Source organism: Panthera onca, chromosome B1, assembly GCF_046562875.1.
Source record: "Panthera onca isolate mPanOnc1 chromosome B1, mPanOnc1 haplotype 2, whole genome shotgun sequence".
NCBI classification, from domain to species: Eukaryota; Metazoa; Chordata; class Mammalia; order Carnivora; family Felidae; genus Panthera; species Panthera onca.
Genome location: NC_138342.1, coordinates 9,372,096 through 9,516,274, shown reverse-complemented (window position 1 = coordinate 9,516,274; position 144,179 = coordinate 9,372,096). Strand labels below are relative to the sequence as shown.

The 144,179-nt window shown below is 43.4% G+C and overlaps 1 protein-coding gene and 1 long non-coding RNA gene across 3 annotated transcripts; one reads left to right on the top strand and one right to left on the bottom strand.

Moving 5' to 3' along the window:
* Positions 1-55,436: 55,436 nt before the first annotated feature.
* On the top strand, positions 55,437-140,943 carry LOC144616201 (uncharacterized). 2 transcript variants are annotated; one of them, XM_078446257.2, is made up of 4 exons: positions 55,437-55,686; positions 68,982-69,154; positions 124,334-124,414; positions 139,018-140,943. In XM_078446257.2, exons 1-4 carry the CDS (start codon positions 55,571-55,573, stop codon positions 139,029-139,031), a joined length of 384 nt encoding a protein of 127 aa, XP_078302383.1. In that variant the 5' UTR covers positions 55,437-55,570; the 3' UTR covers positions 139,032-140,943. The 2 variants fall into 2 exon arrangements, with proteins under 2 accessions (XP_078302383.1, XP_078302384.1); XM_078446258.1 differs by lacking the exon at positions 139,018-140,943 and adding an exon at positions 130,253-131,769.
* Positions 57,847-60,370, bottom strand: LOC144616055 (uncharacterized). Its single transcript, XR_013554935.2, has 3 exons — positions 60,260-60,370; positions 58,494-58,720; positions 57,847-58,276 (listed from the first exon to the last, which is right to left on the bottom strand). It is a non-coding gene; the product is annotated as an uncharacterized LOC144616055 (long non-coding RNA).
* Positions 140,944-144,179: the final 3,236 nt, after the last annotated feature.

The following is a 144,179-nucleotide window of genomic DNA, read 5'->3' as shown; positions in this document are numbered from 1 at the left end:
TTAAATAATTATTCACTTGGTTATTAAAGTCTGTCTCTGGCTAAAATAAACATTGCTAGTGACCTGGGCTGCTTCTACATGGTCAACCTGAATCCAGAGTTTACCTAGCTGAGTAAACAAGGCCTATGAGAAATGTTTGTTCAAAGGATGAAGGAATGAGCACCTACTATGTGCCCCACAATGGGGGAGGCCAGAATAATCAAAGACAGATGGATGGTGGAGCCATGGTTAGATGTCTACTCAACGCCATGCCCATCTTTCTAATTATATCCTTCCTCAAGTGGGCTGTAGTAAGCTGGCGAGTGTTCTCCATTGGACGCCAAATGACCACCCTTCAGAAGTGTTCTCAAAGATCCACGCTGAATTGGATGGGAGGTTTTGCCTGATGATGATTAAGGTCCCTTGTCATGTGAACATGTGTCCATTACTTCATTGGTTCCTTCATTTATTCATTCAGTCAGCCACTCTGCTAAGCAATTTTTATTGCCACAAACATTTACTGAGCACCTTGCTAGTTGCTGGTGACATAATGGTGAAAAAAGCTTATCCTCTAGTAGAAAAAAAAATGTTAGCTGCCATTCCTAAGTACTTCCACGAGTCAGATAGTATCTCTGTATTATCTCTGGTCTTCGCTATGACTCTGTAACTTATCAGAACCATGTTACAAAGGCAGAAACAGGTAGGGAGATTAAGTGGCCTGGCTAAGGCCACGGCAACTAGGTGGTGGCAGAGCGAGGACACCAACTCAGGACTGAAAAGATTCTAGAATTCTATTCTGTGAGAGAAAAGAAAGTGTGGCTGCAGAGCAGGCAGCAGTTTTGTGAAATTTTGAGCCTTATTAAGGCAACATGTTCAGCTACTGGTGCAAAATTTGCTCTTTAATGCTCTGCATTCAGGAACAGAACACTAATTCTCAACTTAGGAAGGTTACCACCTAGAAGGGACAGATGTGAGCAGCTACATAATTAGGAGGTTGTAAAGAGAACTACCATTGGGATGTGTCCCTCAGATGGCTCCACTGGGGATGTCACATGGACATAGTCTGAAAGGAAGCAAGGGTCTACCGATGTGTGGAAGTTTCGGAGAGAGAGCTTTCCAAGGAAACATCTCACACATAAGCCTTTTATTTATTTATTTTTATTTCAAAGGGGAAGGGGTTGTATGTTTGCTACTTCTACAGGGTGTAGTGACAGCCCATATATCCTACCTCATCCCCCCCTTGGTGCCAATATCGAATGATGATATTCCCTCTGGCTACAAATAAAGATTTCTTTAGAGGGCAGTAAAATAACATTTTGACAATTGTTTCCCGTGAAGATTGAAAACAGAACAAAATTAGCCAGCCATGAGAGGATCTTTTTCACTTCTGAAGCCTAAATAATGCTGTGTGACGGCTGAGCCTGAGCTGAGTGTCGGGAGCTGAGTTCTAGGCCTCGCATTTGCTAGCTGTTTGACCTTGCCCATGTTCCACAACCTCTCTGTGCCTTTGTTCCCGGGCGGACCAGGTCAGAGGGTTTCAACTACTTTCTGAGAAGCTACAGAGACTCTGGGCATGCCCTGGGGAACAATGTGAGATCCCAAGGGGATGTCAAGGTGGAGAAGATCTGAGACCCCACTCCCGCTTCAAGCCCAGCAGTTCTGCCCTTATTTGCTTTCTTCATTGCAGATTTTACTAGAACAAAGCTTCCCCTCCTTTGAAAAAGCTGCCCTGGGCTCCAGTCACTGCAGTCCCCCCAAGGCCCCTTCCACAAGGGTCCTGGCTGCCAACGAATGTCTGGCTAAGGTCTTTGAGTGGCCCTGGGTGCCTCAGTTACTTTGGAGACACGCTAGTCTGCTCACAAAGGACTGACAACTGGGACCTGGCTTCGGGGCAGGAATCCTGGTGCCATCAGTATGGGCTGCGGGCTGGAACCACAGGGCCTCGAAGAGAGTGCGACTTACAGAGGAAATTTAGCAAGTCATTAAGGAAGCGCCTGGTGACTGGGAGCAGTTCAAGAAGGGCAGCCAGAGTCAGCTTATTTGCATGGCTGATGGTTGAAACCGGATCCTACCTGTTCTTCTACTGGGGGGGGGGGGGGCGGGCTCCAAGCCAGCCCTGCAGTAGACTGTTGCATCTTAAAAGCTTCTCCATCCCTGTGCACCCAACGCTGCTGGGACAGCTGTAAGTCTGGTGGGCCAGAGACTGAGGGCAGCGAATGAAAAGGGATGGAATCAAAGAAAGTTGTCCACTGTGGCTTTCCCCTGGGACAGGAGAAGCCTGCGAAGTGCTGTTTTGAAGTGGTATTCTCATACCATGTGAAGATCAGGGTTTGGGCTGTGTGACTCCAGGCAAATTACTTAACCCTTCTGAGTCTCAGACTCTTCTTCTGTAAAATGAGAATGATAATTATAAAGACGTCACAAGACCCTTGTCGGCTTTCCATGGTAGAATACCTGTATAGCTCTTGGCATGGAGGCTGCTATGTAGAAAAGTAGTTACTCGTCATTGATTATTGGTTCTCTGGAACATCACTATTTGCAGTTCACTGCCATTCAGATAGTGATAAAATAAAGCTAATGGATAAGTCGCCATTGGCCTTCATGCCCAGGGGGTAATAGGTTATGTGTGGGTATGCACATGTATCGGTGCATACAAGATATGCTTGCGTATCTCACAGAAATCATGTGAGCGTATATATCTCAATTTGGGACCTACGATGCTGTGTCTATTCTAACCATGCCTTTCAGATATTAACACACGCAGCCCTGACTAATGTCAGGTTCTGCTTGTTTATTTATTTAAGGAATACTCACTGAGGGTCTCCACGCCAGGTGAGGCATTCTTCTGGAAGCTGAGGATGTACACGGGACTCCTAACTCAGTGGAGTTTGTTACAACAACTGGATACATGCCCATTCATTCAGTGTCTATTTTGTGCCTGGCATTGCTCAAGATGACGTTTGAGATGTAAAAATGTAGTTTCTTGCCCTCAAGAAACTTACATCCCACCCGGAGGAGGTGCAATTGTGGCAGCAAGTTACGCCCCTACCTTCAGCTCCTCAGGGGGAAGAGTGCCCTCTTCTCTCAGGCTCCTGTGCTCCGGCATTTCTCTGACCCCTCAGTGCCCCACACATGGTCCTTCCTGGAGAAAAAGGCCACTTCCAAGGAGGTTTGAGAGCTGTAAGGTCAGAAATACCAAAAGGCAGTCACTTGCATACCAATGAATTTAATTTGTGAGTTCAGTTCATTTACTGAATTAAAAAGCAAAGTCAGTTTTGTAGGCAGCATGTGGATGTGTCTTATTTTTTACCCATTCAGTCACCCTGTGTCTTTTGATTGGAGACACATTACCATTTATCATTTTTTCAAGCTTATTTATTTTGAGAGAGACAGAGACAGCACGAGCAGGGGAGGGGCAGAGAGAGAAAGGGTCCGAGAGAATCCCAAGCAGGCTCCCTGCTGTCAGCATGGAGCACGACGTGGGGCTCAAACCCACCAACTGTGAGAGCATGATTTGAGCAGAAACCAATAGGCAGACACTTATCCCACTAGCCACCCAAGTGCCCTCTTTATTTATTTTGAGAAAGAGAGAATACGAGCAGGACTGGGGCAGAGAGAAAGGGAGAGAGAATCTAAGCAGGCTCCGTGCTGCCAGTAGCCATACTGATGTGGGGCTCCATCCATCCATCCAGCCTGATGTGGGACTCAAACTCACAAACCGAGAGATTATGTATGACCTGAGCCGAAATCAAGAGTTGGACACTTAACCTGACTGAGCCACCCAGGCGCCCCATAGCCCATTAACATTTAAAGTATTCATTGATAGGTTTGTACGTATTGCCATTTTATTACTTGTTTTCCAGTTGTTTTGTAGTTTTTCTCTGTTCCTTTCTTCTTCTTTTGTTCTCTTCCCTGGTGGTTTGATGACTTTCTTTACTGTTATGCCTGGATTCCTTTCTCTTTTTTGTGTGTATCGATTATAGGTTTTTGATTTGTAGTTACCAGTAGGTTCACATATAACATCTTATGTGTATATTAAGTCCATATTAAGTTGATTGAAGAGATCCACTTCCGAGCTAAAGACACATGTGGACGGAAAACAAAGAGATGGAAAGACATCATACAAATAGATATGAAAAGAAAGCTGGAGTGTCAATACTTATATGAGACAAAATAGACTTTAAAACAAAGCCTGTAGCAAGAGACAATGAAGAAAACTGCATAATGATAAAGGGAACAATCCAATAAGAGGATATAACAAATGTAAATATCTATGCACCTAACATGGAGACACCTAAATACATAAAGCAACTAGTGACAGACATAAAGGAAGAAAATTACAGTAATACAATAATAGTAGGGAACTTTAACTCCCCGCTTATATCAATGGACTAATCATCTAGACAGAAAGCCAACAAGGAAACAGTGGCTTTAAATGACATATTAGACCAGATGGACTCAACAGACATATTCAGAACATTCCGTCCGAAAGCAGCACCATCCACATTCTTTTCAAGTGCACATGGAACATTCTCCAGGATAGATCACATAGTAGGCCACAAAACAAGTCTTAATAAATTCAAGAAGATTGAAGTCATAGCATGTGTCTTTTCTATCCATGAGAGTATGCAACTAGAAATGAATTGCAAGAAAAATATCTGGAAAGGACACAAGTACATGGAAGTTAAGTAGCATGCTCCTAAACAATGAATGGGTCAACCAAGAAATCAAAGAGGAAAATACAAAATACATGGAAACAAATGAAAATGAAAAGAGCGTTCCAAAATCTTTGGGATGCAGCAAAAGCCATTCTAAGAGGGAAGTTTATAGTGAAAAGGCCTACCTCAAGAAATGAGAAAAGTCTCAAGTAAACAACCTAACCTTACACATGAAGGAACTAGATAGAAAGAGAGGAACAAAGACAAAAGCCAGTAGAAGGAAGGAAATCACAAAGATTAGAGCAGAAATCAATGCAATAGTGGCTAAAAAAAAAAAAAAAAAAAAAAAGCAGAATTGAAAGGAATAATAAAAGCAGGAACTGGTTCTTTGACAAGAGAAACAAAATTGATAAACCTGCAGCCACATTCATCAAGAAAAAAAGAGAGAGGACTCAAAACACAAAGTCAATGTGGACATGTCCTTTAGTCACCCATGCATCTTATCTGACTTCGTCTCCTGTTCCATGAGATGGAAATGACTATCCTCATCTTGTAGTTGAGGCATCTGAGGTTCACTGGTTTTCTGTCACTCGCCCTAGGCACAGAGCTTCCTGGCAGGGCAGAGGGTCAAGGCAGGGGCACAGCAACAGCCGTGAGGGGTTTCTAGGAGCCTGGTCTCACTTGGAGAAAATGATACTCCCTGACTGATTGTATTCTTGTTTTCCCTGCTTCTATCTGAAGCCAGAGTGTTGAATCTCTTCCGAGTCATTGCTCGTTGGTGGCCAATAACCTTTCCTCTGGTGAGTGTTTCCCAGGTTCGGTCACCTCTCTCCCCAGCTGCCTTCTCGGCTGTGGCTCAATAGATCATGTCTCTCCCCGCCTCATATGTTGAGATAGAGCCTTTCTATCCCAGTGTGTCTATTTTTTATTTTCCAAAAGTCCCATGTGCTAGAATTTTAATACTGGAGTCTGTTTCCTGGTTGGGTCTTGTCTCTGTTAGCCAATGATATCATGTTTCTTTTAAACACATGGCCGGTGGTTTCATTCTCTGCCACATTTGGATGCTGTTTATGGCTTCTGTGAGGGAAAGGTTAATTTCCCATTTTGGTGTCTGATTTTCTTCTTTCAATACACAAACAGCTGACTAGGTTTTAGTTGGAGTCAGAGATCTTTGTGTTGACCTGAATCTCTTAGAACCTTCGAATGGTGCTCAACAGTGCTTGACCAATAATGTAGCAAGCATGCTTTGTGGTGATTGCTCATATTTATTTTGGCTTTCAAGTCCTGTTGTGTCTACTGCTGTAAAAGTCTATCCTGTCTGCTCTCTTCTCCCCATTCCCACTACACCCTTCCCCATTTAGGCATCTGTGCCTCTCTCTTGGGCAACCACAGTGCCCTTATAAATGGTGTTTTTGCGGTAATTCTTTGCCTGTGTCCCTCTCACCCACTTCTGCTGGGTCAATCTTCCAGAAGCACGGCTCTGATCCTATCACATCTCTGCTCAAAAACCACCCATGATTTCACATTCCTTACAACATAAGTCCACACTCCTTCCATAGATGAGTTCTGAAAGCTCTAAGTTCGATCTTGAAGTTTCTATGACATTTTATAAGACTCTAAGCCAAGCAGAATGGCTGGGACCCTCCATCAAGTCCTCTAAAAATAACTTTCCTGAACTGGTAGCTCCTGCCTGTCCTCATGTTGTTGTAGTATTTTCTCTGCCTAGAATCTCTCCTTTTCCCACATTTCTGTACATCCTGAATGTCCTTCAAGGCTCAGATCAACCCCATTGCCTCCAGCAACATCCCCATCTTCTGCAAGCCACCCTCTTATCTCTTGATTCCCTTCTTGTTTGAATTCCCAGTCTAGTGACTGCAGGGATGTTCACCAGCTAAATGGATTCTAATCCTTTCACACACAAGCCACAGAATCTTCCCGTGTCTGTCCAGTGAGTCCAGCTGTCAAAGTTGAATTCAGATTATATGCTGGCTGGTTTATACCTAAAATTGACACTTAAACCATTCCCCGCTAGACACTCATGTTCGGACAGCAGTGAAAGACTGTGGTTGGTGATGCAGCTGGCTGAGAAGAGTTTTATTTCCTATGGCCTGAGCCTGATCAAGGGAGACCTGTGCATTCACATGTGGATCGGATCCTCACATGTCTCCACCAACTTTTCTCCCAAACTGTGGCTCCTCCCAGTGTCCAGGGTTAAACAGTCTACTCTCTACCACATGGGCTGAACAAGGCATTTGTAAACATGATTTTGACTCTATTGATGCATCTTATGATTCATTGGTACCCTCTTTGGCCCTTTCCCATGAGGGTCTTTGCCATAGACTCACACCCTGGACACACCGCTTCACTCATGGCTCTAGCTGGCATCTGTCTGCATATTCCTCGACTTCCCAGGCACTGCCACTACCCTGAAGGTCTCCTGTCTTCACATGTGTGAGCCATCCAACTCTGTTCTTTCTGCCCCTTATTATTCTGACTTCTGGTGGCTTCCCCCTCCAAGCCATTTCATTCACTCATTCTTGTGGCTACACACCCTGGACTTGGTCACTTTCTGGAACCGTTCCGCCTCAGAAGTCATAAAATTCACACCTCTCACTCTCTGACCACAACTTTTCTCTCCTTCCAATTCCCTCACTTGTTCTCAGCTTTCTGGTTCTCCAACTCACTGGCCTCTTCTTCTTTGTCCTACATGGTCTGTTGCTCTGTCTTTACTCTCATCCCTATTTACACAAATTCCACAGTTATCACTTCAACAACTCCTTGAACTTGAATGTCATTGTTCTACTGTCTTTTGGTCACACACAGATCACAAACTAATCCTGAAGGATTATCAATTCCAGCCTGCAGATCAAGGTCACTGTAAATTCATGCAAATGGACTTCTCAATCGATGCCTCCAGTGCTCAGTTCCCAGCTACTACATGTTGCTTTGCTTTTCAGGTTTCTTGCCTGTTCTCCAGGAGATGTTTCAAATATTCTCCTCTTTTTTTCAAACCTAAACCTCTACCTGAACTCTGGTGCTCAGCACGAACAAAAGCGATGACCAGAGACCTCTTGTCATTTTCTATCATGAAACCTGTAAACCGGCATGCACGCAGCCTTTCTTTCCTCGTTAAAGTCTCCTCATTCAGCCTTTCTGGCTTTTCTCAGGACCTTTCTGTTACACTTATTCCCTCCTTGATGGTTTCTGCAACATCTCCTTTTTTTCACAGATACTTCCTATCAGGTTTTAAACCTATTTCTTTCCCAACATTAAAAAAGAAAACAAATCCTTCTTTAACCCTATGGCCCCCCCTCTACCAGCCACCCCAGCCACTTCTTCCAAAGGCATGGAAGCTCCTTGGCTTGAGGAATGGAAGAAGTTCCCTATGGGTTGAACATTTGACACTGGGGTCCTGGGAGGTGGGAGATGAAGTTGGAGCTTGAGGCTTCAAAAACATCGATTAAACTGAGTTGAACAAATGGAAGTTTATTGGATGCCAACATGTTGTTTAATAAATATGCCAAGGGTTTAGTAGTTACACAGAACTATGACACAGAACCCTTGCCTTCAAGGAACCTATGATCTAGCTGGAGAAAGATGTTAGCAGAACTTGAAGAGGCAGTAGTAGAAGGTAGATGCTAACCGCACTGGTTCAGTCTTCAAGGTATGTCCTAAATCTGATCCCTTCTTACTATCTCTACCTCACTACGATGTTTTAACTCAGTAGGACTTCTTTCCTGGATTGTTTCATTAGTTTCCTTTTTTTTTTAAAGGTTTATTTATTTATTTCTGAGAGAGAGAGAGAGAGAGAGAGAGAGAGAGAGAGAAAATGGGAGGGGTAGAGATAGAGGAGAGAGAATCCCAAACAGGCTCCACACGGCCAGTGCGGAGCCCAACGGGGGCTTGAACCCACTCACTGTGAGATCATGACCTGAGACAAAGTCGGATGCTTAAATGACAGAGTCACCCACGCACCTGTATTTCATTAGTTTCCTAATTGACTTCCCTGCTGATATTCTTCCTTCACGTTGGCCAGTTCTTATAGCTGAAGTTTGCCTTTTAAAATGTATGTCATCCTGTCTCTCTTCAACAATAAATCGTCCCCCTGGATGCCAATCTTTGTTACAGTTCAAGTCAAATCTTCACTATAATCTGTCCCTACCACCAACCCTGACATCATCATCCATGGGCCTCTAAATTGCTCACTGGGCTCCGGCCACACAGACCCCCCTGCCATTTCTTAATTTCAAGTGGACTTCTACCCAGAGACTTTGTATTTACTACCATTTGTTCATGGCAGGCAACATCCCCAAATATTGCCTTGGCTACTCCTTCACTTCTTTGAGGTTTCTGTTTCAATGTCACTTTATTAAAGAGTCCTATCCTGATCACAGTGTGTAAAATGGCACCCTGACCTTCTTAATTCCCTCTCTCCTCACCCTCTTTTATTTTTCTTCTAGCACTTAGCACTATCCAGCAAATAATCGTTTTTGCATTCATATATTTTCTGTGTCTTCCTATGAGAATGTAAAATCCATGAGGGCAGGGTCTTGGATCAGTTTGTTCTTTAATGCATCTCCAGGTTCTTGCACATAATGATGACTCAACAAATAATGAGCACATGAATAATGAATGATGAAAAAGAACCCTGTCCCATCCTACTGCACGTGTTCATTCATAAATTCAATGCACATTCAGTAAACATCTACGTATTAGAAGCAGATGCTTAAACATGGTACATCTACTAATACATCTCACTATCATCTTTGAGGGGCTGGTGCCATGTGGTAAACCAGCTCCAAGATGATCTCAGTGTTTCAGTGACAACGAAGGCAGACCAAGATGATCCAGACACCTCCGGTTCAAAATCCATGGTTTGTCTTCGTTCCAGACCCCAAATCCCAGGGCTGGTTAAGAGCTCAAGTAGAGATGACCCTTGAACAACACAGGGGTTAAAGATGCCGACCTCTGCATAGTTGAAAATCCATGTATAACTCTTGCCTCCCCCCAATTTTACCAGTAGCGTACCATTGACCAGAAGCCTTACCAGTAACATAAACAGTTGATTAACACATAGTTTGTATGCGTTAAATGTGTATTATATACCCTGTTCTTATAATAAAGTAAGCTAAAGAAAAGAAAATGTTACTAAGAAAATCACCAGGAAGAAAAAATACATTCACTGTATTTATTAAAAAATAATCCATGTATAAGTGGACCCACGCAGTTCAACCCATGTTGTTTAAGGGTCAGCTGCACTTTGGAGCCACAGGTTGTGATGTGAGCAGGCATTCACATCTTCCTTTTCTGCTTGGTGTGAAACAGCATTGCCAGCCTCCAGAGGCTGGAAAGGACATTCAAACAATCTAGACCTATCCTCATTTTATAAATGGAGAAACTGAGACCCAACAAGGAATCACTTGCCTTTGATCAGAGGGTGAGCTGGCTGCAGAATGCAGCAGGAATCACTGGGTCCTGCTTCCTGGGTTGGAGATCTTTCTGCTCTGCCACATTGCCTCTCTTCACCACCCCTTCCTTTAATCCTCTCCTCACAATGTCCTCCTTTTCTTCTTGACAGTCAGAACTTTGTTAGGGAGCTGGGCAATGTGTGCTATGAAAAGCAACTTTATAGCTCTGTGCTGTTATGATCATATTTGGGGGCGGGGTGGCAAGAGCAGGCGGGAAGGAGCCAAACAGACTGGTCTGCATGACTGCTCTGTGTTTTAATAGGATCCCTGCTGGTCACACCCTCTCCCGGACTCCCTCACCCTGAGGGCCACATCGCGGTCACCAAGCAGTCGGGGAAATGAAAACAGTAATCTTAGAGCCCAGAGTGGAGCTGAAGGCAAGACCCCCACCCGAGGCTCATGCTCAGACAAGGCAGCAAAGGAAAGGAAAAAAGCAAGAGCGAGAACAGCAGGGACCCTCCTAAAGGAGAGATGGAGAAATTTGTTTTTCAGGGAAGGGCCCAGAGCAAGAGCCTGCCACCCACACGGGCGGATTTCAGCCACTGCTCTGTGGCTAAGTTGCAAAACATGATAGGCAGGGCAAGATAAAACAGATCCTATTATGTGACCAGTTCAGCCTATTTACATACAAAGCATTTGTCCTCAAAACTCCTAGAAGTAGGACTTTTGAAAGATGTGTTATAGGAAAGAAATTGATGACCACTTGATGAAAGAGTATAATCACAGAGCCCTGAAATAAAATAATAATATCATTACCTAGCATTTATTAATTGCCTGCTATAGGTTAGGTTCTGCAACCTTCAACCCTATAAGGGAAATACTGTTATTAGTTCTGTGTTGTGGATGAGGGAACTAAAGCTTAAACCAGTTACCAGTTTGCCTCAGGTCACGAAGCTAGTAAAGTATGGCATTAAGAGCCCAAACCGAGTGTGACTTGAGACACCATTCCATGTTCTTTAACACCATTGCTATATCTTCAGGAGCTGCGCTGGGTACTGGGAATTAAGGGTACTGTTACTCCTATAACAGAGTATCAGAGGTGTTCCTGTGCTCCAAGGTGGAAAGACTCTGCTAAAGTAGTCAGCTGGTGAGTCGCAGAGCTGAGGCTTGAAAGGAATTGGGTTTGACTACAATGCTGAGGCAATCCCCATTTTTCACAGAATACTTCCATCCTTCGCAACACAGATCTGCTTGTCCTCTCCTGTCCTGGAGGCCACCAGGCACACTGTAGTCAAAGTGACTACCCTCCAACTCCCCAAACAGGCCCAGCATGTCTGTGTGCTTGCATATCCTTTACCCTCACTGACAAATCCTTCCTATCTTCCCCCTCTTATCTCCTAGAGGAAATGTCCCCAAACTGCCAGAGTCTGGTGTAATTGTTCCAAGCCTAGCTTAACCCTAGCCAGGAACATGGTCAAGTCATTTTCACAACTGGTGGGAGAAGTAGAATACTTGGGTATATATGCTACCAGGTTGGTGGATTAGCTTAGGGTGTGTGGAAGCTCTTTTTTGATTATGTCTATTTTTTCAGTGAAATAAGAGATAAAATGTTATAGGTCGGGTGTTCCCTACCCTGCCCTCCCAAATTTGTATGTTGAAGCCCTAACTCCTAACATGATGGTATTTGGAGGTGCTGTATTTGGGAGATAATTAGGTTTAGATAAAATCATGAGTGTGACCCTCATGATGAGACAGTTACCCTCCAAAGAAGAAGACAGAAAGATTCCCTCCATGTGCATGTGCCAAGAAGAGGCCATGTGAGTATGTAGCAAGAAGGCAGCTGTCTGTAAGCTGGGAGGAGAGCCCTCACCAAGAGCTGAATCTGCCAGCACCTTGCTCTTGGACTTCCTAGCCTCTAGGACTGTGAGAAATAAATGTTGTTTAAGCCACTCAATCCATGGTATTTGTCACAGCAGCCTGAGTAGACCAAGACAGCAATTGACACTGATACTGAGAGTGGGGTGTTGCTGAAACAAACACCCAAAAATGTGGAGGCAGCTTTAGAACTGGGTAAGAGGTAGTGGCTTAGAAGAGTTTTGTGGCATATGCTACAGAAAGTGTTGAATGTTGACAGAAATAATGATGGTCAAGGCCATTCTGGTGAGGTCCTCAATGGGAGCAAGGGGCATTGTATTGGACAATGGAGAAGAGGCAATTCTTGTTACCAAGTAGAAAGTAACATGGCTTACCTGTGTGTTCTGGAAGGAAGGGAAGGTCAACCTTGTGAGGGATGAAGCTGGGTAGCTCAGCAAAGTTTTGAAGGAAGAGCTTGGTTCCTCCCGCCTCCTTATGGTAAAGTGTGAGAGGAGAGAAATGGATGGGGGAAGGGATTGCTAACTAAAGAGGAGCCAGTCTATCCACATTATAGAGAACACCAAGAGTGTGGCTGAACAGTCATTTGTTAAGGAGATCCGTATGGGTGTGAACAGTGGATCTAATACACCACTGCAGTAGAAACACTGCCAGTTTGAACTGAAGAAGCAGAAGCAGGATAAAACGGAGGACTTCTTAGATTCTACAGGACAGAACCAGAGTTATTCAGTTGAAATGCACCCTATTCTTCAAGACAAGGGGATGATGACCCTGAAGGTGATTGAGAAATCATGCATACTGCTTCCTTTGTTTCAACAGGCCAGACAGTGACCACTGGGAGCTGTGGGGTGTGACTTCTGCCTGGTGCAGCCAGGGGTTCCTGAGGGTGAAACTGTTGCCCTAGTGGGTCCAGAAGGCAGAACTCTGAGTCAGAGAGGATTATTCTCAAGACTTGAGGTCTGATGATACTTGTCTTTCTAGGTTTTGAATTTCCAAGGGAACTGTTACCTCTTTTCCTATACTATGCCTGTCTTGCCATTGTATTTTCAAAGTACATAACCTATCTGGTTTCACAGCTGGAGAGGAATTTTGCCTACCCCCAAGTACTTCCAGTCTTACCTATATCTGATATATAAGATTATTATTTGAGAGTGGGTTTGGGCATTTCAGAAGCAAGAAGTGGACATAGCACAGACAGGTATCACAGATCAATGTCCTAGGCTTGCCAGGTAGCACTAAAGACATACTTGAGAATGGCTGTCATACATTCAGGGTGATACTGATCACTCTGGATTGCATTTTCCCTGGCACATTCAAACGCCCAAGGCAGAAGCGGAATTCAATCTCATTGAGATTTTCTAGTGAGCATAGTGGAGAAGGGAGAAGCAAGGGGATTGAGGGCTTCTTCCAGAGCTTCTGGAATCTGATTCAGACAAGAAGGGACTGAGGAAACAGAAGGATCACCGGAGCTGAAGGTTGGGAGAAGGGGTGAAGGGGGAGGCTTGAAATTGAGATTAGGAAGAGGCTACAGTAACTGATCGTGATGGGTTCTCAAGTATGACTGAGGTAGGTGGAAGGTATGATCATTGGAGGAGAAGAGGACAAGGGAATTGAGAAGCCACCTTAATAGAAGGATTATTTGTGAAAATAACTGCCAAGAATTATAGCAGTCATGCTGGAGAGAGAGTAAGCCAGAAGCTAATATGGAAGAATGGAGAAAGTAGTTCCAGAGCCTCTCAGTGGCCACTACAAGAAGAGACAGGTGAAGGAGCTCAGTGGTAGGGCATCTTACTGATGACAGACTGGCTTGTCCTGGCCTTTGTCGACCTAGATCCTAGTGCAGTGTGTTACCGGGGCTGGTGCACAAATGAAAATGGAAGGAAGAATGGAGGTGATTGTCTGGGTCTCTTGAGCACTACTGGTCTTTGCATCTCTGGCATCCAGCTCATCACTCACTCAGTGGAGGAGTGAATGAAAGAATGAATGAATGGAAGCCTGTGAGCTGGCTCAGAACTGGATGGAACTGAGAATATGTGCTCAACTGTCTACTTCTACTGAAGGTCGGGTCGGCAAACACAAATTTCTCTACCTGACTTTCAAGGCCCTCATATTCCATTCCATTCCAACCTATCCTATCTTGTTTCCTACTCTTTTCAAATTCAGATTCTCAGCCCGACAGCTTGGGCTTCTAGCTGTCCTGACAAAACACCACGCTCATTCCTGACTCGGCCTCAGTTCAGGAATTTCCTCCTACAAGAATGGCCTATTGTAATCTTGTTTCTCCAGCCAGTTTCTTCCTGTCCTTCAAGGCCAAGGTCAGTCCAGCCCATCCACAAACCTTTCCTCATATTAAAACCTGCCCTTCTCAGATTTTCAATGGCTCTTATGAAAGGTACCACATACTGCGGAGTGAGTTTTATCTTGTCTTTTATTATTTGCTATTTTAAAAAGAAGATTAACCTCGCTTTTCCAAATAAATATTGAGTTTCATCAGGCAAGGAATGTTTTCTACTTTTTGTGCCCCATTTCTTGGAGTCTCTCTCCCTGTGCCAACAACGGCAGGTTGTTTGGATTGCTTCTATTAGCCCCGTCTCTGTCCTTAGATTATCCTGAATCTGCTGATTTTTTCTCCTCTGGGCTTCCCTTTCCTCCAATGAGCCATTCTCCTTCTACCTTTTGTTGTCTGGCTCGTCTTCCTTCTTTGGGAGCTCAGGGTTTACACAACTGAGTTTAGGATCCTCTCTTCTCTCTCTGTACCCTTCTGGAACATTCCGAACTTTACCAGTCACTTTTGTGCAGCCGCTTGAAAGTTCTTTCAACCCGGCTACTTCACTACAGATTAGAGTTACTTCCATAATTACGTACTGAACATTTCCACATAGATGACCTGGTGTCTCCCCTAATTCAGCATGCTTGACATCCAATTCAGCGTCTTTCTTTTGCTATTAGTTCTCCATCTGGAGGCCCCTGTTTCTATTAACGACATTGGCCTACTTACAGTACTGAAAGCTTCTGTTGGCTTGCTTGTGGCCTATGGGGTAAAAGTGAAACTTGTCATAATGTATGAGGACCTATATGAGGTGGCCTCCACCAATATTCTCCAGCTTCATTTCCCTGACCGTGCAATTTAACAGCTGGAGCAAACTTCTCCAAGTTTCCCAAACAGAGCATTCGATTTCACATCTCTGTGTTCTTGCATATGTTGTTGCTTCTGCCTGGATGCTGTTCCTTCCTTTTCTATCTAGGGAAAGTTTTAGATCCAGCTCCAACATCACCTTATCCCCCGGGGGGCTTTTCCTGACTTTGTAGAGTTTGATGCTGGCACATTCGTATTAACCTTATGTACCATTATACACATGTACTGATTATAAGACGTGTCATACATTTGTTTATTCACATGACTATCAGGCTAGCTAGAATGTGAGCTCTTCTTTGTTTCTATTCTCTAGCACGGTATCTGGAAATAATAGATGCTCATTAAATGTGTTTTGGAATCAATCAATAAATGAGTGCATGAATGAGTTTTTCCAGTCTCCCCCAAATCAAGTTTCAGACTGAGATTTGGCTTTCCCTGTTCTTTGCCTTCTGTTGCTTCTTGCGCTCTCATTTTCAATCATACTGAAAACACCCCCACCCGGTTCTTTCTCTCGTGTCTACGTGATGGCGGTAAAACACCTGTACCTCTGCCCCTACTTCACATTCTCCTTCCTTTTCTGTACAGGGCAGATTCCTGTGATAATGCCAGCTTTGGTAACACCACCCACTGCCAACCTCAAAATCCATCCATAGCTCCATTTGACTCTCAGGACAAAGCCCACAGTTGGTATTTAAGATCTTCTGTCATCTGGAAGCAAGCTGTTGCTGCCACACACGTCTTCCTAATCACCTAGAACTCTGAATAAGACTTGTGTCTCATTATCAGACATGCTTTCCTTCACCCCTACGGCCTTTGTTTACTTAAAAAGATCCAGATATTTATTATATACCTACTATTACAGATTTCACTGTATTGGTTTTTTTCTGAGTCCTCAAAACAGCGTTTGAATTTTGAATCCAGTAGTATTCTCCTCGTTTTTAAAAAATGTCTATTTCTGAGAGAGAGAGAGAGAGAGAGAAAGACAGAGTGCAGGTGGGGGAGGGGCAGAGAGAGCGAGAGAGGGGGACATAGAATCCGAAGCAGGCTTCAGGCTCTGAGCTGTCAGCCCAGAGCCTGACATGGGGCTCGAACCCACAAACCATGAGATCGTGACCTGCGCCGAAGCTGGATGCTTAACCAACTGAGCCACCCAGATGCCCCAGTAGTCTCCTTGTTTGTATACGAGGAGTCTAATTCTTGGGGAATTTAAGTAACTTGTCCGAGACTATACCCATTTTACAGAGTTTGATGGGCACCTTTTTTGGATGGATTAATTTTCCTTTTGTATTATGTCCTGCTTCCCCCTCTTACTATAAGTCCTTTGAGGGTCAGCCTCCTTGTTCACTAAATTCCACTGATTTATGGAAGAGAGATTAGGAGCTCAACAATCAACACACCGGGTCCAAGTTGCTGGCAAACCATCTTCTGAGGGGACTTTATGAACAGCAAGTTTGCAATGAGTCTCTGTAAAGCCGTCTTTAGGGTTCTATGCAAAACTAAACAAGAAGAAGAGGTCTGATAAGAATTGTGGCATCTCAGTTAAGGTAGCCGGACTAGCCTGTCATCCATCAGTTAATTGCTCATCCTTTCCCACAATACTGGGCTTTTATATACTTTCTCAGGTGGTATAACCCGATGATTTATCATCTCGGTTATCCCTCTTGACATTGAAGATTTATTAGGTGCAGGCCAGGCTTTCAGCTATACTTTAATTGCGTTAACTGCAAATGCAATTAATTGTGTCACCTTTGGGGAAGAATTTCACAGCTACATTCGGGGGGAGGGTGGTAAGTCCCTTATTAAAGTAGTACGTGTTGAAATTCTCAAGAGAAAGCCCAGATTCTACGATTTTTGTGAGGCTTGACTATATCCATCTTTCTTCCCGCCCCCCTCCCCCCCTCCTTGATTGCCGTTCATCAAGGCAACTGGTAGCCGCTTGCTTATTGCAATTCAATTTGGGGGATATTAGCAAATGAGGGTCATTTTACTTTCTGTAATACCGGCTGTCAAAATTAATACTCCGTGCCTCCCACAAAACATAGGGTACCTGTTCTCCTGACTTGATTGGCCTGTGCTCAGGCCTCTTCATCATCCCTCCTATTCAGGCTCCCTGCCTGGGGCTGGGTTCCTTGGGAAGGGCTCAAATGCCCCTTCCTCCTCCTGGCATTAGCCTGACTCCCGCCTGTAGTCACTCCGGGTCCTCACATAATAAATCACTTTAACCTGTTTCTAAAACAAGGTCAGATTGTGCTGCATTTCTTAAAAAGGATTTACAAATCTCTCTTTGGGTGCAGTTCTCACGGTAGACCTTTTGCCCAGAGAAAGGACAGGAAGGGGTCTGGGGTTGGTGGGGGGGGGGAGGTGTGCGTTGGGGGAGGGGAACCAGCAGGGGCGAGGGCTGGGGAGAAGGTCCTCTTGCTTTGGGCCAAAGAATCTCTGCGACGTTCGAGTGGGTTTCCACGCCGTAAACGTGGGGGGCATTTAACATATCAAACGCAAGTCAAAAGGACACTGGGACAGCTCGCTTCAGAGGCAGCCTTGTGCCCTTTTGGGAACCCTACGTCCTTCTGGTTTTCTGAAATATTCTAAGTATATATTCCCGATCAGACTCGCTGTTTTCTTCTCCGTGGCACTGCTCTGCAGCCTGGAACCATCTGGGCCCGACCGGACGACTCAGGCCCTATCAGCAAAATCAAAGGCGGGACCCAGGCTCAAGAGTCACTTAGGATTTTCTGTGGCGCAATTAAGCATGTGCAGCGCACCGCAGCCACGGAGGCGCTGTTTATTCAGCGAAAGTGCTCTGTAATTTATTTAAAATAATCCATCTTTCCCAAATAAAGGGGCCATTGACGGCCTCCCCCTGCAGGCCTCTGCTGAAAGGCCCCCTCTTGATGGTCTGTTTTGCCGGTCACAGCTAAATACCCAACACAAGTGAGTCGGGCTCCCTGCCTCCCCTTGCTTCTCTCCCACTATGTTTTTTTTTTTTAAAAAATGAGATTTTACTAAGCCTGCTTGTTTTCTTTTACGCCAGTAATCAGACAAGGCTACACACCCCCCCCCCTCTTTTTTCTTTTTAAAATAAAACACACACACACACACACACACACACACACACACAGATTGGCCATTAAAAATGATTAATGCCAGCCAATTTGATAATCGCCAAGCAGGGAGGTGCCAGCCATTTTGGGATTTAGTGCAGCCTCGGAACCGGCTTCTTTATGGCCCTCGGCTAATGAGGAATCACATTAGGCTTTTTACTGTATATGAATTGATTAGCTGAAAATGAGATTACATCCACGGTGCAACACCAGCGACAAAGGGCCCTTTCTTTTCAAACACTTCACCGTGCCAGGACGCTGCTCGAACTCGAAACTGTTCTTTTCTCCTGGTTTTCAAGGAAAAGATTGGATGCGCCCAGGTGTGGCTTCTGCAGAAATGGGCTTTATCTGTGTGCATCTCCAAAACAGAGAGATCAACCAACAAGAATACAGTGACACTGAGGACCTGCATTTTGGGTTGTGGATTTGACAGGTTCCAGGGAAGCGGTCAAAGGTGGATAGGACACAGGGCTTCTGAGTTAACCCTTGTCTGAGTGGGGAACTGGTCTCTGCCACTCGTTTGCTCTGTGACTTAGGTCGAACTGCTTAACCTCTCTGAGCTTTACTTTCCTTATCTGTACAATGAGATAACATGCGCCTTGGAGGATTATTAGGATTCAGTGAGATATTAGGTATAAAATATTTAGCACAAGGCCTGCAATATAGTAGGTCTTAAAATATACTTTTCCCCTCCCTTCTCCCTCTATCCTTCCCTTCTTTCCTTCCATTCTTCCTTCCTCCCTTCCTTCTTTCCTTCCTTCCTTCCTCCCTCCTTTCCTCCTGCCCTCCCTCCCTTTCTTCCTTCTTTCCTTCCTTCCTCCTTCTCTCTCTCCCTTTCCTTCCTCTCTTCCTCCCTCCTTCCCTCCTATCCTCCCTTCTTCCCTTCCTCCTTCTCTTCCTTCCTCCCTTCCTCCCTCCCTTCCTCCCTCCCTTCCTCCCTTTCTCCCTCCCTTCCTTCTTCCTTCCCTCTCTCTCCTCCTTCCTTCCTTCTCTCTTCCCTTCCTTCCTTCCTTCCTTCCTTTCTCCTTCCCTCCCTCCCTTTCTCCCTTTCTCCCTTTCTCCCTTTCTCCCTCCCTTCTTTCTTCCCTCCCTGTCTCTCCTCCTTGCTTCCTTCCTTCTTGATGAATAGTAATTATTAAAGTTGCTTATTATGTTTACTTACTGAGGAAGGAAACAGCAGGAGCTGGTGGTGAAAATGCCAGCCTTCTAACCAGGAACTCCCCATCTAGCAGACAGGCCCTGTAACTACATTGTATAGATCAGCAAAGTAGGCAGAGATGGGGGAGGGCCTGGGGTGGGGGTCGTGGGAGACACCCCTGCCTGTATTTAAATGGTCAATAAACTAAGAAAAGTTGTTTTTTGTTTTTTTTTTTTTTTTTTGCATTTTAAATAGCTAAACAAGGGGCACCTGGATGGCTCAGTCGGGTGAGCGTCCGGCTTCAGCTCAGGTCATGATCTCACGGTCTGTGAATTCGAGCCCCGAGTCGGGCTCTCTGCTGATGGCTCAGAGCCTGGAGCCTGCTTCAGAGTCTGTGTCTCCCTCTCTCTCTGCCCCTCCCCTGCTCATGCTCTGTCTCTGTCTCTGTCTCTCAAAACTAAATAAACATTAAAAAAAATTAAAAAAAAAATAAATAGCTAAACAAAACACATCACAAGAAGAATACATCTTCAAAGATGAAATGTGTGAAATGACATTACAGATAAACATTCACAGATGACATTTGAGATCAATTTTGATGACAGAGAACATCAGCTTTGCACCCCAGTAAAGCAAAATGTCATCCCTCGAAGAACTGGATTTTTCTCACAAATATATTAGCAAAAAGTGCTCATTTTCTATGATAGCTTGGAGTTCATCAATAACAAGCTTGGAGAGATTTGTGTACTCTCTTGTGATAAAAGTAACCACCTAATGTCTTCCATTTTTCCCTTGGCCCACAGAGCCTAAAAATATTTACTATCTGACTCTTTACAGAAAAGTTGGCTGAACCCTGCTACAGTGGCATCCTTGGTCCAGTTAACAGACAGGCATTTCCTTTTGGGGGAATTAGTTATTAATATATGTGCTGGAGGTGGGGGAAATGGAGGGTTGTAGGGCTCTAAATTCAAATACAAAGCTGAAAGAGATATTTATACGCTGACCGTATTGGCCTCTCCCATTACTTTGTATTCCTCTCATTGTCCTGTTGCCCTGAATGTAAATCTAAAGTGATCCTAGCTGGGTTTTTTTTTTTTTTTTTTTTTAATTTTATTTGAGAGACAGAGACAGAGAGAGAGAGCACACATGAGTAGGGGAGACGGGCAGAGGCAGAGAAAGAATCCTGAGCAGGTTCCATGCTCAGCACAGAGCCCGACTCGGGGCTCAATCTCACCACCCTTGAATCGTGACCTAAGCTGGAATCAAGAGTGGACGGTCAAGCGATGAAGCCACCCAGGGGCCCCTAATTCTAGCCGTTCTTAATAGCAGGAAGAGATCAAGTCTGGGGGAAGGAATATAACAGGAGGAAACAAGTAATTGTGCTTTTGTTGACTCCCTGACCTTCCTTCGGTAGGTAGAATCTCTTGGGAATTGATGGCACGCTCTCACTCCAAGCAGTTTCCACGTATGGCCCATGTGAGCGTAAGCCCCGGGAGGGCAGGCCAGCGTCTGTCCCGTTGACTGCTGCATTCTCGGAATGTAGGGTTGTGCCCGGCACTAGAGCAGATACATGATAAAACAGGATGAATCCATTTCTCCCTCTTCTCTCTTCCTCCCTCACTTCCTGGGAAAGGATGCCAAGGCTCAGTCAGCCTGGCCAATCTGTCTGCTCTGAGAAAGGGGAGGAGCCCACGTCTGAAGTGGACCAGTGCCCTTCGGCCCCCCCCCCCCCCCCCCCCCCCGCAACTCCCTTAAAGGCAACTGACCCTGGGGATCAGGGCTTTGCCAGTGACCCGGCTTCTGGATCATTCATGATGGGCAGCCAGAAAAGGGACTGAAGGAGAAGGGTGACACTTGGCTTGCTGAGGCTCACTGTGCGTCTGCCTGAAGGAGGTGGCACCAAGCGCACTGTTAGTGCCAATAAGCTCTACTCAGCGATGGAGCTGGGCTGGGCTTCTCTTCGATCCACTTACAAACTTAAGCAACACGTCAACCACTTCGTAGAGATCGGGGGCCCTTGTCCAAGTTGGTAACTGTCTCGTTTCCTTCCCTGCTTCTCTCTGCTTTCCCACTTCTAATACCACCTGTTGGGGAATGAGGCCTCCCCAGCTTCTCACATTCAAGCCCCAGGAAGAGTGCTGTGGATGAATTGCTGGAAGAAGAAGGTTGCATTCTTAGCTCTGACCCCTCCGTCCCCGCTGGGAAACCTGGGGCAGCTCCCCACACCTGGGTCCACCTCTGTTCACTGTTTCCGGAAGTTGCGAAGGCAGTCCCTGCCTTGGCCCCTCACAGGCTGCCAGGATGGGCCTTGCAAGGCCAAGTTGGATATCGGAGGTGGATGTTGTTGGACAGCGCTGCCCAGGCATGCACACACATACGTGCACACACATACATGTGCCCCGCCCCCCCCACAGGTGCACGCAAGGTTTCCTGTTGCTATCGTTTCCGAAATCCTGACCCCTCCAGCTTCTTCGTTGTTATCAACCGAATGCTTGCCCCATCCTGCCCCCTTTGTGTGTTGAAGCCCTACTCTCCAGTGCAATGGTATAAGAAGGTGGGCCTTTGGGAGGCGATTAGAATCAGATGCGGCCACAAGGGGCGGGGGGTGCCCCTGGTGGAATGAGGGCCTGCGTAAGAGTAACCAGCGAACCCACTCCCTCACTCTGCTCTCCACCATGTAAGGACGTGACAAGACAAGATGCTGGCAGTCTGTAACCAGACACTGGATCTTCTGGCTCCTTGCCCGTGGATGTCCAGCCTCCATAGCTGTGAGAAATACGCTTGTGATAAGCCCTCGGGCTGTGGTGTCCTGTTACATTAGCCCACTGGACTGAGACACTGCAAAGGTGGGTCTGGGACCTGTGATGGAGTGGACGACAATAAGATTTACCACTGTGGAGCAGCTACCTTGTTCTTGGCGCTTCACACAGGGTGGGTGGTCCCCATGGTAATCCTGCAAGGGAGGCCTCACGAGCCCCAAGTTACATGTGAGGACACTGAGACTCAGAAAGTTCAAGTGACCTGCCTGGGCCACACAGCTGGTTAAAGGGAGCCTGGTCCGGATACGTCAGACCCCCAACATTCACCTCAGGGCATCACTGTGCTGCCTTCCTGGTGGTTGTCAACACCGTTGTCAAGGCTGTCCTACCCATGTCGGTCCCTGCTCTGACACCCAAACCATCTGCACCTCTGCTCCCCCGCCCCCAACAGGAATCTGCCGCTGCTCTGGGCCCCCGGCTACCAGCCTCCAGCTGACTGCTGCACAGGGCCTATTAGTCAGAGATGTGTGTCTGTACAGATGGACTCGGTGTTTCCCGAAGTGCCAGAGAATAAGAGCCATCAAGCTGGGTTGTTGAAATGCACACTTGCACATCACACTATTCGCAAAAGTGCCTTGTGAGATTTGATGTCTTGCTTTTGTCTTGCAATCGACCTATTCATTCGATCTCAGACATTTTCTTAACCTCTCTAAACACTGTTTTTCATCCACAAACTGGAGATAACACCACCCACAGAGGCCACGTGTGGGTGTCGAAGCCTAATATAGCAACAGGTTTGTGGGAGATGAGCAATGAGCAAAAGCTCAAAAGTTCTCACTGCTGATGGGCAGCCACCCATGGGGACAACTGCTTCGGTACATCTTCCTTCTGAAGGAAGTACCACTGCTTCCTCTTCAGGGTCCTCATGGATTCTGCCCTTTCTCCCCAACCCCACCTGGGCCTCCACATCTCCCTCTCTTATTGGAATAGTGACTTCCCACCTTATCTCTGTATTTTCAGGCACAGTAAGCTTTATTTCTATTACTCTTTACTCTAGAACTTTCACTTTTCTAAGACTCGCTAAGACTCTAAGACCCCTGGTCACAGAGCTGTCCCTTTCTCCCCACACCGCCCTTTTCTCTTCCTCAACTGGTGGACCTTGGCCAAACAGAACCTGAACCTGTTAATGACCACAACAGAGTGGTTCACCATCCTGACTCTGAGGTTCACTCTTGGAGTTCAGAGTAGTATCTGCCTATTTCCCATGTTTGAGATTCAGTTTCCCTATATGTTAAACAGGGGCTAATAACTATGTTGCCCTAATTGGGTTATTGTGACAATAAATGAGACATTAAATTAGTCAACCTTTTAATACAGTCTGTGGCATGTAGAAAGCACTCACAGAATTGGTAGCTATTATTATGTAAGCTGATAGTTACATTGTTCTGGCTCAGCCATACTAGTGTATGATGAGGACCCAAGTGTTCTTTCTAGAAGAAAATTTGAAACCTTGGGGAGGTGATGCTGGGAACCACAGAGTCTAGTGAGTGGGTATTAGATATAAGATCAGGAGTGCAATGGGATAGATGTTTTCACCATACTTATCCATTTAAAAAAATTTATTATTTATTTTTATTTTTTAATGTTTTATTTATTTATTTTGAGGGGGAGAGAGAGAGAGAGAGAGAGAGAGAGAGAACGAGAAAACACATGAGTAGGGGAGGGGCAGAGAGAGAGGGAGGGGGAATCCCAAGCAGGCTCTGTGCTGTCAGTGCAGAGCCCAACGTGGGGCTCGATCTCATGACCTGAGCTGAAAGCAAGAGTCAGATGCTCAACCAACTGAGCCACACAAGTGACCCTATCAATTTTTTGATATATGTGTCAGGCATTGCAATGATTGATTTTATGTCATGGTTGATTGGGCTAAGGGATGCTCAGATAATTAAATATGGTACTGACTGTGTCTGTGAGAGTGTCCTTGATGAGATTAACACTTGACCCAGTAGACTGAAGAAAGAAGATTGCCCTCCCCAATGTGGGTGGGCCTTATCCAATCCATTGAAGGACTGAATAGAATAAAAGGCTGAGTAAGAAAGAATTCTCTCTCTCTGCTTGACCATCTTTGAGGTGGGACTTCAGTCTTCTCCAGCCTTTGGACTCACAGTTGGACTGGAACTTATACCATTGCCTCTTCTGGTTCTCAAACCTTTGGACCGGATTGGAATTGTACCATTGACTCTCCTGGGTATGGACTTCTCAGCCTCCATAACTGTTTGAGCCAATTCTTTATAATCTCTCTTTCTCTCTCTCAGTTCTGTTTCTCTGGAGAACTCTGGCTAGTAGAGGCATTGTGGTAGGTGTTGGATATACCTGTAAAATAAAACATAGCCTCTAGTCTCAAGGAACTTATCTACTAAAGGAGAGGAGTGTGTGAGCAAATTAGAGCAAGATAGTGTCATAAAGAACAGTATTATAATTCAGGAAAACAGAGGCCAGAGTGGAAGGAAGGATTTCCAGCCGTCACTAAAAAGTAGGCAAGGTAGACTCATATAAGGATCCATAATTCCAGCTCTCTCTGTCCCTTCCCCACCAATGCAAATAAATAAAACACCCTGATCCACATACCACAATTTTTTGTCTTCTGCAAGGCTCTCATTGACATGCTCTTCAATTTGTGTTGGATCCAATATTATGATTTTCCCAGGACTCTTCACTCCTTAGGACCTAGTAGAACCTTCCTTTATGTTTATAATGATAACAACAACAACAACAACAACAATTTTATAGGAAATAATGAGATAAGCATCTATTTCATATTCACTTTATAAGCGAGAATTGAGTTTGGAGAGCCTAAAATGGCTGCTGGCAGCCATCTTTGATGGAGAGGGGAGATGGCCCTGAGGTACAGTGAGTGTAATATATGGTAGAGGCGAGAGAGAGAGAGAGAGAGAGAGAGAGAGAGAGAGAGGTGCTCTGATGATCTGGATGAAGCCCTAAATCACCTAATGCTGAATCTTGTACATGTTTGGCAAACTTATTGGAGAGAGCCTGGCAGTTTAGTAGTTATTGGAAGAATACATTTCCACACTGTTTAGGCCTGTTTCTATTGAGTATCTATTACTCAAGTTAAGATTTTCATCTGATAGATAACTCATCATAATCAGCTATAGTAAACTGCCAGATTACTATAAGTAGTTCTAATTTCTAGGGAATTTCAATGTAGGGAATGTGGTAGGCAGCTTCTAAAATGGCCTTCAATGATCCCAGCTTTCTGGTATTTACACTGTTATATAACCCGCTTCCCTTAAGGGTGGGCTGGACCTGCAGACTCACTTCTCATGAATAGAATATAATTGAAGTGATGGGATGTCACTTCCAAGATCAGGTTGCAAAGAGACTATAGTTTCCATCTTGGGTACCTGCTCTGTATCTCTTTTTCATAGCCCTTACTCTGGGGGATGTAAACTCTGTGTTGGGAATAGGTCTAAGACTAGGCTCATGCGACTAAAAGCTGATGTCTCTGGAAGGCTCGTGAATGAGTATGGGAGTGAATCTTCCCTGTACCCCCTTTCCTTCCCTCAGTTGAGCTGAGATGACTCAGGCTGCCTTGGCCAATGCTTATGAGACCCTGAACTGAAGAACCTAGATAAGCTGTGCCCAGATTGTAGGTCAAAAGAATCTATGTGATAATAAAAGCTAATTCTAAGTTTTGGATTAATTTGTTATGCAGCGGTAGGGAACTAATACAGGGAAGGAACATGACATGTCTGTAATTTCATCCATTCTGGATCCTCTCACATGGATCGCTTTCTTGTTCAGGTACATCTGAAGGGGAGAGACATCATCTGGGGAGGTGTGCTGAGGTTTCCGTACTAGTGGAAATTTTAATAATTCATTTCAAATCTTTTTCATTCATCATGCTCCTGGAAATATTGAAGAAAAGGGAGACTAGAACTAAATTCTAGGAGACTGAGAGATGCAGTCCTGATGCAATTGAGGTTGTCAGGTTCAGGAGAAATTCTCAAGAGGGTATAGGTATGGATACCTGTATTAGTCAGCTCTGGCTGTTATAACAAAATGCCATGAACTAAGTAGCTTAAACAACAGACATTTATTTCTCACTGTCCTGGGAGCTGGGAAGTCCAATATCAAGGTGCTGACTGATTCAATTTCTGAGAGTCCTCTTCCTGACTTGCAGATATCTGTCTTCTTGCTGAGTCTGCACAGGCTTATGGGAGTCGCAGGACAGAGCAAGCAGGCTTCAAGCTCTTTGGTGTCTTTCCTTTCCTTTCCTTTTCTTCCTTCCTTCCTTCCTTCCTTCCTTCCTTCCTTCCTTCCTTCCTTTTTCTTTCTTTCTTTCTTTTTTTCTTTCTTTCTTTCTTTCTGTTTTTTTTTGGGGGGGGTGCTGTGGACAGAAGGAGAGGGAGGGAGAGAATCTCAAGCAGACTTCATGCTCAGCACAGAGCCTGCCTGACTCAGGGCTCGATCTCAGGACCATGAGATCATGATCTGAGCCAAAATCAAGAGTCAGATGCTTAACTGACTGAATCACCCAGGTGCCCTACTGGGTATCTTTTCTTATAAAGGCACTAATACCATCTTGCGGGCCCTACCTTCATGGTTGTGTCTTACCCTAATTACTTTCCAAAGGCCTCACCTCCAAATACCAGCACACTGGGGTTAGGACTTCAACATACAAATTTGGTAGAGAGGGCACTCACATTCAGTCTATAACAGTACAGAATTGGAAATTTGGGGCAGGTGACTGGGGGTGGAGGGTGAGGAATCATGCTGTCACTAAATACAGCAGAGACACTCCCTTTGTGCAGTTGTAGCCTCTAGCCAAGGGAAAAATTATAGTTAGTGTTGATGTGAGTAGGTTCTGGAATCAGACAGTACAGAGTGGCAGGTACAAGAATAGACACTGGAACCAACCCACCTGCATCTGGCTTCTGGCTCTGCCATGTACAAGCTGTGTAGACTTGTGGATACTTCATCTTACTTAATTTTTCCCATACCTTGGTTCGCTCATCTATAAATAGGGGTAACAATAGGATTACTTTGAGTATTAAACAAATTGATAGGTGAAACATGCTTTGCACAGTGTCTGGCTTGGTGTAGGTTTTAAAGGGGTCCTTGCCTCCACCATCAGATTACCTGTGCTTCCATTCTGGCTGAGGCCAGCTGTGTGGCTGTAGGTGTATGAGTTATCCGCTGATTTTCCCCACTTTCTCATCTGTCAACATGGGACTAATAATAGCATATCCCATAGATTTGTTGGGAATGTGACAAAAATAACACACATAATGTGTTGAGCACCTAGTAAGCATTTGGTAGAAATCAGCTATTATTGTCTTTCCACCTTGTTCTATAAAACAACTTAACTCATTTTCCCAACTCTGAGGGTCAATACAAAATTTGAACTTGCTTTATAGAAATTGGCTTTAGGATCAATTTTGTTGGAACAGTTCCAGGAAAGGAGATGCCCTAACCCATCTCAGGTGGCTCTTTTTCTTCTGTCAGAACTTATTTCAGTTAAAAACAATCTTGTTGAGGGGCCATGGATTGTAGTGAAAAAGTTTGAACTCTGCCGCCAGTGAGAGCTGGTGTTGATTTTCTTCTCTGCCTTAAGGTAGAGATTAACTGTAATTATAATTATATTATACAACATAATAATTATTATATAATTATTGTCCCTATACAATTGTATAGATGGAGACAATAATGCCTCTTTTGCAGTGTTGGCGGGATGATGGAATAAATGAAATAAAGTAAACAGACATTCCTTCTCAAGATTGCCCCAGAGTGAGTGTGCACGGGCTCTTCCTTCCTTCTTCCCAGAGATCATCAAGTGTCCTTTTCCACTACCTTCTTTTCCTCTGCATGTAGTACCGTAATGTAGTGAGCATTTGTGAATTCTGCCAGTTAATTAATTTCATGCAGTGTTGCTGGGTGGCTTAATCCCCTTTCCTAGCACTCCTGGGACTATATGAAATACAAGACAAGCATTCTTACCATAAAGTTATATTGAGGAATTTAATGAACAGAAAATGCCATATACCATCTGTCTCAAAATTAAGTATGTAGCTTGTGCATAGACACGGAATTCCTGGGCGACCTCATTCTGTAGAACCTGTTTGCTCTGCCTGTCCCCCTACTGGAAGTGTGAGATGTTCCCTGATGCTGGCCTCTGGGCTCACCTACTGTGAGCGAACAGCACTGAAGAAAGGAACTTAGGCCCCCTGGAACCCACACTTGTAGTGGATGAAGCTCAAGGGCTCAGTCCAACTTCCTGAGTTCAAGTGTTAGCTGCAATACCAACTAAGGCAAATTACTACAACTGTGCCTCAGTTTTCTCCTGTGTAAAATGGTTGCATAATTCCAGCTGTGGTAACAGAGCAATTCTCAGTAGCTTGAATACTTACTCTTTCTTCCTTCCTTCCTTCCTTCCTTCCTTCCTTCCTTCCTTCCTTTCGTCTTTCCCTTGCTCCTTCCCTTCTTCCCTCCCTTCCTTCCTTCCTGTCCCTCCTCCCCTCCCTTACTCCTTTCCCTCCTTTCTGCCTTCCCTCTTTCCTTCCTCATTTGCTGTTTAATGAAGGAGAGAGTGAAAGACTAAAAAATGCTGGTCTCTGACGAACCACACTGGAAAGTGGGTGCATCCCTTCTGCCTACATTCCACTAGCCAGAAGCCAGGCATAGGGTCCTTTTCTGAATCCAGGCAAGTGGCCGTGGGAGGCCTTCCTGTGTGTTGGATAAAACACAGCAGTGAGAACTCCTGATACTGTCTTTGCTACAATGGGGGTAACAGTTTTTCTGTCTCCCAGAGATGCTGTGAAGTTTACACAGGAAAGTCCAAATGGAGCACATAGAGTAAGCCCTCGACATCTGGCCTCTTAACTCTGCACATGGCTAATCCTCAGCATCACCACTTGTTCATCTCCTAGTCCTCCCCATGCACACTGATTGCAAATAATCCAGGGGGCTGGAATCACTCCCCTTAGAGCCACAATCCCAGGGCTTCTGTCTGATCCTCAAACGGGGCACGGTTAAAATTTGCCCCTAAGAGGCCACCTTTTGATAATCTGTGCTTCTTGCCATTGACTTGGGCTTCCCAGTTGGCTCTAGATGATTGATGGTTCCAGGTTAGCTTCTTGTGATTTCATGGGTGTGGAGAGTGGGAAGGGGGGCTTGATGAGCCCAGTGTAAACCTTCCCATCCCTTTCCTTTACCCATGGGTTATTTCCCATCTCTACTGGTTTCTCTGTTCTCCTGTTAGTCTGCCAAGGAGTTTGAGACTGCTAAGGTTGTTCATGTATTCATTTATTCACTCATTTATTAATTCATCCTAAAAGTAGTCTTCCAATATCTGTTATGCACTAGGCAATACTGGGGAACGAATATATCAACAAACATAAGATAGAAACACCTTTATCCTCATAGATGCTGCATTCCATACTGTGTCTGTGTCCGGAATGGAATAGACACCAAAATAAACATAACTATAATTATAATAATGCTATATCAGCCATGAGTGCCATGGGGAAAAAAATAAACATTGTGGGCAAGATGAATGTTATGGACTGAATGTTTGTGTGCCCCCCAAATTCATATGTTGAAATGTAATCCTCAATGTGATGGTACAGGAGGTGGGGCCCTTAGGAGGTAATTAGATCATGAGTGTTGAGCCCCTGTGAATGGGATTAGTTCCCTTAAATGAAGAGACCAGAAAGTTAGCTTGCTCTTTCTCCTCCATGTGAGGGCACGAAGGGAAGTCATCTGTCTTCAGCCTGAAAGTGGGTCCTCACCAGACCCTGGCCACACTGGCACCCTGGTCTTAGACTTCCAGCTTCCAGAACTGGGAGAAGTAAATTTCTGTTGTTTGTACTCCCCCCTGTCTAAGGCTATTTGTTATAGCAGCCTGAGCTGACTGATACAAGATATGTTGTTAAGTGTGCTGGAGATGGGTAGAACTACAACTGGTTTGTGTGTGTGTGTGTGTGTGTGTGTGCGCGTGCGCGCCTTGTTGTTTGTTTATTTTTAAAAAATTAATTGCTTATTTTTTAGATTAGTTTTAGGTTTACAGATACACAAGGCAGGAAGTACAGAGAGTTCCCACATATGCCTTCTTTCCCTGCACACAGTTTTCCTAATTATTAATATCTTACAAGTGTTGTAACTCATGAGCTGGTATTGATATATTATTATTTACTAAGGTCTATAATTTAAGTTACAGTTCTATCGGTAGTTTTACAAGGAGTGATATATTAGACACCTCTTGTGCCTATCAACCCCCTGGGACACCTGCGGGACACCTGCATTCTCATGAATGCATGTGGAAACCTGCATGTGTAAGGGTGTTAAGCATCTCATGGGGAAACCTTCTCCCAGTGGAGGGTGGGGGCTGATGGATGACGGCCTAAAACCTTTGGGAACAAGGGCTAAGATGGATGTAATGTTATTGTTGAATACATGATGCCATAAGCCCAGAGAAGCTAAGGGATTTCTCAGCGACACACAGCCCTTCAGTGGACATTCTGGGGATGAGATCCTTGGTTTCTGGGGGCTCTGTTAGGAGGGGAATAAAGAAAGAGAGAGCCCGTTGTCGATTGGGTTCCAGGTAAATGCACGAATCAAGGATAATCGTTTTGCAGTCCATTCCTCTGGCCTCAGTTTACATGGTTGTTATTTGTTCCCTTGTTATTATTACTCAGCAATGTATTCAAGCTTTTAAAAAAGGAAAATGAATACTTGCTTTTTAAATAGCAGTTTCCAGTGACTCATTTAGGAGGAAATCTTCCTAGGAACTTGGATATTGGAAGATTGAATAATTTGAACTATGTTTGTTTTTCTGTCTTGGACTTCGATCCTGTGAAGGTGTCTGCACCGATAGCTCAGGGGATTAAAATATCATTTTCATCCGCTTCTCATGCCCTCGTGAAGGTCACCGAGACCCACCTTCCATCGTCCTTGGATGCCACTGCACGTCTTGAAGGTGACCCAGACTGACCACATCTTGGGGGTTTCAGGCTGTTCCGTTTCCATATTCATTTAGTCACTGGGCTTTTTATGTGTGATTTTTGGTGACCATGAAATTGAGAGATGAAGAGGCCTGGATGCTGCCAAAAGCTGTGTGGCCAAGGCTCCGTGTGAGTTCCTCTTGCTTTGCCAGCACGATTTATTCCTGACTGTGGCTCTCCTCCGTTCAATCCTCCATCCTCCCGACAGGGCCAGTGACCGTCCCCCCCCTCCCTGTGGGCCTACCTGACCTGGGGCCCAAGGGCTATGGGTCTTAGGGATTCATTGGAACATCTCTCTCCTCATGTGTCTGGAAGCAAATGTGAAGTTTTGGCTTTAGTTCATCACTCTCTTATTCTGAAATAGAGAAATGAGACAGGGAGTGTTAATGGTAGAACCTCTGGAAATCCCTTCTTAGTTGTTATAACAGCAACTAACCTGTATATCGAGCTTACTATGGACCAGGCTGCCTTTTAAACATTATATAAAATATGCCATTTAACTCTCATTATAACCCGATGAGTAGCAGCTCTATCTATCTATCTATCTATCTATCTATCTATCTATCTATATCTATTTATCTATCTATCTATCTATCTATCATCTATCACCTATCCATCTATCATCATCATCATCATCATCACTATGTACCAGACGAAGGGCTGGGATCTGAACCCCATCAGTCTGGCTTTGGAGGCCATGCTCTCAGGTGCAACATAAAAAGTTGGACGTGAAGGGAATCATCACAGCTGACCTTCTCATTTACTCACATGGAAATGTACTCATGTAGCTCAGAGAGAGGAACTGACGATCCTAAAATCACAGCAAGTTAGCGACTGCTGTGTTCCATTCAGAAGCTCCTCTCCTTCCTGCAGAAAGAATCTCTGTCCCTGGGGCTTAGGCTTCTCCCCTTAGGGAGAAAGTCTAATGCATTAGGCATTCGGGATTGAAACAGCTATTGAATGACTTTTTATTCGAGGTAGAATAACCTGCCTAAAGAGGCAAGAAGGAGGTGGTGAGCAAGTAGGGAGTACGTGTGTGTGGGGAAGGAGGATGCTGAATTTAGCAATTGTGCTGCATTAGGCTCTGGCCAAGCTCCAGTGATTTTTCTTCGTTATTATTATTTTTATGGGAAAAGGAACCTGCAACAGTTTAGGCTCAGCTATTTGCCTTCAGGCATTGGTTTGTCAAATTTGGAGCCAATGCCAGTTCAGCACAGTGGGTGTTCATGGACGGTGTGTGTGTGTGTGTGTGTGTGCACGTGTGTACGTGTGCTCAGGTGTTTGTATGTGTGTGCCCTTCTCTGTGTGTGTCCGTCGTGTTGGCATAAAAGGCAGTCCATCCTAGGCTTGCTTGCTACTTCTTACCTCCAACCCACCTCCCTAATGTGTCAAGAATTATAAATTAATCACCTGGCTGGTTTGCACTGAACTTACTAGTGTTTATGAAAGGGAATTCATTGGATATGCCTGTTAATGGAACACGTGTAATAATACTAAATGCTGTGATTAAAAAGAAATTTAAGGCCCATGAGTTTTTAATAGAAAAACATGTCATTCGAGTGTTTATTTGCTGGAGTAAAATGGCTGAGATTTTTTTTTTAAGGGTCTTTAATTTTAGAAGGACCATGGTGTTCACACTGAAAGTTAGCAATGCCTTTGCAGAATCCCCTTTAGATTTTGTTTGGCAGAAGACTCTTTGATAAAGCAGAAGCTGTTTATTGCTTCATTTTTGATGAAAAATATATTGCAGAATAGTTCTACCCATGGGTTTTATTCATTCATTCATTTATCAAAAATGTATTGCATACCTACCATGTACAAGCACTGGGCTAGACTGGGATTCAGAGATAAAAATACTTGGTCCTTGCTCTTAGATGACCTACAGTGTGATGAGGGGCAGACATGTGAAGAAATAATTCTGATACTTGTTCTGAAGGAGGTGTGTAAGGGGCAATGAGGGTATGCCAGGAGTCAAGGCTTCCCAGAGGAGGTAGGATTTAAGCTGAGACTTATCCAGTTAATCAAGATAGAGGAGTCCATCAAGGATAGTACTGCAAATTCAGGGGTCTTGGGAGCAACTTGTGTTGGGGGAGAACTATAAGGTGTTTGTACCTTTAGAGTCTAAGTGTCCTTTATCCAAATGATGTTAATTGCTTAAATTCTCTCATTCATGCAGTTATTCATTCAGTTGGACGAAGATGCTATTTTTGTTCACGTATGTATAGACATATATACATGCACACATATGCCATTATGTACACATATATATGTATATATTAATATTCTTTGGTGAAGTGTGGTACCTTGATTTTCTTAAATTTTAGTGAGATTTAATCATCCACATTATTTTATACTGAGGTGTAGAAAGTCCTACATGTAAAATGAAGCTGGTTGATTTTGGCTTTTCAGAAGTTTGCCTGTGGGTTTTGTAGAAATCTTTTCATTTTCCAGGGAAAGCTTGCATAATTTCTCCACAAATCCTATTTATCTTTCAAAATGGCAAGGAGAGCAAACTGCTTTGGGTTTCATGGAGTTGGAAGACTGTAAAATCTCTACACGTTTTCAGGACATCTGAGTATAGGTTTTAGGAGTTTGGGATGTCTTTAAGAGAAGAGTTGTTTTAGTTTTATTTTTTATTTTTAGCCTTGCTGGCTGATTTTAGAAAAGTCAAAATAAGTCCCCATGCATTTGGATTTTCTAAAACTGAAATAAGTATGCATTCATTAAATATTGATCAAGCACTCCTAATGAAATTTAAGAGGGGATAAGAGATGAAAGGAATCCAACCTATGCTCTGGAAGCTTACAATCTGTTGAGGGCGAGGGACAAATAAAGGGGTGGGGGAGAAGGGTGGACACTGTTATGGAGGCATTCTTGAAAAAGAAGAGGCTGAGCTGTGTCTTGAAGAACTACTATGGCAGAAACACTGGTGTGTGTTTGGAGCAGAGGAAAAATTGTAGACCACAGTAGGGAGGTGAAACTGAGCATTTATCTGGTTTTTGAAGGATGGGTAACATGTCAGAATGAGATTGAAAGTTTATGTTTTGAGGCCACTCAGCTCTGCTGCGTCCCAGATGATATATGATAATATATAACAAAAGAGAAAAAAACCCCAAATAGTTCAAATATAGGACACATTTTCTCTGCAGTTCAGAAAAATGAAAAGAAATACAGATCTGAGAGCTGTGCTGGGGCCCTGATGGTTTCTGGATTCCCATGGAGGCAGGAGAGGCTTGGTGTTGAAGCCTCATGGGGTAATTGGGACTAAGATGCCCTATTGGTGCCAAGATCACTGCTTTTCAACAGCCGTAGGAGGTGGTTCTCCCCACTGGTGTGAACGGTTGCCACTTTTTAGTTTGTATGAAGTTATACACCTTTCAGTTATGGGCCAAGAGAATCTCCTGGCTCAGTGATTGTATCTGTGAGTGCTTTTGGGGGCAAGAGCTTCTAGTTTCCCATATGGGACCTAGTTCTGGCCCTGAGTTCCAGAAGCCCAGGTGAAGGTAGAAAAGGCTAGACATGGAAGAGTAAATAGATACAGACATATTCAACCCTCCATCTCCACCACAGAAAAACAACAATTTTTCTACCCAAACCATGCCTACAAACCAAATTTATAAAAAAAAAAACATGAAAAAATTGAAAGGTGGACAAGAAAATCCATGACTAGATGTGTCGTGGCACATGCAATAGAATTAATAAAACAATTTGAAGAAGACTTGTAAAAATATATGAGGGTTGATCAGAGATTCATAAAGGAAAGTATAATGAGCAAAAATAGGCTATTAGTGAATGAAGAACATGTGAATATTTAAATTTTTCAAAAAATAAATTAGTAATTAAAAATGTAATCATAGAAATAAAATGCTCAAATAGAATAAATGCCAGATTGGACAAGCATGAAAAAAATAATAATTTGAAAGATAGCACTAAGTTATTTATTTAAAATATAGAAGGAACTATAAAGAAATAAAAATTGTGGGAATGGTAGAAAAGAGATTTTTGAAGATCTAATGGCTATGAATTTCCCAGAGTTGAGGAGGACAGGTAGATTGAGTAGGAGAGAATAAAACCCCTAAATGATCAGAGTCAAATTGTAGAACATTAATCTTAAAAAGTTCAGTCTTAAAGCTAACAGAGAGAAGAGGCCTGTTGACAACAAACTTGTGACAAATATACTGATAGTGGTTTCTCTTTATTAGAATAAATGCCAGAGGCAATACAATAATATCTTTGAGGTGATAGAGAAAATAACTGTCAATTTATAGTTTTATACCCAAGTAAACTATCATTCAGGAGGGAGGGTTAATAAAGAAAACTTCAGACAAAGATTAAGAGAATTTACCATCCATAGCTCTTACCAAAAGAACCAATGAAGGATGTACTTGAAAATGAAGGAAAGTAAACTCAGAAGGAAGAAATAGATCCAAGTAAAAATAGCACAGAAGTAACAAAATATCTTCATGTATTTACTTAAGGTGAAAAAATAACTTAAAAGAAAAATATAAAATGAAATGACTAGGTAATACAAAACACAGGATATATATATAGGGCTTTAGAAGGATAGTTAAAACATGATAAAGTCCTTAACTTGTTTGTAAGAAGAAAAAAGTGAATAATTTTAGACTTGTTAGCAAATTATAAAATTTTAATGTTAAGTTCTAAAACAGAACCACGATTTACAAATTGCAAACTAGCAATGAAAAAAGAAAGGAATATAGACATCTCAGAGAGGCAAAAATAAGGACAAAAGAAGTAAAGAAATAGGATGGTGTGATGGTTAATTTTATGTGTCATCTTAAGTGGGCTCAGGGATATCCAGGTGGCTTGCACCAGATAGCTGATCATAACATTTCAGATGTGTGGGTGTTTCCAGAAGCAATTAGCATTTGAACTGGTAAGCAGATGTCCATCCCCAGAGTGGGTGAGCATTATTCAATCCATTGAGAGCTGGAATAGAACAAAAATATGGAGGCAGGGAGAATGCACTCTTTGCTTGTGCTGAGACATCCATCTTTTGTTCTCAGACATTGGTGCTCCTGGTTCTCAGACTTTCAGACTCAGATGGGGACTTTCACCATCAGCACCCATTCTCAGGCCTTCAAATTCAGTCTAAGTTACTCCACTAACTTCTCTGGTTCTCCACCTTGCAGATGGTAGATCTTGGGACTTCTTGGCCTCCATAATCATGTGAGGCAATTCCTATACTAAATCTTCTCTTATATGTATGTATGTATGTATGTATCTATCTATCTATCTATCTATCTCTTTTTAAATATATATCCTACTAATTCTGTTTCTTCAGAGAATGCCAATACAAATGATAAATGAAAAATATATATGTTGCCTTAAATAACATGGAAAAATCCTGAAAATTTAATTTTAACTGCACAGTTCAGTAGTAGAATGGCTGCAATTAGTACAGTGTGTTGTAATTAATTGTCTCCCTCACTAAATGTTGATTCCTCAGGGACCAGGCTTATGCGCGCGCACACACACACACACACACACACGCACATTTAATTTTTTAAAATTTATTTTGCGAGACAGAGAGAGAGAGAGAGAGAGTGCATGGGAGGGGCAGAGAGAGAAGACAGAGAGAGAGAATACCAAACAGGCTCTGCACTGTTTGCACTGATAGTGCAGAGCCTGATGTGGGATTGAACTCATGAACTGTGAGATCCTGACATGAGCTGAAATCAAGAGTTGAACCAACTGAGCCAACCAGATGCCCCAATATCTTTTTTATTCTGTGTTCCTAATTATATTTCTGGCAAGTGTAGAGAATATAGCAGGCTTTCGATATGTACTTATTGAATTGACTTATATCCATTTTCAAGTTATGTTGTGTGCATTTCCTGAAACACTCAAAATCCCTCCTGATGGTGCCTCTCTTTTTCAGAGGACTGGTAAGTGACCCCAGCACACAAATAAATCCTCTGCCACTTCCGAGGGATCCTAGAATTAGGTGCTCAGGGTGGAGGCCTAGAAAACGTTAAGATAATGTGAAAATCGGGGAGAGGGATGGGTAGTTAACCTCATCTTATCCCCGCAGGTCTAGGACCAATGAGTTGCCTGGAGATTGGCACAAGCCTTCCTGCAGAGAGGACTCTCCTGCTCTCTCAGTCTCCTACCGCTGCCATCTGTTGATAATTACTGTCCGGTCTCTGCTGAGAATGTGTGATATTTAATATTTCCTCACCACTTGAACAAACAGGCGGCAATAACAGAAAGGTACTTGGCCACAGGGGTAGAGAGATATATTTGCATGAAAGAGTCAGTGTACAGTTCAGGCCAGGCAAACAACTGCCTTCTCTTTGCGAAGTTATGAGAAGTCCACAAGTTTCAGGACCTGGAGAATAGGTACATTGACTTGGGTTGTATTTTTGGAAGAGAACACTTAATAATCCAAAATATTCAGAAGATTGCAAAACAACACATAACAACCTCTTTTTAGGACTGATGTGATTTTTCTCCTAATGAGCAATTGTGAAGCTTTCCTAGATATCTTTTCAGCATTTTTAGAGAAAGTTGATGCTCTTGTTAAGTCCAAAGAAAGAAGAAAAGTATTCTGTGTGTTTGACAAAAAGTTCTCCCAATTGAAGACATCCCCCCATTTTCAGTTCTTTTGGGGGTGGGGAGAAGAAGTTTCTAGTTTCATCTGCAGGTGAAGAAGTTCAACTTCCTGTTTCAAGAATAACAAGGAGATTCAACAAAGACAAGCTTTCTGACCTGCTTTGCACACACGAGAAACTCTGGATTACTGATGTGATAGGACATAGACTGTTTTGTTTCATTATGTATTTGGATCTGAAGCAGAGAAGGGTGGGGCCACCAGTGGCTTATAGATACACATGGTTCATAGGCCATTTTTAGTGACATGGCAGCTGGGATTGTGGAGGGGCTCGGAAGTGGGAATTGCTTCTAATACTAGAAGAGAAAATCAATCATTCCCTGATCTCGTTCCTCATCGTCATGCATTTCCATTTGGGAATGGTCAATATTTATCATGAATGTTTTCTTATTCCTAACTTCTATTATGAAAATCTGTAGGCATATCGAAAAATTGTAAGAATTTCACAATGAATCCAGTCCACTTAACACCTAGATTCTATCATCAACAATTTGCTATACTTGTTTAATCATGTCTCTATTCATCTGTCTCTACTACCCATTAATCAATCCGTATTATTTATTTATTTACTATTTATTTTTTTCATTAATTTATTTTAGAGAGAGAGAGAGCTCACAAAGGGGGGAAAGGGGAGACAGAGAGAGAGAGAGAGAGAGAGAGAGAGAGAATCTGAAGTAGGCTCCACACTCAGCATGGAGCCTGACATGGGGCTTGATCCCATGACCTTGTGATTATGACCTGAGCCAAAATCCAGAGTCAGATACTTAATTGACTGAGTCACCCAGACGTCCTCATATTATTATTTTTTGACACATTTTAATATATGTTGCAGGCAGTTATATGAATGCTTTTACTGTCCACTGTCATTGAAAACAAAAACTTCAGTTATTTTACGCACTTTTTCCTTTACCCCAAAGGCCTGCGCCAATGCTTGTAGCAGGCATTGTGCTGGGCACTGGATATTCTGCGCAGAGACATGGCATTTACTGGCCACGGGGAGGCAGAAGTTAAAAGACAAATACATACAAAATTATACATTGTGATCATAATCATAAAAGGGAAAGCAGAATAAAATGCCATCTCTAAGACCGTCTCCTTCTCTTCAGTCCACCATCTTGCTACCAAATGACTTCCTGGGATGTTGATTGGATCATGCCATTGGCTTCCCACAGCTCTCAGGATACAGCCCAAAGTCCCTAGCTGGACACTAATATTTTCATGACATGGCTGGACGAAGTTTATCTCCACTCAAGAAATATTTGTTGCCTCCCTATTATCTGCTGGGTGCATGGGATGGAGTGTTGTGACCATTAGATTAAACACACAATGGCCCTAGATCTGAGCGTTTCATGGTCATGTTGAGGAAGCAGGTAATTTTTAAAAAAAGTTTACTTATTTATTGAGAGAGAGAGAGAGAGAGAGAGAGTGAGTAGGGAGGGGCAGAGAGAGAGGGAGAGAAAGAGAATCCTAAGCAGGCTCTGCACTATCAGCACAGAGCCTGACATCAGGCTTGAACTCACAAACCATGAGATTGTGATTTGAGCCGAAATCAGAGTTGGACCCTTAACTGACTGAGCCACCTGGGTGCCCTGAAATAGGTCATTTTAATGTGATGTTTAGACTATTATGTAAGCATAGAGGAATGGCAACCCAATATAGCATCGGGTCTGTGTTAAAAAGGTCTAAGGGAAACATGGATGTTCTGAATACTGATGAGTAAAGATCATGCCCAGGTGACAAAGGATGGGAAGGTATTCTAGCCAAGAAAACAAAATATTTAAGCACAAAAACAAACAAACAAACAACCTTGTGGGATAGAGAAACAACAAATCACTCAATATTTACTGGGGCACAAGTTGTAAACTCAGTATGTACTGGAGCATAAATTGTAGCGAGGAGGCTTGGGGACTGGCTCACAGAGGGACTCAGTTGTGGGCAAAAAGAGCGGGAAGGGGGAAGGAGGAAGCACTGGATCAGTGAGGAGCACAGAGCAGAGGATGGGTGGAGGGTAGGAGGAGCAGCAATACCATAAGCAGGAAACGGAGCTGGGGGTGTGTCCAGTGATCCAGGTAAGTCAAGATGATGTTCCTGGTAGGAAAGATGGAGAAAGAGGGGCTGATCTAGAGACACCTTAAGAGGTAAAGTCAGGAGCATGGCGCAGCCTAAAGAACGGTGTGGCTGAGCACAGAGCCAGCGAAAGGAGAAGGTCAAGAATGAATCCCGATTTTCTGTGTTGGAGGGGTGACTGAATGATGCGTGAAACAATCGAGATTAAAAATATTAAGAAAGAAAGAAATATAGTTTGATTTTGGAGGTGGAGTGTTCTTTTAGTTTTTTTTTTTAATGTTTATTTATTTATTTTAGAGAGACAGAGAGAGAGAGAGAGACAAAGCATGAGCATGGGAGAGGCAGAGAGAGGGAGACAGAATCTGAAGCAGTCTCCAGCTCTGACCTGTCAGCACAGAGCCTGACGTGGGGCTTGGACCCACGATCTGCGAGATCATGACCTGAGCTAAAGTTGGATGCTTAACTGGCTGAGCCACCTAGGCACCCCTAGAGGTTAAATTTTAAATGCCTTTGATACATCCCAGTGGAGGTATCCACATGGTGGAGGTAAACCTGGAAGCTCAAGAGAGAACTTTGGATATCTAGGTGGATGCTGGTTAGAAGCATATAAGTGGATGGGGCACCTCACATCTGAGGGATGATGGAACTGACGTATGTTTTTAACGGTTTGTTTTTGAGAGAGAGAGACAGAGAGAGAGAGAGCACGTGTGCAAGTCGGGGAGGGGCAGAGAGGGAGGGAAACAGAGGATCTGAAGCGAGTTCAGTGCTGACAGCAGTGAGCCCAATGTGGGGCTTGAATTCACAAACTGTGGGGTCATGACCTGAGGTGAAGTCGGATGCTCAACCCACTGAGCCACCCAGGCGGCCTGGAACCAAAGTATTTTTCTATCATCTGTCATCAGTCTTTGATTGAAGGCTTCTGGGGGTGACGTGTATTCCATACACTTGGCCTGCCTTGATTGTTAGACATCAACAAGAAACTAAGCTCAAATTCCTTGATTTCACTGAGTTGATACGGCTGGAACCAGGATCTCCTGACTTGTTTCTCAGGTACCTTTGCTCCGCATTTATCTCTACTCCATTCTCGATGCTACGACTTCCATTCATTGACCCATCGAAGCATTCATTTGTAACTTCAACAAGCACTTATTAGGCACCTCCCATGTGCCAGGCGGGGCCAACTGCTCTCTGGAGGTGCTGGGAATAGAACTGAACCACACACACATCCTTGAAGAACCCCTCGCTACTCACTTCCAACTGTTTCCACTTCCTGAAGGGGACTTGTGTTTAGATTTGGAGAAAGACCTGAAGAATAGGAGAGCCAGAATGACATCTCCCAAGGGCCCTGGGAACTTGAATGACTCGGTGTTGAGGTGATGTGGAAAATGATAGCTCTCCGAGAGAGCATGCACTACTCCGGCTTATGCAAAACTATAAAGAGCTCCCTGTCTGCATTTACAAAAGGAAAATTCATGTTTCCTATGGCCTTTAACTCCTAATCTTTACTGGCTACAAGAGGGTATTCCAGGCAGTAGAGTGCTTAATAAATATTATATTGTTTGCTAATGGCAATGCTATTTGGGGGTGATATTTCCTTCTGAATGTGCTAGCCTGGTTTAACAAATCTGCTGTGTGTAGTTTCACCTTTCACTGTGTTGCTTGAGATGTCTCAGGGGCACTTTCAGCAGGGGCCAAGGAACGGCCCAGAAATGCAGAAGTAAATGAGTCTGCCGGATGCATTAATAGTTTTTGTCTGTGCTGACTTCCCTTTTGTTGTAGAAATGTAACCAACACCAAGGGGCTCCTATATGTTAAGTAAATGTGTGCATTCTTGCTGTGAAGATGTGAGCTGCTTGAAGGGCTGATAGGAGCATTCCCCCACATATTTGTCTGGTTTTTATACCCTTTTATATGGTCAGTTCTGACCAAACTCCTCTCATTCAAATCTAGCTTTTTAGAAATGGTTTAGTTGGATAACTGACAAGTAGTATCGATATCTGCTTCAAATTTTCCCTTACTTCCAAAAGAGCTGAATGCCAGCTGAGTCATTGTTGTGTACCTGTGAGATACAAAGGCATGGGGTTCATGAGCATGGTCTACTTGGAGTCAGACTGGATTTTAAATCCTGTTTTGGCTACTGCATGTTCTTTCCCAACCTCAGTTTCCTCATCTAGAACACGGATGCCTACCAGTACCTGGGGTAAATGCTCGAAACTCCATCCATCTACCCTCTCTTGCTCTCTCTCTCCCTTCCTTACCTCTCTCTCCCTTTTTCCTTCCAATGTATGTTGACTCACTCTTTTTCTTTTGGATTGTCTTTCTGAGTTTCAATGCATCTAAAAGAAAATTCATCTTAAACAAAAGAAAATTCATCTTAAAATTAAAACAAGAGAGGTAAAAAACAGACTTTCTTGACCTGATATCTTCCTCCTGCTATTATTTTGCTTATCCTTTTTATGGTAAAATTTCATGAAGTGTTCTCTGTACTTGGTATATAAACTCCTCATAGCCTACATATTCAGTAGCCTTCTGGAGCTTGGCTTCAGCCTCTACTGTTCCACTGAAAATGTTCTCCTCAAGGAGACATTTTCTGTAGACCAATGAATCATCATGTTACACTTATTGCAGTACTTTTACATTGATTGCATTTTACAATTCTTTATAGGTCTGTATTTGCTTGTCCATTCAGGGGGAACACTGTTTTCTACTGGACATTTTGCATGTAATTTGGATACATTCTCTTGTCTTGTCTTAGTTACTGTTCTGTAAAGTGAATCTGTGGAAGTATCATCATCTTGGTCAGTGGGGAAATCAATAAGACTGCTTTAACACTCAATTGTGCTTTTTCTTAAATAAAAGGAGTTAAGCACAGAAATTATAATATTAGCACAAACAATATATTTAAGTGGGGCACCCAATTTAAAACAAAATATTCAGGAAAACACACTTTTGTAGAATTATGATCTGTTTTCACAGATCCTTTAGCGTTCTCTATCATTGTTTAGTCTAGCTCAGGTTTTCATTTTGACTTAACTAATTATTAACTATGAATGTTTCCTTCAACAATCACAAACTATTTATACTTCTTGGTGAAAGTTCTGCTTGGATATATAAACACGTGCCCCTTTATAGGCAAGACTGTTTTGAATGTATAACAAAAGGTCATGAGAAGGAATTGAAGTGAATTCATAGAGTTGATCCTCTGGCTAATCTGAAGTCTGTGGACTTTAATCTTCCTTGGATCTACCAAGCAGAAGGGCTCTAATTGCTTTGCTACAACGTTAGAGGCAAGAGTCTTATCTTTCCCTGGCTCCTGGTTTTAGTCATTTTTTTTTTTTTTTTTGGCTTTAATTTTCATTACAGTTAGTGGACAGTGTAGGTTGAAGATGCATGTAGCTAAATGGGACAGGGACAGTGTGGTTTCCCCACTATAGAAACTCTCACCATTTTTTGGTTTCCTTTGGATATTTTCTTCCATAAATCCAGAAAATAAGCTTACCCTATTGTTTCTGGATTTGTCAGTTTCAGGTCTTACTGATTCCCTATGATGGAAGATGAGGACATAATTTTTTCTTTCATGCCTCCTCTTGGCCAAGAGCTACATTTCTAACCATTATCCACCCATCCATAACTTTCCATTATATTAGGTTGAACTCTATGAGATTGCCATTGTTCTTGGTGAAAAATGTTTGAACATTGGTATCTTCATAACCTGTAGTTATGCCATAATTTGATATAAAATAATAGCTGAGCCATTTGGCAATTATAAATACTTTCCCTCTATTGGTACTTTTGTTTCTTTGATGGGTTGGTTTTTTTAATAAAAACGTTATTAATAAATCTTCCTCAAGCTCTCTTGTAATTTGCTGAATATCCTCTCAACACAATCAAATAAGTGGAGAATTGAATTTTTATCACCTGTGAGACAGCTTTGTTGGAGACTTTTTGTTTACTCAAGTGGACTAGTTGCTTTCTAGAACTGCTACTGGGACCCTCCTAAAACATCATTCTAGGAATACCTTGTCTCTTGTATTGGTGTCTCTGTTTCCCATATTCATGATGGCTGCATTTTTGGTCTGCTCTCAGTAGTGAAGGCCCTGCCTTTCTAGGTTTCTGAGAAAAGGAGAAAGGAGGTAAATTTGGGGGGGGGGGGAATCTAACATGTCATTATTCCTTGTTCACACTGAATTGATATTTCATTGCCTAAGTTGATATATTAGAGTTCTCTACAGAAAGAGAACTAGTAGGAAGTGCAGATAGATAGATGGATAGATAATGGATGGATGGATACATGGATGGATGAATGGATGGATGGATGGATGGATAGATGGATGGATGGATGGATAAAGAGATAATGGATAGATGGATGGATAGATAGATAGATAGATAGATTTATTACATTGGCTAATGTAATTATAGAGGTTGGTATGTTCCAAGATCTGCAGAGTGAGCCGTTAAGCTGAAGACCAAGAAAAGCCAATGATTTAGTTCATCTGAGTCCAAAGACCTGAGAAGCAGAAGAGCCAATGGTATAGTTCCTATCTGAAGGCCTGCAGGCTCAAGACTCAGGAAGAGCTCATGTTTCAGTTTGAGTCTGAATGCAGCAAAAAAGCTAGTGCCCCAGTTTAAAGGCAATTAAACAGGAAGAATTCTCTCTTACTCACTGGAGGGTCAACCTTTTTGTTATATTCAGGCCTTCAGCTGGTTAGATGAAGCCCACCCACATTAGGAAGAACAATCTGCTTTACTCAGTTTACCAATTTGAATGTTACTCTCATCCAAAATCATCCTTGCAGAAACCTTCAGAATAACATTTGACTGAATAACTGGACACCCTATCATCTAGTCCTGTTGACAAATAAAATTAACCATCACAGTTGGAAATCACTTTCCCTGAGCAATTTGAAGACATTTCTCCAATTTTCTTCCAGATTCAGGAGTCCCTCTTGAGCAATATGATACCTAATTCATTTTTGGGTTGGTTTGAGGCACATGGCTGGACTACCTGACCCTGGTCCTCAGTCTCCTAATAATAGCTGGACTTTTTGTAGGGGTGGAGGTCTCTGATATGAGTATCTTTAGATAATTTTTCTTGGGATGGTCAGTTTTCCTAAAGAGAGTCTTTTAGAGTCATGCCTGGAAGATAAAAGCCTGGCTTCTAGAGACCTTAGACCGTAGGAGAATAATTAGGATGCAACTTTCATGTAATCTCTTTGCTTTCAGAGAACCAAATCTAAATTTAGCTTTGTGCCCCCTGGTCCATATACCTTCTATTTTAGAAGGTACACTTCTCTATTCCCTAGAGAATAAACCTGCATTTACTGCCAGAGTTGGAATGGTGGAGAGGATATGGAGGTCCAGTGGCTTCACGAAGAGATTTTCAACCTACCTACCATTTTTACCTTCACATTTCTGCCCATTTCCATGGGGTCCTGCAATGCTAATTCCTGATCCTTATAGAGGTACCATGGCATCTTTCAAGACAATTACTACTCATTCTTCTGTTTCTCGACTCCCAAAATTCTGTGGCTATTGTTTTCTTTTTCTACTTTTCTTTATCCTTGTGCTTGTATCCTTTAAAATATTACTTTCTTTTTTTCTTTTAGTGAGGTGTTCAGAAGAAGGTATCCTAAATGTTTGTTCAGTCTGCGATCTTTACCTGAAGGCTAAATCTTGCTTCTTACTCTCTGGCTGAAAGCTGGGGTTAGGGGATGAGGAGGAATTACATGCTAGTGTGATATTACTAAAATTCAGAATCATTGTCTTTCTCCTTAACCCAAGTGACTATGTTTTGCTTTTAGTGACCTGACGAAATTGCTCAATTCTTTGAGCAGGATGTTAAAAATAAATTTCAAGTCTACTTATTAAATACTGAATTCTACAATATCATTAGACCTTTTATAAATAATCTAAAAATATCCCCTAAACATTTATCATGCACAAAACCTTGTTTTAGCTAGTTGTATTCTCAAGCAATTCATGATCTGGTGTGAAAAATTGGTCTGTTAAATAAAAAGAAGTAATGAATCACGATAATGATACAGGCAGTTTTATTAATTTCTACATTACTCCATCCCATGTACCCAGATGCAAACAAGTCATAATTCATGTGACTACATGATAACCTCCCAGATTCTGAGTCACTGGGACACATGACAAAAGCACATTTTATGATGATTAAGTGCATTACTTAGCGTGTGTTTGTGATTTCTACCTCTTTGGATGTTTTCAAATTAAAGCTGTGTCATCTCTCAGAATAAGTTAAGTGTGGCCCAATCTGGAAATGATGGGATTTTTAGTGGTGAGTTTTATTATGACTAAGTTCATCTACATAAGATGGATGACCCCAAACTTCCTAAATAGAGTGATTTTATGAAGATAAGCCAGTCTTTCTTGTTTCGTTAAACAGAGACTCGGGTCCAGGGCTCATGCACCATAATTGTCTGGCACCACAAATCTCTGTCTTGCCACTTCACTGTTCTTAGGATGGCGTCTTACTATCCAAGATGGCAACATGAACTCCATTTCCTCATTCCAACCAACAGGAAAAAGAGAAAGGGCTATGTCTTCATCTTGAAGACACATCCAGGAAGCAACACGTATCCATTGGTTAAACCTTGATCACATGGCCACCCTTAGCTTCAAGGAGTGGGGGAAAATTTATCTCTTCCAGGCTGCCTTGTACTCAGTAACTATCGGGGTTTCTATTTCTAAGGAAGAAAGGAGGAAAGATAGGGAAGATACGGGAGAGAAGAGCAGTCTACCTCACAGGGACACTGTATCTCCAACTTGTGATTCTACACTGTTTGCAATCTGGAAAACACTGGGGTGATGGGAGCTGGTGACAAGTGACATGCTGGGCATCATGTCAATGGCAGGATCATAAGTCATACATCTGTTTTATGGGCATTGCTGCAATGCTGGGATCCAGCTTGGAAGTAAATACTCTTAAAAATTATGTATTTTGGCATTATATAGGTGCCGTGTGGTGATTGGGGGTGTGTTGGCTAATAGCGAACCAAAACACAACATTTTCTCAGGTGTGACCGTTGATCTTAACAAGACACAATCTAATTAATAATGCTAGTGTCTGGGGCGCCTGGGTGGCTCAGTCGGTGCAGCGTCCAACTTTGGTTCAGGTCATGATCTCACCGTGCATGAGTTCAAGCCCCGTGGTGAGCTCTGTGCTGACAGCCCAGAACCTGCAGCCTGCTTTGGATTCTGTGTCTCCCTCTCTCTCTGCCCATCTCCCTCTCACCCTCTGTCTCTGTCTCTGTCTCTCTTTCAAAATAAACATTAAAAAAAAGTATCATCTCATTAAAAAAAATAATTCTTGTGTCTATTCAAAATTATGTGTTTCAGCTTAAAAACTAGAATGCTGTGTGCACACATATTTGAAGGATATAGCATTTGATATAATTTAAAGATCGATAATAAATAGACGTGCATATATAAAGATAGATGTATATTGATTAAATAACCTCAACTACAATTTTTATTGTTATAAATCACTGTATATTGTACTTAACACCTTTTTTTCTGTTTAAGAAGAGTCCTTCAATGACAGATCTTATAGTTCTAAGTGATACAGTCCCCCCTGTGTCCTGTCTTAGGTGTGGTTCTCTGGAAGGAGACTCTGAGAATGTGTTTTGCATGCAGGTGGTTTTAGGGGAGGGTGTGGGGTGGCGGAGGGGAACCGAATGGAAGAAGGTGGGCTGTCTGAGCTAATCCCACAGGGGTTGGAGCAGGGCTGGCACTTTAGAGCCGCCCCTCCCCTTCACCAGGCCAGTGATGGGACAGGAGTTGCCTCTCAGGAAACGGTGTGACCTTGGGCAAGCATCTCTCTTCCAGCTGAGGCTGTGAGATCTCAGAGCCAACTCTCCTCCAACGTGATGGGGGCATCTGGGGGGGGGGGCACACTGCCCCCTCCTCTTCTAGGGGAGACAAATCCCAGTTCTTGTATCTTAAACTAGCCATGTCTTCTCATATTTTACCATATTTTTGGCCAGTTCTAATTCAACCTACTGATTCCTTTCATTTTCATCAAACGTGCAGATATCACGGTTCAGTATAATAATATTCAAACATCTTTGTAAAGAAATGATGAGGAATCTCAATTAAGAAAATAGGTGATACGCTTATTTGTGACTGGATTTTTAAAAATAATTTAAAAATTTTAATAAAAAGATCTTTTTAGTTTTTTGATGGAAAACACTTTGTTTCTGAAATCCCTGAAGCGTCTTCAAGGAGATGAGTTTCTTCTTTGCTTTTTTCTTTGCTTTGCTTTGCTTTGCTTTGCTTTATTTTGCTTTGTTTATTTTCTAATATGAAATGTATTGTCAAATTGGTTTCCATACAACACCCAGTGCTCATCCCAACAGGTGCCCTCCTCAATGCCCATCACCCACTTTCCCCTCTCCCCCACCCCCCATCAACCCTCAGTTCTCAGTTTTTAAGAGGCTCTTACGGTTTGCCTCCTTCCCTCCCTGTAACTTTTTTTTTCCATCCCCTCCCCCATGGTCTTCTGTTCAGTTTCTCAGGATCCACATAAGAGTGAAAACATATGGTATCTGTCTTTCTCTGTAGGACTTATCTCACTTAGCATCACACTCTAAGGAGATGAGTTTCTGTGACTCTCCGGTCATCAGAAAAAAGCTTTGCGTTTGGAATCGGATGTGCCTGCACCTGAACCCGGACAGTTAGTCACTTGCTGTGTGACTTTGGCAAGTCGCACAACCTCTCTGCGATTCGATTTTCTGAACAAAACAAAGCCCTTCTCCCGAGGTCCCTTTGGACTCCGAACCTCCCCTGACTTACCGGGGAACGCAGCCAGCGTTTCCAGCAAACTAGGAGCTGTTGGAGGCCTGACCCATTTTCTGGCCGCCTGTCAATAGAATTAACTTATCACTGAAGGTTCCTTCCGGAAGCACCGCTCATACCAGGAATGAATGCCCTGGGAGGGCTGGCGAACGTGACTTCATGCCAGCGGCCTCCCTGCGGCCAAGCCTGCCGTAGGAAAGGCTTAATTTCTTGGCTCTACCCGCAGCAGGGAGCCAGGGAACGACCCAAGGGCAGCGCAAGCAGGTGCCAGCAGCGAGAAGCGCAGGCCAAGCCAGCGTCCAGATTACGCTGCAAGCACCAGGGTCCCTGTAACCGGATTGCTATTTGCCCGACGCACACCCACCCTGGCGTCGCTAATGAGCGGCCCCCTGGCTCCCTCCACGTGGGAACATAGGAGACTTTAATGAAGGCGGAGGAGCGGCCCACGGGGAAGGTTCTGGAGCCCGTTCAGCTCCTGAGCTCAGGGAGCATGACTCATCCTTCGAGCTGGGGGCCTGAGACTTGTGTCCCTGCCCTCGGGTCCCCGTCACACATACGTTCCCCTTTCTTGCTTCCATTTCTAATTGAGAGAAGATATGCTTTATCTGAAGTGAGAATCCGCCCCCGCCCGTGTCCATGAACGTCCTCCACTCCCGCAAATTACCGCAAGGGGACTAATAACTCAAGTAGTGCAGACAGAAGGCAGTTTAGTGATCTCATAGAGGAGTCTACAGGGCAACGCAGGGGGCAAGGGGATGGGGGTGGGGGGCCTGGCTGAGTCGGAACTATCCAAGCTTTCCCCTCCTGTCCTTGCGCAAGAGAGAGCATAGCCTGTGCTGTCTACCTCCTGGGGCTGCCAGTCAGGCACACGACAGAGAGATACAAAGGGGAGCTTAGCCCCTGGCAATCCGGGATCCATCAATCTGTCAACAAAACCTACCGGGATATTTATGGAACATCTGATATACGAGGGAGGGAAACCCAGTGTGCCTTATGATTAATTATTTTAAAATATTCCCTTAAAACATTCAGAGGGGGGAAAAAAAAAGAATTGGCCCCTTTAAACACTGAAAGGAAGTTTATGGCATGTAAAGCTGGTTGGAAACCTGCTTTGTGTGTACATAAAGAGATACTTAAGCCTTGGTTTTTTAATTTATTTGTTTTCCCCTAAAGTAGCCTTTTTTTCTGTTCTTTCAGGAATTGACGCTCCAACGAAGGCCTGGGGGAGGTGTGGCCGCTTCACCTGTGCCTGGATCCCTCACCTCGAGTCCTCACTCAGCTTGGGGACCCTGTTTCCACCCAACATCCTGCTGCAGCCATCGTCCTGGTTTTGTACCTGAGAGACCAGAGAGTCTGGCAGGTGGGCATTTCTCATCATGCAGACCATGGCCACCGAGGCTTCTGTCTTTTGAATGCTAGGATAAAAATGTTCTGCCTTCCTGCCTTCACCCAGGGCTGGCGACGGGCTTCGCAAGGCACAGGGCAAAATGAAAATCCAGGCAGGGTAGTCAGGCTCCATCCCCCTCCTCTGGCCCGAGGACAGGTGTCACAGTGGACAGGTGACGCCCACGCGACGGTAAGCCCCACGGTGGAACTCACTTAATGCCTGGTCGGGGTGGACGAGGGGCCTTCACTGTGTCTTCCACCGGGCAAAGCCTGGTGCTGCCGGCCTGGGTCAGAGCTGGCCGCCGCCCTGGGACGAGAAGGTGACGGCAAACGTGGCCTCCCTACCAACACGACCAGTTCTCCACCTTGTGCGGCAGGCGAATATGCGTGGGGGATGCACGGGGACAGGCCGGGAGGCACCCGGGACCCCAGCGGGCGGCTCAGGGTCCATCCCAGGGAGGTGAGACCGCTTGTGTGCCAGGGCTCCGTGCCCCCAGCCCATGCTCCCCCTTGCGAAACAGAAAATCAAGGATGCCATTGGAGGGATTTGAAGACCGCAAGCACAGAGCTTGAAACAAAGCGCAGGGTCCTTCTGAACCGCAGAGGTTACAGGCTCACAGGTTGGTCCTGACCCTGCCTCCCCTCTGGAGACCACCCTCACCCGTACCCCCCAGGGTGCTGTGCCAAACACCTCCCCTCCCGGACCTCACTTCATCTCAGTGCACTGATGGCTTCACCCTCCGACTGCGAGCGCACTTCCCCCATTACCTACATGCCTCTCCACCTTTTCTCCCCACTTTCCTTTTCGTCACCCTGCCTCTTTCCACAGGGAGCCTTCTGGAAAGGAGTCAGCAGTCACTGGGTGTCTCTCCCGCTTCACGTTTCGTTCGCCCCACTCGCTTCCAAGGAAGCGAGCGCTTCTCTTACTCCACTGCGAGTCGCCTTGCAAAGGTCGTTGTCAGACCCCTAATCACCCGACCCAAAGGTCAGATTTTCAGTTTTTTGTCTTCTCCCGTTAAAGACGTGATATTTGATGGTGTCGATGATGCTTCCTCTTGGTACCGACTCCTCGGTGCGTTCTCTCTCTGTCCTGGATGTGAGAGGTCTGAAACCAAGGTGTAGGCAAGACAGGGCCATGCCTCCCCACAAAGCCTCTAGGGGAAGGTCACACGTTGCCTCTTTTACTTTCGGGTGGCTGCAGCCACTCCCTGGCTGTGGCGGCATGACTCTGGTCTCTGCCTCTGTCTCCGCAGGGCCAGCTTCCCCTGCGTATCTGTTTCCTCTCATCGCAGTATTTTATAAGGACACCAGTCATATTGGATTAGGCACCCACCCTACTCCAGTATGACCTCACCTCATCTCAACTAATCATATAGGTAAGGACCCCATTTCTTTTTTTCTTTTTTCTTTTTTTAATGTTTAATTTTGAGAGAGAGAGAGACAGAGACAGAGACAGAGTGTGAGCAGGGGAAGGGTAAGGAGAGAGGGAGAGAATCCAAAGCAGCTTCCAGGCTCTGAGCTGTCAGCACAGAGCCCGATGTGGGGCTCGAACTCATGAACCTTGAGATCATGACCTGAGCCAAAGTCGGACGCTTAACTGAGCCACCCAAGTGCCCTTGGGGCCTTATTTCTACATAAGGTCCCATTCCTAGATGCTGGGGGCTTCCAATTTCAGAATGTCTTTTCTCAAAGGCCACAATTCAAGCCATAACGTAGTATAAAAGTAAAATTATATTGATAAAAAATGCATGCTATTTAATATCTCAGCTTGAGTGTATACATCTATCTAATGGATATGAAAACACTTGCTCTGCCCACCACATGTATGAAAGAGCAAGTCAGACCGTGAATGAGGACGTTATCACGGACTCAAGCCCACTCTGCAAGCATGGGGGCTTATCGTGATTGTAATATGATCCCCTTTCATTTTTTGTGACTGCTGAGTTGTGTACTCTCAGACACACTGTGCTTTCCACTCTTGGTATGGAAGGTACTGGCCAGGGGTTTGCAGCCCACACCGGGGCTCTGCTTCTTCCAGAAGGTCTTGGAAACCCCATGTTTCTTAACTCTGACCGTGTTCTCCCAGCCAGTGGGTACTGCTGGGCTGTGAACTAGGGTGGGATTTTATGCCAAATGGAAGGGCACATTGGAGGAACGCTGGGGAAGGTGAGCTTTAGGACTAGGACTTTAGGGGACTGGGGGTTCCCGAGCCACAGCCCGTGTCGGCATGCTCCCTGCCACTACTTGCCTCCTGCTCTCACGGCTGGAGCCACTTGAGCAGTCAGTTCTGCTCTCGGTCCTTGAAAACAGAAGTGTCGGGCTTTTCGACAGCAAAATTCTAGGTGTTTTAGGAGCCCACATCGAGTGAGGCTTCCTGACCTTGCCAGGAATGAGCCCTGCCTCATGGCTGTTGTAATAAGAGCACTCCCAGGCTCTCAGTAGTTGAACTCTTGCACCCAGAGCCCTGTCACTATGTCCCTTTCCATAATTACCTTCTGGTTGGCCTTGCTGTGGAGCCTGAACTCCTCCGTCATTCCCACTTGAGTTAAAGCACTGGACTGTCTTGCTAAGTGGCAGGCCAGAGGAAGACCAGCTTCGCCAGCCACAGAGCCCACAGCTTGCTCAGTTCAGCTCGTGATCAGGCAGAGTCTACGTGGTGCAAAGACATCTGCCCAAAGTTTCCCATGGAGCAGTGCTCAAAATGGCTCTCGGAGGAAAGGCTGTCTGGTAGCCCGTAGACTGGGGCGGGAAAACAGAGCTTCAGGTCTTGGCTGTATCACTAACCGATCACCTCAGTCTTTGTCTTGGTTTCCTTATCCATCAGACGTGGATTTTCCCACGTGAGCAGAGCTCAGCAAGCAGTGAAAAGGCAGAAAAGAGATCAAGTAGGCAAGGTGCTGGTCGAACATCTAGCAGGTGCTGGCGAGCTTGAACACACAAGTCCAATACACGACAGAGCTTCATGTGAGAAGCATGCAGGAATCCTTTTAAGTAAGAACAAAGCGGAAGGAGACCCGTTGTTCTGTATTTTTCCCCCCACGTCCAATCCCTTTATCCTTCACCTTTTTAGACCATCACACTGCCACTGACCCTGCTCCCTTATGTAAATATGCTCCCTGGTACAATGGGGTTTTGTGTTGGCTTAATACAAGGATGACTTTTCTGTGGCCAGAGCCGCCTGGAAATGGAGTGGAAAGCCTCACAAGATGCTCACTATTGTAAGGGATGTGTAAGCAAGAGCCTGGATAACCACTTAGCAGAAATGTCCATTTTTAATTATTTATTCGACAAATATTTACGGGGCACTCACTATATACCAGGCACTGTGTTAAGCGCTGCAGAAACAAAACTAAATAAAAGTTGGGGGTCTAAAACTTCAGCTGGAATTTTAGGCGAGATCTATAGCTACCTATTTGGCGCACATCATGCTATTTGTCAGTGCTGTGCCTTTTTTTAAATGCCTTTTCGCACCTTCCTCTGTTTACAGCTTCCCGCAGGTATCCCTCCATTTAGAAAGTCTTATCTGTACGGCATTGGTTTGGGTTCAGTGCCTTTGTGTGTTCCCAGGGTAGCTAGATCTTTCACTGTATGCTGTAATCCTTGATATGCTGCGGATTCTTTGAGGCCTACTGGGGTAATATTTTATTAATCTTAGTAACTCAACCGTTAGCACAGCACTTGGTATCAGGTAAATGTACAAGTTGCACTTGTTGACTGAATGTGAAATGAGAATATACTTGCACAGACAATGGCCAGATTAGGGAGGTTATTTTTTTCCTTTAGGTAATTTTTTGAAAGTATAATATCGATGCATATTTCTTAGAGAAGATCTGAACAATTCAGAACAAGGAGAGGATTAAGAAAATAGAAATACACTTGCTGTCTTACCACCCAAATGCATTGGTAAAATCCCCTCTGACTTTATATTTTATAGTTTCTTATATATACACTTTAAAGACTATTGTATATTAGTTAACATATTGCTATGTGCGGTAATAGAGAAACTTCCAAATATTAACAGGTTGACACAATAAAATTTTATTTCTCCCTCAGGCGAAGTTCAAGTGGACATTTCCAATTAGGGGAATCTCTTCTCCCAGTGATGATTCAGAGGCCCAGGCTCCTGCCGTCTTGTGGCTCTTCCATCTTTGACCCAGGGCTTCCAAAAATGTTGACTTGGGGGAACAGGACTGGAGGATCTTCAAGGAAAGGTTTTCTAGGAAGACCTAGAAATAGCCACACCGGTTTCTCTTGTAGTTATTTACCTAAAACTTCACTGGAGGTTAGTATTATGCTAAGCAATCAGTGAGTAATGTGGCTACAACTAACCCCAAGAAAGGCTGAACAATGTAGTATGGTTGAGAGCCCAGAAGGACAAGGATGGGATTTTAATGAACTTGCAGCAGCCTTTCCACAAATTCAAATTCCTCTCTAAATACATATTTTATAGATTACATTTTCACTAAAAATAATCATAAGCCTTCCCCATGTTATTACATAATCTTTCTAAGGAGTGGATAAATATTATGTTCCTATGTTACAGACGAGGATGGTGGGGGCGAAGTCATTCGCCTGAGGCCCTCAGCCAGTATATGGCAGTGCTGGTCCTCAGCCCTCCTATCCAGACTTCTTCCAGAGTGCTCTGTAAGGACGCGCATTCAGAAATGCAAAAGGAAGAAGGCTAATCAAACGCTTATCTTGATGTAAACTGGAAAGATAATCTCGAGAGTATCTTGAAGCGTGACTAAGAAAGACCAGTGCTCAGATGTTTCAAACCAGATACATAGTTATGAGAAAAAACAAACCAAAAACTCAATGAAAAGTGGTATGGATGAGGCTTGGTGGGTTGTGAGTGTTTACATTGCTCATCACTTAGAGTAAGTGGGTGGTTTGGCCCATGGCCACTTTCTTCCAGTTGGCTTTGACCTTTGACAACTTAGTCGACTGACTGGCTAGCCTGCAAGACCATTCCACCCATGCTTGACATTCCCAAGAGGAGGGGACTGGCCCCGCCTGTTTGTGAATAACAACACTGACTTTTGGAACCAGGGAAATGTTTCCTTGGCCTGACGATTTCTCTTTTCCCTAATATCGCATTGAGGGTCATGGGTTCTTGAGGTGTGACAATAACTGGGAAAATTCAGAATTCAGCTAATACCTATTTGCTGGGTTCTGAGCAGACATAGGCTTGTAGAGGCCCAGAACATGTTTATCAACCTACAGGGCAAAGTTTCATTTTTCCTGTAAAATGGCCACTCGATATGATATATGTATATTAAGTACCCTGCTGTGACTAAGAGCTATCTAAAAAAGAAAAAATATAGCCACCTCCCAAAGCATGTATAAATTGCTTTTTTAGCCCCTATAAAATTTTAGCTAGCACCAAACATAGAACTTCATTCATCATCCTGCAAGTTAGGGCTGCCAAGGGAAGCCGGCTCTTCCTGAGCCGAAAGTGGCAATACGCCAGGATTGGCAGGAATCAAATGAATCATTTCCTGCTTTTAGTTTTAGATAAATAATCAAAAAAGATTGTCTAGATTGTGATCCAAAAGCCATTTTTCATAGCTCTGAGGATCCAGAATCCTTCACTTCATGTGGAAGCCCACTTTTCTCATTATTTTATTGCACAGTGTTGAAGAGAAGGCAGACAAACCCACCAAGGCCCAAGCAGAGTTTTTAATGCAGCGAAGACTTACGACCTCAGCGTGGTGAGTACATTCAGCACACCTTTTTATTTCTGCATTTTGATGCTTTGCTATCTGAGGCCGTGCTGATCCTGGAGGGATTGCCCCCCTCAGGGTTAACTGATTCTTAGAGACAGTAAACATCTCAGCTGGGAGTGTGCTTTCATACATACACATACTGACCGATCCAGAGCTCATACTTCTTACTACCTCCTCTGTCTGGCTCTCACACTCTGGGTCACTGACCCCCTACCCTATCCCCCCAGGGCCAGGGATGAGACAACGGGGGCAGCCCCTGTGCTCCAGAGCCCCCTCAAGTGATTCAAATTAGCCAATCCCCAGCCCACTGTCTCTCCCTTACCTGGTCTTACCTGTGGAAACCACACCAAAGCCTCTTTATCATTTTTTCCTGTTCCCTCTGCCTCCTGAACCACCCTGGTGTTTACCTGTGTGACTCCCACCATGCCCCCACTTCCCCACTCCAAGCCATGGCCTGCCCCTTCCTTTTTGGATCTGTTGCCCTGACAAATTATCTTTTCAATGGCAGCTGTCTCCATATCTGTTGGCCTGGCCATATCTGAATAATAATGAAAGCTCCATTTTAATTTTTTAAATGAATTTACTTATTTGAGAGAGAGAGAGAGAGGCAGGGAGGGGCAGAGAGAAAGGGAGAGAGAAAGAGAGAATCCAAGCAGGCTCTACACTGTCAGTGGAGAGCCTGATGCAGGGCTCAAATGCATGAACCAGGAGACCATGACCTGAGTTGAAATCAAGAGTTGGCTGCTTAACCTATTGAGCCACCCAGGCACCTGGAAACCTACATTTTAAAGCAGTGAAATGAATGAGAAAGAGAAAGGAAATAAGAGTCAAAGGCTGGGGTTCCAGTCCTGATTCTATCCACTTCTCTCCTGGGAGATCTTGGCCAAGTCTTCTAGTTTCTCTGGGCCTCAGTTTTCTTGTCCTTAAAATGAGGTGGCTGGATATCTCCAGATGCATCCTGGAATTTCTTCAGATGTTCAAAATCTAGGAGTTTATTTCTTTAGCCTGTGATAGGCTATTTTTTATATAGCTTCCAGATAATGTGATTTTTTCACCAAGCATTTGCAGAGTACCTGCTGTTTCCTGAGCACCGAACTAGGCACTAGAAGTTCAAAGGTGGGTAAGAAAATTTTCTTGGTTTCAAATGCATCATGCTACTTCCATATCTATGGTGATGCCTGTAGAGGCCCAGGAAACATCCTGCTGTCTCACCTGAGAGGGTCTGCTATGCCCCAAAGAGACTGGAATGTGTGAAAAGATGAAACATGTTCTGAGAAAATACAGAATTAACTTTGGGTATATGGACTAGATATGTTGATGAAATCCTTCCACCACAACGAGGTCCCTTTTCCATTGCATGTGTGCATATATTCATAAATTGCATAGCCCAACAGGAGGGAAGAGAGTCATTTGGCCCCAGAGGTTTCCATATTTTTAAGCTTCTATCTGATCTTGGAAATTTCTTAATTATTTATTCTCTGTGACTGGACCCATTCATTGTTCAAGCACTGTGGGTTCCTTGGGGAGATGCTTCTCTTCCCCTAGTACCGTCCTTTATCCTAACATATCCACAAGGTGTCGTATACTCTGCTAACGCTGTAGGGGAGGAGATTTTTTGGGACTTCTGGTTTCTGTTTTTGTTGTTGTTTGTTTGTTTATTTGTTTGTTTTTGGCAAGAAGAGTACAGATTCCCCTCCGGATTCCACTATCCAGAGTTTTCATCCATTACATTCACCCCCTCCTAATTCTCTGTTTTCTTTATCTTCTGTGCCTCCCCACTGGCATTAGCCACAGTTAAAACTTTCTGTTTCTGTCTCTCTGGGATTTTGCTGTTCCCCCTTTTCAAGTATGCTAGAAGTAGGGATAATATTTTCAAAAAATATTAAAACAAGATATTTTTCCTTCCCCATAAACTATGTTGCCTAGCAATTCCTTCTGTGTAATGAATCAATGCCATTCATTGCTTTGGGGAGATTGGGCTACCAACTAGAACAAAGAATTCATTGCTCGATCTTGAGTTTCATACTAGAGTTTTTAAAGCACATAGATAGTAGTCTTGTCAGCCTATGTTTCATGGAGAGAGAAGAGGTTTTTTTTTTTTTTTCCTTTAAATTTTCCCACATTTCCATTTACTTATTGAAAAAAAAAAACAAGTATCTGAGCTTTATTTGCCCTTAGCCATTGTGCAGAGAAGACAAGGAGGAATATGTAGGTAAGTTTGTTTCAAACAGGAAGGGGAAGCTTCTGCTAATGTGCCGGGAGAGCCGGGCGGCTAGAAGGAAGATGCTGCTGGCTTGTCGAGTGTCACCTGGCGTCTTCACGGTCTGGATTGCCACTCATGTTGGGCAACATGCTGGACATTTCACTGATAGGTTGAGAGAAGCTGAAAGGGGAGAGGGCTTGCTTCTGAAGTTCCAAAGGGAGAAGTTTTAGTGTCCAACATACAGAAAAGGTGATCATACTCAAGCAACAGCAGGGTTTGGCAGAAGCCAGGCAGGGAATTTTCAATGGCACCTTCAGTTCTCCTCAAAGACTGCAGGTGACATGGAAGGAATCTACATTTTCCAAGGTGACCCTGCATGGAACAAAGAAGGTAGCAAGAAATGAGATAATTTACAAGTTCATGGAGACCTGCGCCTGGCACTCTGTTAAAGAGGCTCCAGGATGGACAAGCCCAAAGAACCCAGCCAGAGGGACAAGGCAGTGAGTGGTGACAGAGGGTCCACCATACCAGCAAGAGCACAGAGAGCCCCCCAGCAGGGGAAGATGGCTGAGCTTCCAGGGGCACTCACCTTAGAGGGGCAGCCGATATTTCCTCTGCAGAAGCACTGAGGGCAGAGGCCAGGGGTTAGAATTAAAATGACCTCAAACCAGGAGGTATGAACTTCCCTTAAACCAGAGGTTAGCGGGAGCCAGTAAGGAGGGATGATGCACAGCTCAGATACTCCTCTCTTGATTTCATACTTTTGTAGAGTTTCTTCTGGCATCCAGCTAGATGGAGAGGTGGGAAACCAAAGAACTGGGGAGGAGAAGCATGAAAATCTGAGCATTTACCCCGAAACATTCAAGTTTACCTACCTGGCACTTGTCTTATGATCGTTAGTTGGCTATCTCGTTGCACAATTGCTTTAAAATTATCTTGTATTTAGCAAAAGGGTTTGAAAAAGTGCATGAACGTATGCATCTATATATACAGTTATACTGAGACCATATGGTTTCAGATTGTCATTCTACAGGCATGAAGGCCATAAGCACGACTTTTCTGAGTTACAGGGCTGGTTCACCGTGAAGCAGGACTATATCCATATCCTGAGGAAGTCAGGAGGGCCTGGGAATCTCCATGACATTGGCCCCTCTGAAATACTGTACATGTTCATTTTGGTTATGGTAGGCCTGCTATCATTCTTAAAAGATTTTATGAATTCTTAGAATGTTTTTTTTCTTAGAATGTTTTATTTTGTTAAAAAATTTAAAATGTTTTTATTTATTTTTGAGAGAGAGACAGAGCACAGCTGGCCAGGCGCAGAGAGGGAGACACAGAATCCGAAGCAGGCTCCAGGCTCTGAGCTGTCAGCACAGATTCCCATGCAGGGCTTGAACTCACAAACCGTGAGATCATGACCTGAGCTGAAGTTGGAAGCTCAACAACTGAGCTACCCAGGTGCCCTGATCTTAGAATGTTTTACAATGTCTCCCCACCTTCAGTCCTTTAGTCACAGCTAAAATGAAAATAGTTTCTTATCACAGTGCTTTTCAAAGTGTGGTCACCAGACCAATGGCACTGGCATCGCCTGGGAATATGTCAGAAATTCAAGTTCTCAGGTCCCATCCCAGGCCTACTGAATCAGAAACTTTGGAGGTGGGTTGAGAAGTCTGTGTTTTAGCAAGGCTTCCAGGTAATTCTGATGCATAACGAAGTTTGAAAAGCTACGATATTATCATATTATAATCAGCCACATATCCAGAGATTTACCTATTACTTCTTATTGAGGCTCAGATATAAAATCCATGTACATACTTTTAAAATAGAGATATGGCTGCTTTAAATTCAGTAGATAAAAGAGCATTTCTGCCCCTGTCCTTTTCCTCAAAACTCACCAGAAAACATAAACAAAAAGGTAAAACGGGGAAGAGAAAAGCAGCCTAAGTGGAAGCAGATAGGAAACATGGATGGGATCGAAGAAGGCACTGAGCTAAGGCGCGTTTGCTCTAAGCAAGACACAATTTCTCTAGAGGAAGCTGTCAGAGTCTTGGACAATCTGGCCCGTGATGTCATTAGCGCGGTGAGCCGCAGAGCTGTGGATGGAGAATGTCGCTGACTGATACTAACATAGCAGGTAACAGGACAGACAAAAGCTGAAGAGCTCACAATCTAGCTGGAAGTATTGAATCAATACTATAGAATATTAGGCAATGAGTTCTGCAGTAGAGGAGAATGAGGCTGGGAAGGGAGATAGAGTATTAGGGGTGAGGGGTTACTAAAATTATGCATGGGATGGTCAGTGATGTTGTCTTTGTTCATTCAGGGCGTTCTAAACAACAGAAGCTTATTTCTCGCTGTTCTGGAGGCTGTGGGTCTGAGGTCAAGGTACTGGCATGGTTGGGTGAGGGTCCTCTTCCTACTCACAGACTTCTTGTGGCATCACATGGCAGAAGGGACTGAGGAACTCCGTGGGGTCAGTTTTAGGAGTGCCAATTCCATTTATGAGGACTCCACCCTTATGACCTAAGCACTTCCCAAATCCCACCTCCTAATGCCATCACAATGGGCATTGAAATGTCAACATACAAATTTGTGGCGTAGGAGGGGAGATACACATTCAAATAATAGCAGATGTCCTCATTACAGGGGTATTATTTGAATAAAGATGGGGAGAAGATGAAGGAATGAGCCATATCAGCAATGAGTGAATAGTTAATGCAAATGGCCTGTGGTATAAGTGTACTTGGTGTGTTTGAGATGCTACAAGGAGGCCAGGAGGGCCAGGTGGCATGAGTGAGGAAGGCGGAGTTGGAATAAGTCATAGAAATGTTAGAGGCAAGGTCCTGTAAGCTTTGCAGTTCACTGTAAGGATATTGGCATGTACTGGGTGAGGGGGGTCCCCCAGAGGGTTCAGAGTGGAGGACATGATGTATCTACTGTGCTGAGCAGAGACCATGACAACAATACAGGTGAGAGATAATGGTGTCAGCAAAGGAGGCAATGAGAAGGGGTTGGACTCTGGATATTCAGTCTCATCTTGAATATGACTATTGAGCTTACCACTTTTTGCCATAAAAGCTCTTGGTGAAGAATTCCATTTTTTACGTGACTCCTTTTTTAAAACTTTGAATTCCAGTGTAGTAGCTAACATACAGCATTATATGAACATACAGTGTTTTAGGCGTATAATATAGTGAGTCAACAATTCCATATATTACTCAATGCTCATCAAGATAAGTGTGCTCTTAATTCCCTTTACTCCTTCTTTTTGATCTTTTTTTTTTTTTTTTTTTTTTTACTTGAAAACAAACTAAATAAACATGTTTTAAGTAGTGAGACTGCTATATTGCATCTCAGGCAAAGGCATGCTCAGTGATGTACTCAACCCAATAATCTCTCGTCAGAGAAGATCATATGGAAAAGTTAGAACTATAGTTCATGGCCACAGACACCCAACCATGTTGTGAATGGGATGGAGAGCTCATACATAAAAGGTTGTGTGCATGTTCTATTTACAAGTGTTTCTAAGACATTTATTCTTTATTCTGCCTTAAAAGTGTTCCTCTATTCTGTAAGTTTATTTTTAAGCTGAAGTGTAAGTTCAAGGGAAAGTTGAAAAATTAATGAATAAAATAATGCTTCTAAGAGTGCACTTCCTAAAGAATGATCCCCAGCACCTCATCCGCCTTCCCCATAAACTATCAAGACTTCATTTCCCCCTTCGAAGAGTTCAATAAGCTATCCTTGTTTTACACTTCATCTACAACTATATTTGTTTACTTTCAAATTACTCTGTATTGCTTATATACATATTTTAATTTAATTTTTATTTATTTTTTTCAGTTTTTTAACCGAGGTATTTTTTGATCTGTAAAAATTGCTTGGGTATCTTGGGTTGGGATGCAATGCATCATAATTTTCCCATTAAAATGAATGGCCATTTAAAAATTAGTAGCAGGATTTTCAAGTATAATAAAGGTCATTAAAAAATGCAGAGGTATATTGTGAAGATAAAGTCTGTAGAACTGGTCCTGGTGTGTGAAAGAAAGAGAGGAGCCAGGGATGAATTCAAGGCTTGCAAACTGGAAGAATGGAGTTGACAGTAGGTGAGAAGAAAAAAGCTGAGAAAAGAAGTGGGGAGTGGAGAGGGAGAGGTAACATCAGGGCCTCAGTTATGGAAATGCTAATTCTTGGAGATGATGGATGGATGGATGGATGGATGGATGGATGGATGGATGGACGGATGGATGGAGGGATAGATAAATAGGAGATAGAGATACATGTTGAGTGGGCAGTTGGATTGGTCATCTAGAGTTGGAGAAGTGGTCTAAACTAGAGATATAAATTTTGGTGTCATCAAATATAGATTAAAGCTACGAGTCTGGATGTAGGTAGAGAAGAGAAAAACAACTTTGAATGAGGTCTAGTGCTCTCCAAAATGAAGAAGTTGAGGCGATGAGCAGGCAGCAATGGTGAAGGAGGAGGAATCACACATGTGTAGAGTCCTGGAAGACAGGCCAGGAAGATGTTTCTGGAAGATGAGCAAGTGAGATTAGCACTGAGATTTAAACATCAGATATAAAGGCACTGATATCACTTTAACAAGATAGCTTTGGAGAAGGCATGGGGGTGAAAGTGGATTGAAGACAATGAAGACAGACTCAAAAGGCTACAGATGGTATGATTTGATTTATATGACAGATCTAAAGGGACACGTACCGGTTGCCACCCTAGGCATGGGGTACATGGGACCTCAAAAGAGAACAAGGTAATCTTTGGGGGCAACAGAGCTGTTTTATATCTTAATGTGGTAGCAGTTACACAATTGTGTCCGTATGTTAAAACTCAGAGAAAGGTACTTCAAAAAGAGTGAATTTTACTGTATATGAATTATAAGTAAGAGATACTGGGAGTGGTCACAAAAAGGACAAGCTAATAGGGGTAGTGGAACTAGAAAGAGTGAGGGTAGACACCTCTTTTCAGGGGTTTAGCTCTAAAGGTGAGCAGAGAAATGGGGTCAAAGCTTGAAAAGAAAGTAAATTCAAGAGGATTTTGTTGTAATTAGATAAAGGAAGGGTGTGGAGGAATTTGAAAGCTGATGGGTATCATCCAATCAAGATGGGAACTTGATGGAGTGGGAGAGAGAAAGAAGAGTTGCTAATGATGTACTTGAGCTCTAGAACATGAGGTCTGGGATTCAGGAGGAGAGGCTGGCCTGACACAGTCCGTCCGTGACGGCAAATGATGGTTTGGGTGGATAAGAGAGTATATGTACGAATATTCTTCTGACTGCTTTTATTTTATCCATGAAATACCAAGCTAAAGAGGGAGGGAGGAAGTTGTTAGGGTTTGGAGGAGAAAGGAGAAGATAGGACAAAGTTGTCTTGGAGGGTGGGAGAGTGGACTGTAATGCCCAGGGAATTGGGCTAGGCATTAATATGTTCCGGGAACATGGTTCTGTGATTTTTTCTAGCCACTGAGGAAGGGGAGAGCTGCGTATATTCGTCAACATGTAGTGAGATGGGCAAGAAGTTGAGGACAATTTGACGGGGTGATTGTAGTGACTGTCATCTCCAGCTCTAGGTGCACTAGTTCCCAGCTAGCAGCCAAATTTCATTCTCCAAAATTCAAATGCTTGAACCCCCAGTCTCCCAGTGAGACAGTGTATGGAGGTGAGGGCTTCGGGAGGTAATTAGTTTAGATGAGGTCCCTTGTGATGGGATTGGTGTCTTTATAAGAAGAGACACCAGAGAGCTTCTGCTCTTGCCCCTAGAGGCCATGTGCAGACACAGTGAGAAGGGGCCGTCTGCAAGCCAGGAAGGAAGCTCACCAGAAGCCAAATCTGCTGCACCTTGATCTTGGGCTCCCAGCCTCCCAAATTGTGGGAAAATACATTTTTCTATTGTTTAAGGCACCCCATCTATGACATTTTGTTATGGCAGTCCAAGCTAAGATATCTCCCTTCTACTTACCAAACATGCCAAGTATACCCCTTCTTATGACATCTGTATTTCCTTGTCCCGATTTAGAGAATGCTTTCTAATCCAGTTACTGGCATCTCCTTCATGTGTGTGTGCAAATGTCAGGTTTTCAGTTGGGTTTCTCCTAGTTACCCATTGAAAATAGCAGTCTCCTTCCTACCCAATACCCCTGCATTTGCTATCTCCCTTCCCTGTTTTATTTTTCTTGCAGGATGTCAACTTTCTCACATTCTGCACACCTCAGTTATTTTTTATTACAGATCTCTTTCCATTGGATTTTAAGCTTCACGAAGGCAGGGGTTTTTGTCTTCTGAGCTCGCTGCCGCATCTATAATGCCTCTAGCAGTGCTTGGCGTATAACAGGCACTCGGTAAATATTTTTTGAGCCAGTTAATTAAGTCAGGACATTTTTACTATTTGACATTATGTCTGAATTAGAAATCAACATTCAAATATTCCACCCGGTTGTCGATGCCTCTGCTGAATCTTGCTTTCTCCTTTTGGGTCCTGGAGCGTTGTTCCTTGCCTCTGCGGCTAAAGTCTCATAGGTATGATTTGGGGACCAGCCCACCTAACTTCCTCAGGCTGTATATTGAGACCGTATAATATGTGGTTCCTGTGTAGAGCTCTTCTGAGAGAGAGTATCCAGGGTTCAGTTGATTCCAATTCCATCTGTGGTTCTTTCGCGCAACTCCAAACCTGAGGTTGACTTTGGAACGTCGTCTTTCTTCGGTTCCCACAATATTTGCTCTAGACTAATGAAAAAATGAATGATCATAAATATAATTACTCTGAAGGCCTGAGGATATTTTTGGTACACTTGGAAGGAAGATGGGTTTGAAAGAAAAGCAATTGACGGCTGAGGACTTCAGGTAATTTTCTCTGTTGGAACTTATGGGTACCAAAAATAAATAGCATTTCTCACCCCCTTTTATGTTCTGCACAAATGGAGAAATAAAAAAAAAAAATAAGGAATTTGACATAGATAGGCCAAAATATCACTTTAGTTACTGGTAAGAGTTGGGATTGCTTAGGGCAAGGGCCGAAGAGTTCTGAGCCTAGGAAAAGCTAGACATTACCATACTACCAGTGCAGTGGACAGAACTGGTCTCCACCTGGCCAGTAGGGTGGGACTCCTTGGTGACAGCAGAGGCCACTGGCTCCTGACAGTCACTCTGCTCCAAAGAAGAAAATAATGCTCTAAAGAGTCTTCTCGGTAAGCTCTATGGCATTATTTTTGTGGGGAGGGAGCATTTCACAAACATATCTGTTCATGGCATTGTTTTGTCGTGTAGTCTGGTGGAACTTATGAAGCAAGGAAGTCACTTTGAGAAATGCTGGTATGGGTAATTGAGGTGTCCATCATCTCGAACATTCCATGAGATCGCACAAATACAAGCTGTCTTTGTGAAGTTCTGTAGATTCCTCCCATTGGCAGACGTTATCGAACCCCTATGATATGCCAGGCACTGTGCTAGTCTTTGGGCAGGTAAGGACAGGAGAGAGAAAGACACAAAGACAACGAAGACAAGCCCTGGCTTTCAAAGAACCTAGAACCAAGTGGGATGGAGACACAGATTCTCAAGCCCTTCTGTAACACAGTTAGCTACGATATTCCAGTGTGATGTGATGAACGCCTCTTTTCTTTAGGTCATAGTCTTGATGACTTGAACGAGGAAGAGAAACATTTCTTGAATTGGCTCGTTGGTATGGCCTCGATTCTTAAAATGAAAAGTAACATTAGAAAAAACAAATCTGGTTATTTAGCTGCACAGGGGATTGAACTCTTTAAGGTCTTCAACAGATACAAGAAGTAATAATTACATGGAAACACCAAGTCATGTATGGGTCCAATCTCTGGCAACCCGTGGGCATAAGTAACATGGAGGAATCAAAGGGATCTGAGTTCAAGCCTCAGCGTCACTAATAACTGGCTGTGTGATTTGGGGCAAATCACTAACTTCTTTTTTTTTTTTTTTTTCCGAAGGGTAATCTACTTTACTCAAAGTCTAATGCCTTAAATTTTTTTTTATCTTTTATTTTATTTTATTTTATTTTTATTTTTAGGGAGAGAGAGTGAGAGTGCATGTGAGCAGAGGAGAGAGGCAGAGGGAGAGCTAGAATCTTAAGCAGGCGCCACACTCAGTGCAAATCACTCCACTTCTCCCAGAACTTCGCCTGCCTGTCTGTAGATGGGTGGGAATTTGACAAGAGTCTTCTTCCTCTCAGTTTCCTGAAGGGCATGTAAGAGGAAGGATGTGAGATCCAAGTGTAAACTGTGATATGCTAAAGTGGCTACATTATTGTATGCTTCAGAAGTTTTCTAGGATTCTGGGCGAAGTGTCCACAGCCTTATTTCACACCCTGGATTCTGGAATTTAATACAGTCTGGAAATATACAGATATTAGTATCTCAGCCATGTTTCGTTTTCTCTCCAAAGTATTGGGGTAAGGTCTGTGATTTTTTTTTTTAATGTTTATTTATTTTTGAGAGACAGACAGACAGACACACACACACACAGAATGTGAGTGGGGGAGGGACAGAGAGAGAGGGAGACAGAGGTTCTAAAGTGGGCTCTGGGCTGACAGCAGAAAACCTGACGTGGGGCTCGAACTCACTATGAGATCGTGACTTGAGCCAAAGTCGGACACTTAACTGACTGAGCCACCCAGTTACCCCAATCTATGATTTTTTAAAAAATGTTTATTTATTTATTTTGAGAGAGAGAGAGAGAGAGAGAGAGAGCGCTTCTATGGGGGAAGGGCAGAGAGAGAGGGTGAGAGAATCCCAAGCAGGCTGTGTGCTGTCAGTGAAGAGTCCGACATGGGGCTTGATCCTACAAACCATGAGATCATGCCATGAGCCAAAATCAAGAGTCAGATGTTTAACCAACTGAACCACCCAGGCACCTCAGATCTATGATTTTTAAGGATATGCCTTTAATATATGGATTATTAAAAAGCATAAGAGAAGATCACACTAAAATCCTACGAGAAGGATCTTTGCTTTATACCCAATTTTGTAAAGTCAGCTTTTCTTTTTTTAAAAAAAGTATTTATTTTGAGAGGCGGGGGAGAGACAGAGAACAAGCATGGGTGAAAGAGGGGCAGAGAAAGAGGGAAAGAGAGAATCCCAAGTGGGCTCTGTGCTGTCGGTGCAGAGCCCAATGGGGGGCTCCACCACGAACCGTGAGATCATGACCCAAGCCAAAATCAAGAGTTGGACGCTTAACCGACTGAGCCACCCAGGCCCCTCAAGTCAACTTTTCTTTAAATGTGTCAATAGTAAAAAACAACCCACCAACTACTAAAAAAAGACTTCTGGAAGGAGAGATATTTTACCTGAAATATCAGCATGAAGAGATTTTTATGGTTGGTTTAAAACCCCCTTAAATTAGGGGGTTGTAATGGAAAGTCTGACGGGCTCAAATAAGGCAGTTCAAAAATATATTCTCAACACTTAACACATACTGTACAAGAAATGTATTTTTAACATACTATATGTTTATTACAGATTAAATACTTAAAAATGGAAAAACAGCCCAAATGTTTCTTAAATATTTGCTTAATATAGTCAGAACACACTGCGAATTGTAACCATGAAGAGTACACTTTAAGTGTTTAACTAACATCAAATGCAGTAAAACGTTTCATTTGAAATGTTAAGCAGGCGATAAAAATGTCACGTGAGACAGCAGATTACAGTTTCATCCAAAATTCTCTCTAATTAAGCTGAAACTATGGAGAGTCTTTGGACTAGCTACAAGTCCTGGACTTGTGAATATCACGATCAGATTTGTGCCTTCATCCATTTTCCCTCCAAGAGGACTGTTTAAGAGCATCTGAAACAGATGCCCAAAGATCTTGAAAGAGCAGGATGTGGTCTCCTCTTGGAAGCCATCCCTGACTGTTCCGGAGGGTTCAAGCACATCTCTTTCTGAACCTTGCGTGTCAACTTGTGTTCTTTCGTAACGCATTTTCTCACATTCAGTTGGACAAGAATGCTGACTCTATTGCTACTAGTTGTGTGACCTTGGGTAAGCTGCTTAACCTCTCTGTGCCTTAGTTTCTTCTCTTATAAAATGGAGATGATTGTAGGACCTACTTCATCTGGTTGGGAGGATGGGCTGAAATGCGTAACGAGCTTAGAACAGGTCCCAGCACGAAGCAGGTGTTCAACACGTAACATGTACCCTTCGGTCTAAAATGCGGAATGTGTTTTGACAATAGTAGGTGAATAGTTAGGAAACATTTAGAGCTCCTCCTCCTTTTCAAATACTAAATTTTCAATACGCATGTGGAAATATTGTTCATGTATTATATATGTTAAGTGTTAATTTTTTTGAAACAATTAAGTTTTAGGAATATCTGTTTAAAAGTTCAGTTCGTCTCCCCACTGGACTGTCATTTTCATCATGATACCTTCTGCCTGTTTCTCTTGGTGCTATGTTTTAGGGACCCAATAATTGTGTACTGAATAAGTGAATGAATGAATGAAAGAATGGAGACATCCTCTAAATACATGTTTGTCTAATCTACCTGATTAGGTTCTTTTTTTTTTCCAGTTTCTAGAGCTTCAGAGCTTTCTGATTAAATATTATTAGTTAGATAAACCACTTCTAAATTGCAAGAGCTTGCCTTTTGAACCAAAAATGAAACAAAACAAAACAAAACAAAACAAAACTGCAGTTAATGTGCCCATTAGATAATGTCTCCAGCAAGGCAAATGGAAATGAGCTTTGGCAACTGCTGCAGATATTGTGAAAAGAGCTGTGAGTGAGTTCTGTGACTCTGGCCCGTTGCATAAACTCGGTGAACCTTCATTTTCTTATCTGCACAGTGGGAATAATAAAATATGTACTTCACAGGCTAAAGGAATTAGCATTTAGAAAGTACTTTGAACAGTGCCTGGCACATAGCAAGTGTTCACTAAATACAGTTGTCATATTATAATAAGTATGGTAATTACTTCTAATTTTGACAATATAATATATTAAATGCCTCACTACCTAGCGCTGTTACTATTACTTAGTATACTGTAGACATTCTTTTCTGTTTTTGTTCTGGTATGTTTTCACTCTTGTTTTCATTTCTAGCTTCGTCAGTAAGCTCCCGGAAGGACACAGATGCTGTATGTTGGTTCCACTGAAACTTCCAGAGCCCCTCTCCAGGATCCTGACTGGCAGAGCCTCTTACAACGTGGTCCACTTTCCCTGTTTCTACCTGCAGACGAACATTGCCGCGGATGGAGGCTGGAACTCTGCCGTAAGTGAGAACAGACACGATGGGCAGCCAGAATCGCAGCACCGTAGGTTAAAAAAAGCCTCTGAAGATAACTGATCAGAAGGCTCCCTCCTCTTTTTTTTTTTGAAAGAAAATACTGGTGGCGACAAAAAGGGAAAATGAAAACGAAACATGTAATTGAGTCCAGCTGGGTCTGCTGCCAGCAGAAGTCTGTCTCTTAGAGTCAGTGTAGCTCAGAGCACTTGGAAATTAATGGGGTGGAATTAGTTTGAAGTTTATGGCAATTTGGCACACAAGTGCTTTGAACGCTAATCTCGAATTTGGAGATGGTTGGCATTGCCTCTCACCTCATCCTTTTATCTCTGCATCTCTAACGGACTCATTATTTAGAAAATTTTCAGGATTTACCCACATTCTTGATAAATTATCAGAGTTCATGATTGAATCCTTTCTTTCCTCGGATTCCTGTGTTGTTGTTGTTGTTGTTGTTTCACTTCAGGAAGGCGTTCTGTGCCTTTATTTCTTTATCCTAAACATATGAGGTATTTCTAGGACCGTGGGCAAAAAGTCAGTTTCTGGAATCTAGCTAATAACTCCTCCAACTAGACTGCTTTTAAGACAAGGGCAGGAAAGGCAATGGGGGCTTATTGAATTTTAAGGCACTTTACCTAATACACACTTGGCAAAACTAATGAAAGACTTTGGGGAACAATGGAACATAGACACATGTCACAGACTTTAAAAAATTAACAGCTTTATTGAGATATAATTGCATACAGTAGAATTCATCCCTCTAAAGCACACATTCAGTGGTTTTTAGTCTATTCACAGAGTTGTGCAGTCATCACCATTATCTAATTTCAGAGTGTTTTCATCACCCCCCAAAGAAACCCCGTGTCCATTAGCAGTCACTCCCTATTCTGTCCCTCCAAGCTCTTGGCAACCACGAATCTATTTTCCATCTCTATGGATTTGCCTATTCTGGACATTTCATGTAAGTGAAATCATCTGATATGCAACCTTCTGTGTCTGGTTTCCGGCCCTTAGCATGATGTTTTCTCAGTACATCCATGGTGTCGCATGCATCGATAATTCAGTCTTTTTTATCGCTGAATAATATTCTGTTTTGTGGACATACTGCATTTTGGTTATCCATTCATCAGTTGATGGGCGTTCCGATTGCTTCCATTTTTAAGACTATTGTGAGTCATGCGCTGTAAACATGGGGGTAAGTTTTTCTGAGGGCTTGCGTTTTAGTTTCTCTTGGGTAAATACCTAGGGGTAGAATTTCTGAGTCATACGTGACAGACCGAATATACAGACGGAAAATGTCCGGATCATACACAAAAACAGCACTCAGACCCATAACCTGCAGCAACTTGCCCACAGATCCATCTCCCTATCTGCAATAAACAGCTCAGAAAGCCGGAAGCCAGGCTTGCCGGAAGCCAGCCTGCCATCTTTAATAACCCTCCAGGAATCTAAGTAACAACTGCTGTAAAGATTGACCCCAGGTGGTCAGGACTTGATTGGTAACTGACGGCTTCCCTGATTTTTGTTCTGGCTTCCAAGTAGGACCAACCAGAGAAAGCCAAATAGGCGCCCCTAACCAATCACACAGGTGCCCCGCTTCTAATTAGCCTGCCTCTAGCTCCCTCGTGTCGCCAGCTTCCACTCCCGGTGTACCTGCAACCTTCCTTTTTTTTTTTTTTTTTTTTCCCGTTGTAAAGCTTTCCCACCTTCCTCTGAGTCTCTACCGAGGCACAAGTGCTAGTGGCTGACTCCCTTGCTATAGCTAACTCTGAATAAATAGCCTTTGGCTTTTCCCATTTGGTTGGTCTTCATTCATTTCCACATATATTAATGCTGTGCTTAGCGGGCATTGCCAGACCGGTTTCCAAAGCGGTTCCCGTGTCACCGATTTTAATTCCCTTTCGTCTTCTGGTTGGTGCAAGCCAGGGGACAGTCGGGAGAACAAACACAGAGCTGAATGCTGGAGCAACTCATTTCACTGTAATGCTGTTTAACTTGGTGGGTAACAGAAAAGGAAGAAGTAGCTTTAAAAAAGTGAGACGTTTGGGGGCATCTGGGTGGCCCAGTCGGTTAAGTGTCCGACTTCCGGCTCAGATCATGAGCCCAGTTGGTGGGTTTGAGCTCCACATCGGGCTCTGTGCTGACAGCTGGGAGCCTGGAGCCTGATTCGGATTCTGCGTCTCCCTTTCTCTCTGTCCCTCCCCTGCTTGCACTCTGTCTCTCTGTCTCTCAAAAATGAATAAACATTAAAAAAAGTGAGACGTTTGGTTTGGGGAGTCAGGGTTGGATCCTTGAGGAGCTTCAGGTAGAGCTGTTTAGGAGTTAGTTGAAAATTTGGTCTTGAATATTCAGGAAAACAGTTCAGTCTGGAGAGAGTCACTCTCTTCTACTTTTTCTTTAAAGTCACATTTGCTTTTCTATTATCCTTTCTTTTGGCCCTCACACCTCTTCTTTCAGATTCTTCCTCATTGTAGGTCGTTCTTTCAACCGAGTTTCCCCATCAGGATACCAGCTACTAAACGTTAATTAACATCATGACCGGTGTTTCAAGACTGTCTCCCCCAATGTATCTCCCTAGATATTTCTGTCCCTACTTTGTAGTACAGATTTGGGTCGTTTTATGTTTACTGATATATCCCAAGTGACGAGGACAGTGCCGGGAACAGGGTGGGTGCTGAACCAATTCTTGTTGGAAGAGGACGCAAGAATTTTTTCATTTGCCTGCGTCAGATAGTAACTCCGAGGTGGTAGCATTGGAATCTAGTGCCCGGTGTCTGCGTATTTGATCCCCAAGGCTGCACATGGTCCTGCGCTGTCTCTAGCTCCCTGTCTCTCTAAAGAGGAGGATATGCCAGATCGGTTTCTCAAGCTGGTGTTCCAAATGCAGCAGCTGGCTTGTCTGTGCCTTCATTGGTGTTTTGCTGCAATAAATTGAGAACTGCTAAGTGCTCAGAGATCATTTTCTTTCCTTTGGGACTTCTCAGATATGCTAAGGCACATTATGAATCACCAACGGGAATAAGTAAAGTCGTACATTGATCTATACAGTCCTCCCACACCTCAACCCGCGGGGTGTGTGTGTGTGTGTGTGTGTGTAGCATCTATGAACATCTAAGAATGGAATTTTAGCGTAGATGGTCTTGATTTCTTGAGTTCCTTTGATTGGCTACTTCTAGCCCTATAATTGGTTGACTTGAATTGTGGTAAAAGAACAAATTAAGGTCAAATCTTATTATAGAAAATATCGTTAGAAAAATATTACTATAACAAAGATATTTTAAAGACCTGGCCATAGGCCTAGAATAATAGGGGCTTGCTGATTTCTTTAGAGTTAAATACGCTGCTACAAATAATTTAGTACAATAAATGCTTTTCTCTTGCCTTATTTTTACAATAGAGGGGGGAAAAGTGGCACCTTGCTGTGTGGTATTGACTCTTCCAAGGAATATTTATTGAAGCCTCCCAAGCACTGCACTACCCTGTGGGGGACATCAGGGGCCGACACGGGACTCCAGCCCCCAGGCATTCATGATTTGTTGGAGTGATGAGAAGTACGCGGGATCATAGTCCGTGACAGAGCAGGGAATACAGTCCCCTGTGTACCAGATACACGATAAAAAAAATTTTTTTAAGGCCATTTAAGACAATTTATTTATTTTTGAAATGTTTATTCATTTTGAAAGAGAGAGCTGGGGAGGGGGGTGTGGAGGGAGGGGGAGTGGACAGAGGATCCAAAGCAGGCTCCACACGGACAGCAGAGAGCCTGATGCAGGGCTCAAACGCACAAACTGTGAGATCACAACCAGAGCCCAAGTCAAGAGTCCGACACTTAACCGACTAAGCCACCCAGGCGCCCTGCCATTTAAGATAATTTAAAAGATAAGGTAAGATTCTGGGGGCTCAGATCCCAAAGAGTCTAGGCTGTAAGCTTCCCGGGGGCAGTGCCAGGGTTGCTGTGTATCCCCTCTGTGCTCTGCCTGGGGTCCTGCATGCAGTGGGTTGGAGGGAGTCAGCGTTGCACAGCCACCACCCCCAACCTCGCTCCCCCTACTCCTGGGTCCGGGGCGCTTGGCAGCTAAGCCAGCTTCTGGGCCCCACTTGAGGATGTAGCCTCAGCTTCTGGGCCCTTAACTTTCAACTTGCCACTCTCCTTGCCAGGCCCTAAAGCTGAAAGGAAATGAAGGGTTTCAGCTGTGCAATCACACACAGCAGACCCACAGCTGTCAATGCTGGCTCCACAGCTGTGCCACTTCGCCTTCGTAAACCTCCCTTCCATTGCGATGGAGATACATATGTGATATGTCTCATATCACATATAGTGATCTAACGCATGATATATATGCTATCACATATAAATTATACATGTCCATTGTGATACACACGAAACCCTGGATTGCGAGTAACTTGTTCTGTGAGTGTTCCACAAGACGAACAAACATTTCGAATAAATTTTAACTTGATAACAAGTCATGTCTTGCAAGACGAGCAGTATGTGACACCCAATGTCACGTGATCACAACGGAGCCAATAGTTCTTGAAATTCGCTGTGATATACGAGTGCTTTGGATTACAAGCATGTTTCTGGAAGGAATTATGCTCACAAACCTAGGTTTTACTGTATATATATATATACATATATATATATATATATATGTATATATATGTATGTATATACACACACATCACAATGGACATATATCTAACTTATGTATCTGTAATGCTTCCAAGTTTTATGGCAATGATTACATGAGACAGTGCATGGGAAGCCCAAGTCCAGTGCCTGTCAGTGAGTGGACATTGCTTCTACTGTTAGGTTAGACTTTGAGGCTCCATAGAGCTGCTGGGCTCCCCTCTGCTCAGTCTTTTCTTCAGCCCACTGCTGTGGCAGAGCAGGAGTGTGAGCGGGCACCGTGGACCACAGCCCTTCTTCCCCTTCCGGCTGTCTGGCCATTCTGACAAACTGGACTTCCACCCACTCTTCCCTGTCTTAGTTCCTTTGCAGTGGCCAGTCAAGATCACAGTGGTCTGCCAGGTGCACATTACTGCTCTTACATCATGGCAGTACAGATAATTTCTGGTGGCTCTAAGCTTATAACATTTCAACTAATAGTAACCCCAGAGAGAAGAATGTGGTTCTCTGTTTTCTGTCAACTGTCTTGATCTCCTAAAAATACTCTAATTGGCCCAACTTGCCCCGCACGCCCAATCAATCACTATTCCCATCTTGACCAATCATAGCTGTACCTCTGATAGCTGGAAAGGTAGAGTCACGTGACTGATAGCCACATGAGAATCACACAGAACAAGGAAAAGACAATTCCCCAAAGAAAAACAAGCCAGACCAAAAAAATGGCAGGTTTCCACAATACGAACACCTTATCTAGTGTCTGCACTGCACTGAACTTTAACGTCTGGATTCCCGGTGGTGAGAATGTTCTGAATCCCATCATTGTTAGCCATGCTCTTTGAAAATCATGGTTCGCACCTGCTTGGGTGGCCTTGCCAGTTTGCATGTGTATTTATTTGGGAGGAGTTTCCTCCACAGCTATTATAAGATCCTCAAGTATGCCCAGGACCCAGGGTGTTTCAGACACACCACCCTAGAGAACAGAGCTCCAGATGAATCCATAAAGTCTATGTGCAAGTTTGTTCCTAGGCACTGGGGATGCAATGCTGCATCAGGCAACGGCTAGGGGACTCTCAGAGTGGTGGAATTTTCCCTCCCTGCTGGGCCCCTGGCTGCTGACGTCTAGCCAGCAGGAGACTGGAAGAGAAAGTGGCTTTAGGGAGGCAGAAGGAAATTTACCTCAAAGTTAGAAAGTCCAGTGGGAGTTTGTGACAAAAGGAGAGAATCAATGAAGCAAATCGAGGGGTGGATTTGGGGGCGGGAGGGGGAGCATCCATATGATGTTGGATCCAAGGATAAGTAAATTCTGGTCTTATTGTGGGAAGACTGGAATAACGTACAAAGGGCTCATAGACCACAGGATGTCAGAAGGTCCTTAGACGTCACATGGGAGAAGGAATCAAGGTACAAAAAGGTGAACTGACTTACTCAGGGACCCACACCAGAATTCTTTCTGCTCTGAGATGCTATACTGGGACCTCCTGGCAAAAGTCCACTGCTCTTTGCTTCTCTTTGCACCCGCTGTCTCTCTGTGTGGCCAGCTCCAGGAGAATGGGTGGATGCAGTGGAGACAAATAGCCCAGGAGTGATGAGGGTAGATGTCACTGAGAAGGTGACCAGGAAACCAAGGACTCAATGAGGCTGAACCATCATCTCCTGGCTTCTCCTGCAGCAAACCTTCCCGGGACCTCTCGCATCAGGCAGGACCCTCTTGAGGCACATTTTCTCCAGGGTCCTCTGAGGGAGTTAGAAAGAAACAGCGTGCACTTTTGATAGTCCTGGTCTTGTTCCAAATGAGAACGCCTGCTGTAGAGAAATGCAGATGCCTCCTGCCTATTTGTGCCAAAAAAGTATGCCCCACCTACAAAATTACAGAATTATTAGTTCTTGAAAATGCACTGCTTCTACCCCTTCCATTGAAATTCTATCCAATGCAATTAAAACATCGTGGCAGCCTCCACAAGGGCACAGATGCCCTGGAAAATGATTTTGGGGGTGTTTTCCCTGGCTGTGAATAGTCCGTCAATGTGGAGGCGACCACACACGTGCTTAAAAATGAAAACAGTCCTGATGGTAATGGAGCAATTCAATAATACTAACTTGCATTCTGAGAGCAACTTTGTTTTAAGGTTAGTTTTTGGTTGGGTTGATCATGGGCAGATATAACCTGGGCTTTGTCTCAGCTCTAAGCTTCTTTCTCTTTGTTCATTCCACTCCCCCATTCCTTTCCTCCTCCATTTCTCTCTCTCTCCTTAAGGCCTAAGTGCTGGTGGCTCACAAATAGGCCATTCTGATGGCGGAATAACTGATGTTGTAATAATTCCCCATCCAGGCAGTGTTTCCAAGGAGCTGCCGACTAGGCTGGTGACCTCCCAGTGGTGTCTACACCAAGTCCCATTGGGTTAAGGTTCTATTTTCTTAATAGACTGACCTACTTATCACAGAGCAGCGTGCTATTCCTTAGCTTGGAATTCTGCCCCCACCCCCCGCCCCGGCCCCGATCCTCACCAATTATACTCCAACCAGTTCTGGCCTTTTCCTCCTTTACTCTGGATTCAGAACCTGAGTGACACCATGGTTTCCTCTCTATCCATTCAGACCCTTCCCATTGACCATGGCCCAATGCATTCTCTGTGTTCTCCTCCTGGACTCCTTTCTGACATTTCTGAAATTCCTCACCATCTATTACGCACTGCTCCAGACTATTACCGGGTTTGTTTTACGAAGTTAGAAAGTGTGCCTTACTTCCAACCGAGTGTAAGATCCTGAGTCAGGGACAGCTTATATGGCTTGATACACTTCTTACTTTTGTCCTATGCACAGTAGGTGCTCCATGGCCATTTGTTGATTTATGGATTTTCGTGACCTTAAACCCTCACCTAAATAAGCAAAGCTTTTTGAAAATAAATTTAGGCCCACTTGGGTTTGTATGACTTGATGAAAAATGCAGAAGGCCAAAGCCTCCACTGGAAGGGCCATCTAAGGGCAGGGCATGGGCCCTGGGGTCCGTAGGTCTGGCTTATAGCTGGGCTGTGATATAAAGTAGCCACGAGATGTTGGTAAAAATACTGCTCTTTGAACCTATTTGCTCATCTGTAAGATGAGGCAATAACAGTAACAACAATAAAATGCTTGATGGTGAGGATTTGATGAAAACATAAAGCGGCATTCTCAAGACGGCAGTTCAATTGCCTCAGACCAGGTCTGCTACTCCTTAGCTGTGTGTCCTTGGGTAAGTTATGGAACCTCTGTGTTATAGTTTCTCCATCTGCAAAAAAAAAAAAAAAAAAAAAGGATAAAAATAATAGTCATATCTACCACTAAGGTTCTTATGAAAATTGAATAGTTTGGAAAGTAATTGGAATGGTGTTTGGCACACAGTTTGTTAAATAAGTCAGTTAAACAATAATAATGCATATAAGTCATGTGTGCCTTACGGGCACACGGGTCAGGGCTCCGTTACTATTGGGCTCTGTTACTTCTTTAAGGAGGAAAGTTGCTACTGTTCCCACTGTTATTGCCACTGCCGACAGCAAACCCTTGAACCAGCTCGTGTGGCTCCACACACTCAAATCCCGCCTTAAATTTCTACATTTCCATGTGATCACAGGTAGAGCTTTGGATCTCCTGTACTATTGAAATCAAGTTCTGTAACAGTTTATTTCCTCATTTTACTTGATTACAGGTTTTCCTCCTTTTTTATCCATTTCCCCTCTAGATTGTATTTTGGTGATCTAGACCCAATCATGTAAGAGACTTGGTATAATTGTGGATTACTTTCGATGGCGGGACCTTCCAGCTTCTTGCCACCTGATATTGCAAATCTCCAAGTATCTGCCTTGCCAACTGTCTTCCAGAAAAGTTATCTCTCTCCCTTCTCTGCTGGCAAAGTTCTACGTGTCCTTTAAGAGAGCTAAAGCATCTTGCCTATTCTTTCTTTTACTCCTGCGGAATAATTCCTCCTTTATCTACTTGTCATTGTATGCAGTTGTCATATGGCATTGACTGAAACTCCAAGAGCAGTGGAGCCATTGTTTACTGTTGTGCTTTCTGCACCACAAAGAAATTGACATAAAGTTAGCACATGTATTAAGACAGACTAGAATATGCTAAGTAACAAATAACCCTAACGTCAGTGACTTAACACAACAATTTATTTCTTACCTTTGCTGATGTAACATGAATGACAGCAGGAGGTGCTTCTCCACACAGTCACTTAGGGGTCTAGGCTGAGGGAGGCTGAACATCTCCTAGCTTAGGATCTGGAGTTTGTAATCTCTTCAGTGCTATGTCGGTGGAAGAAAGAGAGACGGTCAAGATTTATACATAGCCTCTTCATGATCCCAACATGGACGTGATACATGGAGCTTCCACTCATGTTTCATTGGTAATAACCAATGGTTACAGGTCATGGCTACACCTAACTGTGCAAGGAGGAAATACAAGGAGAAGATGTAATATTTGGTGAATATTATTGTCTTTGCTACAGAACACCATAAATGTTTGTTGAATGAGTGAAGGGGACACTATGGCCCAATGGAAAGAACACTCCCTGCACCCACGGAGAGACTAGACCAGACAGTATAGATTTGGAAAAACTACTTGGTCTTGTGGAGTCTCAACTTCCTCTTCTGAGAAATGTGGAAGGAAAATGGATACCTTCCTTCAGTTTTGTTTTGACTGTTAGAGATTATTTATGCAAAGCAATTAGTGCGAGCACTGATATATAGTAAAATGACTGTGGCTTGTTTCTTGTACCACTTATTCTCAATCCCCTTACCGCTATACCCAACCCCCCTTTTTCCCTCTAAGAGCTGCTCCACCCAGGCTCGTTTGCTCTCTGCCTCTGGTTGGGAAACACAGAGAAGGGATAAGAGAGAAAGAGGAGATGGAGGTTGATGCATTTATTTCTCTCTCCCCATCCCTGATTCAAGGTGCTCTGACTGTGTCAGACAACCCCTGTCAGGGTTCTGATCTCACCTGGGTTCACTCCAGTGGAACTGTTTCCTCTCTTGCCTCTTCAAGCCCATGTGTGGTCGCAGCTTCCTGCTATTGTTCATCTCTTGGTGCCTCAACAAATCGTGTGGTTTCTTTTTTTTTTTTAATTTTTTTTAATGTTTATTTATTTTTGAGACAGAGAGAGACAGAGCATGAACGGAGGAGGGCCAGAGAGAGAGGGAGACACAGAATCCGAAACAAGCTCCAGGCTCTGAGCTGTCAGCACAGAGCCCGACGCGGGGCTCCAACTCACGGACCACGAGATCATGACCTGAGCTGAAGTCGGACCCTTAACTGACTGAGCCACCCAGGCGCCCCTCATGTGGTTTCTTTAGCTCTGGACATATCTCTGTAAATAGTCTCTTCTTTAAATTCTACCTCACAAATCCTACTGAGCATGCTGTCCACTTCCTACCCGGATCCCGGCTGATACTTTACCCACCTGGATTCCATGCTCCTTGGGGGCATGAGCTGTGACTCATCTCTCCTCATAATTCGCAAACATAGCACAGTGTTCAAGACAGAAAACATTCAATTTGTTTTAAAAAGCTATTAAATATTAAGTTAATAGACTGTACTCTTAGCTAATATTCATTGAATGCTTCCTATGTCGCAGACACTATCTGGCATTACAATTTCGATCATCTGTGATATAGGTACCATCACTGATTTCATATGAGGATAATGAGGTCCAGGGAGGTTGAACTACCTGACTTGCATCATCTAGGTAGAAAGTGGTAGGCCTGGGACTTGAACCCCAGACACGTGATGATGGGCTTCCTGCTCATAACTACTATCCCAGATCAGTTGCTATCTACTAAAAAGAGGTTCAAAGGTTAAGGTGACATCTCTAGACTTCCAAGATCTTTTGGGTAGACAGAACAAAGACTTCCATTGACAATCATGCAGAAAGTATGGAAAATAAGGCCACCTTTATTCCTTGTGGGGTTCTAGGTCTATGGTTTAATTGATGTACGAATGAAATTACAGTGAAAGCACAGGATAAGTTTGCCTGAGGCCTTTCCTTTGCCTTCTCCAAGGTGCTGCCTGGTTAATGAGGCTATTGAGAGAAGGTAGGTCTCTAAGTTTGTGGGTGGGATTTGGGGATATGGGCAATAGCCCATAAAGGAAGTCTGTGTCTGCAGCTTCCATGGGTTGGGGCTGACGGTAGATGGTGGTCATTTCAGCCAAGATGGGAGAGCCAATGAGAGGTGAACTACCTCCATGGTTTAGGAATGGAGATGCAACGTGGAGCCTGAGAACTTGGGAGACCCTGATTTTCCCTGCCAACTTTGAGTGTATCCTTTGTTCCCCAAACAAATGAATAGTGAAGCCTATCAATACAAATAAGCTACTGAGACATCTCACTAAAAGATCATTCATTCATTCATTCATTCAACAAATGTGTAAGGAATGCCTACTTTGTGTCATGTGCCACAGGGCACTGGAGAAGCATCAGTAAGTCATTTACCTCAACATTCCACATTCTGGTAGAGAGAGTCAATAACCATGAAAGATATGTGAATTTGATCTTAGGTCAGAAGGTGATATTGATCAGGGCCACAGAGAAAAGTGAAGCAGGGCATAGGGAGAGAGTGTGCCAGAGGATTGGTCAGGGTATGTAAGGAGCAGGTGATGTTGAAATGACTTGATGAGAGAGTAAGCCATGGGGTATCTGATGGAAGGACCAAAAGGAAGTGCAAATGCTGAGGCCCTGAGGCCAGAGCTTGCCCAGTGTGTTTGGGGATCAGCAAGGAGTCCAGTTTGACTGAGAAGAGTGCCTCAGGTTGAGAGGGGTAGAAGGGGAGGCAGAAGACCGGAGAGGGTTCAATATCACACTTCATCAGCCATTTAAAGGCTTTTATCGGGATCAGGGTGGGAAGCTGTTGGAGGATCAGCAGCGGAGGCATAGATAATTTGGCTTGGGTGCTAACAGAGTCTGGCTGTGCTGTTGAGTATAGACTGTGGGGAGCTAGGGTGAAGACGGGGCAGGTGTTAAACTTTGTGTTCGCATTAATTCCGTTGCAATATGGAGATCGCTTCAGTGAGGGTGGGGGAGGTGCAGGTGGTATGGGGGGGGGGGGTGGGTTCTGGGAAGGCATGTTCCAGAGCAGAGGACATGTCCTTGCAGGGTGTCTTAGAACTCTGTCCTTAACCCGGTTCTCACTAACATTTACATCCACAGCAGGCAATCTGTGAAGCACACAGGTTCGCAAGACCTGCCTAGAGCATATGGCCTACATTGCTGAGTGATGGAGCAGGGATCCAGGATTAGTAAGAGAAACTGGAGCAGTGAGCCCGAGATAACTTATTCAGTGGTTGGCTTCCCTGAACCAACCAGGTAGATAAACCATGTCGTCCCGTCCCATTGACACCCTTGAGGATCGGAGTTGCTGTAAGTTTGATATGTATGATGTGGCTCTCAAAAAACTTGAATGTTATATCACTAAAATACATTACCAAAGGAAAGAGGGGCAAGAGCTTGATTCTTCTCTACTGTAATTCAACCACATGTCATATATTAGCATTGTTCCATATTCTCAAAAGGATAAGCAGCGTGAACAGAATTAAGGGAAAATTGAACAGGATAATTATGAAAAGCATAATGCAGCATAAAAATGATTCAGGCGTTAGAGATATCATGTCTGAAAAAAGAAGAATTTTACAGGGTGGAGATATAAGAAACAGTTTCGAGTAATTGATGTCCACCATGATGAATAGAGAATACTGAGATTTTCCTGAGAGATTCCAGTGTAAACTTATTGGCAGAAGCCCCAGATGAATAGATTTCAGTTTTACGTAAAACACGTCCAGCGTCCAGAGCTGTTCAAAGATGAAAGGATTTGGACTGAAAAGTCATGAGTTCTCTATCCCTGCAGGTGCTCGGGCAGAGGCAAACAGGCTGTTAGACTGGTGTTCTTTGAGAAATCTTCCAGTCCGGGGATCTCAGTCATCTGTGATTCTGGATTTGCTGGAGCCACACGGCTCTTGTGTCTTAATTCTCAAGCGGGGTTGTAAACTCCATAAGGACATTGCACATTATTCATCTTTGTTTTCCTCAGAGCACCCAGAACAATGTTTTCCTTATTTTCAATTTTAAAAGAATTCTTGGAGAAAGAACAGGCATATGGTTTATGAAACAATTATAGGCTTGGTTCAACACTATTTTAGACCCACACTAGATTTGTAGTATTTGTGTAGGCGTGGGAGCTAGGAATATAATACTTCTATTTTTGACTGGAGTGTACCAGGAAGGGAAGAGAGGGTTCATGTTAAATTTCAATCTCATAGCTGAAGTTTGAAGCCTCTGCTTGCTTTCCTTTTGACCGCAGGAGGATGGAGGGTGTGTCCAAGCAGAGAGTCAGATAAACTAAAAAGCCAGTACAAGGAGGGGGTGGCGAGAGGCCTAAAGGGGTGGGGTGGGGGAGGCCAGGTACAACCTCAAGATGCAGTCCTTAGGGCCTGCAGAGGGGCAGGGCTTCAGGACACACGTCGAAAGCCCCACCCGTGGAGCGGGATCAAGGCCCCAGCCATAAGATAAACCCAAGGGTGATGTGCCAGGTGGACCTGACTCAGAGAGGGAATGACCTTAAAGGGGGATCTGAACTTGCTGGGAACAGTTGTCTGTGGTGTGTGGGGGCCATGACTCAACGGCGTGAGTCATCTTTGTGGATTCCCTTCTATCTTAGGTGCTCAGATATGAGCTACTTTTCTAGTGCACTTAGGGCCATGGGCCTTGGAGAAACTGGTGGTCCTCAGAACATATTCCATATTTCTGTTTCTTCCCGGACTCAACAGAAGAGGGCCAAGTCTGGGACTGTACTTTCTCTTGAATTGATTTGAGTTCTGAGCGAGGCCAGATGCAGTGTAGTAGCCAGGAGCCAAAATAATGTCCCTTTCTATTTCTTTCTTCTTCTGTTCGCGAGCATAAAGGAGAATTAGGGACAACTGGAAAGCAATCTTCTAGGTTCTGTGTTTCAGAGGCTTGGACCCAAGCTTGTATCCTCACTGAAGTTCAGGCATCTGCCATTTCCCAGGATTTCCTTTCTTTCGACAAGCACGTGTTATGTAAATGAGCATCTGCAATGTTTCGGGGCCACACAGTCATGACCTTCTCAGTCCTGATGGGATGTTCCAAAAAAGAGCCATTTCTGGGTCAGTCCTGTCGACAAGGGCTGGGGCGTGAGGGTTGGATTGGAGCGAGCAAATCCTCGTTATCACCACGGACCATGTCTGCCAGCAGGGAATGTTCTGTTTATTTTCCACTATGAAGGTCTGAGAGATCCCCTTCGGCTGTTATACAACGTCCCTGAAGTTGAATGATAGACCCTGAGTAGGCTGACTATTCATCCAACATCTGTTTCTCCGATTTTCCAGCCTCCTTGTCGTTTTGAAGTGCTCAGGATCAGTGTTTTAAGTGCATGTGGGCATAATATTCAGTATATTAATACACACCAGAGACAGTTCTGCCTACTAGAAAGCCAGGTACTACAGGGTTATAAAAGTCATTTGATACCTTGTAAAGCCCAAGACACCTCACCAATGCCCGGGCCCCGTTACTTGATGTAGTCAGGTGATAACATGTATACACTTGTACAGCCTTCTCCAGCAAGTGCCAAAAGTTCATGCTAAGTACTACATAAATTATCACCTAATTAAGTACTGTTATGGTTTGGATTGGGGGGAAGTGTAAACTCAATTCTCCTTGGAGAGCAATATGCAGAAATATGATGTGGAATTAATTGTATGGGTTCGGGTCAAAGATCAAAGTACAAGTGGAATTGCCTTTGCAAAGGTAGAATTTGGAAAAGATTTTTGTTGGCATCTGAGTAATTTCATTTTTCGTTATTTGGCTTCTACCAACCTGCAACCCCATTGGTTCCCCGGCCCCTTCCTTCCTCAGTTCTCTGTAAATAGGTTCCCTGGCATCCTTTCCCTTCCCGAAGGTAGCCTCTGTCCACCCTAGTTCCTTGGCTAATCCATACTGAAGGAGGAAGGACTTGGGATAAATTAGAAGACCTTGGATTTGAATGTTGGCTCTCTTAGTTACTGGCTGACCTTGGGCAAGGTACCTAAGTCTGGGAGTTTTAGGTTCCTCATCTGTAAAATGGGGATAATGATAGTCCCTGTGGCATGAGGTTAAATGAGATAATCAATCCTCTTAGTACACTTTCATGATGCTACAAGGGATCAGTAAACACCAACTGCTACCCCCAGTCTTCTCTTCCTTCTTAGACTGACAAGGGCACAGAGCCCTTTGGGATGGCGAGCCGTCCCTCTTAGTTTTGGGGTTGGCTTATTCTCCACCCCAGATACTGTTCAACTTAAGGGACCCATTCATCCACTTATTAATTTAATAGATTCATTTGTTAAACCCTCTATATGTAGCGGGTACTGTGCTATTTGCTAGTTCTTGAGGCTGCACATTTTCTGAGCTTGAATCTCTTCCGTGATCCTGTTCTTGGGATCAAGTGTATTTTCTTTGGTCTCCTGGGAAGCTGTCCCTGCCTCCCTGCCCACCCCAGCTGTATTACCATTCCCACTGAACTCCATTATTTATCTATCAGTGGCTGTGTGGCAGGATGGATAAGAACGTGGGCTCTGGGGTTCAACTCTGTGATCTTGAGCAGGTGTTTTTATTCCTCTGTGACTTAATTTCTTCATCTGCATTCCTTACAATAGCACCCACCTCTCTGGTTTGGTGTTGCCAGTTTGCGCTCAGATCCATTATTCACTTTTCTTCTGGAAACTTATCTCTTGCCTCCCACCTGTGTCCAGTGAATGGGAGACACTAGCAAGAGACTGGGAAGTCAGGGAAGGGAGAAGCAAGGTGATTGGAGTCATTCCTCCAGGGTCCCCAGCCCCTGCTGGGTAGTCATTTGTGGATCAAGTTTCTTCTGGTCACCCTGGTTCCTCACCCCATCCCTGTGTCCCCTCCACCTAGCTCTTATAGGTGTGGTTGTATTTTCATGTTTCTGCTCTTCTTTGGGTTGCCTTACCATTCTCTGTTAGGTTCTTGCAGCTTTTCCAGGACCTTTGGAACCAAGTTTCTGCATTAAATTCTTTCTATTGAACTATCGGAATGGGCTTTATTTTCTTTACTGAATAGAGTTTTTGTGAGACTATGTGGATTCCTACATATAAAGCTCTTTAGATAGTTACTACTACGTAGTAAGCATTCAACACGTTTAGCTATTTCATTTTATTGGGGGAACTTACCATGTTACACTGTCCATGCTGGCTTACTTGAGGTGTACCTGTGATGCTGAGGTTGGCTTTGTGTTTACGCTGTATCCCCCACCTCTGCTATAGCACCTGAGAGATGACAAGTGCTCATGAAACGGGTAATGACTGTCCTTCCATTTAGAGTTTCCTTTACCCAACTTGTCCATCCCTCCCACTGCCTGTCTTCCCAGGGCCTGGATTCTTCCCTGGAACCCAGGTTGGCAGGGGATCGCTGACCTGCAGCTCAGTCTGTGGGGGTGGCCATCTCCGCTTGCGTGGACGGATGCGCAAGCCTCCCAGACTCCCCATCGTGGTCTTTTCTCTCCCTGCTTCCTGCTTCATCAGCTCGTGAGGCCACGCTGACTGGGTGACTGGTGTGGACTGTCGCCACTATCCCCTGCTGCTCGGCAATGGCCCCCTGTGGTCCCCTCTGCTGGAACGCTCCTCTTCATTCCTGCCGTGCCCTGTTGGTGGGTAAACAGCCAGGCCCTGGGTCCTCCTCCTTTTTCTCGTGAGTGGATACGAAGGATCTCACACGCCAACACCCTCAGGGCATTCTCTCCTGACACTGAGATGTTCTCTCTTTTAAATTGATTTCTGATATATATATTTTTTGAAACACTACGATATTTCTCGAACACTGTCAGGCCTTCCCTGGAGTTCCATACCACGTGAACTGTACGACTGAGCACTAAGATGTCATGTTTTCCATGTGTGCTACGGGTGGGCTCCATTAGTCCACATCCCTTCGGAAAAGCAAAACTTCAATGGCCGGAGCTTAGTCATGTGAACTTTCGCTTCACCAGAGTTTCATCTTTACATTCTACATGTAGAATGAGACAATTAACAAGGAGAGTCCGTTAAGTGTCGTGTTGGTTAATTGAACGTTTGCTGTGACCCAGCGACTCTGTTGAGTGCCTGAGACGCCCATGGGGACAAGACACGAAGTACGGTCTCAAGGAAGTGGCGGTCAGGAGGAAAGACAGAGACCTCTGCAATTACGACACGGTATGGCTTTTCAGGTGAAAAGTGCTTCGCGAACACAGAGAGGGAATGGGGCTGCTGCCAGAGTAGAAATTCAGGGCATCCGGGAAGGAGGCGAGGAGCGAGAGTGACGACGTGGAAAGCAGAGATACTTTGAAAGCTAACGTCAAGGTACCTGGCTTCTTTGACTCGAAACTTCTCTGATTAGGTTATAGTTTCCCAAAGCATTCTGTTGTGGGCCTGGCCAAAGAGGAATACTACGGTTAACAGGAACTCTGGGATTTTTGCATGTTTCAGGGTCAACAAAGCAAGGTTGTATCTTGTTTGTCCTTTTATGCTCACCCTACCACCATTTCTATGGCTTCTGCTACTGCTCTATCGTTATTTCTGCCCTCCCTATGGCTACTATTACTGGAACTACTTTCTGCCGCGATTCCCACGGCCACTACTAGGTAATACTTGCTCTCACCAGACGGCATTCTAAGTTCGTGTTTATTTAACAGAAAACATGGCATCAAATTTTAAAAAGTTTCAAGGGTATTGCTAAAAAAAAAAAAAAAGAGGTGATGATTTCACCAGAAAACAACGCAGCTAATCACATTATCCCCTTTCGCGAAGTATCCTGATAAATTATGTTCTCATTCTGGGTGGCTGTTCTGCTTTCCTTTTCTCTATGTTGTCTCGGTGAGTATTGTTTTTATGGACGGTAAGCATTTGTCCCAGCGAAATAGTTGTCTTTTGAAAAAATGGCGGTCACAAAGTCTTCTTCTCTTCCGTATCTTTCCAAACTATTTTGTGTAAGATTTTGGATACTAAATGATGCCAAATGTCTGATAGTGGATAAGCTGTGTGCACACAGTTCTCTCCAGTCATGAAATGTTCTTATAGTTCCTCAAATGTAATTTAATGCCTTGCAATTTAACACTTCCATGTCTTGCACGTGTTCTTGGTCTCAAACAGGAACCACCTTTTTTCTTTCTCTGACAGGTCAACCCCTGGGTGTTCTTAATGTCTAATTCAGAGGTCCCCTCACCAGAAAATCATTTCCTTAGCTGGAGGTCGGGATTAGATGCAGCCTTTCCATTCTTATCACACTCTGTGCTGCTTCTTTTCCATCATGTCCGTGTTCAATGCGCTAAATACTATAATTTACCATATATGATTATGCTTGTTTGTCACTGATTCGCTTTTCTGTCAATCCCCCTATACTATAAACTCTTTGGGGGAAAGGATTTTAATATTATTTTTATGTATTATTATTATTTTTTTATTTCTGACAGAGAGAGACAGAGTGCAAGCAGGGGGGAAGCAGAGAGAGAGGGAGACACAGAATCCGAAGCAGGCTCCAGGCTCCGAGCTGTCGGCACAGAGCCCGGTGCGGGGCTCGAACTCACGGACCATGAGATCACGACCTGAGTTGAAGTCAGACGTTTAACTGACTGAGCCACCCAGACGCCCCAGTATATTCTTGATACTAACTACCCTCATTGTCACACAGTAAGTGTATTTCTGGAATGAATGAACACATGCATTTAGATCCAGGAACCACGCTGAGGAGGGATAAAACTCACTTTCCTAGTCCTAAGCTTTCTATGAACAGAATTCATCTGGTCGCATTGCAGGTCTTTTTTTTCATTTCCAAATTTAGCCCCATTAAACTATACGTATATATGGGTCAACTGGACCTACCCCATGTGCTATAATGGCCTCAGGGACAGTGGTGGAAATATTGCACTCACTTTGGCAGAGCAAGAGAATGAGATTGGAGAGCACATCAAACATCAGCAGCTCAACTGAGGGAGCTGGAGTCTTTATTTCCAGTCCAAGAACTGGATATGTTCTCAGGGTGGGAAGGATGGAGTGTAATAATTTGTGTGAGACTCTCAGCTGGCAACATTAATAAGAAACTGCCTCTCTCAGGTTTGAATGGCGTGAGCTCAGAAAGGCCCTGTGAGGCTCAGTCTGTTTTAAATATCTCTCAGCTTGAATCATCTTGGTACCAGCTCCTCCAAATTCACGGTGCCTTGGACAGTTTCCACTCTGGAATGGAGTGTGTTTGTTGGCCGGGGACGGCTAGGCAAGGGCCATCCTGGATTAGCTGATTCATGGAGGAATGTTGCAGTTCACTGTGTAAGAAAGTTTGAAAGAAGTCACTCAGAAAGGCAGCAAGATGTCGCCTTTCAAACAAGTTACCTTCAAATAAAGTCACCCTCATTTACGTAGGAGCCTTATTTTGGTTTCTAGATATCTACAAAAAAAGTTTGGACTGAGATGTACAGTTCAGGAGAAATCTCATAGACCATTACAGATAAATAGAAGATGAGAGGGCCAACGGGGCTTCAAGAGATGCAGAGGAACAATAAATGCTACCTCCCCTCGACCCCTGCTCTGGCATCACTATCTGCAGTGAGAAATAGGATAAAAGAGCAGGCAGATAAGTTCAAAATGCCACCTTTGAGTGACAGTGGCAAGATTAGACCACATATCTGGTGAGGCAGCCAAACAGACCACCTAAGTCATAGGTGAGGCAAGATCCTGAGACTTGGGATATCGGACACCAGAGGACAAATGTACCCTGTGATGGATATGTCCCCAAGAGGATGGAGAGAAGGATCAGGCATGCCTTTTTAAATTTTCTTTAAAAGTCACCCATTGGCTATGTCTTTCTTCTTCCACTAGGGTGTAGTGAGTGAGGGGCAGTGGGGCTGAGAACACTCCATTGATAGGTCTCCTTTTATGTGGAGGGAAAGATCAGGAACGGCAAACAACATCCTCTCCCTATCCCATCTGAGCACTGGACACCCACCGTGTGTCCCACCTGTTGCTTACATGATCTGATGTGGCCCTCACCGCAACCCAATGTGTGCTAAGGTTCAAATATGTATTCTGATGGCCTGGTTTCTATCTGAGCTCCACCATTTGCTAGCTTTGGGACTGTAGGCAAATGATGCAGTCCTATGCGTGAGTTTCTTAAAATGCAAAGTGGAGGTCATGGCAGGACCTACCTTACGGGGTGTCATGGGTGCTAGTTAATTGGAACATGCAAGACAGAACGTAGTTTCTATATTATACTGCACTTAGCAAACAGTATACATGCGTGATATTATTATTTTCACCAATTACCAACAGCAACATCAAAGCTCAGAGAAGTTGGGTAATTTGCTGATAGTGCCATAGATAATAAATGTCACACAGAATGAGGTACTGTCTGACCCTGATGCCCACACTCTTTCTGCTTCATTGTGCTTCTCTGAAAATGTTTCAGAATGGTTGTCAAAGTATGAAAAATGGTGTCCAAAGGGACTGATTGAATTGATCCCCTACCTCCCCATCCATGGTGATCATTGTCACTTTCATTAGTTACAGCTTTTCCAGGTGACCTAGTTAGTCCCCCTGCATAGAACTCTGTTGGTGGCAACTCTGTGAGGTGAGAATGACCTCTCTCCAGCCGTGGGTCCTACTTCATCACTGGCACTGGAACAATACCTTGAAATCTCATAAAGTTGTCCTACACAGCATCTTATCTTTCTGACTTCTACTGCCTTTTTCATAGGTGTTATGATTCAGCTCACTGGGTTGATAGGGGAATAGGCAATCCCTTTGTGTTCTGAACACCCCATGTCAATGTGTGGAGGGGGAGGGGATTCTCCCCACACCACCAATCAATCCTTGGGACGCCATCTGTATGTCCTACAATCCAACTCGATTCTGACTCTAAGCCGATCCAGAGACAGCATCAGATTCCACAGGTTGAGGGCTCAGTCCTTCAAGAGTACCCCTCCCGCCTCCACTTCTGATGCTGGCCCCCAGTCCAGGTTGCCATCTGGGCTTCTAACCAACTGTCTACAAATCAGAGGATCCCATGACCCCCTCCTTCCTTAGGTTCAATTAATTTGCTAGAGCAGGTCACAGAATTCAGGAAACATTTTATTTACTTGATTATTTCTTATAAAGGATGTAATTCAGGAACAGCCAAATGGAGGAGATGCATAGGGCAAGATGCGGAAAGGGCATGGGGCTCCTGTGCCCAATCAAAACGTGCTGCTCTCCCCAAATCTCCACGTATTTATCCACCTGGATGCTCTCTGAAGCATGGACTTTTGGGTACTTATGGATGCTTTACTACATAGACATGACTGATTAAATTATTGGCCATTGGAGATTGACCCAACCTCCAGCCCCTGCCCCCTCTGAGGAGGTCCCCTGATTGAAAATTCCAACCTCCTAATCCCCAGGTTTTTTCTCCTGGTGACCAGTCCTCCTGATTAGGTAGGGTCCAAAAGTCACCTCCTTAACATAACAAAAGGCCCCTTTATTGCTCTCATCATTTAGGAAACTCCTAGGGTTTTTGGGACCTGGTGAGCCAGGAAATGTGGATGAAGACCAGATATATATGAGGAATATATGAGAATATATGAAATATGTATCTGATCATCTGAATGTTCATATATATATATGTGTATATATATACATGTATACACACACACACACACACACACACATATATATATTTGTTAAAGATTTACTTTATTTTTTAAAAAGAGAGTGTGCAAGCAGGGGAGAGGGGCAGAGAGAAAGAGAGCGAGAGAGAGAGAGTAAGAGAGAGAGGGAGAGAATCCCAACCCAAGCAGGCTCCCTGCTCAGTGCAGAGCCTGCTGCAGGGCTCAATCCAGGGCTCAATCCCATGACTCTGAGATCATGACCTGAACTGAAATCAAGAGTCAGACATTCAACTGACTGAGCCACACAGGCATCTCAAATACATATCTATATTTTTATAAATCACAATATTTCAGCAACCTCCTATCTTCTCCATTCTTCTCAACTCCTACCACTCCCCTCTCCCCAGGACTCATTGTCAAAATTCTTTGTCTTCAGGAAAACATAATAATGATGACAATTAGTGTTTAGTGAGCACTAAGTGTGCACCAGATTTTTTCTAAGTATCCTGAGAAACTTAACAGAAGACCATGAGGGAGAGGAAGGGGGAAATAAAACTTACAGAGAGGGAAGGAGGCAAACCATGACTCTTAAAAACTGAGAATAAACTGAGGGTTGATGACGGGTGGGGGAGGGGGGGAAGTGGGTGATGGGCATTGAGGAGGGCACCTGTTGGGACGAGCACTGGGTGTTGTATGGAAACCAATTTGACAATGCATTTCATATCAAAAAAATAAGTAAAATAAAATCATGTATGTATATGCAAAATAACTGGAAGGTATTATGCCAAACTAAATGTGATGCAATTAGGACTTTTCCCCAAATTTACCGATTATAAAGTACATCTTTAACATCATGAATTTGTAGTTTTAAAAGCCCATGAGTCATCCATGCAGTTCTTAACTTTCCTACTAGAGTGTGAAGGGCTACCATTTCCATTTCATTCATGGCATCAAAACAACTGTGAGTTCCCTCTATGCATTTGTCTTCACACATGAGTGAATGAATAGGTGAGTGAATAAATGTATAAGTACAACCAATGGGAAAAAAACATAGTATCAAATGTGTCATATTATCAAATAACAATTTGGGTTAAGTAATGTTTTTCCCACTTTACAAATAAGAAACACAAGGCACAGAGATGTTAGGGAGCTTGTCCCAAGTTCTCACAGCTAGTAAGTGGTGGAGCTAAATATAAACCTAGGCAGATTAGCTTCAGATAGCAAGCTCTTCACTACTGGCTGTATTGTCTCTCCTGAATTACTAGCTTGAGTCATTCCAGGACATTCCTGGGCCCAAATACCATCCTCCACTTGGGTTCTGTCCTCTGTGTCCTATCCAGTCCCAGATCTCGTTCTTCTCTTCAGACCCCCCCACCTCACCCAGCCAAGTCTGACCACTTCCGTGGTTCCTGTCACTCATTTCTATTATAACCACTTATATTCGCCCTGGAACATTTTTTTTTATCAGTAAGATGTCATATTTTATTGAGATAATAGCTTACATTCAAAGAAATAGAAAGATCTTAAGTATACAGTTTAATTAGTTTTGACAAATGCATCCGGGCTGTCTAACCCACACCTCTCTCAGCTGTAGCACATTTCTATTGTCCGGGAAATGCCCTCATGCCCCCTTCTAGCCAATTCCTGCGCATTCTTCTCCTCCAAACCAGCCACTGTTCTAATGTCTTTAACTGTCGGTTTAACTTTGCCTAGAATGTCATAGAAATGAAATCATACAGTGTGTGCCTTTTCATGCTTGTTTTTATGTACTTATTAGCACAGTGTTTTGAGATTCATTCCATATTGTTGCACGCATCTTATCCTTTTACCGGTCATATTCCATGAGGTAAATATATTGAAATTTGTTTCATCGTTGGATAGCCCGAAATTTTGTTCATTTATTTTTCTGATCGGACGCTTGTGTTTCTCTCTTCAGATTTTGCCTTTCGTGAATAAAGTGCTCTGAACATTCTTGGACCGCTAGTTTCGAGGACCTAGAACATAAGTTTTCATTTTTCTCAGATAAATCCAGAGAAGTGTAATTCATAGATCAGAGAGTAGAAGTACGTTTAACTTTCCAGAACGATTGTAGCATTTTATACTCCCACCAGCCGTGTAAGAGAGTTCCAGATGCTCCTTATCCCCACCTCCTCTTGGTATTTTCAATCTTGAATTATAGTCATTTTAGTGGGTGAGCAGTGATATCTCCATGTGGTTTTAACTTGCATTTTCCTGACGACTAAAGATGTTGTGCACTTTGTCCTGTACTTTGTGGCTCTTCATCTATCTTTTCTTGTGAGATGTCTGTTCAAGCATTTTGCTTTCCACCCACCCCTACCATGTCTGTATAGATTTCTTGATATTTAATTTTTGAGTTGTAAGTACGTATAGATTATGGATACAATCCCTTGTTTGACTTATACTGCAGATATTTTCTCCCATTGTTTGGCCTGTCCAGTCATGTTCTTAAGGGAGTCTTTTGAATCGAAGTCCCATTTTGATAAAATCCATTTTATGAGTTTTTTTTTTTTTTTTTAATTTTAGTGCTTTCACGGTTCTGAAAATCTTTACCTACACCAAGGGCGGTGATCTTCAGCATTTCGCAGTTTGCCTTTTACCTGTGGGTCTATAATCTTTTTTGAGTTATTTTTTTATGTGTGGTGTGAGGGGAGAGTTTACACCTTCTTTCCCCCCATGTCTCTGGTTATTTTGGCAGAACTGATAGAAAAACCTTCTTACGTTGAATTGCTTTGTGTATTTTATCAAAACTTAACCGACTATGTAAGTAGGAGTGTGCAACTTGCTTGTTCCCGTCCTTAGGGGAAAACTTTTACACTGATTTGTGAATGTTAAGCCTACTTTTCATTTCTCAGATGAACCCCTCTGATTCATAATGTATCACCTTTTTAATATATTGCAGGATTTGAATGGCTAATATTAAAAAACAGTTTTTCTCTATTATATTCATGTGTAATGTTGACCATTAGTTCTCTTTGAGTGTTTTTGAATGATTTTGCGATTGTGGTTATACCGTGCTCAAAAAATAAGTGTGCAAGATTGTAATTTTTTACTCATTTACTAGAATTCACCAGTGTCACCATTTGGCTCTGAGATTTCTTCATGGTATAATTTTAAAATACTAATTTGATTTTATTAATAAATATAAGGCTACTCAGATTTTCTATTTCTTCTAGGGTCTGTAAAATCTACGGTAGGGGCACCTGGGTGGCTCAGCCAGTTGAGAATCTGACTTTGGCTCAGGTCACGATCTCACTGTTCTTGGGTTAGAGCCCCACATCGGGTTCTGTGCCATCAGTCTGTCAGCAAGGAACCTGCTTTGGATCCTCTGTCTCCCTCTCTCTGCCCCTCCCCCAATTGTACTCTCCCCCCCAAAAAAATAAATATATTTTTTAAAATCTATGGTAATATTCCCTCTTTCATTCCTGATACTAATAATTTCACCTAGGCAGAGATTTATCAATATTATTGAACTTTTCAAAGAACTAGCATTTAGTTTTACCGATTTTCTCTCTACTTACTTATTTTCTATTTTATTAGTGTGTATTATTGTACTTTATTTCTTCCTTCTATTGACTTTAGACTTAATTTCCTCTCCTTTTTCTGGCTTCTGTGATGGAAGCTTAGATCCTTGACTTTAAACCTTTATTCTCTGCTAATTCTTTGCTATTCTTTGCTAAGCATCTAAAAATTTCCCTTTAGTTACCTCCCAACGGATGTTTAGATGTCTTAATTATCATTCCATTGAAAAAATTTTCTTTTTTTAAAAATATTTATTTTTGAGAGAGGGAGAAAATGTGAGTGGGGGGGAGGAGGACAGAGGATCTGAAGCAGACTCCGTGCTGACAACAGAGAGCCCAATGTGGGCTCAAACTCAGAACGCTGAGATCGTGACCTGAGCTGAAGTTGGATGCTTAATCAACTGAGCCAGCCAGGTACCCTGACAATATTTTCTAATTGAGCTGGCTAATTCTTCCTTGACCTCAGTTGATTTGCAGTGTTTGTGTTGCTTAGTTTGCAAGTATTTGGAGATTTTCCACATGACACTTGTTTTGGTATCAATTTCTATTGTAATTCTGTTGTATTTAGAAAACATACTCTGTACGATTTCATTCCTTCCAAATCTATCTTGGTAAATATTCCACTGAGAAGTGAAAAAAATGTATAATTTTGGAGCTGATGGTTGTTGTGTTCTGTAAATAACCAACAAGGACAATTTAGTTGATAGGGCTGTTCCTATATTCTAGATAATTCTTAAATTTTTGTTTGTTTCTGGTATGAAATACTGAGACAGTAGTATTGAGCTTTCCCACTGTTATTTTATGTTTATCTATTTGTCCCTTTAGTTATTTAGTTTTTGCTTCATGTATTGTAAGGTGTTTTCATTTGGTAAGTATATATTTAATATTGCTATTTCTTCTTGATGAATTGACTATGCTATCATTTAAAAATGTCTCCTGTTATCTCTCGTATTCCTTGTCTAAAGTGTATTTTTTCTGTTACTGATATAGACATTCAAATTTCTTATAATTAGTGTTGGTATGATATTTGTTTTTCCATTATTTATCTTTAATATATCTTGTCTTTCAATATAAAGTGTATCAAAAATATATAGCATATGATTGCATCTTGCTTTCTGTTTTTAATTCAATCTGAGAATTTCTACCATTGATTTGTGTTCTTAGTCTATTTACATGATTATTGATATTTTGTTTATTTTATTATTTATTTATTTTTTAACGTTTTTATTTATTATTGAAAGACAGAGAGACACAGAGCATGAGTAGGGGAGGGGCAGAGAGAGGGGGAGACACAGGCTCCCCCAAAGCAGGCTCCAGGCTCCGAGCTGTCAGCACAGAGCCCGACGCGGGGCTCGAACTCACCAACCGTGAGATCATGACCTGAGCTGAAGTCGGTCGCTTAGCCAACTGAGCCACCCAGGTGCCCCAAGATATTTTAAAATTTAATCTATGATTTTGATTTTTTTGTCTACTATGAATTAATTAAGGCCACGTCTTTCACATAAGAGTCCTTACAAACGTTTATTTTTCTTTGTTCTTCCTATCCTTTGTGCTATTTTTTCTTTTCTCTTTTCTTTTTTGAATTTATTTATTTATTTGAGATAAAGGAAGAATGAGCAGGCAGGAGCAGAGAGAGAAAGAGAGAGAGAGAGAGAGAGAGAGAATCCCAAGGTGGTTCCACACTGTCAGCACAGAACCTGATGTAGGGCTCGAGCTCACGACCCTGTGATGTCATGATCTGAGCCAAAATCAAGAGTCAGATGCTTAACCCGCTAAGCCACCAGGTGCCCCTGTGCTATTTTTCTATATATTTTAAATTTACGTGTTATTTTTGCTTTGAGTCAGTTATTTTTTTAAGTAAATTAAGCACCAAAATCAAAATTATTTTATGTTTATCCATATAGTTACCATTTCTGGTACTTGTGTGTGTGAGTACATCTGAGTACTCATCTGCTATAATTTCCCTTTAGCCTGAAGAACTTCCTTTACTGTTTTTGAGTTTAGGTCTTCTGCTGATGATTTCTCTGTTTTATGAGACATATCTTTATATCCCCTTTATTTTGAAGCGTATTTCTGTTGGATATAGAACTCTAGTTTTTTTGAAAAAAATAAGCAATTCAAACCTGTTTTATTGTCTTCTGGATAACACTGTCTCTGACGAGAGTCCAGCAGTCACATCTACTGTTGCCTTACAGGTAATGCATTTCTTTCTACAGCTGCTTTTAAGCTCTTCCTTTCACCTTTTGTTTTTTGTTTTTTAGCAATCTTATCAGGAGATGCCTAGATGTATTAGCTCCTTCTTTGGGTGATAATATTATTGGTTTATATTTTTTTCATCAAATGTGGAAAATAGGTGACCAAATATTTTCATTGTGTTCTTTTGGTCAATTTTTTGGTCCAGATTTCTCTGACCTCCTTTCTTAGGGAACCCAATCACACCCCTCTTAGCTTACCTGTGCTTGTTCGGCCAAGGCTCTGCTCGTTTTTCCAGGCCTTTCTTTCTCCTGTGCTTTGCTTCTGTTTGAATTGTTTCTGTTGCCCTATCTCCAAGACACTATTCTTTCTCCAGAAGCACCCAATTTGTCACTAAACCACTCTATTGAATTCTTTACTTCAGATGTTATAATTTTATTTTTGGTTTTAGAGATTTTATTTAGTTTTTTAAAATTTTTTTTACAGCTTCCATTTATCTTATATTCTGTTTTCTGTTTTTATTGTCTCATGTTTTCCTTAAATATTTTGAACACATTTTATGATAATTATTTTAGTGTCCCCATCTGTTAAATCTGATCCTGCTAAATAGAAATAGACACACTGGCTTCTACTGACTTGACTTTTACCTGCTTTTCCGCATTTCCAGTAACGTTGTACTTTATTCTGGAGATGGTGGCTTCTTCACAGTTGAATGCCTGGATTTTGTGTCCCTTTAGCATTGTTGAGTTGTGATCTGGTAGCCAGTTAACGTACTTGTGGACCTGTCTGGACTTGGAGGAATTTTTAAAGATTTGTTGGAGTAAGGGGAGTCCTTTACTTTAGTGTTAGCGGAGGCACCCCTCCTCACACATGATGTTTCTAATGTCTCAGCTGAAGGCCTGGCTGGTTTAGCAAGTTCTCTGCGCTCAGTCTGGCTGGGGCTGTAAAATCTCTCCCTGAAATCTGTTCTGCCCATAAATCCCTGGTCACATTTTTTGCCAGGTGTTACAGGTTGAGATGTGTCATTCACCGTCCCCCAGGCCTCCCATTCTTATGTTGCACTCCTAACCTACTACATAATGTGACTTTATTTGGAAGCAGGATCATTGCAGATCTAATTAGTTAAATTAAGATGAGGTCATCCGGGAGTAAGGTAGGAACCCCACCCAACGTGACCATGTCCTTGTAAAAAGGGGAAATTTGAACACGGACATGAGCACAGGGAGAACGGCAGGCGACCATGGCAGAAATTGGGATGATGTGTTTACAAGCCAAGGAAGGCCAAAGATGGCCAGCAACCATCAGAAGCCAGTGGACAGGCGTGGAACAGATAGTTTCTGGGGCACCTGGGTGGCTCAGTCGGTTCAGTGTCCAGCTGGATCGCAAGTCATGATCTCAAGGTTTGTGAGTTCAAGCCTCACGTCGGGCTCTGCGCTGTCAGCTTGGAGCCAGGAACCTGCTTCAGATTCTGTGTCTCTCTCTCTGCCCCTCCTGCGCCCTCTTTCTCTCTCTTTCAAAAAACTAAATGAGTAAACATTTAAAAAAAAGCAAAAAAGAAAAAAATAGAGAACAGATCCGTTCCTTTTACAGCCCTCGAGGGAGCCAAACCTTCCCACACCTTGATCCTGTTTGCACCCATAGCCTCCTGCACTCCTGAACTGTGAGACAAATTTCTGTTGTTTAAGCCACGTAGTCTGTGGTAGTTTGCAATAGCAGCCCTAGGAAACGAATATACCAAACCTCCCAAAGTTGCCCTCTAGTATTTACGCAGCTCAGTCATCACCGAGGACTCAAGGAGACTGCTCAGAATATTTCTGGATCTCCCTCCAGGCACAGGTTCATTTGTTCTTTCCATCTCTTCCTCCTCAGCTCAGCGAGATCATGAGCTGCTTGGGTTTCATCTTCTTGCATTGCAGGCCAGAACATTCTTCCATTAAGGAAGCTGTGCAAACGTGGGCCATTCCTCATACGCCCCTCGTCCACCTTAGGCAGCACAGTCCTCCATTGCTTCTTGCCCAACGTCTGAGTTATTTCATGTGTTTCCTGCTGATTTCAAAGTTTAGGATGGGAGGGTAGTCCTGTAACAATAATCTGTCATGTTTATCTAGTATGATTTTTTTTCTATGCCGGACTAACCCTTTCTATGGATAACTATATGAGAAATGATAACTCATGTTCCCCTCTTCCCTCTTTCAGTACTGTACGACACAGGAAACACGCATACGTTCACATAAATATTCTGCAGGATTTTCAAAATACTTCATTAATTAATTTATTTAAGAAATATTTACTTTGTACCTACTATGTGATAAACTCTGTTCCAAGAATTTGGAAAGCAGCTGCAAACAAGAGAGCCCAAGGTGTTTCTTAAACAAATCCAATAATGCAAAAATACCTTATTAGTAAATTCCTTTCATAGATATTTATTAAATGCCTTCTACGTTGTAGGCGCAGTTCTAAAAATCTTACCTACTCTTTTTTAATGTTTATTTATTTTTGAGAGAGACAGAGACAGTGTGTGAGCAGGGCAGGGGAGAGAGAAAGGGAGACAGAACTCAGAGCAGGCTCCAGGCTCGGAGCTGTCAGGACAGAGCCCGACTCAGGGCTCGAACCATGAACTGTGAGATCATGACCTGAGCCGAAGCCGGAATCTTAACCGACTGAGCCACCCAGGTGCCCCAGGGTCTTAGCTACTGTTTAAAGCAATTAGTGAAAATAATCTGTCACTGATATTATTTAAAAATAGAGTTTTAAGACCCGAATTCTGATTGAGGCACACACATGTAATAACTAGGGTAGATTTCAGATAACATGAGCAGACAGACTGTCTTGGGAGAATCTTTCCAGGGAAATGATCAAGATCTGATTCCATGATTCTTGTGGTCTGTCATCTGCTTGAGAATATAAAATGTTTAAGGAAATGGAGAGAAAGAATAGTGGGGGTTTTCCTTTTCCGAAGAGTTTCTCTTAAGTGTCAGTTCCAATCATCTCCTGATCATGAGTGAAGGGGTAAAGGTGCCACGTCCTTCTCATGCTTGGAGAGCTTGTTTCATGCTTGGAGAACTCACAAAGCTTTAGTTACATTCCCTGCAGTTGGTGGACACTAAGGACTTAGACATACTGTCTCCTCAGAAAAACTAGGGGCGCCTGGGTGGCTCAGTCGGTTAGGTGTCCGACTTCGGCTCCGGTCATGATCTCGCGGTTCGTGGGTTCGAGCCCGCGTCAGGCTCTGTGCCGACAGCTCGGAGCCTGGAGCCTGCTTCGGATTCTGTGTCTCCCTCTCTCTCTCTCTGCCCCTCCCCTGCTCACGCTCTGTCTCTCTCTGCCTCTCGATAATTAATAAATGTTAAAAAAAAATAAAAAAAAAAAAAAAAGAAAGAAAAACTATAGCAACCTGTGACAGGCCAGAGAGAACAGACCGCGGTGGCTGGCAAGTAACCAGAGGAGGGAGATGTACAAGAGTGTGTTTCACGGACCAGATGGTGACAGAGGCAGCCTGGAGCCATGTCAAGTCCTGCCCAAGCGGACTGCCCGGGAGTGGGCTTTTGGACTCCCATGGCACAATGGATGTGGACCTCATCTTTGAGGATCTGGGGTGGGGGAAGCAGCCAGGTAAAGGTGACACGCCGTTCACATCCGAGGAGCTGGAGTCGGAGGGGCCTCTCCTGAACAATTTCCAAAGCATCTACGAGGAAAGAGCTACTGCTGTCATTTGCCAGGGTCGGAGAGCAGGAAGCCACTCACGCCAGCCCAAACTGCCTTTTCTCCCCCTCTTCTCCTTGGCAACCCACCCTCTCTACCTTTTATGAGGTGTGGAGTAGCAGCCAGTGAGCGGGGGAGGAAATGGAAGAGAAAGAGTGCCGAAGCCAAACATAGCCTCCTCTAAGGACAGCCATCCACCTAGCCTTAGGTGAGGGCGGGATAGGAGGAGTCTACCTTGAAGGAAGATTGCGATGTGACCAGTACCTTGGGCAGACCCTTCCAGTAACTGAATTGACACTACGTTTTGTGACTTGATGTGGTCGTAGAACTATGGGAATTAAATGAAAACTTAGGGTTCCTGACACTTTTTCATTTTCTGCCTCCGAATACGTTCGAAAAAGACCCTAAGAGACCAAGACTCCGTGTTTTTGATGACGTCTGGTGAGTTGCATCTGTCTAGTCGGCTGACCGCCCTCTGGAAAATTTTCTTTAGCTACTGACAGGGATTTCGTGTATTTCTTCTCCAGTCCTCGGACCAGATGAGCTCTGTCAATATTATCCACGTGGATTTTAAGGTCTCAGCACTTGGAAGAGCGAGGGTTTGACAGTCTGCTGGCCAGAGTTGTCACGAGACTCATGTCATAGCGTTAAGGAATCTGGGGGTCAAGGAATCTCTTTTTCTGTTCTAAGGCTTTGCCAGAGATTTTGGGCGAGGTTGGGGTGGGGGGGGGGATTGTCCACTGAATGACTTGGAAATTCCCTTTTGACGTTTGGACACTTCATTCCCCAAGGGCAGGGATTCAGAGCAGGGCGATAACTAAAAAGCCCACTAACGATGATGGACAGATGGGCACGGGGGCTACACCAGAAACTACTCTTTGGTGACTCCTGTTGCAGAAACTGCCTCTCCCGGCTATTTCTTGGGTAAATCTCCTCAGTCAGTTCCACTTGGAAAGACAAACAGCATTTAGGACTAAAGAAAGTTCCCCAGCTGACTCTATGGCATTAGAATTATCACCTCACAAAATCGCCGTCTGTAGCCAAAGGACACCTTGACACAGTGTCAGAGCAAGCATGGCTGAAGGCGTCCTGGGGAAAAAGAGAAGCCTGTCTAGACGGACTGGAACGTCTCGTGTGCCTAATTAAACAGTCCCTCGTACAGCCGGTACCGGGTGGAAAGTTTGCTTGTTTGTTAATTACTGGTGGAACATACCTTTAAAGACAGGCCATGTACTTCGTCTTCTTCCACGGATTCATGGGGATCGGGAGCCCCGAGGGGCCCTCGGATCAAACAGCCCAATCCCGTAAATTTCCAGAAGAGAAACCCTGAAGATCAGAGAGAATGACAATGACGAGGAGTGAGCCGGTGTCAGTGACGACATTAGAATCCACATTCACTGCTTTTTTCACCGGGCCGGCCGGCCCGTTGTGTAGATGGACAAGGCGGCCACCCCAGAGGTGCTGCTGGGAAGGCTCTTTGTTAAGATTTATTCCCCCCACGTGACTGTCCTATTTATGAAAACTCCCTCATTAGCGGGTCAACCCTTTGGGCTGTGAGTCCCGCTATCTGCCTTAAAAGTAGGGACACCCCTGAATGGAGCAGCACAGCACAGGCTTGCATTCTCCTAGAAGCAGTCTCCGGAGAAAAGGATTTGAGTGCAAGCAGTTTGTTTTGGAGATGATTCTGGGAAGCACTGGTGTGGGAGTGCGAAGAAAACAGGGGAAGATGAGAAAACCCGGAGAGGGTAAGCTGTTGAAAAGGCAACCGCTACAGGCGGCTGAGGCTCAAGGCCTCCCGGGGAATTCGGGAAGGAAGTGGCCAATATATGTCAGAGCTGACCCATTAGAATGACAATGAAGTTGGGGAGGTTGTCACTCATTTCCAGGTGTCATTGATTGACAGCTGCTCCCTGGGGCCATGGACTCTTTCTCTTCCGGTCTTGCTTGGGCCAGTCACTAGGACAGAGAATCAGCAGTGTTTGCAGTGGGTCCCTGTTGGGCATGTCCTGGGCAGGGGTGTTGGGTGAGGCACAGGTAGCACCCGTGTGTCAGAGTTGCTGTCTATCAGTCCCTCCCCAGCTTAGTGTGGACTAGACTGTGTGAGTCTAATCCATGGCATCTAAGGACGGAACATGGAGGAGAGCCGTCCATTTGCTGGGATGGAGTTGAGGTGAAGCGTTTGGGCAAACAGAACACTGCCCAAGAAATAGCAAGCTCACATGGCTTCAGACAAGTCTCAAATGCGGAGTTCCGGAGGTCTGACCTGTTTACAGGTTACTTGACTCCTCTTAATGAATTACAGCCAGAAATTTACAGTCACCAAGCCTGCCCACAACTTTCCTCCCTTCTTCTGCTTACACTCTCAATTTTAGCCAAAATATAGGGAATGAATCAAGGAGTAAAAGACACCCTAAGATGCACTGTCCTTTAAATGGTCTCAATCTATTTTAATTCGAGCTAAACATTTGTGTTCCCTTTTATTTTATGGGATTTGATGAAATGAGGTTGAACATTTTTCAGTTACTTCCCCACTTGCTCATGCAGTCAATCAATCAATCAGTATCGGGGAAAGCAAATAGGACTTGAAATTGGATTTCGTTCTGAAGCATTACTCAGTGCCTATGTAGTCAGCGAGGCATTGGGGAATCTGTATCGCTAAGACTTTCTTTCTGGAAAATGAGGTAATCATAGCGGTTTTGTGTACCCCTGCGTACAGGGAAGCACTCTGTAGCCTGTACACGTCTTAACATTTGTTCTACAAATGCTATCTCAGTGCCTGTATTTGGCGAGAGTTGCTGGATACACGGTGATAGAAAACCCTGATCCACACTGCCACGGAGTCTAGTGTCTATCCTCAGTGGCTTTGCAACTCTTTAGGACACAGCGTGGGAGGCACACACCCATATACCATACGATCTCTGTTTTGATGGATTTTAGGATCTAGGGAAGAGGAGGGAAAGTTAATGGGGGAGAAAAAAAAAATGAGGCAGTGGGTGTGGTTCTAGAGTAGTGCTAAAGTACTAGAGAATTATTTGAAGGATGGGTAGGATTTCAAGAAAAGAAACTGGGAAACGTGGGGTAGCAGGCACTGCTGGGGCTCCGCCTAGATCTTCTTGGATTCCCTTCCTGGCTCTTTGCTCCTCTCTCTCAGCTTCCGTGCTTGTTCGCCTCCAAAGCCTGCACCTGTGTCTCTTCTTTGGCGGGCTGCCCTTGGCTCTCCCCACACTTGCAGACAGCTAGAAGTACCTGGGAGTTTACATCCCTGGGGCAGCCCTTCGTTGATGACTAATTAGCATGGGAGTCTGCAAGCTCAACTCTCTTGCCTGGACAACTTGGAGGCGTAATTTACACTTGAGAGCTCCCCAATGGGATTACGAGAAAGTTACCCTCTCTGGGACTCTGCCTGAAATCACACCCTCTTCTGGCTTCTCCTTCACCGTCATGCTTCCCCCACTCTTCCTGGTTTCTCTTGGGCGCACTTCCTTAATAAATTGCTTGCACACAAATTCTTGTCTCGCAATGTGTTTCTGGGACATGCAACCCAAGACACAGGGCGTTCTGGGTAGAACGAACGGTTTGGGGAAGGCAGCGAGTTTAGGAAAGTGGGAGGTGTGACCGGGGAACAGCATGGTTCGTGGCTTGTGGCTGGAGACTGTGAATTTGACGTTGAACCATGTTAAATTCATTCATTCATGAGACATTTTGGGGGCAATTCCTATGGACTAGTGCTGGCTTTAGTCCTTGGGGTATACGAATGGGAAAAAAATGACAGTTTATATTCTAAATAGGACAGAAAGAAAATAAAGAATAACTACAATAAATATGTTAGTTTTATACACAGTGTGCTAGAGGATAAGAGATGCATGAAGAACATGGAGGTTTAGTGGTTTCGTAGAACTTTGGAGAAGATTCTGCCAGTGAATTCTGGTAAGGTGGTTTGTGGTTTGGGTTTGGCAATTTTTCTTTATCAATGACCTTGTTTTAACGGCTAGTGTTTAGGGTGTACATCATCAGTGACTTACGGGGAACCATCTTAAAGTTGGGAAGAGAGTTATTATGTTACTTATGTGCTATTGCATAACAAATCATTCCAAAATTCTGTAGTTTAAACGAACTTTTATTACCTCATGGTTTTTGTGGGTGAGTGAATCTGGGTGAGGCTTGGCTGGATTCTCTGGCTTGGTGGTTCTCACAGGCAGCAGGCAAGATATTGGCTGGGGCTGCTATCATCTCCAGGATTGACTGGTAGGGTAGCAGAGGACCGGCTTCCCAAGCTCACTTGCATGCCTGTTTGTAGGTCTCTGTGGCTGTGGGTCACAGACATCACATGGCTCATCTGTAGGGTGGACGTTACAGATTTTTTATGTTTTAATCTGGAACATAACATTTTTTGCCCCACAGTGGGAGATACAAGCAGGCAAGCCACTGGTTGTAATGGATACACACAGGATAACCCAAGAGCTTGAATAGTAGGAGGCAGACATCCCTTGGGACCATCTTGCAGGTGCTTACACAATGATATTTTGTTTATATTCTGGACATTAGGGCATTCACTAGATCCTTGCTTTCTGAGAAATGGGGACATGAAGTCAAGTGATCTCCAACATAGCACCGTGATATGTGACTCTTGCACAAAAGTTGCCAGACAAGTGATCCCTATTCAAACTCTTAATCTTATAATGTAATAAGACTTGATTGCAGAAAGGGTATTTCCTTCTTGAAAATATAATGTCTATCATACAGTTATGCTTTTTGCATTTAAGTACGCAAAGTTGGTCACTCGACATAAAATTTACAAACTCATATGTTCTTCTGGGAAATTCTGCAGTGCATGTGGCTTCTCAAAAATCAGAGAATAATTAAGTTTAAAATAAAAGTGGATTCTTTATTTTGTAGTGAATATTGCCCTTCTTCCTTGGGATCTCCTGCACCAGTGTTTTTTTTTTTTTTTAATTTTTTTTTTCAACGTTTTTTATTTATTTTTGGGACAGAGAGAGACAGAGCATGAACGGGGGAGGGGCAGAGAGAGAGGGAGACACAGAACCGGAAACAGGCTCCAGGCTCCGAGCCATCAGCCCAGAGCCTGACGCGGGGCTCGAACTCACGGACCGCGAGATCGTGACCTGGCTGAAGTCGGACGCTTAACCGACTGCGCCACCCAGGCGCCCCTCCTGCACCAGTGTTTTAATGAGGTCAGCTACTGCTCTGCTCTCTGCCTCCTCTGGATTGTTCGTTTCGATAGTGAACTTGGTATGGGTGTTAACATCAGAATTGGCTTTGGCCCCACTTATTAGGTGGTTGTAAAATGGTGAATTTGGGTCAATCAATCATGAAAATGATTGTATAACGTGGGGGTTGAAAGATAAACCACTGAAAATCAGGGACTCTTGAACCCCCCAAATCTTGCTTTGAGCTTTACAAAGGTTGGTAATGCTACATTCTCAATAAAGCTGTTAAGTAAAATGCATTTATCGCAACCTCATCACCGAAGTGACCTACCCTGGGCCAGTTCCCTTCACTTTGGAGATTTCCTTCTTTTTCCCACATTTACACAGATAGAAATAACTTCAAATTGTGGAGCAGCTTTGAGACACAGGTTTTGGAAGGGAGAATCGAGATTGGGAATTGTGTTCCAACCGAAACTTCCCCTTAGTGAATACACCTTTGCCACCACCGTCCAGCTGAAGGGTCATGGAAACCAAAGTGAAATATCAGGAAAACAGGGCAACAGCAAGTAGAAAGGCAGAGAGAATGTAAATCAAGGGTTTCTTTTTTTGACCTTTTATGAGAGGCCACCGGGATGGTTGGGCCATGATGTTGTGAGAGATAACAATGGAGGCAGCAGGATGTCATAATACAAACAGCATCCCGAATAGGAGGGAAGGCTGCCTCCCAGCCTGTCCTGCTCTCCCCCTGTCCTGGGTCCTCAATGTCCTCTCCCTCTCTCCCCACACCCCTCCTCCGTTGCCTTCTTCACATGATCCTGGTGGGGTCTGGATGGCCCCCCAGCACCTGGCTGAACCATAAACACGAATGACTGCGGTGGTCCTGTCAGCCCTGCTCTTTGTAAAATAACCACTGACCTAGAGCCCTGGCCAGAATTGATTTCCCAGACTACCCCGCATCTCTGCCCTGACAGGCACACAGGTGGGCCTTCCCCTGTCTCCCTGTGCCCCCCCAACCCCATCAGTGTAAGACCTTAAGTAGCTGTGGGTTGTGAGCATTGCATCTTGGTGCCACCCCCGGAGTCAGTTACACATCAAACACTGTGCTTACAAACTCTTATATTTGGAAAAGAACACTTTGCAGCGATTAAATATTTATGCATGGCACGCATTTGAAACCTTGATGATATATTCAGACTTTATAACTTATAGTAAACTGTAAATTCTGGTCCAGTATAAGATGTATATATATATGTGTATATATATATATATACACATATATATAAATATAAATAAAAAATACATATAAAAGATTTCTTTTCCCTGAATATGGGGTGTCCAAGATGCTAGATGACAAAATGTATCTGTTTTCCTGTGTGTTTGCTTTTTTTTTTTTTTTTTTAATGGTCTCCATAAATCCAGGGAGCTCCTTCTTGGACCGCTAGCCTCTTTCAATAGAAGCATGTTTTCACTGGGATTTCCACGTTCATAATTATTCGTCTCATTTCTCTGCCGTATGAAGACAAGCTGGTATTTCATTGCTTTGGGGAACTTAATAATATGGTAGGCAAAACATCAGGAAAAATTATAATGAATGAAGCTATACAAATTGGGGGGAAACACACGCTGCTCTTCTGAAATGTTCCTGTCATAAATCCTGAGAATTTCACTATAGTCCCAAGCAAGTAACTCTTTAACGCATAAACACTCAATTAATTAAATGTAATATGCTATATAAGTTTGAATGAGTTCTAAATACAGAAATGGTCAAATAATGGTGCTTGAAACCACTGGCTAAGAGGAGTTCATGTCTTATTCTGCACTTCTTTCTTTCTTTCTTTCTTTCTTTCTTTCTTCTTTCTTTTTCTTTTTTTTTTTTTTTTTTTTTAGATTTAAGTGTATTTTGAGAGAGACAGAGACAGCATGAGCTAGGGAGGAGCAGAGAGAGAGAGATAGGGGGAGAATCCCAAGCAAGTTCTTCACTGTCAGCACAGAACCTGACGTGGGGCTCGAACCCACGAACTGTGAGATCATGACCTGGAGCTGAAACCGAGAGTTGGAGCTTAGCTGACTGAGCCACCCGCGTGTCCCTTAGTCTGCATTTCTTAACTGGAATGTGGCCCTACCCCAGCCCTCCTGAAAAGAGCTGCATGCACAGTTTATAAATATGGTATTACTGATTTCTTATTTCGTACATGGTGATCAAACCTCACACCCACAGGTAAACAAAACAAAACAAAACAAAACAAAACCTTTTCTTGTCTTAAATTTCTATCTCTTAAGATGTCTCCAGAGCAGTTGTTCGAAGAGTTCTGTTTTCTTCATTATTTCCAATTTCTGGAAGTGTGGGTTTTATGATCCTCCTGCCTCTCTTAAGTTTCTTGAACCATTTTTATATGGTGCTTCAGGGGACACATCTCACCTGACTGATATTTTGTAATCTCTAAATTGCTACTTCTCAAATGTGCCTCTGAAACTACTCCCAACAGAGGGCAAACCTTTTTGAGAAGTGAAAAGCCTTTTCTGACACTAGGCTGAGTTTGATGGCCCTTCTGTCGGCTTTTGTGTCACTTCGTGCCGAGCACTGTTCGTTGTGTTTTGCTGAGGACGGCTCTCAGTGTATCTGTGCTTTCCTCACGCTTGAGACTGTATCGTTCCCATCTTGGTGATCTGAGGGGCTAGCACCGTGCACGCACGGAATAATGTTCCATATACGTTTCAGGCAGGCACCCCACTCATTCATTCATTCATTCATTCAGCAAGAACTATTCTAGGCCTGGTTTCGCATAGACACTGGAGACCTGGGATGAACCAGACACAAAAGGGTCTTCTGGATCTTAGGGTCTGCTCTGTTTTTATATGTTTAGGTGAACTGAAATAATTCCATACATAGAATTTCCTTAAAGGAAAGGACAGCCCCTTTGCTGTCTGACAAGGAGACGTCGACCGGAGCAAAAACGTGTCTCACTTTTTGAATGTATTTGTACTGACTCCACCCAGAACTCAGGTCTTCCCCGGAGTGTGTCCCTCAAATTCTGCTGCCTGTACTTACTAGCCTTCAGCGGTGCAGCCCACACTTATAAACGGTACGTGACTGTCGCAGAATGCATGAGAGAAGGAGCTGGCCTCTTTCAGGGAGAATTGTTGGGCCACTTCTCTTCTTATAGAAACCGGAAAACACAAATCCGCTGCTACAGAGGCATTGACTCAACCTTAAATAAATTAAAAAAAAACCATATTAATTGTAGAAGTGATAGCTGTTACTATCAGGCTAACGCAGAATACTGTAGGAGCAGCTTTTGCCGGGGACCTGCTGTTTTCGTGGCAGAGAGAGCTGAGCAGACTAGAGCCTGCAAAAAAGCAGCGATGGATTTGAAATAGTTTTTGCATAACCAAGGCACACATCGAGTGGGCCTGTGTCACAGCCAAGCCCAGCATCCCCTGGGGTGGAGATGTGGGCCATGCACCCACCAGAACCCGGAGAAGGACAGTAGACTCCACCTAGGTCACTGAGTGTCTGTGGGCCGGGGTGAGGTAGCCACTGGACCCCTCCTGTGTTTTCCCTGCCCTGAATAGCTTCAGCCCCTTTACCGCACGGTGCCCTCCTGGAAACACTCCCGAGAGACAAATATGGACATCTAAAGGAGGCGGGATTCGTCTCTCGGTCTTGGAGAGCTCAGGTCCAGCCCTCTTGGGAAATGTATCACATTCATTTTGTTTCTTTTTTTCTCTTTCTTTTTCTAAGTTTCTTTATTTTTGAGACAGAGAGAGAGAGAGAAAGAGCGAGCACCCATGCAAGTGGGGGAGGGGCAGAAAAAGAGAGAGAATCCCAAGCAGATTCCACACTGACAGCACAGAGCTGGACATGGGGCTCGAACTCATGAACCGTGAGATCATGACCTGGGTTGAAGGAGGGTGCTTAACCAACTGAGCCATCCCGGTGCCCCTACTCAGTCTGTTTCTTAAGAAACAAGCATGGTCTCCAATACAACGTGGGCTTCTCCTAAACGCGTGTGGCGTAGAGTATGGCTAAAATGTTTGTGATTCTGAAATGGCTGAAAGTTAGGAAATAGAAACAATGTTTCCAGGTGATTTTAGGGTATTATACTAAGGGAAATAAGTCAGCCAGAGAAAGACAGATATCCTGTGTTTTCACCCATGTGTGGAACTTGAGAAACTTAACTGAAGACCATGGGGGAGGGGAAGGGGAAAAATAGTTACAAACAGAGACAGAGAGGGAGGGAGGCAAACGGTAAGAGACTCTTAAATACAGGGAACAAACTGAGGGTGGACGGGGGGTGGGGGAGAGGGGAAAATAGGTGATGGGCATTGAGGGGGGCACTTGTTGGGATGAGCACTGGGCGTTGTATGCAAGTGATGAATCATGGGACTCTACTCCCCAAACCTCAGGAGCACACTGTATACACTGTATATTAGCCAACGTGACAATAAGTTATATTAAAAAAAAAAGAAACCAAGACCCACGTTTTTTCATTCTCTGCAGGAAGAAATGGTTTCCTCTGTGAGGGTCTTCTCGTAATGCCTCTTTTACTAGAGACACAAACTCTACAGACACAGAAATGTTGTTCACATCTATTTCTCCGGTATTACATTAATATATAAATACCCCGAAGTGCCCAGAGAAAAATCACCCCAAAGCACTAATCCTGCCGACCCGTACCTAGTACAGTTCATAGATTTTTAAAACTAATTTGCGTATGATCAGAGCAGGGAAAAGGAGAGAAGCAGGGACTTTGATGGAGCTGAGTGGTATCTTCTGAGTCACTTCCTGGCAGGAGGAGCTAAGACCCGATGAGCTAGCATTCCTGTGGCTAGTTTCTCTTTAAAAAATGAAAAAAGAGGGGCGCCTGGGTGGCTCAGTGGTTTAAGCGTCCGACTTTAGCTCAGGTCACGATCTCACGGTCCGTGAGTTCGAGCCCCACGTCGGGCTCTGGGCTGATGGCTCAGAGCCTGGAGCCTGCTTCCGAATCTGTGTCTCCCTCTCTCTCTGCCCTCCCCTGCTCATGCTCTGTCTCTCTCTGTCTCAAAAATAAAATAAAACGTTAAAAAAAAAATTAAAAAAAAAATGAAAAAAGAAGAGGAAGCAGGTTGAGGCGAAGGAGGAGGAAAAAAAGGACAATATTGCCAGGAGAGAGTCTGAAAATTGAGTCGCGATCGATCCTTGAGATGGGTGGTAGATATCAAGCATGTCCTGAACATCTGAGCAATGTTGACTGTGTCCTCTGACACTTAGAAGTCTCGGGAATACACAAGACATCCTGTTTGCTCTGGGCCCCGGGTTCCATCCACTGAATTCCCCACCCCAATCCTTTGAAGACCAACCCCTATGAACTGACATTCTTCCTCAGGCTGCAGATACTTGGCAGGTTTCTAGCGACGTGGAAGAAGAAAGCCAGCGAGAGGGAAAGAATAAAGTAGGAGAAGGGGTGCGAGGGAGAGAGGCCACCGAGAGAGAGAAAGAAAGAGGAAGAGGAGAGGAAAGGATGGTAATTTTGAATTCAGTGACATGAAGTTCCAAATGGTGTATCCATATTTTATATTCAGGGAGAGGGAAGGAAAGAGAGAGAGGGAGGGAGACAGGGGGAGACAGGGAGAAAGAGAGAGAGAGAGAGAGAGAGAGAGAGAGAGAGAGAGAGAGAGAATGTGACCAGACCAGCTCTTTCTCTGGCAACTCACCCTTCCCCAAAGGTTAGGACAATGAAAGGGAAGCAACTCCCATGTCTTGAAGGCTCCTTGCTGGCCAAGGACTCTCCTAGATGTTTTGCACCTACGACCTTACAGAGTGTCTATTTTCCGATTTAAGTGTTATGATCTCCTCCTAGAAGTGAATGAAATTGGCTCAGAATGTGTGAGTGACCGTGTTGAGAGGGCAGGTGGATGGGTCAGGTCCACACTGCCGTTGGGTTTAGACCCAATTGCAAGTCAATGTCTTGACTACATAGACAGGACATAAATTATTTAAAAACACATAGATGGGGCGCCTGGGTGGCTCGGTCAGTTAAGCGTCCGACTTCAGCTCAGGTCATGATCTCGCGGTCCGTGAGTTCGAGCCCCGCATCGGGCTCTGTGCTGACAGCTCAGAGCCTGGAGCCTGTTTCAGATTCTGTGTCTCCCTCTCTTGCTGCCCCTACCCCACTCGTGCTCTGTCTCCCTCTATCTCAAAAATAAATAAACATTAGAAAAAATTAAAAAGAAAAAAACAACACATAGAAACCTCAAAGGCAGGGAGGAGACCCTAAGATTGTCCTTGCTTGTTTCATGGAGCCTGCGTGAGGAAATTGGTCCCTGGGCTGGGAGCTGGAAGCACCCGCTATTAAGGCCGACCGGTTTAACACAGTGAGTCTCAAGTGTTTGGGGGAGACATTAATTAATGCTTTGAGAAGGTAACCTGTGCTCACATAGACTTGGCATATGCTGGGTTAATCTGCAGGACTTCTCAGAGCCTTTAATATGCTAATGTACACCTTGGCCCTCTAAAAGCCTGCAGCCTGCAGCCCCCTTTCCTTACATCTTTTGAGACTACTTGTGCTCAGAGTATATATTCCTGTGGAGTCCCTGACTTAGGCTCACTCTGAGCCACTCGGGGGGCTTCTTCAGGAATGTAGAAATCAAAACAGATGAGTATTTCTCCAGCTGCCTGGACATCAGAGCAGGGAAGGAAGCAACTTCATGGGCATCCCACTGGCCAGGAGTGCAGATGCACAAGAAGGTCAGGGCAGTGGCGGGAGGGGGGGACACTCTGGAGCCCTCTGCACAGCGCCAGCCCCAGCACTGCTTATCTCCCATTGCAATAACCCAGCTCCAGGATCCCATCAGGTACCAGACATCCTTCCATGAGATCCCCTTAGTGGTTTGAGCTGCTTTACTCAGGATTTCTGTCACATAAGTAACAAAGTAATACAAAGTAATTAAAATGAATACCCAGCAATCAAACAAAAAAATATATAAAGTGTTTGAAATCAATGCAATGGCAGTTTTGTTTGCCTGGAAGGAATAGTAAAAAAAGGAAAGAGGGATTTAGAACAGTAATGTGTGAGCAGGAGGGCAGAGAAAATAGTTCGTAAGCCAGCGGTGAAGTTCTAAGGGTTTCAAGTGGCAGCAGATTGCACATCCACCTACAGACTGGAAGATTCTTTGTGTTATATGAAAATATTACCACACTTATTCATTCATAACCACACTCTTCTTCCCCCTCCTCCTCTTCCTCCTCCTCCTCCTCCTTCTTCTCTTTCTCCTTCTCCTCCTCCTCCTCCTCCTCCTTCTTCTTCTTCCTCTAATTGATTCCCAAAGATCCACGTGAAGACATACTTAGTGTTGCAGACACCAAGAGGGACATCAGGGGAGGGGGAGAGAGAGAGGGAGAGAGACAGTCCCAAGCTGGCTCTGCACCATCAGCACAGACCCTGATGTGGGACTCGATCCCACGAACCACAAGATCATGACCTGAACCAAAATCAAGAGTCGGATGCTCAACTGACTGAGCCACCCGGGTACCCCTTAAGTGTCTTAATGGAAGAAACCAGTGATGGGGGTGCAGGTCAGAAAAGTCTTCATAGTGGAGGTGTCTATCAACTAGTCCTTGAGAATCCAAAAGGCAGTGACCACACCAAGAAAAAGAAAGGGCATTCCAAGAGAATCTAATAGTGACTATTTTTGTCTTGCTTTTAGAGTTCATTGGGTAGAGTTGTTTATATAGGAAAGCTGGGCCAGGCTGTGAGGGCCCATGCATGTGATACATGTCTAATTATAGTTTGGATGTACTCTAGGTATAACAAGAGAGCCAAGATATCAGGGAAGCAGCGAAAGGTGAACTCAAGGGAAATTAATGTGTCTGATTGGAACAAAGGGAACAGCCAGAAACAGAAAAGGCATATAAGTAAAAAGGACTTTAGAAGGAGTCAATAACGCTAGATTGTGTTTGTTGCTCTGTTATTACTTTTGGAGGGTTTACACGTTATCGTATGTGATGTGTTCGTTCCTTTTATTTATTCTTTTACTTAGCCAATATTTACTGAGCTCTGTGCTAGGGGTGGGGCGCAGAGACGAATAAGAGTTGGCCCCTGCCCCAGCAGGCCAGTTGGAGAGGTATGTAGATGGAATTGGCAAAACTGAGTGATGAGTTGGGGGTTACCGGGGAGGGAAGAATTAGGGACAAAGTCTCAGCGTTCCAGAGCTGCTGCGCTCCAGGGAGATAGTGGCATGGTGGCAATCCTGTGATCGATGTGGGTTAGTGACAAATATGCCATGGCACTGAGAGATGATGGTGATCACTGGGCCTCTGAGGCAAAGCTGGGAGTCAAACTAAGAGTCAAAGCATCGAATACTTACTGGTTTTGTTTTCATCTTGATGATTTAAAATGGGGAAGGGATAGAAGCCCAAGGCCTTTGGCTCTTATAAAAATGCACCTTCTGTTTTAAAAAGACAAGAGCTTGGGATGCCTGGGTGGCCCAATTGGTTGAGTGACCGACTCTATTTTGGCTCAGGTCATGATCCCCGTGGGATCAAAACCCATGTTGGGCTCCTCACTGAGTGTGGAGCCTGCTTGAGATTCTCTCCCTCTCTCTCTCTCTCTCTCTCTCTCTCTCTCCTTCATCCCCTCTCCCCCACTTGCTCTCTCTCTCTCCTTCTTCCCCTCTCCCCTGCTTGGTCTCTCTCTCTCTCTTTCTGTCAAAAAAAAAAAAAAAAAAAAAGAAAAAAGACAAGAACATTAGTTTCATACGTTGTTGAGGTTAAAACCCATCCCATCACTAAATTATGATGTGGCTTGGAGCAAATTACTTCTCGGCTCTAGTCCCCTCACCTCTAAAGGGCAGTATTCCTGGATGAGATGGACATTATTGGCATGTGCTGGTGTTTGGATCACTGATATTTTGGAACAGAAAAGGCCTAAGACTTGCCCGCCCATGGTAGGTGTTCCTGAAATGTTAACTTCTGTTCACCATGCACTTTGTCTTTTTAATTACTAACGTAAGGTTTCATATTTTAAAGCATCAAGTAAATTATGTTTTGCTTTTTAGAAGATGCACAGCTACTCTCCTCATAAGCAAGTCTACTAAGGAGAGTTTCAGTGGAAAATTCCTTATAGTGAATGAAAAAAAACAAAAACAACAACAAAACAAAGGCTTTCGGGTGTGTCCCAGGCACCCAGGCATAACTAGAAATTAAATACATTTTTAAAAATACTCAACTGACTCCTCAAACACTTGGAGGTATTTTCAGGTATTTGGGGTTCTTCCATGTATAAAATATACAATGTTTTTGTAATACTGGTAATTTGGTGACAGATGCTGCTGACTTTCCATATAATGGAACATGTAAAAATGAGGAAGCAATTAAGGCATTTTTAGTTCCCTCTGAGGCTTGCAAAAATTGCTTAAATATAGCTATCCAAAACAACATACATTTTTTTTTATCAAAGCCAAATTTAAATGTTATTTAATGCTCAACCTTTTGGCCAGGAATAGATGTCAAGTTTTTCTTTTTATTGTTATTTTTAATTTAAACAAATGTTGCCTTGGATCGCTTTCCCTTTAGTAGAATGTTTGTGAGTCTCCGAGGAAACTCAGAGCATGCTTTTTTTCTCACCAGAGCATTTACGAAGGATGCTGGCTTCTCTCGCGGAAGGGAATGTTGCAAATATCAAATGCATGCCGTAGCACATGGCGCGGTCGTGTCCCACTTTCCTTCATGTCTCTGCCACTTGGAATTCGGCACACCTTTCGAGGCCCAGCTCGATTTGCTTGCAGTGCAAAGACCTTAGAGTTTGCTGCCGGTGTGTGTGTGTGGGGTGGGTATTGTAATAGTGATGCCCTTGGACTCTAAACTCAGGCAAGTTCTCTATTCATATTCCTTGGGCTGGTTTCTTAAATTTCTGAGCCTCACTCTTTCCTTCGGTCAAATGGGAGCCATAGTATTTCATACGGTGGCTGAGAGAAGAAGGAATGCAACAATCGGCTCTTGTTACTGCCGCCTAAAACCCATCCCCCTTCTGGGAGTCGCACTGCAATTGTACTTTGGACATCTCTGTGAAGAGACAGTCAGTCAAGGTGACCTGCTTCTCCTGGCCAATAGGTGGCCATGTGACCAAAGTGAGACCAATCAGAGATTCTCTCCCTGAGATCTGAGTCTTGAGGGGAGGGACCCCCAAGACAGAAACACTTGGCACTCTTCTTTTTTTTTTTTCGTTTTTCTTTTTTCCATATATGAAGTTTATTGTCAAATTGGTTTCCATACAACACCCAGTGCTCATCCCAACAGGTGCCCTCTTCAATACCCATCACCCACCCTCCCCTCCCTCCCACCCCCCATCAACCCTCAGTTTGTTCTCAGTTTTTAAGAGTCTCTTATGCTTTGGCTCTCTCCCACTCTGACCTCTTTTTTTTTTTCCTTCCCCTCCCCCATGGGTTTCTGTTAAGTTTCTCAGGATCCACATAAGAGTGAAACCATATGGTATCTGTCTTTCTCTGTATGGCTTATTTCACTTAGCATCACACTCTCCAATTCCATCCACGTTGCTACAAAGGGCCAGATTTCATCCTTTCTCATTGCCACGTAGTACTCCATTGTGTATATAGACCACAATTTCTTTATCCATTCATCAGTTGATGGACATTTAGGCTCTTTCCATCATTTGGCTACTGTTGAGAGTCACTTGGCACTCTTCTTATTGACAATGGTGGCTTTAAGCCATCAGGACTCCCTACCTGGATCTCCAGAAACCATCCTGGGTCCTGGGTCTTTGTGAAACCCAGTTCTTCTAGAGTTCTTCCATCCCCTGGATTTCTAGTAACTTTTTTCTTAGGCTATAAATAATTGATTTCTGTTGCTTACCATCAGACAACTGCCACTAACTATTAGCTCCCTCACCTTTTTCTTTCTTGTAACAAAATCTCTTTGTGGCTCCCCCACATGAATGATCAAGCTTTCCTCCCCCCAGATGGTGTTGCTTGTATCATTATTAATGATCTTTGACTCATTACACCTTGAGGGGCACTAGTTCGTGGCCCTGGCTCCTTCTTGGACCTTCTTTCTTGAGGGTGGGATGTCTGTACACAGCATTTGCTTTGCTGTCTTGCCCATCTGCCCAGGTGTGGGGCCCTGCAGGAAAGCACCTGTCCTTAAGGACTAGCTCCCCAACAAAATGGCATCTGGACTAAATGACTGGGAATTCCCATACTCCGCAGGCCTTTGGGCTGAGAAATCCCCTGGTAGAGACAAATCAAATCAAAACAAAACGTTTAAACGTAGTATTTTCTCAATTAATTGGAACAAATAAACCACCCCCTACCATGAATACTGTTTTTTTGGGATAGGCCTGCGGGGAAGCAGTGGGGTGAATGTGTCTGTGGAGAACACACAGCCATAGGCGTGGCATTCTGGGGTCTTCTGGAGCCGAGGTGCAGAGTCCCAGTGGTTCTGAGATCACCCCAGATTTCTCAGTAAGGAATCCAATTTGATTCATTACCATTTTATGTAAATAATTATTTTTTTCAACAAATATTTATGGACGGGCACTTTACTCAATAATGAAACTGCTGCTTTGTAGCGGGCCCTGCACCTGAGTTTGGGATGTAAGGAAAAATAAAATGTAGTCTCCGCTCCCTACGGGTGCGCACAGAGGGTGAGCCCAGGGCAACAGTGGTGATTTCAGCAAAGTAGGGCAGGTGCTGGGATGTAGCAGACGTGGTGTATTATGGGAGTGCCAAAGGAGGCATGATGTACCTAGGTAGGGGTGGTTAGGGGAGGGCATAGTGGATGTCATTACACCTGAGCTGGGTCTTTTATTTTTTTTTTTTATTAAAATGTTTTAAATGCTTATTTATTTATTTTGAGAGAGAGAGAGACAGCATGAGTAGGGGAGGAACAGAGAGAGGGACAGAGAGAGACTCCCAGGCAGTCTCCACACTGTCAGCACAGAGCCTGGTGTGGGGCTCAAACTCCCGCACCGTGAGATCATGACCTGAATTGAAATTAGACGCTTTACTGACTGAGTCACCCAGTCACTCTGGCCTGAGCCGATTCCTGAGGGGTGGATAAGAGCTATTGTCTCTGGGAGTGATAATGTCACAGTCCTAGGACATGTACAAGGGCTTACACTCATGGAGGACCTTTATGCGTGTTTTAAATTTAATCCTTACTCATATGGGAGTGGGTGCAGAGAGAAATTTGTACCTGACCCCACACCCTGAGGTCCCAGACAGAGCTAAGTATTTTCGTTTTTCTTAACACCTCACACCCACCTTTCCTGTGGCTTTTACCCCATGATTTTGAGTATTTGTCTCCTTTTAGCAGAATGTGTGTGGTCTAAATAGATCACAGGGATGGTTCTTCAAAGCCACCCCCCCCCCACCCCCCACCCCCGGCTTTGCTTATGCACAGCACAGAGAGCACCACCGGGCACTTGTCAGGCTTTCGTGATGACTGGTTTCATTACTGTCAGCCTTGGAAAAATTGATCTGACCACAGTCAGAGCATGGCCCTCCATGCCCTACCTCCTGTATCTCCGTATTTTAAGACTTGACTTTGACCAACGTTTAGCTAAATTTCAGGCACACACGGAGACTCTATACGTAATTGTTGAGTGCGTCTGAGCTGAGATACAGAAGTCTAAATGAGCTTCGCATTAAGAGACCATAGGGCCTGGTTTCCAAAGCAGAGGGGAAAGGACATTCTTGAGGTGTGGTGGCACAAAGGCCTAGGTGACTGTCATACAAAGTTGTTCCTGAGGTTGGGACAGACTTGGCATAACCTCTGTCAGTTGTGAGGTTTTGGGTTCCAGTGTTAATGCTCAGCACCATAGATGGTGGTATCTCCTAACATTTGAGGTTACCACCTGAAGTATCTTACCTCTATTATATCTAAGGACCTGTCCTCTGAAGTTGGTGGCTTTTCACTAGACTGCTTAATCAGGGACCTTGAGGTTCAGAAAACCTAACTGACTTCCTTGATCAAAAGTTGAGATACGATGATTTGCGATAGGTTCTCTTTCCTGCTACAAATATGGATGCTATGCAGCTCTTAACTGACACATATTCTAGAAAATTCTAGTGGAAGCAGAAAAGAATAAGCAGCTGAAGGCACACTGGAGCAGCTGGGCTGGGTGGGGAATGGATTCTCCATTTCCCATGCTGAACTCCTTTGATGTCATAGCAAGTTGGACATCAAGATGCTCAACTCCTGAGTTATAAACTTAAAAAAAGGAAACATATTCTCTATTCCTCCACCATGTTTCAAGTTTCTAACCTTCATAATGCACTACAGCTTTGGATTGTAATTACCAAGATAAATGACAAACATATTTTTTTAAAAAATATGTTCCCTGGCCGAGGCCGCCTGACAGGCTGCTTTGGTCTGTTTCCACGTGTCCTCTATGAGGTGCGTTGGCAAGAGCCTCTGAAGAAATTTTCATCTCTCTTAAGCCCAGATTCTAATTTTCTGCAAAATGTCTTTACATTTTTCCATATGGATTTTTTTCACATGTTCCATATCTTCTTGGGCCAAAGAGACCCAAGTGTAAAACCTAGAGCAGCAGTTACCTAAGAGGTTGGTAACTGCATCCTCATGGGGTTCATTATGTTCTCCTTGTCCTTGGCTTCTCCCTGACCTGTTTTACCCATGATCATTTTTCTGGTAGTTGATTGATATTTAAAGCATAAACGCAGGCATGCACACACACACACCCGCCCTTAAAAATGTAGTGAACCTAGACTATTTCAAGGGGCATCAAATTTAATGTCCAAGTCCTTGAGTAGTCATATTGTGTTCTTGAGCATGAAATGATGTTTATCCATGCCACCCACTGGGTGACCTGAGACGACTTTACCCATAAATTTTGGGGGTGGCCAAGACTGATGTTGGAACAAAGTACACCTGCCCTTTCCTCCACATTTCTCTTGTAGCTTTCCCCAAGACATAAAATCTGGGAAAGGTGCTGGACTAGAAGTCAGGATTGGAGCCCCCACATCAGCCCACACATTGCTGCCTCAAGTGCTCTTTGGGCCTTGGCCAAGTCTCTTGATCTCCATATTAGTTCCTTTGACTTTCAGATAGCTCTTGTTCAACCTGTTTCATAAGATGTAGCATTAAAATGCAAATTCTTTTGGGATATGTCAAATATTACACATTCGCACTTACTTTACCTCACTAGGAGCAAGTAATCATTTGCACGTCAGAGGCTTTGTTGTTTATCCAAAATTGAAATTCTCATTTCCTTCTTTTAATTGCATCCTCTCCACTGGTCAGAAAAAAAAAAAATTAGGTTGTGTAGCAGACCTAAGCTGTTGGTAAATGGACAATGACCTTCAATTAGGAAAAAGTAGATAAGCCAGGGCAGGATGAGTGAATTATAACACAGAGACACATTTTAGGTTTGACTGTTCTTTTAGCTAACTCTGTTGTCTTTGTCTCCATACTCTTGATTAGTTTAGTGTTTGAATAGCCAGTGTTCACAGGCTTAAATGCGTTCTTGACTTTACATGGTGCATGAGAGAGTGGTCCGGGTGGGTTAGAGCTCCTTACTGAAAACCCGGTCTGGTTTGGCTAGTCTTCCTGACCGGGAGAATGTCTGCTTTATTGAGACAGCGACATGCCTCACTGAAGAGCAGTCTAGGTCAGTCAAATGCATTTGAGTGCACGTGTCATCCAATGGGCAAGACCTCCCATGCAATTGTCTGCTTTTTGCTTAGAGTTGTCCAGCTTTCATCTCCATTGGTGCTCCTCCAACAGTAATTTCCTTTTGGAACAATGTCGTTTTGATAGGATTTTGACTAATAGTGTGTGTTATGAGCTGGATTTTGTCTCCCTAAAATTTATTTGGGAAAGTGTAGTCCCTAGGACCTCAGAGTCTGCACTTACTTGGAAATAGGGTCATTATACAGGTAATTGGTTAAAATGAGGTCATCAGGGTGGAGGGCCATAATCTAATATGACTGGTGTCCTTATAGCAAGGGGCAGTTTAGACACAGAGATACACATATAGGGAAGATGATTTACTATTTTTAAAAATGTTTTTATTTATTTTTGAGACAGAGAGAGAGCACAAGCCGGGGAGGAACAGAGAGGCGGGGGACATAGAATCTGAAGCAGGCTCCAGGCTCTGAGCTGTCGGCACAGAGCCTGACGTGGGGCTTGAACTCATAGACTGTGAGATCATGACCTGAGCTGAAGTCGAACACTCAACCGACTGAGCCACCCAGGTGCCCTGGGAAGATGATTTAAACAGAAATAGGAGAGGGGCACCTGGGTGGTTCAGTAGGTTAAACACCTGACTCCTAATTTTGGCTCAGATCATGATCTTACACCTGGGTGGCTCAGTCAGTTAAGCGTCCAACTCTTGATTTTGGCTCAGGTCCTGATCTCAGAGTTCATGAAATTGACTCCCATGTTGGGCTTTGTGCTGACAGCACAGAGCCTGCTTAGGATTCTCTCTCTCCCTCTCTCCCTGCCCCTCCCCTGCTCACACACACTCTCTCAAAATAAATAAATAAACATTAAAAAATAAATAAAGAGACATAGGGAAAGGTGGGTATCTGCAAAGGATAGAGACCTGTAGCAGGTCCTTGCCAACCAACCCTCAGAAGGAACGAGCCTGCTGACACCTTGATTTTGGACTTCTAGGCTCCAGAACCGTGAGCCAAATTTCTGTGGTATAAGCCATCACTCGTGGTGCTTTGTCACTGCAGTCCTAGCAAACTACTGGTGTTAATAGCAATGGTTAATTCTAGCTTTGACGTGTTGAGCGCCTACTACATTTTGCGTCCACCACGTACGTTGATGTCACTCTTGCCTGGAGTCATCAGTGAAGGTCTCCATCAGAGGACGGCTTTACAAGCAGATAATGAAAAATAATAAGGAGCTAACTCTTTGGATTATAGGAAGGAGAACGTTCTGAGCAGGGGGAAATAGTAAATTCGAAGGCTTTAACAGGATATGTAACTGGACATATTGAAGAAGCAGAAAGGCTAGCACAACTAGGTTCACATGTCTAGAGAGCAGACTGGTACCCGCTAGATCAGGGAGATACGCCTGTTGGTAGTCAGGTAGGGCCCGCTCAGCTGTTCTACAATACAGCTGAGCTCCCTGTTGTCAGCTTGCATACGGGGGACCTCTTCTTGTGAGCTATTTCTCATGTCAGTCCATTTCTATAAAAGATTGTGCATAGATTTGGAGGAAAACTTATACTTTTTTGAAGAAGCAACTTCTATCCAATATCTCAAGGACGTCTTCCTCTAACCCTGTGCAGGTCAGAGGTAAAATGGAGCAACGGTTCAAGAGGAAAGGGGTGATTCTTAAAGAGAATGGTGAGAAAACCACAAAACCCAGAGAATCTAGACGCACACTTAGAGAGAGACTGAGTCAAGCCCAGAGGCCATACATCCTGACCCTGAAATCAGTATGACTGTTGTTCCTCACACTTTGTGTAAGTAAGTGCAATATGGGGCATTTAAAAGAAAGTGGTACTAGGCATTTATCCAAGGGATACAGGTGTGCTGTTTCGAAGGGACACATGCACCCCCATGTTTATAGCAGCACTATCAACAATAGCCAAAGTCTGGAAAGAGCCCAAATGTCCATCGATGGATGAATGGATAAAGAAAATGTGGAATATATACACAATGGAGTATTACTCGGCAATCAAAAAGAGTGGAATCTTGCCATTTGCAACTACGTGGAGGGTATTATGCTAAGTGAAATTAGAGAAATACAAAAATCATAGGACTTCACTCATATGAGGACTTTAAGAGACAAAACAGATGAACATAAGGGAAGGGAAACAAAAATAATAGAAAACAGGGAGGGGGACAAAACAGAAGAGACTCATAAATATGGAGAACAAACTGAGGGTTATGGGAGGGGTTGTGGGAGGGGAGATGGGCTAAATGGGTCAGGGGCACCAAGGAATCTACTCCTGAAATCATTGTTCCACTAGATGCTAACTAATTTGGATGTAAATTTAAAAAATAATAAAACAAGTTAAAAAATAAATAAATAAAAGAAAGTGGTCTGCATGGAGAAAGTCCAGCTCTTGAAATCTCATTTATTCTCTGCACAAGTGTGACTTTCATCCAGCAAGTCTTTCTGTTTTTCTACCGAACCCACTATCTCCCTCCTTCAAAATCTACCTCTCTAGGACATCGCTTTATATTCTCCTTGTGCGTGTCTTATTTTCCCTGCAAGGGAATAAACTTCACTCATTTAATGTGCTTCCACAGGGGAGGGTTTACTTATATAGACCCATAGCCAATGAGTTAATGTGAGTGCAAGAATTGAATAAAAACAGTAAAAAGGTCACTTGTAGATATCTACCCGAAAGAAATATCCACACACTGATGTGTGCACCGGTCAATGTTCACAGGAACTTTATTTATAATAGCCCCAAAGTAGAAGTAGCTTAATGCCCATCAACTGGGGAATGGATACACAAAATGTGGCGTATCCGTGCAATGGAATAAGAAGGAATAACTACTGATGCTACATTGTAGATGAACTTCAAAATCATGATGCTAAGTGGAGGAAGTCAGACACAAGAGACCACACGCTATAGAATTCCATCGATATGAAGTGTCTAGAAAGGGAAATTTATAGAGACATAAAGTAGATTAATGGTTGCCTGGGGCGAGGGGTAGGGATGAGGGTTACCATGACTGGGCATGAAATATGTAAAATATGCCTTAATAAAGCTGTTAAAAATAACTAAAATATGATCCAAGATTACTAGAGCGTGGGGTACAGAGGAAGGCAGAGGAGAGAACCACTCTGCCCCTTTACCACATGCTCACATCATATAAAGATGCCAATATAGCATTCCGCCTTCTAGAGTTAAAAAAAAAAGTTATGGAACAGTCTGCCGATTCCTATAACCATCAGCAGTACCTGAAATCAGGTTGATCAGTTGTGAATCAATAGTCCTGTTGCATTTTTTTCTGTGGTGGGATAAAATTCATATTTTTTTAATATAAAAGATAGAGATGCCATGCCATGCATGCCCAAGTGAGTTGCGGTATCCCCTCTATTGTGTTTTAAATGTATTCGTTTTTACCCAAATGTATGAGTAGAAGAACAATCAACGAGTTCCAATAACACTTTACACAAGAGAGATTAATTCTACCAATGAGAAGGGCCGCTGGAGAAAATGGTATTGGAGCTGGCATTTTTGCTCTAAATTTATTCTGCGAATGTTTTCATAGAGAAGACTGTATGCAGCCTGCCCTCTCTAGAAATAGCTCATTAAGTCTTTTGCATAATGGATGGTGAACTAGTTTGCAAAGGAAAACATAATTAGTCACGCAATTGAATCTTTCAACCTGAATGACAGGACCATTTCCTAAAAAACAAGGCCATTTAAAATAGCATTAGGTGTGCCCTTTCCTAGCGGAAAGGAGCCTGGATCCTTTTACTGTAGTGTATTTCAACCATCCAAGGCAACGTTCTATTAGACTCCAAGAATTGCCCCCAAAATCTACAAACTGTATCACGTTAGGTTTTGAGCTATTTAGAAAGGAAATGCTTGCCGCCAACTGGAAGACACTATTCACTACTATCAGGTAGAAACACTTATTATTCTTGGGACTATCAGCGGGGATCTTTGCCATGTTTTACCAGCCGACTTTTCTATGACATGAAGGGAAGCTCTGGGGAAGTGCCCAAGTCTCTGGCACACTTTGCCCCAGCCACTTTCATTTTCAATATTGGGTGAAAGTCTGTTATGAATGTTTTCTGGCCAAGACAGGATTTCAGCGTTTTTTTTTTCCCTGCAAAAATGTCTTGTGGTATTTTGAGATCAACTACGTCAAATTTCATTTAGAACAATCTTTTGGACAATCGGAAATTTACAAGCTACATGTCTATTTCTACCTGGTGACTGGGTTGGGACATGTGACATATTAATTACGAAATAGCTAGAACGCAGCCAATATCAAAGAGGTTTGAAAGTCGTGGAGGGTGGGACCTGTAAGGGTTTTAGAGATCGAACTCCTTCATTCTGAGAAGAGGAATTTGAGGCATGGGGACATCGATTGCTTTCCTTAGCAGCAAAGCCAGGACTAAATTGACATCGTCTGGACTTTCCGTCCACTGCTTTTCCCACTACAGCAAGCACCCTGCAGGCCAACTCTACCCGGCTCTTCCTAGTACATTTCCTCCAGGAGATGGGACACTGCCTGCTAATAAAATCTATATGCTCTTTTGTCCTTTCTGGAAAGCTCTCACGTGTAATTTATTGGTAGCATCTCTGAAGAACAGAATTAATGTTTTTATTTGGCTGTCGTTCCTGATAGTGGAGGAGCCAGAAGGCTGCGGCAAACGAAGGCATTTGCATGGTCTCAAAATGTCAGCATGGTATGGAAGTTCTCTCCAAGGTGAGTCAGGTCAAACCCTTCGTTTCTTTTTTCAAAAGGTAAAACATAGGTTATTAATGGATCCCATGAAAACTTCTAAGCCATAAAATTAGCCACAAGTTTGGGAACAGGATCTTTGCTCTTAAAACCACCCTAAATTGCTTCTTTCCGGGTATGTTTACTCAATATCAACATAGGGTTCACGGAGAGATTTGGGGAATCGGGGGGTAGTCCTACGGTGGCACATACACCTCTCGAGAGCAGGACAAAGCAGTCACCCATTCACTCACTCTTCTATTTATTCAGTGAAGATGTACTTAATGATGGCTATCAGTCAGATATAGTGTTAGGGTTGAGTCAGAAACACTTAAGGTAACCATTTTGTCCCTTGCCAAACCAGGTTGTTGTAAGGAGTCGTGGGGACTATTTATTGTCGCTGCAAATCTCAGTGATGGTTCTTTGGAGGCAGCATGTAGCTCATCCATGAATAAAGAATGCTTAATGGGGGCGCCTGGGTGGCTCCGTCGGTTAAGCGTCCGACTTCGGCTCAGGTCATGATCTCACGGTTCGTGAGTTCGAGCCCCGCATCGGGCTCTGTGCTGATACCTTGGAGCCTGGAGCCTGCTTCAGATTCTGTGACTCCCTCTCTCTCTGCCCCTGCCCCACTCGTACTCTGTCTCTGTGTCTCTCAAAAATAAATAAAACGTTAAAAAGAATTAAAAAAAAAAAAAGAATGCTAATGCTTTTAAAGGAAAACTTAGAGAAATTGCCCAAATGATGCTTGTTTTTGTTTTTGCTTTACAAAAGCTCCCAGTGCTGGCTAAGTTCCCACCGAAGCGTCTGTGTCAACAGTATTTTTTATTGCAGGTTTTATTGACTGAGCAACAGAGCGGAAATGGGAGCAGGTATCTGAGAGAGGGGCCTGGAGGGAGTGGTCTTCCGGAGCACTACTGACTGGGAGCATATTGATGACCGAGGCCAAGGCTTCCATCCCGAGTCCTCCTCACCTAGAGTGCTAGGCACTCCCCAAGTGGTCGTGGCATTGAGCAGAATTTAGGGAAGCGAAGATGGTTTCTGCAAGAATTCCTGGATGTTGGTGCTCAGTATTCCTGGATGTTGGTGCTCAGTAGAATTACCTGGGACTGAGCAAGGCAGGGATTGGCATGGAGTCAACCGTCTGGGGGAAAGAGAACTTGCATAGATTTCTCAAAGCGTAGCAGAGATTTCTCTCTACGGAGTTGTAAATTGTAATTGTTTGAAGAGATTTCGCTTCCGTTTTCCACCTTTAAAATTGCTTGTCATTTTCTACTGTCGCCAGAGCAAAGCCTGAGAACAAATTAAGGGTCACCGTGTAATATTTCGGCTTCATTGCATGGGTACTGTGATAGAGTCTAGGGACATAATGGAGAGAGAAAGCAAACCTGGTCTCTACCTACTCAGTTCTTACCTCATGGAGTTTGGTGGAAGAAATTCATCTTATTCAGAGAGTCACATGGTGGAGTACCATAACTGTGTTGCGTTCCGTCAGCTGAGCTCGGGTCGCTTTGGTTTTCTGAAAGATACAAGATGCTGTAGACGATGATGAGGGGTTTGGCTTGGTCATGGGGGTGACAGGTGTTTCCCCTGAGGGTGAGATTCCTCAGTGGAGAAGTAGGAGTTAAGATTGTTGGCAAACATCTCGTGACTGAGTAGGTCCTCTTGAGCATGGAGGAGAGGGTGAAGGGAGACAAAGGCCAGAGTATTATAGGACTTCCGTTTTATTTAAAGAAGTACATGCAAAACGTTGGAGGGTTTTAGCCAAGACTGGAATATTTGAAGTTGACCACTTCCTGAAGAATGGACTGTGGGTTCAGCAGTGGATGGTGATAGATCAGTTACAACCTTTTTGTAGCTCGGGCTTATGGTTGATACATATGGAGACATGTGGGTAAAAAACAGAACTATTTAGGAGTGATTATGATAAGGGCAAGAAATAGTGGGCTATGAAGGGTGTTGGAGAAGGAAAGACCTAAGGTAAATGCTAACTTTCTGGCTTGCATGAGTAAGCGCGTTCGGGCATTGCTCATTGCAGCAGTGCATATTGGCAAATGCCCGGGTTTAGGGCAAAGAGTCTAAGTTTGCTTTGGACATACTGAGTTGCAGTAGCTTTGAGATATCTAAGAAGTGGTGGCAATTAGGTAGTCAGATATTAGGCATTCCAGATATAGATCGGCTCTCTTCCAAAAGTGATAGTTCCATCACATGATACTGATGGCCCCTGATATTTATGTCTTACGTCATTTGCCCTGAGAGGGCAAATAACTTGCCCTAGGGAGGCTAATCTTGCTGGTCCTGGTACCAAGACCCAAAGTCCCAGGGAAGTTCTCTCACAGGTAGCCAACTTAGGCAATATAGTTGTAGCAGAGAGTAGGTGTAGAGAAGGTCATGGACTATCTGGTAGTTTCTATGAGAGTGATAGGCTTTTGGAAGGAGTAATTACCAAGAGGAGAGAAAGGAAGAGGACAGATCATAACTTACAGCTCTTCTCTAATTGTGCCAGGGTCATTCGATGCATAAAACTAACTTTGTGGTAGATCTATATTTCCAGTATTTTGTGTTTTCTCCGGAGCTCTTGGATGTGGGACCATGGAGGGCTCAAAAACAATGAAGTCAGGCTAGGAAGATGCACAAAGGAAGGCTGTGTTAGGAGTATTAGATTGCACTGTGTTATCATTATATATTTGTGTGCCTGTCTCCTTTAACAGACTACAAAATTCCTGAAGCTTGGGATCATTTCTTGTTTATCCCTGTGTTTCCAGTGACTAGAAAAATATCTGTTCAAACATTTTTGATGAGTTAGTTATTGAATGAACAGCTTAATAAAAGCACGTATAAACAGTTGAGGGTAATATGACTTTGAACTAGCTCCTTAACCTTCCTAGACTTTAGTTGTACATCTGGATAAAGCACTTCTTATTCTGCTCTGCATGTGATAGTTTTACAATTCCATTATGTTAAAACATTTTTTTTTTCTGGATTTTCAAACTTCTGATGATCTGTACAGGGGTTGTGCAAGTAGCTGATTATTTTCAAATTCTGGGTTGTTTTCTACTCTCCAACCTATTGAAACCTGAGGTGGAGGAAAAAAGCACATGAGCTTTGTATCAAATGCATATGAATTCAAATTCTAGCTTCTCTAGTCACTGGCTTTGTCCCTTTGGGTAGTTCATTTAACATTCATTTAGGTTTTTTTTTTTTTTAATTTCTAAAATAATAATGATAATGTCTGAGTTGCAAGGTAAAAAGAATGGACTTATCGGTGGCTCAGTCAGTTGAGCGTCCAACTTCAGCTCAGGTCATGTTCTCACAGCTCGTGAGTTCGAGCCCCGCGTCGGGCTCTGTGTTGACAGCTCCGAGCCTGGAGCCTGCTTCTGCTTCTGTGTCTCCCTCTCTCTCTGCCCCTACCCCACTCGCATTCTGTCTCTGTCTCTCTCAAAAATAAATAAACTTTAAAAAAATTTATAAAAAAAGAATGGACTTGTAAACATTAAAGCATAGGAGTTCCCAGGACAGGATAGTTATTATTTTTCTCATCTTCGTGGCTTAGTGTGGGTAGGCATTGATTGAGTTTGAGCTGCGGTAATAAAACATTTGTCACTTTTTTTTAGCTGACCACATTTTACCCTCTTATCTGCTTTATGTGGTTTGGGATAGTTTAATTCAATTGGTCTTAAAATTTCTACAGAACATCAGTATTCCACAAGCTAGATTAATAATGCCAAGTTTTACAGATCTTCCCCAATTATCAGGAAAAGAATCAAGATGTATTTTTTTTTAATTCCAAGTATGTATTTTAAATTTTTCTTCATTTTTTTTTTTTTTTGGCCTTCTGCTTGTTAAAACAACCTATCAAAGTTAACCCAAAATCCTTTTTTCATGAATTTATGACTCCTTCAAAAAGACATTTCTGGGTACGTACAACATAAGAAGCACTGTCTTATGTTACTGTAGATGGAAATTTACATCAGAGTTGGGTCCTTTCCTTCTGGATTTGACAGTTAAGTGTGTGGAGGAGGAGTGGGTAGAGAATTTTTTGAAGTGACAGGGACACTTGTGCTGAGTTTGAAATGTGAAATGTAAGTTTGTTGGATGAAGAGGTGGGTGCCAGGAGTGCCACAGAGAGCAGGTGAGGGGGAGGGGGACGATTCTCTGGAGTAACTGTGGTAGTTTTGGTTGTAAACATGTAGCCGTTTGTTGACAATAAAATCATGGTATTACCAGATTTCAGGACAGATGAAATAGACAAAGGCATTTAAAGGAGCCCTAGGAGAGCGACCAAGGGAGAAGCGCAGGTTAATCGTAGCATTCCTGGCTGAGTTTCCAAGAATCTCATTTGTGAAGTGTCGAATACTCTGGCATCCTCTTTCAAAGTGGCATTTTTTCGCAGTATCAGAGGGCTTCCAGATGTCATCTTGTTGTATTATCCTTGTCAGTCTGTGTGCCTTTTTTTGTTATGGTGAGCACGTATAAGTTAATACCAAGATGTCTGTGATCACCGCTTTCTTTTAATAATTCAAAAGAAGATAAAACATGTGGAAACCCATCATAACAGCAGAGTGCCGAAATGGGATGCAAAACACAAAAGGGGAGCTAGATTAGAATGCATTCCAGGAAAGGGTATAAACATGACACTTACAGTGAAAATATTCATTGATAGTCACTCTGTCAGGCCTTGTATCATTGGTGTCTCACCGTAGCTCCATTGATGAGTACCAGTACTCTGTTCCTTTGACAGATGAGAAGTCGAAGCAGAGAGGTTAAGTGATTTACCCTAGGTAGCACAGCTAGTAAGTGGTGGATTTGAACCCAGGCAGCCAGGCTCCAGAGCCAATGCTCTTAATCCCTATTTCTGTACAGTCTCCTTTTATTTGAGGGTAATACTAATTTCCTCTCTCACAGAATGAGTCTTTATTAACTAATTGATTCACTTGGTCATTGTCTCCACTTTCCCTGAACACTGTTCCTGGGTCAGTCCCTGAGCTATATGCTGGAGTGGCAATCAAGGATGAGATATGCTCTCTGCTCTCAGGAAGCTCGTTCTGGTTGAGGAGTGTTCACAAGACAGTTTTTACCTGTGTTAGGTTACTTGAGCTGCACAGATGGTCAGAAGGGTGGTATCTATTTCCATTTTGCAGGGCAGGAAAAGCTAAAGAGGAGAAAGGCCATGTGGCTTCCTTGGAACAGTCTCGAGCAGGTAGTAAGTGCCAGGGTTTGGTCCAAACCCTGGTTTTCTAACCAGAAACCAATGTGCTTGGGTAACTCCAACAAATAATTGTACTTGGTGTGAATTGTCAGGTGATCCTGAGTAAGTCCCTTGCCCTTTTGGGATCTGTGCTCCCATCTATAAAATGAGAGGCGTAAAAACATGATTTAAGGTCCGTTTCTGTTCTGATATGTTATGAGTACGGTCACAGAACAATTAATTATTTAAATAGGAATACTGACAATTTAATTTTGAAATGTGACATTAGTTGATCCATTCGGTGCCCTTGAGTGAAAATCAATAGGCGTATCTACAGTGAGAGACAAGAAGAGAGAAATGAATAAGTCTGGTTACGGGGATTAGGGGTTACGAGTCTCATGGGACTAGGAAACGCAAACTAACTATACTTGGGGTGCAGGTTTGAGGCTCTATTTTGAGTATCCCTAGAAACCAAAATCCTAGCAAAGAGCGAGTGAACTGCTAGGTAGGTTAGCCAGGAGGAGGGACCCTCATGTCTTTTAGTGGAAGAAATGTTCTTCCCAAGGAAAATTTTGGCTTGGGGGCCTGGCCTTGACAATTAGTGTCTAATGAAGTCCTGCTTATCTGTTTTCTCCTAGCCTGTGTCTGAGTCCTAGGGAGGTGGGAGCTGCAAGGAAGAAACTAAAGGAGCATCCTTTTTATCCTTCTGCAAAGAGAACTCTGACATTGAGAAGCAAAGTAACTCTGGTTTAGAAGCGGCGGTCAGAAGGCAACATAAATGGGGGGAATGTTCTGTGTTGTTCACATCAGCATAGGAGATATTTTAGTAGGGCCTAAGAATGGCATCCAAAGAGATATGTCCAAGTCCCAGTGCCTGGAATCTGTGAATATTACCTTATTTGGAAAAAAAAAAGATTTTTGCAGATGTAACTACGTTAAGGATCTTGAGATGAAGACATCCTCCTGGCTTATCTGGATGAGCCCTAAATCCAATGGAAAGTATCCTTATAAGAAGAGAAGCCACACACTGAGGAGAAGGTGATGTGGGCATGAAACAGAGATATAAGGCAAGGAAGCCAAGGAATACCAGCAGCCACCAGAAGCTGGAAGAGGCAGGGAAGGAAGTACGGCCTGCCAACACCTTGACTTTGAACTTACCTTCGACAGCTGTAAGATAATAAATTCCTGTTCTGTTAAGCCACCCACTCCATAGTAGTTCTTCATGGCAACTACAGGAAGCCAATTTAGACACTGAAGCCTTGGGACAATGGGGTGCCCAGCAGACGTGGTAGGACCCAGGAGAAGTGACCCCCATTGGAGGATGCTATGGTCACCAAAATGATGGTGGATTTCACATGGTAACTGAAAATAGGAAACATTCCTTGGAAGCCCAAGCATGACTGAATGACAGAACTTAATTTTGTTTTTATTTTTATTTTTTTAAAGGAGGACTAGCCATGTGACCCTAATTATACACAGCATCTGGTAAAAGCTGAGAAATAAATGGGTGATTTTTCTAGAACACAAAGCAAGGCAAACTCTGAACTGAGATCTAATAGAAGGGCACGGGATCATACAAACGATTGCAGCGAATGACCACCACATACTTAATATGATATCTGATCGCTCACTGGCACAAAATTCTATGATTGGGTTCTATCTACTTCATCTTCTACTATGACGCCTGGTACGTGTTTTCCAGGGTCTCTGAAGCTGGGAAGAGATGTGGAGGAGATACACTGACTCTCAACTTCCTTTAACTGAAAATAATACACATCGCTTTCGATTCTGGTCTATTGGCCAGAACCAGTCCAGTGGGCCCAAACTAACTACAAAGGAAGTTGAGAAATATACACAGTTGGAGAAACCATGTGAAAAAAATTCGGTAGCGTTAATGGTCTTTGCGATGTACAAGAATGAATTGTTAGCCTTGATTAATTTAATTTCCCACTAAAAGATCTGGGCTCTTGGGCACACAATGACCTTAATCGGTGATTGCTTTTTGACTTAACTGATTCAATTATAGACTTTACCTCATAGTAAAGTGGAAGCCATGGTTTCTCTGTGTTTCATAAGATAAAATTCTGATATAAAGCATCTATGTTTCTTAAATTCTATTGTAATTAAGCAAGAAAGATAATCAGGGAAACTTCTGATTCAAAAAATAAAATGAGAACAATTCCAAGAGTCTCAATAAATTTTTAGACATTATAGAGTTTGTAGTTAGGGTATCCCTTTGGCAGTCTTGACCATGTTTCACAGATGAGGCAATTTTAAAAGAAAGCATTATGGAGGCTTTTAAGAACAGCAGTGCTAGAAAAAAAATGTATATATATGGCTTGTTCCTTAATTGCAGCCCATTCCACACAAAGCCTAAGGGTTGGTTCTGTGGAAATCGAGAAATGTAGGTTTTGTGTCTATTATAAAGAAAAAGGAGGAAGAAATTGCCAATCCTGTGTCACCTGTTGTCAGACAGGACTATTGCTAGAGACATGTGTTCTGCTTTTAATTATCTCATTGTGTGATCAAACCAAACCCTCTGAGTGGGGGTCATTCTCTCTAGTTACAGCGAAGAAACTGAGGCACAGAGGTTTTAAATGACCAATGTTGCACAGCTAGCAAGCAGAAGAGTGAGCCATCCAGCTGGGTCTCTCTCTGTCTGATTCTCTCCTTCCTTCCTCCCATAGCACATTATCTCCCTTGTTAGAAAACCAATGCCTTGGGCTTCATTGGCAGTGGGTGCTGTTGAGAGAGCAGGGTTGCTATTGTTCAAGCTCTCCCAACTGCAAAAATGGAACTCAGATCATGAGCTTCAGAAAAATCTATCCCCCTTTGGAGGGTCTTTTACAAATAAGCTATTTGTTTTTGTCAAAGACAGGTTTTGGTTTCATGGGATACGACTTTGTTTTCAACGACTCATTAAAGAAAGCTGACTTACTGCCCTGTTTTCTAAATCTAGTCACAGACCACAATCATTTGCAGGAAATGGAATGTTTACTCGAGTTTATTATACAAGGCTCTGGATATGAGCTGTGGGATTTTTACACCTCATAGCAACGGTATTACAATTTATTTACAACTTCATGTTGGCAGCTGCACAAACTCTTATGAAAAAGGACAATCACACCTTGGGGACCAGTAATTATAGGCAAAGGTATAAATTGGGCAAAGCAGTGTAAGCATTTGGCACTTAAGTTGAAGAGAATAGAAATGGCTCTGGCAATCGGACAGAAAGCCAGTCTCTTGTTCGTTATGAGGCCATGAACTAATTAAACTGAACTTGTCAGAATAGACGGATGAATACATTGAACTGGATTTTGGCACTGACTGGTCCCACGCTCATGAAAACCAAGTTGTTTTAGTGATGTCATCATTTGGAACTTCTAACTATGATATCACTTTTGACAGAATTAATGTGGAATTAATACCATATGTACAAGCATTAATAGGTATTGACTTTGAACGCTCGGTGATCACTTGGGGTTGGTGTCCAAAGGAAAAGTATGAGATAGGTTTTCCTAACATCTCCAGTTATCAAATAGCAAACCCAGTTTAGACAAGGATCTCAACACATTTATCAGAATTCCTCCAAGACAAATCCATATATGTATTTCTAAGAAATATTTGCATAGGGACATGCTTTAAAATATGTTTTATGTGTAATAATATTGAATTAGGGGATGAGTGGGTTTAAAATGAAATTCACAGTTAACTTAGAAGAAATTGCACAGAGTTCTTTTTTTTTTTAAGGAAACTTTGCATTTTAGTTAGAATTAAACCCAAGACATGAGATGTTCTTACTAATGAAACTAGTGATTATGGTTTCTAACTTTCCAGAATAAAGGAGCTCTCTTCCTTTTCTCACTCGTGCAAATACTGTCTGGGTGAAACTGATCCTGTTTATGTCCTTTGCAACAAGTTCTTCTGAATCTTGGGGGTTAGGTGGGTGTAATAGTTTTTATTCATTAAGCAAATACTTTTGTTTAGTTTATTTATTTATTTTGAGAGAGAGAGAGAGAGGCAGAGAGACAGAGAGAGACTCACAAGCAGGCTCCATGCTGTCGGTACAGAGCCTGACACAAGGCTTGCTCCCACAGACCCTGAGATCATGACCTGAGCTGCAATCAAGAGTTGGATGTTCAAACAACTGGGCCACCCAGGCACCCCAAGCAAAATGTATTTAATACCTTCTATGTTCTGGGCATTTTTTTTTTGTATCTCTGTAGATTCCTTACAATTAATTCCTTGCATTTGCATAGAAATAAAAATCTAGAAAGTGTTATTTCAGCCACGTAACGCAACAATCAGTGTGTATATGAGTCAACAGCTAAGTGAAGGACATAAACTCAAGACAGTGCCCTGAATAAATAAGGAAGCTGGGGTTAAGCCAAGTGCTATTTGGAATAGTGTAATACAACTTATATAGTAGAATTCTCTGTGGGATACGTTTTATAGTTTATCTTAACAATCTTCACTGTAGTCCACCTTCCAGTTAAAGAGACTGAGGGTCTTGCTCAAGGTAACTGACAATTAAACTCACATGTGTCCTATTCCAAAGGCCATGCTTTTTCTGATACATACTCTGACCACCTAGTACTTTGCCTGGTTACAGGTAAGAAGCAGATACATCAGATGTGGAAGAAGCAGGTTAAGCTTGTGTTCATGGTAGGAAGACAACATGGTACCTATGGCTCCAGGCTTGGCCTGGGCATATGCCCATTTGCCTCACTTTAGCAAATCTCACAGCCTCTTTGTGTATGTTCCCCCCTTGGGGATGGCAAGATTCGCTCATAGGGGTTTCTGTGAAAACCTAAGCCAATACCAGTAAGTGCAAAAAGTACTGTTTAAATGTTTGCTATTATTATTTAAGATTGGGATGTTTCTCGAGGGGGTAAGTCAACAGTCTTTCTGGATGTGAGTTATTTTGTAAAACATACTCGATTTCTGAGAAGGTTTAGCTGTCCAGTGCAAATACAACAAGGGACATCTTGTTGTTACGTAAAGATTAGAAAGAAAGTGGATAATGGAGCTCACATAGCCTAGCAGCCTGTCCCACCAACTTTACCAATCACCAGCTGTGATGCCTTGGGCAAGACAATCAAACTTTCTAAGTGTAAGTTTCCGAAAAACCAACAATGCCTCTCTTTGTGGGTTGCTGTGTTGGTTTCCTAGGGCGGCCATAATAAAGTACCGCGAGCTGGTTGGGTTAGACAACAGAAATTTATTGTCTCATGGTTCTGGAAGCTTCAAGTCTAAGATCAAGGTATTGGCTGGGTTGCTTCCTTCTGACAGCTTTAAGGAAAAATCTGTTCCATGCCTCTCTTCTAGCTTCTGGGGGTTTGCTGGCAATCCTTGGTATTCCTTGGCATATAGAAGCATCAGTCTAATCTCTGCCTTCATGTTCACATGATGTTCTGTGTGTGTGTATGTCTCTGTCCAAATTTCCTCTTTTTAAAAGGACATAAGTCATATTGGATTAGGGCCCACCTTAATGACCTCATCTTAGCTAATTATATCTGCAAGGGCCTTACACCCCAATGAAATCACATTCGGAGGAGCTGAGGGTTAGGGCTTCAATATATGAATCTGGGGGGTGGTGGATAATTCAACCCATAACCGTTGTTTTGTGGATAATAAAAAGAGATAATTCACATAAAATACCTAGTACATTTGACTCATGATTGGTACTCTGTGTTAATAGAGCTTCACTCCTGTTGGTTATGCTTTGGAGTTAGGGGCGAGAATTCAAAATGTGGAATTGATCTCTCTATGGCTCTGCACAGGAACTTTATCACAAGGACGAGAAGCTGTGATTGTAGTTATTAATTACTGTTTTCTCACAGTTCTCTTGGACTTTTTCCTTGGTTTGTGGGCTTTTGAGGGAAGTCCAGCTCTGCATACAGACCAGTATGTCCTGCCCAGCCACCTGCTTTGGATTCAAGGCAACTCCCAGGAGTTTTGTAACAGATGTGTAAAATGTTCCAGGCTACCTTTTCATCATTTATATTAACATTAAAAAAAAAAAAAACTTAGATGAAAGTTTGCCCTAATGCATTCTATGCAAAGAGCCCGCTAGTGTCTCATTAGAAAGAGCAGACTAAATTTTACAAAGAAATTAATGAATAGATATAACAGAGGTAACCATTTATCAGAACCTTAATTTCATGTAGGCGTACCAATATATTGAGCTACTTGCACCAGAACGCTGGAAAGTAGATATTATCATTTCTGTTTTGTAGATGAGGAAACCGAAGCTCAGATTTAAAACACCTTTAAAGGTCAAGAGCTGGCAACTACCCGAAGGCAACCTCACGGTCATTTGTGGCTGCTCAGTGTGTTCATTCCACGACCCAGCAGAGCATTGCTGGGTCTCTATGTTCTCACTGAAAAAAGAAAATGGAGACAAAAATATCATATGCACAGGTGGTTTATAAGGATTCGATGTGAGAATCTCGGATACAGGATTTATCTCATGCATGAAGCTCAAAACGTTTTGCTGAAGAAATAAGACAATGAACAAATGAATGAGTAAGAAAATTCACAGGAAGGCTGATGAGCTTAAAAGCAAGTATCAAGGAGTGTGATGGAGCATACATGCTAGAATTAATTTTCTTTAATATTTGAAGATATTTAAAACAATTATTTTAACGTTTATTTATTGTTGAGCGACAGAGAGAGACAGAGCATGAGCAGGGGAGGCGCAGAGAGAGGAGGAGACACAGAATTCGAATGAGCCCGACACGGGGCTCGAACCCACAAACCGCGAGATCATGACCTGAGCCGAAGTTGGACGCTTAACCGACTGAGCCACCCAGGTGCCCCTATATTTGAAGATATTTAAAAGGCAGAACCTATCACACACACACACAAAACCCTATTCTGATTTGGAGGCACTTATTGAGCATTCGCTGTGGGTGAGGCAATGTTGTAAATGTTATTTACTCCTCACAGTGACGCCATGAAGTAGAGGTCATGTCCACCACCATTTACAGATGCGGCACAGAGAAGTTAAGCAATTTGCCTGAGGTTGCCCACGCTTTGTGTACCTCACAAAGCCAGACTTCAAACTCAGACTTCAAAATCTCCACGACGCTGGAGATTTTCCCGTAAATCACTTCTCTCTCTCTCATAGACACATATTTTCATGGCTTCATATAACTTTACTCAACTGATTCTCTTTAAAAAATCGCTCCAAAGACGGCTCCCACACTCACCATGTTCACCGTCTCCCTTGTGGAAGATCCACACCCCTAAGAACAAGAGATCAAGCTTACCCTGTTGGATTTGCTTCTTACCAGTTGGTGTACCATTGAACAAGATGTTTAGACTCCCTGGACCTCAGCTTCTGTTTCTATAAAATGGAGATTATGATCTACCTTACAGGCTGGAGTGAGGATTAAATGAGTTAATTTCTGTTAAGTGCTTAGAACAGTTCCTGGCACACGGTAGGTCCTCCAGAGATGTTACCCACCATATGGTAATTATGAACGTTGTTCTGCAGGGGGAAATTAAAGCTACATTGGGACACTAGATAAAGACCCCTAGCCTCATTTTCTGTTATAAGACTCAGGATCTCTAATAATATCCAAATATTTCAGCACCGGGACCGCCAGCTTGACTCAGTCTTAGAAACTGGTAGCCTGAAAAATAGTTTTTTATAAAGACACAAAGCTGGAGACTTCCCTGTAAATCACTTATCTCTCTCATAGAAACACATTTTCATTGCTTCATATAGTTTCACCTGATTCTCTTTTAAACAAGTTTTAACTGGTTTTATAATCGTAAGCATATATTAACATTTACTGCATTCCAGGCACTGTCCTAAGCACTTTGCGTGTATCATCATCTTACATGATTCTTTTTTTTAAATGTTATTTAATTCTTAAAACAAGTCTGTGAAATAATATTCTTATATTCTCCATTGAATGGATAAAGAAACTAAGGCACAGAAGGGTTAAAAACTTGCCAAAGCCACTTTGCTGGTAAATGATAGAGCTCAGGTTTGATCCTTAGAGGTCTAACCCAAGGATCCACTAATAGAACCACTGTAATCAAGTACTTCTGTGGTACTAATATTCTTAACTGTCTAAATGAGAATAGCAAATGTATTTCTCTCGTTTAATCAAACCCAAGTTAATTCAAGTTTCTATGCTTGGGTAATTCAAGTTTATAATATCAATGGACTGGACATGATACCCTCAAAGCATCTGATATTAAAAGACCCCACAATTTATGAAGGTCTTATTGGGGAGGGAGAGAGAGAGAGGGATAGAGAGAGAGAGAGAGAGAGAGAGAGGAGAATGACAGAGAAGCAGAGAATGAGAGTGAGCTTGAGAGCGATTTTGAAGCGACTAGGCTGCTAGCTTTTAACGTTTAGGATGGGGCCATAGCCAAAGAAAGCTAGTTGCCTCAGGAAGTTGGAAAAGGCAAAGAAATAGATTATTTTGTGGAGCTTCCGGAAGGTGTGCAGTCCTGTTGACCCGTTTTGGATTTCAGTAAAATTTTTGAAAATGGTGTTGTTTTAAGCTCCTAAATTTGTAGTAATTTGTTATAGCAGCAAGAGGAAGCTAGTATACTCTGATATGGTACCATCAGTGGTTTGGGTTCTACCTGTACAGAGTCTCCTTCCACCCCCGCCCTCCCCTCCCCCCCCACCGCCCAAGGATTCTTCCCCTTGCTCAGAAATCAAGGAAAATTCTAACAGCAGTTCCACTCATAGGCCTAAGGGGAAAAGAAATGAAAACATATGTCCGCCCCAAAACTTGCACACAAATACCTATAACAGCATTATTCATAATAACCAAATTGTGGAAACAACCTAAACGTACATCAGTCGAATGAATGAACAAAATATGTTATCTATATATAATGAAACATTATTCGGCAATAAAAGGGAACAAAATACTGATAAAAGGCTAAAACACGGATGAATCTTGAAAACATGGCACTAAGTGAAAGAAACCAGCCCCAAGAGCCTACAGTCACATGCTTCTATTTATATGAAGTGTTCAGAAGAGGCAAATAAATCTGCGGAGGCAAAAAAGCATTCTAGTGGCTTCCAGGGGCTAGCAGTATGGGGTGAGAGGTGGCAAGTGACCGCTAAGGAGTATGGAGCTTCTTCGTGGGGTGATAAATGTGTCCCAAACTTAGACTCCGGTCATGGACTACATATACTAAAAGTCATCGGTGTGCACGCTTCAAAAGGGTGAATGTTTTCTAGCCGTGAATACCATCTCAATGAAGATGTGAAGAAGAAAGATAGAGAAGGCAGGTACCCACACCGTAAACAGCAGACGCTCGTTGGATTGTTGTATTACTGAGGGTTCTTCAAGACAAATAGAACCCGCAGGATATACGCGTCTCCTAAATACTTAACAAATGTTTATTCCTTCCCCTTGCACAGAGCAAAGCGATTGAAGCAAGCGATTTCCTGAAACACGTGACCTCGGAGAGCCCAGTGCTGTAGTTAAGAAACGACCATCCATGTTACAGAAACACCATTCCTGGTCGTTCTGACGTCAGTCGTACGATGAAGTGCCAGTTGCGGTGTGGAAAGATGATGCCTTGTTCAAATTAGGATAACCTCCAGCTAGGTCTAGCATCCATGCAATTCATGTAATCCAAGATTTTACTCACCTGAGGGAACAGACTATTTTTGCTGGCCCCAGTTCACTTTCTTTCACACGTTTTACAATGTGTGGTATTTTAATCAATGTCAACCTGCAACTTTCAGAGTCGAGGCTTTGGAAATGCCCGATGTCTTTTTTTTTTTTTTTTTTCGTTCCTTTTCCCTTGGCATCATTTGACTCTACACGAAGCTATATGCCCCTTTCTTCACTGTATGCCACACAGTAAATTAAGCATTAATTAAAGAGTCTCTTGAAGATCGAGACCTGCACTTCATGCATGCCCGTCCCAAGAAACAAGGAAGGAAATTCTGACACTTAAAACAAAAAGGCACCATGCAGGGATATGAAATTGACTATGAAAAGAACGGGGAGAATGATATAGTTCAGAGTGGTGTGACATAAGAACAGAGGAAATACGTGGCTGCCAGGGTTCAGTGGAGAGGGAGGGGGCATGGAGGGCACCTGCAACAACAGAACTTATCTGGGAGACCTTGGAGTTCCAGGCTTGTTTCGAGGCTTCTTGTCAACCAAGTCATTGATGGTTTTGATCTTAGATCACCCCCAGACCCTACTTCTCAAGTTCACCCTTTCTCAGAAGTGAACTTGATCCAGAGCTCTGCCCATCCCCAAGTCCTCTGGGACTAAGATTCGATTAGCAGGAATGCTTCTCCACCCCGTATGTATCCTTCCATGTGGGGAGCACCCTTGAGAGTAACACTTCTGGCCTCCCATGTTGCCTCACTCGGTGGTTCCTGAGGGCTCTTCTGATGACTGAATTACGAAGGAGAAACTAGACACTCATAACCCTGTTCCACTGTCTCCCCTCTCTCTCTTGGAAACCAGATTCCCACAGAGAGACCTCGTTCTTTCTGCTACGAGCAGGACAGTTTTTGTAGAGATTTGCCTCCTTTGTGGTCACCCAGCACAGCTTGTGGTGGCCTGCAGATGGCTGTGTAATTCTGGGGTTTATTGTGAGGAACTCCAAATATCTCCTGGACCTAGTCTTTACCAGTATAAAGTTAATATTTTATTTCCCACTTTCTAACATCTCTATTTTATGTACAATTGCTTCAGAACTAGAGTAGGAAAGAGACATCTTTCCTGGAGGGAAGAGCGAGAGGACATCATCCCCACTCCCCTCTTGTCTTTGACCTATTCTGGTCTCAGCATATTCATGCCTCATAGCGTCCTTTGTCCGCACACCGCTCTGCAAAATAGGATGATGTGCATGCTTTTGAAAGAAACGTCCGATCGGCCTGCCATCATGAAACTTTTGTTCATTTTCATTCATTTATGTATTTTAAAAATGAAGACTTAATGGGAAGACTTGTTCTTATAAATATTTAAATTTGGGAGATGCGTTCATTAATTCGGTTGGAGATTCTATGAACATGGATATTTATTACGCACCTGCAACTGCCACAAATTGAGAATGGATCGTTGTTCTGGCCCTCAAAGACCTGTTGTTCGATGGGGGCTACAGTCACCCAAAGACAGAGATTGTAAGCTCATTGAAAAACATTCTGTCAAAAATGGCTTGGTCGAGATGACACGATGAAGTGCTTTTGTTCCAAGCGAAACTATATTTGTCTAAAGATATATGTTATATTCCACCATAAATCAGAGCAGCCTAATTGTTGGATTGTCAAATATTATCAGAACTGGATGGCTGAAGTTTCTTCAAGGTAAATATTTTGTCTTAATGGTTTTTTTTTGAAGCTTATTTATTTATTTTGAGAGAGAGAGAGACAAAGAGACAGAGATAGAGAGAGAAGGGGGGAAGGGTCATAGAGAGAGGGAGAGAGAGAGAATACAAAACAGGCTTTGTGCTGTCAGCTCAGAGCCCAACGGGGGGCTCAATATAATAACTCTGAAATTAAGAGTCTGATGCTCAACTGACAGAGCCACACAGGCACCCCTATTTTTTTTGTATCCCCTCAGCTTAAAGGTATATCTGGCATATAGTGGGTATTCAATATATATAATATCAATATAATATTATATATTTTTAATATATATTTAATGTTTCATCTGTTCATCTTCCATCCATCCATCTATTCCACAAATATCTGAGCTTACCTTGAGAAGCACTAAGTATATAGCTACAAATAAGTGACAGAGTGTCTTGTCTGGTGGAATTTAGATTCTATCAATGCTAGAATTCTAGAAACAATTTTATGAAATGCATGCACATTTTAATGCACATCTGCTGAATGCTTGCTGTTATAAATCATATGCAATATGCCCACTGAATGTCCACCTCCCATAAGATATTTACATCCCCCCTTAAGAGCCCTTATTTTTATTTCAAATTTCTTTGACATAGAGTTTCCTATGCAAGGGGAAGAATAAAAGCAGTGTACTGAATGTTTTAGTTTCTAGTCCTGGGCCCTAACCAAGGGAACCCTAAGTTAAAATTTATTTGAAGAAGTTTCTGGAAGCATATTTAACATTTCTAAAAAGTAAATCGCAATAGCATAAATACAAGTAAATACATTTTATTTTATTGTTTATATTGTTTCAGAGTAAGAGCCAATAGTGATTATCATAAAAAAGCTGACTCCCTTCTACTCATCATGATTCAGTTCATCCAGAGTTGAATCTCTGGATGGTAATTGTCGGTGCAGGAGATTCACATCCCTGGACACTTCGCCGCCGTACGTGAGGCTTTTGCCTTCTGTAACAGCTTAGGCTGATGTGTTAGGACATATTTCTGCACGGGCTATGATGATTTCTATGATCCTCCCTCCATACTAAGCCTCACTAAGGAGCTTCCACACTTGTTACCGCCCCGCCCCCTCCACCAGCCCAGCCCTAGATACTGCTTTTTAGTCAAAGTCCTCCTACTGAGCCATTCCCAGGGTATAAGCCTTAGACCAACAGAGCTGGTTGAGATTATTTCTAGGATGCTTATCTTTTTGTCCCTCTGGGAATTACCAGGGGATGGACTCTTTTATTTTTATTTTCATTTTCATTTTCTTATTTATTTATTTAAAGTTTATTTATTTTGAGAGAGAGAGAGAGAGAGAGCACAAGCAGGAGAGGAACAGAGAGAGAGCAAGAGAGAGAGGGAGAGAGAATCCCAAGCAGGCTCTGCACTGTCAGCACAGAGCCCGATGGAGGGCTCAAACTCATGAATTGTGAGACCATGACCTCAGCCGAAATCAAGGGTCAGACACTTCAATGACTGAGCCCCCCAAGCGCCCTGGACACTTTTCTTTTAAATCCCCCAAACAAAATGGGTGGTGACAACCTATTTCTTCCAAATAATGTTTTCTTCTTAAATTCACCTTCTGAGAAAAGTCATGCTTAGAGACGTCAAGATGCATGAACCATTTTGACAGATGAGGTGATGGATAAAGCAGTGTCAAGGAGGGGACTGGGCCAGAGACAGTAGGGTTAGTGTTGGCTCAGTGTTGGACACACCATTAAGAGAGATGGGAGGAAAGAGAGAAGACAGATGAAAATAGAGAAATTGAGACAGAGAGGTGAGTTAGAGATGACGGTTTTTTTCTGTAGATTAAAGAAATTATGAAGCACTTAGGTTCAGAGTTGTGTCATCTGCTAAAATAACGCCGTGTAACAAATTTCCCCCAAACTCAGTGGTATATGACAACAAATATTTATTTCTAGCTTATCAGCAGGGATCAGATCTTTCAGGAAGGGCTTGGTAGGATTTGGCTGGGATTGTTCATGAGGCTACAATTTGGTTGGGTTTGCTTGTGTGGCTGTACGTTAACTCTTCTCTACATCATCTCCTCCTCTTTCTGGGGCCAGTGGGTTCCTGGGCATGTCTTTTGCATGGCTATGGAGGAAGGCAAGAGAAGCAACCCCAATATGCATAAAGTTTTTGAGCCTTCTTGTATCATATGCACCCATATCAGACTGTTCCAAAAAAAAGGCCAAAGCAAAACTATGGTGAGATGTTCTATGAAGTTACATAGTACAGATCTGGGAGTGGGGAGAACTGGGATCATGATACTACTCTACCAAAAGATCGTTTACCCTTACCTACCCTCTGCCGTCGTCTCCAAAGCATCCTAGTGATCTGGCGCTTAAAAAATATAACAAGGTAACCAATGATATTAATTCTTAGGATTTCAAAACTCTTGGAACAATCTTTCAGCCACTAGTCACACAGCCCAGCATAGAAACCCCCTTGTTTTTAAAGGGGACCTTAGAGCCTATTTATTTCCATCTGTTTATGTGACAGATGGGGAGACTGAAGACAAGAGGGATGGTCGGTGGGAAAGCTGGTATTAGGACATGAATTCCAGTCCATTAAATGTTCCACTTTATTTTGGGCTCTGTAATAGCAGCAAGAATTAGGACCCCATTATACAGATTGTTAACTAAGGGATGAAGTTACGTCCTCGTGGTCAGATAGCAACTCCGGGCCTTCCCGTTTTATTCGACCATTTGTACATTCCATTCTCCTCCTCCCGTTGGTGGGCACTCAGCTAATTTTGAAGGAGGAAGGAGTGAATGTTCGCTTGGAAGCCGCAGGGCTGTGAGACTGAGGTATGACATAGAACTTGCAAATTAGATATTCACTCGTAATGTGATCTGGCCGCAAGGAAAGCCAGCCCTGCCGGGCCGGCCTGTGTGAGGAGTCAAGCTGCAGGAAGGGGAATAATCCCCCTTTATATGGCACTGGTGAGACCGCACCTGGAAAACAGGCCCCTGTTCCAAGGCGTGGTACCCAGGCCATGTGGATGGGGAGGAGGGAACCGTATGATTCATTCGTAGCTGGAGGAAATGACCTAGGGGGGAGAGATTAGAGAGCTTAATGGGCTTGACTTCCTCCCCCAGGCAGGAACCCTGGACAGCTGAGAGGCCCAGTGGCAGGCCCACAGTACTGAGCTCTTTGGGTCCTTGAAATAGGGGGTCTTACGACACCCGGCTCTGTTGTCCCAGCCCCATTGCTCGTCCTCTG

Bases quoted from the DNA above. Each gene is read 5' to 3' on its own strand.
- LOC144616201 (XM_078446257.2), top strand. From the start codon at position 55,571: ATGTGGAAGCCCACTTTTCTCATTATTTTATTGCACAGTGTTGAAGAG. The intron at 55,687-68,981 runs GTGAGTACATTC...TTTCATTTCTAG, and splicing joins AGACTTACGACCTCAGCGTG to CTTCGTCAGTAAGCTCCCGG. The intron at 69,155-124,333 runs GTGAGAACAGAC...CGTTCCTGATAG, and splicing joins AGGCTGGAACTCTGCCGTAA to TGGAGGAGCCAGAAGGCTGC.